The following is a 124,048-nucleotide window of genomic DNA, read 5'->3' as shown; positions in this document are numbered from 1 at the left end:
TCTACTACATGCATGATTATATGATGATTACAAATGAGAAAGTTACATCATTTGATCAAAACAAGCGACTTGAATCATATACTTATTCTATATAATTATAGGCTAAAGCTATATTATACTTGAATATATATTAAAATATTTAAAGTGTCTAAAGGAGCTAATATACATTTGTCACAAGAAACAAATATTTAAGCATGGCATGTATTTTAGTCTAAATTTTTGGCATTATACACGTGGACATGGTTAAGATAAGATGTCATGCTATAAGAAGATCAATAAGTAGTGACAATGTGCAAAAGAAAAATGTCCCAATAAAAAAGATATGCATATTGGATTATGAATTTATATCTGAAGATTGCTTCATACGACGGGTATATGAAATATAAGAACGTTATATGATAGTTGACTTGAATGCTTTGAGTTTCACATACATGTGTGGGTTATGTTTGTAGTGGTGTTACATGCATGTTTAGTAAATTTTGTCATTTTACCGTTACAAACATTTTTATTGTTTGATATAGCTAAAGGCTAATATCAATATTATATCGAATTGTGTGAAAACTCAAAAGAGTTTATATCAATTTGAACGAGAATTAAAGCTTCACGGTACCGATGTAATATATTCTCCAATATGATTTAAAATGTCAAGTGCCATTGAAGCACATATGGTCATAGACTAGAGGTTTATGAATAAAGATTACATGATTGATTGGCATGACCGGATGGACCATCTCGGGTCAATGATTGATGCGAAATGTATGAAAAAATCAAGAGATTCTTAAAGTGATTATTTGAATTGAGATCATTTGTTCTATAAGAAACTGAATGTCAAAAACGATAAGGATTGATTCCTTCTAATTTGTTGGAACATATGCAAAGGAGATGTAAGTATATAATACATCGTCCCAAAGATCATTTAGTGTTTTAAATCGATGCATCGTCTAAATGGGTCATTAAAGTCGCAACATGAAGTTTGCGTGATTATTTGCTCAACTTATAAGATTGAGAGCATGTTCCATATTGTATATTGGCAATAATTGTTGATTTTACAAAGATCATTTGAGAGCAAATTTAATGACTTGTAGTTTTGGGGCCATGTTATTTAGCATGCAATAATTTGAATTCGCATCATGCCAAGAAGTTATTGTGTTTCCTCTCCATTGAAATTGGTTTATGGTCAGAAACCACATATGTCTCATAAGAGTTTTAAATGTGTAATATAAGATTAAGTTGCTCCGCCACAATGCACAAAGATGAGACTTTAAAGAATGTTGGAAATAATGTTGGGAAAATAGGCGGACCTTGGAAGTGTGTAGGCTCATGCTTTGATTCAGTTCGAAACAGTCTGATTTGACTAGACATTAGTATGGTTGTTTTTGGTATGAGTTGGAACATGATTGAGGTGTACGTATTCAATAAAGCCATCATTGAAATATTTGTTTATGGCTTAAGTTTTTCATTGACATGATTTAGTTTTTCCAACATTAGGGGGAGATGTTCCCAACATTAGGGAAAGTGGAAAGCATTTAAAGAAAGTAAGAATGAATTATCAAAGATCCTCACAACAATGAATATAAGCTTAAAGTTTGTGGGATAATTCATTTAGAATAAGTAGTAATTGCCAGCAATGTTAACTGACCAAAAGCTGCTTATGCTCCAATTGTTAATGAGTCTACGCACATTTGAAAGTGGTAGAAAAGTCGATTCCATATAAAAGGTCTCGAATGAAAGGGAGCATAAAATTTAGATGGTCAAAGTCGAGGTACAAAGACCCCAAAAGAGATTGATGATGAGAAACTAGACATGGAGGTTTTTTTGAGAAACCCCGGGTACTTGGAAATAATGAGATCTCAATGAGTTGTGACATGTCTAAAGAATTGTGGAATCGAAAAAAAAATTAAAGCAACGTCGAGATTGATTGAATATGATAGCGCTTAGAGTATGAATAATGGAGGATCTTGAAAGCATGCATGCTACATAAATTGATATGTTATGAATGATTGGCCAAGATGAAAAGACGCTAGTAGTTTGGGACATGAAGTCCAAGCACTTGAAAGTGCATAAATTATATGGTGGAAGCAACTAAATTAAAAGTCTGGCAAAATGAGAATTAAAAGTCCAAGCACTTGAAAGTGCATAAATTCTATATAAAAATAGAGCTCATTTAAAATTGAGATTCCATGAGGGATATAAAATGCATGAAGCATGTCTCTTGTTTAAAAATGATTAAAAGACGTGTGGAAAATTCTCGAGTATATTGTTTGTCGTTGAAAATATTATGGTTGAAATTTATAAAGAAATCCGGATTTGGATATGATATAAGTTTCATGTAATTTTGATGATTTGAATATCGATGGAACTCTGAGGGAGTGTCCAATGGTGATTGAATTAATAAATGAGAGATGAAAGACAAGGTTTGCCTTGATTTATGAATTTAATATCTTAAGAATGAATCAATGAGCATCATGACAAATAAGAGAGAAAGATAATAAATATATTTGATATTGATAATAAATGACGCTCATGATTATGAGGTCACATGATGCTTAAAATGCCCCTCCTATTACTTTTTAGATAATGATCACATTATTGGTTTAGAAGTGTCATTGAAACACTAATTATTCTCGCAGTTCAAACATGGATTATACATCATTTACCTTGAGTAATTTATTGGCAATGTGTAACTTGTGAAGTACGAGGATTTATTTAAATGAGATGCATGATGTAATACTAATCTTCAAACATGGTATGTGAATATATGTGAAGAGAATAATATTTGAGGATTTCATTTATACGAAAAGCAATGAAATTTATATTGTTAAGACACTTCATATGTCAAGCATTGAAAACATTTGGTAATAATGAGAATTTTTAAGTGATGTGATCATGAGGGAGAGAAGATCACCGCGTTGCACTCTTTTTCCCTTGAGCAAGGCTTTGTCCTAGTGGGTTTTCCTGTCAAGGTTTTTAACGAGGCAACATCCCCAAGCGTATCGAAAGAATTATGTACTCTTTTCCCTTCACTAGATCTTTGTCCCATTAGGTTTTATCTAGTAAGGTTTTAACGAGGCATAATGTCTTTAATCAATAAACATCCAAGGGGGAGTGTTATAAATATTATGTATGGAATGGATGTCCATATATTGAATGGTAATCTTTTCTATAATTAGGAGATTATTTTCTTAGAGGATACTCCAGCTTGTAATTATATATACCTCTTTATGAGATAAATAAAATAACTCTCTACATTCTCTCTGTATTCTTTGCTATCCTTTTGTTCTTGTTTTATAGATTTACAACACACACACACATTTTACGTGTTTAAATTACTTAACGAAGTTTCCTTTTATGTTTAAAATATTATATTATAATCTAAATCGGTAATCAATTACTCCCTCCGTCCCAATTTAAATGTCACATTGACTAACTTTGACCATAAATAACTTTATTTGTGTCATGTAATACTTGATATAAAATATATGAATGGATTGAGTTTTTAATGTACTTTTCGTTCATATAAGTTTCATCAACTACTATATTGTACAAACAAAGTTATTTACGGTCAAAGTTAGTCAACGTGACATTTAAATTGGGACGGAGGGAGTATGTGTTTCTGTATCGATAAGGATGAAACTTGATCGTTTTCCGCCTATAAAGGATGGTATCCGAGGTTTTGAAAGCTAAAGGAGGAAACCTGACTATTTGGACAAACCACAAGAACGATTTGTGTCGATCACTCTTTTAGAACGAAAAAAACTCATAATAATTTTTATTTATTTTTTTAATTTTTTTTTTAGAACGAAAAAAAAATTGATTATGAGTCTATGACCAAATTTATTATTATTATTTTATTTTATTTTTATTATTATTATTTGTTTTTTTTAGCTCGATTTTATGAATTTTTGGTGATTCTATTGACCAAATTTTTTATTTTACTTTTTATCATACACCACAGTACGTTGCTAAGTTAAAGTCTACGATCACTTTTTAAAATAATAAAGCAGTAAAACTACAAACATTAATAAGATTAATTAGGAGAAAAAAATTTTCCATAAAAATAAAACAAAGGTGTAACTTATTAAAAAGATAATTCAAGATCTTATTACAACTGCCTAATTTCATGGTAAAGAATAAAATTATCGAAATGCATTTCATCAAAAATTTGAGACAATCACATAAATTGCCTCCCAATTAATATATGTAACTTATATTTGTATCTAAACAAACGCAACACAAACAATATGAACCAAAAAGAATGTGATTTAACATTAATCTCAAGTCATATCAACATCAATAACTTCTGTGATCCTTTGCTCCCCTTGAGGAGTTATGGGCAGATAAGGCTGAGGCACAAACGGGGCTCGAGTCATGAGACGTTGAGTCCATCCGTTGTTGAGTGGAAAGACACGGCCCTGGTTCGGAAAACTCACCACTGGAATAAAAGATATCACTGCTGAACATTTAGGATCATTAGAACTCTGCTGCTCAATATTGCTGTTCTGATAACCCTGCAAATTTCATAATCACTTTCATGAGTAATTAAGTTGCAAGTTTGGCTTAATTGGTTCAAGTTTATATATACCTCTAGTGTATATATATACTCAATCCGTCCCATTAAAAGTGTTCAGCTTTGAACTTTCAAAGTTTTTCTTGTAATTTTGAACTTAAATATTATTTTATTGTATTATAATACTTGACGAAAATTATACCTAACGATGAAAACACATCTAAACCTCAAACAATTCATATATATTCTTACCATGTTCATGCGGCCATAATCTTGAGAGTGGTAAGGCCGGCTCATGTGTGAAATTGGGGGTCGTGCAGCGTGTAGACCGGGATTTATAGGAGCTGGTGGTATAGGAGCCACAGGTGCAGTAGGTACTGAAGGCTGTATATTTATCAAGACATTAGTACAAATTAAAGTAATTAGAGGTTTAGAGGAGCCATATATATAGTCCATAAAGTATATAGACAGGTGAAGCATAATGCAGAGCATAATTAGAACATATTATTCGAGCTATTGCATAAAGTGCTTAATTAAGCACATCAAATAATCACGAACATAATCAGAAGAACTTTAGAAGGAAAAAAAAGTACGGTACATACAGATTCATTAAAAGGCATATCGAAAAGGCTTGATCTGCGCTTTGCTTTTTCCTGCGACACGTTCAATCTTATAAAATACTTTTGGGCATGGCTAGCTACTTGTGTTGGAGTTCTTGTTGGCACATAGTTCTTTGATATCCCTCTCCAATCACCTTTTCCGAGCTTTTCTAGACCGGTTAAAAAAGATCTATGTTCATCTTCTGTCCATGGCATCCCTGCAGATCAATCAAAACAGATCAATGTATCAAGAAAAACATATATATAGTAACTATATAAACTTCATCATTAAAAATAAGAAAAAAATCCTTACTATTTTACACCCAATAACTTATACACTTAATGTTGCTTTATACAAAAAAAAAAAAAAAAAGTTTACATAACATAGAAAACAAACCTTTTTTCTTATGATCATGATGTCCATCTGATAAATACCCGCGATCCATAGAACCATTATTGTCATTGTTGGATACATTCAAAATCTGCATACTTTTACACTTCCGAATCAGATTACCAACACCGTTATCGACATGATCAACTTCCTTCTCTTTCCCATGTCTTCTTTCAACGGTTTTCGGATCAATCTTCACACCGAAAAGATTAAAAGTTGCAACTCTACCATTGTTACATGCTGTCGAACCATGACCAGTTTGGCCACATTCGATACACTTTTCATTAGTGGATTGATTCGCCATTAATTAATTATTGATTTTCGTACGTACGTATAGATTAACTCGCTCTTTGGATCTCTATATACAAAAGTTGTTCGTACGTACGAAGTAAGTTTTTGTTGTCGAATGAAATAAAATGATACGTGGAGATTGATCTAATTATCTATATATATATGTTCAAAAAGTGAGATAAAATGGCAACTCAATCTCTTTAAAAGTACAATCCGTATCTGTAACCGAATTAGATGCCGATGTTTGACCGGATTTATAGACTTGTTTTTTCCATATTTAATAATCTAGTCCCGTGTTTTATTTAGTTTCCTTTTTAGCATAAAGAAATTACTATATGTGTTACTAGCCATATTTGGATTGGATGTATATTTTAAAAGAATAATAAAGTATAGAATATTTATCAAAAACACTATTACTTTTTTTTTATAGTAAATAATATTAAATACAATACAGTCTTAACATTCATAAAAAAAACTATTCATTATATGTTTCATAACAAAGTTGCCTTTAAATTTTATAACAAATGTATAATTATTATATAAATATAAATGTTGGTTGTATTTAAAAACTTATTTTTAATATGGGGTTTGCTAAATACAGTCCTTAGGCTGTGTATAAGGTGCATAAATTATTTGTACCTTTACCATAAAAATCAGGGGTGACTTTTAATATGGAAGATACAAGTCTTTTTATACACGTTAAATACAGCCCTTAGAGCTGTATTTAACATTTCCCTTTTAATATTATGCATGTTTAAAGATCAAGTATTAAACACAATTTGATATGGAATTAAATTAGAATTAATCTAAGTTTGAATATCATTTCTGATTTAAATTTGTATTACATTATTATATATGTATAGAACATTATTATTATTATATATGTATAGAATAATCATAGTATATATTATTTCATTGATTACGACAGCTATATTATGTAACTTGACCGTGACGTAATAAACTAGCTTGATGATATTTACAACATAGATGTAACTAAAACAGTACGTGATGGATATCTAAATTTAATTTAGATCTTCAATATATATGATGTAAATAAAATCACAACTAAGCTAACCGACCTAGCTAGCTAACTACGGAGTATAAACTTTTGTTATGTTATCATCATCATCATCATCATCATACTTATATAAAAACATTATCTAGGTAATAATAAAACCATGATTAGATAAATATCATTTGCAAAGATTTCCTTAACATAAAAGAATACAATGTTTTGAAACTTCTAAGACCAATTATTATTATTAATTAATAAAAGGTGGTAACTACCTTAAATATGAGTCGTATCATCATAAACGTATCTAATTCGATATTACGAAGATTTACATGAAGCAATTCCACATTACCAAATCTATAGTTTCTCATTATTATTTTTATTTTGTTTAATGGGTTCGATTAGATGGAATTTGAGATTTCCTTTATACATATCATATTTTATTTTATAAAGCACGTCTCAATTTATCTTTTCTCTTCTTATTCTAGACGATATGTTCAAGTTGGAAGGCAATAACATATATTGTTTTATCGGGACAGTGTGAAATGTCCCCTGACAGCCTAACCCTATCAAAAATAAAGAGATTGTTTTTAGGTTCTATCAAATGTAAATTAAGATCTTCAGTTTTGCTGAGCATAAGAATCGAACCTTTGATATCTTTATAAGTAAGAGTTTTAACCACTTGATCCAATCCAATTAATTAAACTATTGAACTATTTCATACACGATACATGTATATACACACAACCACGAGTTTGTTGGTACATATACACAACAAAAAGATACTGTCACATTTAACCATCACTTTCTAGAATTTGTGTCGCATAATTCGTTATCAATAGAACCATTAAATAGATTGTTTGCAACTTACCATCTAACTAAATCCATTTAAAAAATTTTCTAAAAAATTATTATTATTATTATTATTATTATTATTATTATTATTATTATTATTATTATCCATTAATAAGCTATATGTCATATGAGTATTAAAATTGGTTAAAATACATTAATATACAACTAATCTTAATGAAATCATTGACAAAATCTAACTCTAGAAATAACTATATTATCTTTCTTTCTTTTTATATATACTAGCTAATCAACCCGGTTTCAACCCGGGTTAACTGATAGATGTTTTGCAAATACACGTTAAAACACATTCGGTTCGCAAAAAAAAGTTATCAGGAAAAAAAAACATACCATAGTTTCGGCCTATTGTACGAAAAAATAAGGTGATTAAAATCTTAAATAATAAGATGAACATTTAATAAAAATCTATATTAATGATGCATATTTAAAAAAAAATCTATTAAAAAAATATATTTTGAATTTTAAAGAGAAAAAATATGATGATGTCATAATTAAGTTAAAGGGATGTGTGGTAATACAAATTTTAAAAAATCTTATGTCATCACAATCTTTTTTTATTAATATAATAGATTACTTTTACCTAAATAACATACACTACCTGCACTCGCCGCTACCTGTCGGCGTAGTTACAACCACTATTCGTTGCCGCCATCGCCAGTGTTCACCGCGACCACCAGCACTCGCCACCGTCACTACCATGCTTATCTGTTACTACCGTTGGTTTGCGCCGGTTTCCCTCTAGTTTCTTATGTTTAGTGATAAGAAACGATAATCATTCAAAAAATTGACCTAAAAAAAAACCTTTTTTAGGAAAATAACTAAAAAAATCTCTCCAATCTTAAGATAGTAAAGTAAAGTAACTCCCAATGCCGTCTTACACGGGTTTTGGGTCTCAAATACCGTCTTCGACGGTGTATGAGGGAGGTTAAGATGTAGACAGCCTTACCCCTACCAAAGGTAGATAGGCTGCTTCTAGGTTCTACAAAAGGAAGAAAAGGACTTCCAGCCTTGCTGGGCATGAGGATCGAACTCATGACCTCTGTCTCCAAAGGCAAGGGCTCCAACTACTAAAGAGGGAATTCTAGCCTCGATACCATAATTGAAAATCTATCGACTCACCCCATACAAATCATATAAATTTTAATCCACATAAAAAACTAGTATAATTATCATATATATGTATTATGTTCAATTTATATATATTTATACTACATGTTCATTGATTTTGTCCATTTTGGTAATTTTATACTTTATCTAAAACTTCAACTAGTCTGTAATGTAAAACATTTAAATTTATAAAGAGAGTTTTAACTACCAGCTTACAGCTACTTGTTACAGCTACGAGCTTATAGGTACCGGTTACTTTATCAAACATACTCATAAATTCAACTACGAGTTTATAGCTACATTTATAAGCTACGAGCATACAGCTATCCGTTAATTTTGACAAACATAGTCCTAAACAATTTTACCTTCCAAGAAGATATATTTCAAACCCAACCTTTAAAACCCATTACTATTTTTAATCAAAAGTTAAAGCCAGATTGGCAAATCCATTCCAAGTTTAAAACCAATCGCCTCATAATCTGGTTTAAAATGGTAGTCACGTCACGCTGTAACAAAAATCAAAGACGCTGTTGCACAAAACTCTCAAAAGTCTTCCCCTAAATCTTTTCCTTTTTTTATATTCTCATTCTCGCTCTTAGGTCTTGTTATTACATTGCATTACATTACATTACGTTACCTGTATATAATAAGGTATTTTCCAATTTATTCAATAATTGCTTCCTTTTAATTTCATATACATATACATATATGAAATAAATAATTACATCTTAATAGATTCAAATTATTATATATTCTATTCTATTCTATTTAGGTTATCGATCTTCATCTCGATTATATGCAGTAATTTTTACGTTAATTGTTATATATAAATAATATATCTGTCAATTGAATTGATTGAACATTAATTAAGTTATCTGTTAATTAATTAAGGATATAATTAAGTGTTTAAGGCTATAGCATTCCTTAATTACATATTTACATGAGCTTAATTAGTTGTCTAGCTTCTGTAAATGTAATATAATTCAATGTGTATATTGTGTGTTTGATGCTTTTGAATTTATAACATTTTTCTTTTTGCGAGCTCGGGTGATCCCACTCGTTTTGCGATTAGACTAATTCCAAAGCAACTCGCTTTGTGAGCCCGGAGTCTTAACGGGTGAAACTCCGTGGCTACTAGGGGTTTATGCCAGGGATCACCACCCTAGTGGTTGATTTTATGACATATTTGTTATTAATCAGGTAGTGTATTAGGTTATATCCGGGTATTGAGGCAGTTTACATCGGTTTTTAAATGTTTTTGGGCGGTGTTTCGTTGTTCCGGGAGGTGGAAAAGAGGGAAAGAGAAGGTATTGATGCTGGAAGGACGAGGTGGTACAATGTGATTGGTGGTGTTAACTTTGAAAATGCAGAGCATATAGATATAGATATAATTTAGAGAGATTTAACCATGTGGCTAGCAAAAAGGCGTCCTGGTCCTGACAAGAGGTCTTAGATTTGAGCTTCCTTAGGTAAAAATTTTGGGGGTGGCCAGAGAAAGGGTTCGGAAATAGTCATGGCGATACCCTAGTTACACCGAGTGTATATCAGTCAAAGACACCCCCTCCCTGGTAACTTGAATTAGGAGAACTAGCCGTTTACACATTTATAGATTAAGAGCGATTTGTTTGGGACACAATGACATGAAAAATTAAAAACTAGATAATACAAATATAGTATACTAATTTTCTTTAGCATCTGGCTCACAATATGTCTATATTAACAAGAATTTAGGTGCAGGCATTTATATTATAGGTCTTAAAGTGTTCCATATAGGAAGAGTGATCGTACAAATGTATTCTCATTAAATGGAGACATTGAGGACCATTGTTCCAACACATGGTGATTATGTTATGATCATTTCCCCTTTCATGTAAAGTATTCGGCATATAAGGACTAATATACTAGGACCATTGGGACAACACATGGTGATTATGTTATGACCATCTTCTTGGTAAACGGGGAGGGATCTCCGTTCAGGGCTGCTTAATGGTACCGGGAGAAAGTTGAGCCTTTGGCTATGATTTACACGACCTAACCTCTTAAACTGTATTCTTGTGGCCGTTTCCTAGACTGTTTTCCTGGCCATCCCAAGATGTTTTGTTAAGTGAGGTTTTTCACCAGGTCTATTAGGAGACCTTCAGGACTCCTTACAACTAGGCCACCATGGAGATAGATGCTATGATCATTTTCCCTTACATGTAAAGTATTTGGTTAAAAAGGACTAATTTACTAGGACCATTTTTATACCACATGGTGATTATGCTATAATTATTTTTACCTTTTGTGTAAAATATTTAGTTTGAACTGGATTAATTTACTAGGCTATCTATACCACATTTGCAGGGGTTTAAATTGACTTTCCGAGTCGAAGTGCAGAAAACTACAAAGATGCAATATTGTATGGTCTAACAAGAATGCCCGGCAAATCTTTAGCTGCTCGTGAAACCACGTACTGTACCTTGCATTTCAGGCTCCTTCATGTACTGTATCTGTATAATTATGAAATCTTTAGATTTTGTATGAGATTTTTTAGCTTTTCTATGTGATCTTTCATGGCTGTTCTATTTCCTTTTCTAGACATACGCTGCATACATTCTGTAAATTTTTTTGTCTGTCTTTTTGAGTTCCCCTTGCTTTGTGAAGGTTGCAATGTCTTGTCAAGTGCATGAACAGAGATAGCATCTTATGCAAACTCACAGAACGATTAGTTTGTTTGGAATTGCAGTTATTCTAGAGGTTTGGATCAGATGTGCCGCCATGAAGCTCGACTTCGTTTGTCTCCAGAAGAGCAGAATGCAGCTGAAGAAAGCCTTTCAGTATATTGCAAGCCTGTAGAACTATACAACATTCTTCAAAGGCGTGCCGTCAGAAATGTGAACTTTTTGTTTTTGTCTATCTTTTCCGTTCCACCTCATGTTTCATTACCTACTTTATTTAATCTTATACAATTTGATTGTTATATATCCCCTAAAGTTATATATGAGCATTATAATATGAACATACATGCATGTATCTGCATGTAACTGTAGGGGTTTGCTTCCAAATAAAATTATTGTGTTAGCTTTTATTCAGATCCTACATTTCTCAGCCACATGAACTATATCGATGAACATTTTATCTCAAAACTTATCATACCAAAACTTGGGAGATATGATGAAAGGGATGCCTGGCCTAAAATATAATCCTTTTCTTTTTTCATATACTGCTGCTATTATTTATTTCTTACTGGTGGATGGTTTCTTGCAGCCATATTTTCTTCAAAGGTGTTTGCACTACAAGTTACAAGCGAAGCAGAAAAGAAGGCAAGTAATCAAGAATAGAACTTACAACTGTCTTATCGATGACTAATTTTTTTGACTGCAATTGTAGTTTATGCATTAATCGTCAGGGTATCCCATCAACTCTATAATATGAAGCCATTCCCATAATAGGCTCGCATCAAGCCATAAGCTAGGTGCAAAACTCACTCCCAAAAGCTAACTCAAAGAATGAGGGGACATCTAGGCTTATAAACCACCAACCAGTCCCATACTTGGCCGATGTGGGATCGTAACCCCACCCTTTGAAGAGCCAACATCCTCGTTGGTCATGGTTGGCACCCTTCTGTTTTTGGGTCCAAGCCACCACTTCATAGGCCACCACTTCAAGCTTGTTTGTCACGGTTATGTTGGTCATGGTTGGCATCCTTCTTTTTTCTGGTCCAAGCCACCACTCCATAGGCCACCACTCCGAGTGTTGGAACTTCGAAAGTTAGGGCTGGCCCTAATACGAATTGATTTAAACCCATCCCATAATAGTCTCACATCAAGCTATAAGCTAGGTGTAGAACTCACTCCCAAAAGCTAGCTCAAAGGAGGAGGGACATCTAGGCTTATAAACTAACAAATAATCCCATACTTGGCCGATGTGGGATCGTAACACTCTACACCATTAGTCCATCTATGAATATGCTAAACTAGTACTTTTATTAATGCTCATTGTACTATCTATCATGAATTCAAGAAATGATCATCTAAAAAATGTTTATAATCGAAATTTCATGTCACGGAGACAAAAACTAGTTATATATGGTTGCATTATGGTTTGGAACCAAGATTCATAATAACACCTTTTGTCAGTATAATCTCTCCTAACACCCTCTCTTCGGTTTTTAAAAGTGTATTGAATAAAAGTAAGTAACACCCAATACCGTCTTCCACGGGTTATGGGTCCCAATACACGGTGTATGTGGGAGATTGAGATATATACAGTTACCCCTACCTATTTACCTAAGGTAGAGAGGCTGCCTCCAGGCTCTACCTAGGTAGAAAAGCACCTTGGGCCTTGCAAGGAGTAAGAATTGAACTCTTGATCTCTGTCTCATGAGGCAAGGGTGTTAACCACTTGATCCAAGCCTTGCTTGTTTAAAAGGTATATGGGTGTCTCTAGAGTCAAGGGTGTTAAACACTTGCCTAATTTTCAAGAAATATTTTTCTTAATATGTGAGTTCTGACCCTGGAAAAGGCATTTTCTTTATGGGACTCGTATATACTTATGGTTAGTTTATGACGTACAGTCTTAAAAGGTACCTGTCTTGCATCTGTCTATTGTAGGATACAATTATCATTATCCATATCAAATACTTCTAATGATGGACTGCAACCTCAGAGCTTACTTCCTCTGTACATGCTATTGGCAAGACCAGTCTCTACAACTGTGGAGGTGTTTATAAATTTACTTATGGGCGAACTCTCGTTTTATTAACTTTTCATGTTATAATTTGTTAGTTTGCTAGCTTTTTCTGATACCAAATGGTCTATTCTGTTCTTATATTTTTAGGCACAGTCTACAGCTGTTTATCGCTTCAGTCGTGCACATAAGTTAACTGTCATTGGTGGGGTTGAGACATCAAGTGCAGCTCGAGCAAACTTTATTCTCCCTGAGATGAAAAAACTATCAACAGAAGTAAAATCTGGTTCTGTTGATGTGTTGTTGGTGAGCTGTGGTATGACATTGTTTCCATAATTGGTTGCATTTGGAAAGTTAGTTATCTTAAGTTTGTTTTGACAGTACATTTTGATCCGATGTTGCAGCTGATACTGCAAATTCTCAAGAGATCGATCTTACCAAGGATCATCTGTTTTTTGCCTCGTGTAAGATTTATACATTATGCACAAACAGAGACATTGAATTTGAAGTTTTTGTATAGATAGTGGATATATTCTGATATTTCGTACTTTTTTGACAGTGAATCGTGTCAATTATTGCTTGTTTGGGAAGATTCCAATGGATATGCTATATTCTTCATGGGAGAAATCTCCATCATTAAGTTTAGGAGGGAGAGCCGAGATGGAGTCAACAGTTATTATGCAGTCCTGCTATATGAAGGTATGCTTTCTTTGGCTGTTTAAAAACTAGAGGTTAAGCAAGACTAGTGAAGAGAGGTTAAAGTGAAACTTTTTTTTATTAGTAAATTGCATATTTTCTCCAGTTCATAAATTTAACAACCTCCCAATCAAGTGATGTTGTGAGGCTAATTATGTGAAGGTTAACTTAAGGCATATTTTACCTAACTCTTTTAAAACATATGTAATTAGACTTTCCAGTATAAGGTCTAGTTGTCTAATTGATAACAAAGGTCCCCAACTTTGGCAGTTTGGCCTGATTTGTGCAACACACTTTATTGGCACCCTCAAAAAGGATCAGACTTCCGTACTTAATTGAAAAAACCTCAAATACAAAAATTGATGTGTCAGCGGGCTGGTAGATTATACCATGTTGAACTTTTTCTGACATGGCACCTGGAACTGGTTAACTTGGAATATCACCCTAATAAAAAAGTTTTTGCAAGTTTGAACCTTTTGGTTGGTGCGATATATTATAACATACAAAATAGGATTCAGCCGAAAGTTGATTACTGTTTTATGCGACATTTCTGTAACTATAAGTGTTTCACTTACTTACCTTTTCTTTGTTCGTCTTTTTGCTTCTCTATCTTCTACATTCCCATTTTTTTATTCTCAGCGTGGTCATTGATTTTGCAGTTGAGTTGTTTGGATGGGGGAAAATGTGTATCATTTCACTTTCCATATAATCCTGAAATTGTGGTATGTTTGCTCCTAATTCTTTGTATAATGGCCTCCTGACATAAATGGTTCTAGTTAATTTTGCGATCATGTTCGTTCTCCTCAATTCATTATTTGCTTGCCAAAGAGCATCTTGCAGCAAGTACCAGTCATCATTTCCGCTGAAGAAGTTGGTTCGAAAAATATGTCTTCTTATGATATGTACTCGTACAATGATAATCCCGGACCTGGTATTATGAGGTAGCTAACACTTTCATGATTAATCTATGCCTTCTAACTTCTAAGTGGAACCTTCTTTTCACTTTTGATTTTTGGTATCTCATGTCTTCACATGCTAATGTATATCATAGAGGTGGCAACTTTGACCTATTCATTTGCAACTGCATTGATGCGGGTTATATTTGTCTCAAATGTGTCAAATATGTATAATCGAAAAAGTTAAACAAAAAAGTAAGATATGAACATGTGGAAGAACACCCTGCAATGTATTGTAATTGCATAAAGTCTACTTAAATCTTTCTATACAATGTTCCGAAAACAAATCCTTTTTTGTAATCATATTAAGCGACTAGTTGTTTTTAAAAATATTATTCTTTTAGGAAGAAGTGTTTCGGGCAATCATACCCAGCCCATTTAGACTAAATATAGAGGAAAAAGAATATATTTATAGCATATTCCATTAAAAGAATTGCAATTCCAACCATTACTCTAAACTTTTGCTTTATATTTACTTTATGCCTTACTACTTCACCTTTTTGCAATTAACATACAGATTATAATCAAAAGGTAGTTTTAGATGATGCATAGCGATCCTCTAAAAAATTCTCTAAACATAAGGACCTGTTGGAGTGAGTTATTGGTCCTCTACTTCTATATTTAGAGATGGAGGATCCTTTTAGAGGATCCATTAGAGATGGCCTAAAAATATTAACCGTTTTGGCCATTACCAACCCGCCTGCATGACTCACCCATTTAATATCTCAATATATTCCTAATGGCAGTTATTCCTATCTTGATTAGTTTCGCTATACTTTATATTTGACCACATGGTTTCATCTTAACCGATTCATCTAAGTCATTTGACTAGAATAGTCGTCAAGTTATTTCCAGTCTCTTATGTTATCCGTTTTGATTTTGAGTCCCCCGAGACATCTCCCAGAAATTACAAAAGAGAAATGGATAGAATTGTTAAACAGAAACAGAGCATTTGCTGTTATGTAATTACATGCTGGCCTGCTTTTACTTTCAGGTTGAGGTCTGGAAATGTCATTTTTAACTACAAGTACTACAATAATAGGTTGCATAGAACTGAAGGTATTTGGATTTATTTGCCTCACTATTCCCCATAATTACAGTCGCATATTTGCATGCTAATGTGTCTCTGCTTTCACCAATTTTGTGAAACCTATCACAAATCTGCAGTTACTGAAGATTTTTCGTGTCCATTCTGTTTGGTGAAATGTGCAAGTTACAAGGTAGAAATGATTCTGATTCTGACTTAATTGTATGTCATGTAAAAAAAAAAAGGGTAAATTGATGGGAACCCCTTAGGCCCATGTACCTTTTTGGTACCCATATAACCCCCTACAAGGACAGTGTCAAGGTAATTCAGCCACAATTGAATCCGCCTTTGGCGAGATTCGAACCTGGGTTTCCCCAAGGGAGTGGCGGCTGGTGGCCATCCCACCAAAGTGAGATAGTTACTGTATGTCATGTATTTAACTTCAGTTATTTTGTTTGCATTATAAATTTTTTTTATGTACATCTGTTGTCTTTTAGGGCCTGAGATTTCACTTGACTTCATCTCATGATCTCTTCCGCTACGAATTTTGGGTTTGTAAATTTCATTAATATGTTCCAGTTTCTGAGTTTGACTTCATCATATGATCTCTTCCGTTATGTTTGACTGGAATGACAACCGTCATAATATTAATAAGATATTATTCAGGTTACTGAAGAGTATCAAGTTGTGATTGTATCTATGCGAAGTGATATATGCAGCTCTGAGGTTAGTTTCACCTTCCTGCCTGGGTGACCTAGTTTGTGATTCATACAGAAAGTGCATTCTAGGAGATAAACAAGCATATTCATATTTTAATTGGACCTCATATGCATCTTTATTCCCTTTATATGTATTGTGATTGTTTCACTAACACTTGTCTTCTGGCAAATGCTTGTTTTTCAGATAATTCCTGACAATGTTGATCCCAAACAACAAATGTTTTTCTATTGGTAAGTTTTAAGCTCATTTTGTTTGTTGTAATCTTCCTGCATTTGTAGAAGTATCTAATCCTACTGTAAGCTGACTGGCATGTTTTTACAGCTATAAGTCTGCAAGACGCAGGAAGCCAAAGGGTCCAACTCAAAATGCAAATCATGTGCATCCACTTGTGCTAGATTCAGCTGCGTCAGCGACTCTGAATGAGCTTATAGACAATACAGATTGTATGACTTTCTTTTGTCTGATTTCTACTCTTCCTTACTGCTTGATAGCTCTTAATTGTCTTGGTTTAGTTGTCAAGGCTTATATAGAGGTAGCAAGATTGGCATGTCAGAAGGGGTAATGGGTCAAACAAGTAGTTTTTCTTATGGGTTGAAATGCGTCAGGTTGGGTTGGGCAGTGTCCAAAGTTTTGTAATATGCAAATAGTTAATGTGTTAAAATTAATTACAAGATTTATATGCAGTCAATAATAACTTAATCCTATCATTCAAAAATTTGGATGTATATGCATCAAAAATACATTTTGAACAACTTTCTACATTTTGAGTTGTGTCGTTTAGCTATGATTTCATATTTTCCTGTTGGGGGTCAAAAATAACCTGAACCAATTGGATTAAAATTGCCATCTCTATAATATAATTCTTACATAACTGTCATAATGGTTAATGGAAATTACTGTCAATACCCGATGTGCTTATGCCCAATAGTAAAATATTCTACAACACACAATTATGGATTATTCAAACATTTGTTCCCAACAATGGGACTTGAACCTGCAACATTTTGGTTGCTGAGCCATTCTTGAATACCGCTAACCCCGAGGTCCTATGGTTTTATTCTAGACATTTACGCTCACTGATGTTTGTTTAGTTGATCGTTCTATGGGTTGCCAAAAGAATAATATCTTATAAAAAAGGGCCTTATAATTAGGTTGTGTGTTCTTGATTTTAGGTGTACCGGAGTCCATGGAACACGATGCATATAGTCCTGATGCAAGTGCTACGTGTCATTCGTTTGCTGAACCAGAGTCTGTCCAATCGGTGCCTGAAAGCAACGTTACATCTACTCCTTTGCTTCAATTTGCGAAGACAAGAAAGTTATCTGTTGAACGATCTGACTCTAGAAAGTATACACTTATGTTTGCTTTCCAAAAATAATAGCCTTAGTGAGAAATATTTTCATGGCTAATCATGTTCTCGCTTTTTTCTTTTTCCGATTGCAGTCGAGCCCTGCTGCAAAAGCGACAGTTCTATCACTCACATAGAGCTCAGGTTACCTGGATACTACGAAAAACCTTCATTTAGTTTTTTCTTTATGTTATAAATATCAAATTAAACTGATGTTTTTATGTTTGTTTTATGGTTAAAAAGCCAATGGCATTGGAGCAAGTGGTTGCAGAACGGGACAGTGAAGATGAAGTTGATGATGATGTTGCTGACCTTGAAGACAGAAGGGTATGTTCTGACCTTGATTTCTTATATTTGTTGAAGATCATATGCCTGGTTTGATGAAATTTGAACCTGAATTTCAAAGTGTTATTTTCGTCTTTTTAGATGCTTGATGACTTTGTTGATGTCTCCAAAGACGAAAAGCAAATGATGCATCTTTGGAATTCGTTTGTGAGAAAGCAACGGTAATTTGATCTCTATTATGTGCCCCCCTCTCTCCTAATTTTTTGCATCGAGGTTTATCAAACGCTATATTAATATTATTGCTGTACAAGGGGAAAAAAAAACTTATCTGCCCCCCTCCCTCTCACCCCCCAGACACTCATGATTCTGCTTTTAAATTTGTTTGTTTATGATGATGTCAGGGTGCTAGCCGATGGCCATATTTCATGGGCATGCGAGGCATTTTCGAAATTACATGGACCCGATCTTGTTCAGGCCCCATCACTGCTTTGGTACTTTTTTCTCTTCCATTAAGTATATTTGAATCACTCCAGTATTTATATTGTTACAAGCTTCGAATTCAACAGTTGAGACAAACTTAACAGTTAGTCCAGGTACAGATGCTTATACAATTTTGAAACCAACGTTTGGTGTAATGGCAGGTGTTGGAGATTATTTATGATTAAAGTATGGAATCATGGTCTTCTAGACTCGCGGACATTGAATAACTGTAATGTTATCTTGGAACAATACCAAAGCCAAAGGCAAAACATGGATCCTATTATAGTTGATGATAAGTAAAATATTCAGACATATTGTAGGTTGTAGTGATAAGTGATTCATTTCCCCATATAATGTTCGTTATATATGTATTACTTACCATCTCCCCTGGTATCATCCAACCATGAATAAGATCTGATATTTTACCAAATTGTTCATGCCCTTCATTGTATTAGTTTTGTTGGAGAATAAAATCAGTACTTCAAGTGATTTTGATTTTTAAAGCTGAAACGTAAATGTGATAAATGAATAAAGGTTGAACCGCCAACCTCTCCTGTTTCCTACCTGGCTATGTCGCCATGTGTGGCCAGCATGATAGCGATTATCGGGGATTCCGTTTACCATCTTCTGTCACCTGCTTACAGTATGGCACAATCAGCCAGATACTTGTCAGTAGAATCGAGTTACATTCTCAACGCTGCACTAACTGGGATTGAGAACCCAGTCGGTAACTGAAAACCCGTCTATGACTAAGTTTAAATAAATTGAAGTAAACTTACCAAACAAAATCTCTCAATTGGCTTGCTACGCATAAAGCATAATTTTACTGGAGTTCTAAAGCCTAATTACTCCGTATATTGTTGGAGAAAGAAAATGAAATCATCAACTTATCCCAAAACAAATAATAATTGACATGTACAATAATGTTGGAATGCTCTAATAGCATGTCTAAATATCCAGGAAAAAAAAAAACATGACTGTCTGTCTTAAACTTGCCGGATGACGTAACCATAAAATAATTGGGATTTAACTAGTATGTGTGATTAAAGATGTTAGTATGTATGTAGTCTGGAATGGTTAAATAGACCCAGATCCGGATGGCATGAAAATTAAAGCCCGGGTTTGAAACCTCGTCATTACACATGCTCAACAGGCATTGTTTTGTCAGGCGGTGACTGTATGCCGAAGGTAATTTTCAAGTCCGCGCACACTGGTATAAAAAGGGAAGTGGCGAACAATGGCCGGGCAGTGATTAATGAAATGGGTAATTAAGGGTTTGAAGTGTGAGTATCAACATCCAACTGACTTCCCAAAGCTTGTCCTTCAATTCATTGTGTAAAATTCGGTCTCATACTATTTTTACAAATTACTGCTTTTACAAAAGTTTACGAAAAAACTCACTAATTGAAAATAAGTTTTTGCAACACGAGAAATGATATACTTCTTAAATTAACCTAACCCCAAATGTTGCCGTGTGTAAATATAATTAATTACTCAAAATCTTAAATAATTGTCTTCCAACTTTACCCTTCATATTATCGTAAAGCTGTTCGTATTATTTTATTTTATTTTTGCATTTTATATCTTTTACTAACATGTTTTTTCTAATTACGGTAATACTATTTTAGAAAATTTGACAACCTCAAAATCATTACTTTAATAATATTTCATACATGATAACTAGGTATTAAAAATTAGTACTCGTATATACGTTATAGATATAATGTATATAAACCCCAAAGCTTAAATGTTTTAAAATAATCAAATAAACTCTTGAATCATTAATTTTTCGAAAAAATTACATTTTTGATATCTGAAGTTGTCAAAGGTTTTACTTATAGTATTTTTTTAAAAGTGAATTTCATTCGAAACTTCATGTCGCAAATTAGAAATGCCTACCCTATTCATAAATAAGAAATTTTTCATTTTTGATACTCTTATGTGTGAAAATTTTCATTTATAATACTCTTATGTGTTGGTCATGTCAGAGAATCAACGGTAAAACAAACGCGTATCAAAAAATGAAAAAATTAAACAACTTCTTTATAATTTTTATAACTTCTTTGCTCAAAAACTATAATTAAAATTTTAACAACTTAATATACCAAAAATATAATTTTCTTCTTTTTTTCATTATTCTTTATTTGATCATCTCTATATAATTAAGAGGTGATAGTTTTTTTTTATTATGTAGGAATTATAAAATAATGTCATATAGGATTTTTGCTTAGGTGTCATACTTACATTAATTTCTTAATTTTAAACATATTTTTAAAAATTATTCTTTAACCTAATCATTATTAAGTAATAATAAATAAATAAATAAAACAAAACGGCTAAACATGATACTATGTGATTTATATTATATATTGTATATTATATTATATTACTAGGTCTTTTACCCCGCGTGATACGCAGTTGTTTAAAAATATAGTTCAATTAAGTGTTGCCTAAAATTATACATATACGCTAACAATTATTAACAAATTGTTTTTCTGCTTTAATAGTATATATAAACTCAGTCTATTTATTATTTATGTTGTTAATTATTAATTGAAACCAAAAATTTTATTTACAAAAACGAAAGATTTTTTACTAACACCTTTGATTATCAACCATCATGAGATTTGCCATTAAAAATGGTCACCCAAAATCTAAGAAAAAAAGTATTGTAGTTGAATAACAATAACAATAAAGCAAAGAAAAGATATATCTTACTGTAATTAAGTTGTGTCATAACTAATAAATTAAAAAAAAATAAAAAGGACATGCAATAGAACACATGAAATATAACAAATCGGTTAACTTGCATATTGAAAATGGTGAAGAACAAAATTAAAGAGAAAACCTAAGAATTTTATATAATTGTGTCGATGGGCATTAGGAAACATATTTGTATAGAAATAACCAATATATTTACCACAAGTAATGTGTGTATTTATGGAAAAATATTTTTTTAGAAATAAACAATATATTTACCACAAGTAATGTGTGTATTTTTAGAAAAAAAATCAAAAAATATATTTAATATTTTTTATAAATATAAATAAATGAAAATATAAATAAGTATATTGTAAAAAAATATGGGAATGCCACCTAGAATAAATCCTATGTAGGAATATTTAAGACTAGCTTCTTAATATATACTATAAGACAGTTGAACTAATGACTAATTAACCAATCATATCGTTCAATTTTATCAAATTGACTTTTGATGATATCATCATTTAGATAAACGACAAATTAAAAATCATAATAATCATTATCCAAATATATAATTATATTAATATTAATATTTATATTAATTTGTAGAAAAAGTCTCATTAATTTACACTTTTTTGTTTTTCATCAATTTGAGAGAATTTTTTAAAATTTAGAATCATTTAATTAAATAAAAAAATTTTAACATATGAAATATTTTCTACAAAAAATTATTTGAAAACCTAATGACTTATTAATAAATATTAGAAGAGTCCTAATTGTTATTAAAGAATATAAAAACAATCCTAATTGTTATCATATTATCATAGAACAAGTGACTGAAAATAAACATATGCGTGTTATGAACGCGCATCATGATTAAATACATATACTTGAATGTCAAGTTCGGGATCACAAATATGTTTATATTTTAATTCTTAATTATTTTTCCTAATATATAATATCACATTATGAGTAAATCTGTTTCAAATTATATTATAATAGAGAAATTATTATATATAACATGTGCCTTGTGAAATGCCTACGACAAACAATTCCATCAATATGTCTAGCCTAATAATGACAATGAGAAACCTATGATTATTGTACTACAACTTACAAAATAAAACACTTAAAACCGTGTTTTTTTATAAATTATAAGCTTTTATGACTTAAGTGTATGAAGATCTAATATTGTTAATATCGTAAATCCCGTGTCCAGTGTTGGACACGGGTCTAAAATTTAGTTATAATAAGAAGGATGTCTTAGAATACTTGGATAATTATTGTTTTATTAATTAGATAGATATTATATTATATTATATAATAGTATATATATTTAGATTTAGATGAATGAAGATTCGGCTACATCTTATATTATTTTTCTGCCAACATAATTACATATTTATTAGTATGAATATTTGTAAAATTTATTCATAACTATAATTTTTATGTTTGCATCCGTTGAAATTTAACAGTTTTTTGTATTATCTTAAATTATTGAAATTTAAGAGTTTTTTGTATTATCTTAAATTATAAATAATAATGTACCTATATATTGTTATTATATTTTTATTTATATTCTCAGTCATCGACGCATATAATGAGGTTTAATCTAGTTTTTTATATTTATGTTTCTCACTTCTTTCATTCTTTATTTTTTTTATCATTCTTTATTTGATATTTTTTATTTTTTAATTAAACCACCTCACGTATATTTATAGAGATTCGTTTGTAATAAAATCTATCGTTCTAGCGTTGCTAAGTTTATTTCAAAACCTGATTAATAAAAATATGTTCGAAACTAATTAAAAGCAATATATTATTTATTTCATATATTCAAGAGAATACAGAGACATGATCAAAACACACCAAACATAAAAAAACCAAACTAAAAAAGTAAAAATGAACATTTAATTAACCAAAAACCACCAGCATTTCTTCCTAACATTATATATCACGGTGCCCAATACCCGCACCGGTCTGGTGGTGACCCATTCCGGTTGCATGCTCTGCCCGTCCTTTCATCTCCCTAGCCTTGTAACCCAACTTATCTCTAGCCTGGTCCAACGAGTCCGCGCCTGGCGGGTTTCCGCCAGTCGCGTACTTATAGATCCAGGACAAAACAGTCACGGCCGCGACACCAAACCCTCCTGACGTCATAAACCCTGTCGCCAGAAGGAATACAGTGATCGCAGCCGGGACTAGTACGGGACTAAATATCACAAGTAGTGGAGTAGCCACAGTTAGTGCGATAACTGTCCCGGCTAAAGTGAGCCCGGACAGTACTAACAAAGAGCCGCCAGCTATAGATGCTGTGGCGGCTTTTACGGCCTGATGGGCCTTATTTGAACCTTGGTGTTGGTTTTGGTAATGAGTTCCTGTGCCACCGAACTGAGAGCGCATTCCACCACCGGTTTGATGTTGTGGGTTGGAGCCTTGATGCGTGTCGGTCATTTTTATTTTTTATTTCTTGATGGTCGGTTAAATTTGTGAGATTATTTTGAGTGATAATCATAAGAGTGAGGTTTATAAAAGGAAGGTGGAAGTATTACGTGGTGAAAGAAGAGTGTCACGTGTTATTAGAGTTGCTTGATTTGCATGTAGTGAGATTGACACGTGGGTGTTTCGTGGCGAATGTTGGTTTGATTTTGGTGGATAATTCAAATTTGCTAAGGAGTATTACTTAAGGGTAAGTTTAGTGACGGTTTAAAATTTTTATAGAATTTAAACCAGATCAATTTTACAGGTTTAGTTTATTACTATATAAGTTAAAATAATAATAATAAAAAAAGTAGTTTTACTTTTCTTGTTGACCTACTAATATTTAATAAAAATACCAAAAATTAATAAAAGTGTTACTGCAATGCAAATTATATAATAATACTTAGTCCAAAATCCAAACATTAAGTCTAATACATAAAATATTAAGGCGTTAAAACTTTAAATGTCTAAAACAATCACCTAATTCCATAGTACTGTTAAGTCACCACTGAATAAGTCAACATATCATTCATAAATAATAATAAACACACAAATGCTCCTAGATACACTCATACACAAGATACAAATTTAATAATTTATTACTCCTATACTTTTAAGTTCGACTATGAGAAATTAATTAAAAAGAACTCGCAACAATTTCTTATATATAACATTTGGATTTCGTCAAAGTGCTTCCAAATAATGAAACTAATCGTCAATAATTTTGTTTGGTTGCATTGTGCTCGACATTACTTGGCTCTACATTTGTGTATATATTTTTTATTATACAAGTATTCTTGTTGATATAAAGTAACTATAATAATATACGAGTAGTTAAATGCGAGTTTGATAGTTAACTATAATATACTTGTATCATAGTCCGCATTTTAGTGAATCATAGTCAAATTTCCTAATGTGTAAATTGTATCAAGCTTAAATCTAAATATGAATATATTATGTAACAAGTTTTTCTTATTGGTAAAAATGTTTTCAAAAAAAATAATATGAACAATTGAACATGGAAAGCTTAATGGACTGGTTTAGGTTTTTATTTGGATAAAAATAAAAACAACCCCAACTTTGGAATTATATTGGGCTACTTGTTTTGGCCCGTTTATATATGCTACATGCTTTAACGTGTACTGGGTTCACCATAACTCAAAAATATAAATATATATATATATATATATATATTTTATGTTACAATTAATCTTCAATATATAATAAAAATAAAAGCTAATTGACTAGTTTCATTTTCTGTTCAAGTTGGATGAAGTAAAATACAACCCCAACTCAAGACTTAGAACTATATTGGGCTCTTCATTCTGGCCCATTTAATTATGCTACATGTTTCTGTAAGGATAAAGATTCTTTAAAGTTTAAATAACTTTATAGGTAAAGTTAAGAGGATCTTGACCCTTAGATTAAAATCAAAAGTTAAGATCTAAAGATAACCTTTTAATCATAACCATTGCCTTAATCCAATGGTTAAAATATCATAACTTTACCTATAAAGTTCATTTAAACTTTAGAGGATCTCAATCCTTTTGTAAGACGTTTATAATATGTATAATACATGTTATAAGACTGTCATGTACCTAAAGAAATAACCGTTCACATTTTAATAATTTAATCCATAAAACCTGAGGACTCATAATCACATACGATATACTTGTGATTGCTTTAGAAGTTTATATGCTCTAACTCTGGGCTCGAAATTAGCCCGTTCCTGATTATTTTGGGGTAATACAAATTGTTATATCCACATTATATATATACTACAAACTTATATAAATGTACAAGTACTTTATGCGTGAAATGTACTAGCATTTAAAGCACATGCTAATTTTAACCAAGTTTTGTTTTCACCCCTTAAATTTTAACCAAGTTTCGTTTTAACCCTTAAATTTTTTATTTTTTAACTTTTATCCCACATCAAAGTTTTCGCTTTTATTTTCGTGACACTAAACGTTTAGGTTCTCATGTTTTCATCAAACAATTTTCACACAGTTACGGGTTTACTTTTAAACATTTGTTCTTTGATTATTTTCATTTAATTACTTTATGCGTGGAATGTACAAGCTTTAACGTTATGCGTAGAATGTACAAGTTCTTATAGCACATAATAATTTTTACCATTTTTCATTTTAACCTCCTAAACTTTTTATCTTTTAACTTTTGCCCCATATTAAAGTTTTTGTTTTTATTTTCTTGACACTAAATTTTTGGGTTCTCAAGTTTTCATCAACTAGCTTTCACCATTTGGTTTTGAATATTTTTATTCGTCTTTTAATATACAAAACGTTTTTAAATGTATCCCACATCAAAGTTTTCGTTTATATTTTCTTGGCACTGATTTTTTGGGTTCTCATTTTTCATCAAATAACTTTCACATGGTTACGATTTTCCTTTTTAAACATTTGGTTTGTGTAACATCCTAAACTTTTTAGGCCAATGAAAATTAACTTTTATATAGTTTTACCATTAAAATAATTTTCTAGTATTTTGATTCCAGATTTGGGATTAATTTAGTTGGAACCTTAATGGATGACGGATACATGACCCATCTAAAATCAATAAGGGGCGTGGCACATGGAGGATGTGCCAGCCATCTTCATTCTTTGTGAAGCATTCTCCATTTCCACCTAACAAATTCTTATCCTTCCTTCATTTAATTTCTTCTTTTAATCTTCTCCTATATCATTGTGTAATACTTCACATTTAATAAAATAATCCCCAAGAAATAATCATCATCATCATCATCATCATCATCATCATCATCATCATCATCATTTTCTACTTGATTCTTGAGATTAAATCTGAAAATTTTAAAGGGAATTAAGAAGAAAGGTTAATTGGCTTGCTTGAATTAGAAATCACCATCCTTAAATGTTAATTGAGGTATTGTTCTTAACCCTTGCTATATTTTATTAGTGTTCATATTATATGAAATTTGGGGATTTTATTAAGAAGATATTATATTGATTAAACTAAAATTAGGGTTCTTGATATTAATGGAAATTATGGGTTTTTAATAAAATGAACTGTTTTGTGTTAAATTCCAAATTAGGGTTCTTGAAAGTTAATAAATTGGGGATTTTTAGGTGGCATGATGATATGACATTGTTTCCCTAATTTCTACTTAAAAACTTGGTATATAGTTATTGTATTGCATGAATGTTTTGATTAGAGTTGTTGGTGACCATCATGATTATAAAAAAAAAAAAGAAGGGATTTTGATCATGTTTAGTAGTAAAGTGGCATGGTCACACTATGATGGATAAAAATGAGATTTTTAGTAAAATGATAGATGGTTTGAGAATAAGGATTATGAAAAGATGAAAATAATGATTTCTGAGTAAAATGTGTTTGGTCATATTGATGAGATTTTGAAAGAAGCCAACTTTAGAATATGATGAGAATGTGAATTATGTAAAAGTTGGGTTGGACATTGAGATGCTAATAAAGATAGTAATGTATGGCTTGTTAGCCTTGTGTATGAGGTAATTGAGCTTGATGACCTTATATGTGTAAATTGTGAATTATTGCTAGGTGAAAAGCAATATGATTGTTAGATGGTCATCATGGATTTTGTTGTCCCGAAGGAGGTGAGTAAATTTGCATACTCTTATATGTGCGTTGGGTCGATTACCATATGATGGTGGATTCCATGTATGTTAATTGATTTGGTGTTAGGGCCTAATTTTAAGGTTGGGGCCTAAGAATCCCATAGTTGTATTGAGACAGGGCCTAAGAATCCCATGATTGTATTGAGATGAAGCCTAAGAACTCCTTGATTATTGTTTAGCGTATATGGATCCAAGTATGTTTTGTTAGCGCAAAGGTGAGTATGCAAGTGATGGTATGACGATATCATTGGCTACATGTGATAGTCCTTTGTGTTTTTGCCATTCTTCGTGTGTATAAGCGTATGCAATGGTATTCACTAAGCTTTGGCTTATTCTTTTAGTTGTTACCCATTTTATAGGTTACCCCGAAAGTGAAGTAAAGATAAGTGCTTGAAGATTGAAGTTGCTTTGGATATATTAGCTATTTGCGTAAAATGGTATTGTTGATAGAACCCATAGTGACCTTTGAACTTTTGGCTCTTGATATGGTTTGGGTTATTTTGGTATGAACATGATTATGTCAAGTGGTTGAGTCTTGAAGTCAATGTTTTAAAGTCAAATCGCGCCTTTGTGTCACTTTGGGTAAAGGTTGACAATTGACCCGTTTGGTCATGTGATTGTAAATTAAGATGATTAATTATATAGAAGTGGTTCTTATGTTATAATATATGTTTTTAGTCAATTTGATGTTTGGTTTAAAGTTTTGGGTAAGAAAATGGTCTAAAGCATTTTAGTGTCAAAATGTGTCTTTTAGCCCACTTTGACGGTTAATATTTTGAAATGGGTCAAGCTTTGATGTAAGCTAGTATTTTTGTTTGAAAGTAGACATCTTTAGCTTCAAATCGGTATAAGATATGTCTATCTTTAAAAAAGGGAAGGTCGTTAAAAAGGGTGGTCAAAAAGCTGAGTTTAAGCGCATGAAAAGCGGAATTTCTGCACTGGTAAAACATCATCCGCAGATTTTGCACATCATCCGCAGTTTTATAAACATCATCCGCAGATTACTGCCTTCGGAAGACTATCTTTAAATTGTTGTCGAGGCTTCGTTAGAACTTTCCGTGATCTCAAACTTCTACCGTAGCATCATATTAACATATTAAGGAGATTGTAATTGCTACTTTTCAAAAATTACAACTTTGGTTTTTGTGTGAAAGTTTGGCTAAATTTTTCTAAGTAAAAGAAAAAAAAATTAAAAAAAATAAATAAAAATTGGTCGAGTCGAGTTAGGACGTTACAGTTTGACTATTTCCATCCATTTTTTTTTATATATAACGTTTATAACTTTGTCCCACATCAAAGTTTTCATTTTTATTTTCTTGACACTAAATGTTTGGATTCTCATTTATAATATACTAAAAAGCTATATGAATATATAAGTACGTTATGCGTGAAATGTACAAGTTTTCTATCTTTTAACTTTTGTCCGACATTAAAGTTTTCGATTTTATTTTCTTGAGACTAAATTTTTGGATTTTCATGTTTCATCAAATAACTTTCATCTGGTTATGATTTTACCCTTAAACATTTTGTTTTGACTATTTTTATTCGTTTTTTTTATATACATAGCGTTTTTACATTTGTCCCACATCAAAGTTTTCGTTTTTATTTTCTTGCCACTGAATTTTTGGGTTCTCATGTTTTCATTAAATAACTTTCATATGGTTATGATTTTACTTTTTTCGTGTAGAAAGCGTATCTCGCGTCAACGCTCGGGTCCTGTAACTAGTTGAGTTTCTACTTGACTTTAATAGATATGAGACGGAGCCTTGTTTTGCCATCAAATCAAATAAAATGTACGTAAATATTGTTAAGAACTTGTGTTCCCTTATTAGGCTTTATTAATAAACGTATGTACTAGTAAAACATGAGCATATCATAAATGGTTAACTAGTGATGATATATTGATATGTCATTTGATGTCGATAGCTATCATAATCGGGATTTTCAAAAAAAAAAGAAAATTCTATATTATAAATGAATAAAAGAATCCAAAACACATGGTCCCATATAAATTGAAAGAGAAACAAGAAATAAATTACTTCAAGTTACAACTTGACAGCAAAAAAGACAAAAGAATATTAGTTATTATCAATCAACTTGGCATAAATTAATTATCAAAACAAGGACATAATATAAATCAACTTTCACAATTTGTATATATATTTTTGGTACATTCATAAGGATAATGTTAGTCATATCATTTGGAATATCGCCAACTATTGATAAAGTGTTGTTTATTGTTGAGATTAATCATTATTAAACGAAAAGAAATAATAAACCAAAACTCAGAACTCAATAATTACAATCAGATTGCAAAATGAATATTCTTTTCAATACTCTTGAATAATTTTACAACTTTTTCTCAATGTAATCCATCTATTTTATCTTAATCTTAATATATATTATAAGACAGGTGAACTAATAACTTATTAATCAATTAAATCGTTCGATTTCATCAAATTGACAATCACTTATGTCATCATATAGATAAACTATAAATTAAAAATCCTAATAATCATTATCCAAATATATTATTATATTAGTTATTATATTAATTTGTAGAAAAACATCATTAATTTATACTTTTAGCCCAGAATACTTGATTTATAATTATTTTTAACCATCAACTTGAGAAAACTATTTAAAATTTACAATCATTTAATTAATTAAAAATGATCAACACAATTTCTCAATCAAAAAGGGACATAATTATGTCCTTTTTTTTTAATATATTATAAGCTTTGTATATTAATGTTTAAAGTTATAATTGTCACTCAAATCAAGAGTTCTAATTGTTATCAAAGAATATAAAAACAATCATAATAGTCATCTAATTATCATAGAACAGGTGATTGGAAATAAACCTATTCGTGTTATGGGTACGCGTCATGATCAAATACATATGCTTGAATGTTAAATAAAAGATCACAAGTATGTTTATATTTTTATTTTTAATTATCTAATAATATCACATTATGAGTAAAACTAGCTTCAAAAAATTTTATGATAGAGAAATTATTATAGCATGTGCCTTGTGGAATGACTACAAAAAACAATTCCATCAATATGTCTCAGCTAATAATGACAGTGACGAACCTGCGTTATAGTACTACAACTTGCAAAGTATATAGGGAAGTCTTTGCCAATAAGGTGGAGCATGAAGGTTTTCTCTAGCATTTAGCTAGTTTCCTCCAGAACAGTAGTGAGACTTCCACCGCCAGTCATGCCCTCAGATTGACTGTGCTGGTGACGTGGTCGATCTCTACCTGACAATGAAGAGGCATGCTGCTGAGTCCAATCACCACTGCTGTTCAAAAAAAATCTTGCAAAGTATAACACTTTTTTCTTTGAACGGCTGCAAAGTATAACACTTGAAGCCGTATATTTTCAAAATTATAAGCTTTCGTATTGATTAAGTTGTGGTAAAGGTCATATTGATGATTGCTCGAATCATATCATTACTGTGTAAGTTTTTATATCGTCTATAATCAAAAGTTGTCATCAACAATCAATTTACTAAGAATATATATAGAGATTTATTAAGCAGAAACTTACCTATCAAGAATTAGTACTTGATCTTCGTACGCAATGCAACTTCTTTATTTTTTAATTATTAATATATGTTTATGTTTTGATAATGAGTATGATTCCGATATGTATGATAGGCCTTCCCCGAAATATTGGTTTATTACGCATTTTCTTCAACTTTTTGTCTTATTTGAATCGTTTTATGTTATTTTAATTTTATTCGGTATCTATTTAATATACTTGAATTCTGATTTTTTTTAGCTTTGATTAATATATTTTGAGACTACCCGTCCATTGGATGGGCCCGAGCACTAGTAATATAACTAGAAGAGAAGGTTGGGAGTACACTTGACACTCCTAAAATTTCTTTTTAGGTCTAATACTCTCTCCTAATTACTATAGATTTTATATTAATATTTGTAGAAAAAGTCTCATTAATTTTCACTTTTTTATTTTCCATCAACAATTTACACTTTTTAACCCTGAATACTTAGATCAAATTTATTTTTAGCCATCAACTTGGGACTATTTTAATCATTTAATTAATTAAGAAAATTTCAACATACGAAAGTTATTTCAAAATATGAAATACAATATATGTATTCAATGTAACTTTAACTTTTCTTGACTTTTTATCTTATAAATAAATATAGATTTACTCATATACATTGTCGACAACATGGCTAAAGATAAATATTAGCTTATAAGTAAACATTATAAAATATTATAAATTGATCATACATATACATGTCGTACATTGGTATAACAATTTTGATAATGTCGTCTAATTTAATAATATATTAGATTTTACTTCTATAAATTATAAATATTAATAAATCTAATATTTAATATAAACACAATTTGAACTTTAGATACCTATCTCAAACACAATCATAGATGACGGTATACAACATCCTTATCCTAAACACAATAGGTTTCAGAGAACATGGGATGATCACTAAACATAACACGATTTACAACAGAGAGTTACTTTTATACTAAATCCAAATCAGTATAAACTCCATTCAAGATTAATTTTATCTCTCAATCAAAAATGTATAAAATTTTCTTCCTTTTTATATATTAGTTTTTATACTTATATTTTAATTCTTAATTATCTTTCATAATAATATCACATTGTAAATATATACTATAACTAAAATAGGAGGTTGGGGGTACACTTGACACCTCTTAAAACTCCTTTTAAGCTTAAAGTTCTTTCCTAATTACTCTAGAGCTCTCTTTTTTCTATATTTTTTATTAATTAATTAGATAATTATACTTAAAACTCTATAATAAATCTTTTTCTATCAAAACAAATCTTTTTAGATTTTAAAGATATATAATATTCCTTAAGCTCTCCCAATAAATTATTATATATACAAGCTAAACTTTTATTAATTGTCCTCAATCATATTATTCTTTTCCTTCCTATCTTTAATAAACAAATCATATTAAGTAAATTTTCAACAAAAGAAACATACGGTTTTTTTATATCACTTTAATTTTATTTTTGGTATTTTGTTCGTGTTTATTTATCATTTAATATTTGTTATGTTATTGTTATTTTTTGTTTCTTTTAGTTTAGTTTGTTGTCAATTATAGTTTGATTATGAATTTCTTTTTCTACGACAAAAGGGTTTATTATTTTAAATTTGTTTTGTTATTTTTTTTACCTGTTTTGTTATTTATTATTTTTACACTTACCTTTGATATATATATTTTAAAACTATCCTTGACGGGCTTAAAGACTAGTAGATACAATATGAAGGTGCACTTGACATTATTGTATTTTCCAAACAGAGGAAATCTCTCAAAGTGTGTTTGGTTAGTTTTCTTATTTTCATTCAAACTCCTCACCGATAACTAGGATATACAAATAACTTGAATTATAATAGCGTATTATATATAAACTATATTATAAAGCAAATTTATTTTTATTTTCAACATTGAACTTCAAATTTCAATATTGATATAAATTTCAACAATGTACACATTCTAATGCATGATTTATCATATATCATAGCCACATTACATCAATAACTTCCAATACTCACTGGCGCTACCACCACCAATCTCCGTTGCCAACGCACCGCCGCTACCGTTGCTTGCCACCACTACCCATCACCGCCACCACCGCCGCCGTCACCTTCATCACTGCCGCGCATGTTGGTACATTTCTCTTGTAAAATCAAACACTATCATAGATGTATGAATATTGAAAATTGTTATATTGGATGATTACTTTATACTCCATACGGTAACATTTTATGAATTACCATGTGTTATATACTCTATAATTGTGAATGAATCGATGAACTATTCGTCTACGGTACACTCACATTTTTATTATTTGGATTTTGCTAACATCAAATTTTCAAGCATGGGTTAGTCATTGTTTTTTGCACATTATTTTTTCTTAAGGGTTTTCAACTAATATATTGTAATTTTTTCGTGTCAATGTCCGGTTATGTATCATTCATTACTCCGTATTTATTATTATCAGTTGGTTGGTTTAAATAATGTTTATATATATATATATATATATATATCTTCTATGCTATTTGTGATCGACGTAATTATATATTGATTTATTTCCTAAACACTATCCATTTGATTAATAGCTCAATGTCAACAAAAAAAAAATGTCATTTGAATGAAGGTTTGAATTCATAAAGAGCTTAGTTTCAGTTTTGATAAGGAAAGATTTATCTCTATTAATTGTTGTATCTTTGGACGAATTTATTGGGATTTATTCCTTCTACTAGGTATTGGTGGGAAGACTCTTTAATTATGGACCCAGTTAAAACAGCATAGTCCAAACCTCCATTATGATATTCGATCCGCACCTAATTTAAAATTTTCTAACACAAAAATGAATTTCTTAATTGAAACAATATTTTGGAAGTGCACAATGTGAATGCATGGTAGTTTAGTATGAATTAGAAAAACCTTAAATTTTATTTCCTCCATTATATATACATTTGCTGGATGTGTTAGTTGTATATTCATTGGTTGGTGTTTATATTTCTATATCTATATACGACCCCCTTTCTCCAACCTAGCTCCCCACAAGCACAAGTAGTCATTAACTCGATCTAACTCATCCCCTATAATTTCTCAGCAGCTAGCAATAATTAATGGCATCACCGGCAGATGATGAATCTTCAGCATTAGATCTCATCCGGCAACACCTTCTCATCGACGATTCGTCCTTCCTTCAAACATATCCCGTTCACGAACCACAACCAAATAAAACCGACAAAACGACATCATCGCTTCCCTTATTCCATGCACCACCAATAACTACAAAACACAACCACCACCTCGTATTATCTACGAACCAAGAGAAACGTACAACGGATGATCTTCAAAGCAGAAAACATTATAGAGGAGTAAGGCAACGACCATGGGGAAAATTCGCTTCAGAAATCCGTGATCCAAATAAGAAAGGAGCTAGGGTTTGGCTCGGGACATATGACACCGCTATCGAAGCAGCTAAAGCGTATGATAAAGCTGCGTTTAAGCTACGTGGAAATAAAGCTATACTTAATTTTCCTTTAGAAGTAGCAACTACTTTTTCCGACGAAACGGTTTTGGTTAAAAGTACTACTTCTAGCAGCAGCAGTCGGAAAAGACCAGCTGCTGCTGCTAGATTAGAATTGATCAATGATGAAATTGTTAAAAAAGAATTTCGAAAGCAAGTTAAAGTTGAACAACACACGGTTCATGGCAATAATAATGATAATGATAATAATAACGATAAGGGTTGTGTTAAGGTTGTAATTGAAGTTTCAACGTTACCAGGTTACGCTGCGCCTACCTTGGATTTTACTTCTGGTTGTATGGTTACTTAATCAAGAACACTACTACATATATAGCCTTTTCTTTTCAAAGGGCAAATGTTATTGTAATATTGTTACTAGTTAGTTTAATCCTAGTAATTAAATGTCCATGTCTAGAATTTTGAATTTGCGATTTTTAGAAAAGCAACGTTTTTTTTCCTCACTCTTAGCACTAGCTAGAACTAGCCAGCTAGAGCTTTAGCATCTTCTCTCTTATTTGTTTTCTAATCTAGATCATAAAATGGTATATTCATTTCTATAGTTCGATTTCTTATAAGTAATTTAGCTAGGATTAAGATACACAACTCTACTGGTAAAATTCAAAATTTTAACCTTAGATTAAAATCAAATGTCAAAATAAAAAAGTCATAATCTTTAAATCGTGATCTTTAATATTAATCTAAAAGTCAAAAACTTTTTAATTTAATTACTAGTAAAGTTGATTTCAATTTTAGATGATCACTATCTATTGTGATAGATCAAATTTTAATTAGTACAATTTTTTTTTAGAGATTTTTCAAGGAAGAGGCGATTCTTGGCGTTTAACATGGTACTATGATGATACTATGATACATCCCATAGTATATATATATATATATATATATATAGGTAAAAGGGAATATAAGGCTGTCTGACACCTAAGCTTAGATGTGGAACTCCTCACATACTAATATTTTACTATTTATTGTTTAATGAATAAATGCATGAGCCCCCATGATTTTTATGGATTAAAAAAACAATATGTGAGTGTTCCACACCTAAGCTTAGATACCCGACAACCTTATATTACCATCCCCATATATATATATATATATATATAAATGGATACCGTGGACCTACCTGTTTCCCCCCCCCCCCCCCCACTCGCCTCACACGGTAAATGCTCCACAAAGGCCCAGGAAACTTAAAGTCTGTTAATCTCACGCCCGAGAGTATCGAACTTGAGACCTCACGGATAAACGTCCAGGTGTCCAACTACTGTGATATGTGAAGGACAGTATCATCACATATTCACATGAGATTATGGCACTGGAGTGTAACCAACTATGACTCAATGGTTATGTAACGTAGTGACCTTTCAAACTAACTATCTGATATAAGTATCTTCCATTTTTGTTATTTTAATGTATCCTACCGGGTAATATCCTATTTGTAACCGGTAATGTCACATTGGACGTAAAAAAGATCAGGGATTAAGGCACCAAAGTGTAACCAACTATGAGTGAATGGTTATGTAATGTAGTGACCTACGAAAGTGTTAAATTGATGTAAGAATCTCTCTGTTTCGTTAACTCGATGTATGCTATATACATTTATTGATTTCAGAACACGCTTCAATAATAATAATATAACTTCCATTTCTAAACTTTGAAACTAGATATAGATAGATGTATATATACATTTATACATGCATTGTACGTATCTATGGTCCTCCTGATTCCTCTTCAATAACAAATCCCAAATCGTTTTTATAGTCAATTTCATTTCATTTCTTCTGAATTCAAGGATAAACAAATTTTCATATCACATCACAAAATTAAACACCATTTTCATTCCATATATTACCCATAGATATACGAAAACTATATCTATATCTATCTACCCACCATCCAATCAAAATCCCCTTCAAAGCCCTTGTTTGTTTCTTCTTTCCAAGATCTCCAAAACAAGATCATGTAATGATAATAACAATCATGTTTTCATTTTTCACTTTTTGATGGTGACAAACCTTAATCCCCAAATTTATGATCACCCCATCGTCGTTAACCACAAATGTCATCCTATCCCCACCACCTTTAAGATCCAGCAACGTTGGTTTACAATGAGGTAAAGGGGGGGGGGGGATTTTGACAGAGGACAACGACTGTGGTTGTCTAGATGGCGGCTGACATTTGTTTATTTTATTTGTGGCAATCATTGGTGACACGTGTCCAGATGTGGAGACAGTGGAGAGATGGTCGCACCTCTTGAATGGAAGAAAAAAATTGAGATCGAGACTACAACCTCATCGGAGTTCAAAACCCACAACTGTAACCATGACCGTACAACAGGTCAACCGGTACATGAAAAGAACAAAAATGAGAGATTCCTACATCAGATAGCTAGTTTTAAAGATTACTACATAACATAACCATTCAGTCATAGTTGGTTACACTCCAGTGCCATAATCCCAAAGTAAAATTGACATTGTACCGGCTACCGGTACAACAGGTCAACCACTACATTAAAAGAACAAAAATAGAAGGTACTTATATCAGATAGTCAATTTAAAATGTCACTACATTACATAACCATTGAGTCATCATTAGTTACACTCTAATGCCATAATCCTTATTCATATATATAATACAATGATTATTCCACAAGATATATATATATATATAATATATATATATATATATTTTCCAAGTCTATTTTCCGGGCAGTGGTTCACAACCATTATGTAGCATAGGGACGAAAAGTAATAGTATACCATCCTTTCTTTCAACAAAAAGATAACAGATTATTCTTATTTCAATAATTTGATGGTTAAAACGAATTATAGAAAGAAAATTAAAATGTTCTCTCATCAAACATTACCATAGTAAGAAGTGTTATTTACTAATCTATCTTGTATTTGACTTTGTTAGCATATTAAACATTTTAAACATTGATAATAACACGATCTTTAAAAAAAGTTGGATTACTACTGTATTGTTAAACAAAAGATTACAAAAATGTGTAACTGAGAGCAACAATAGACAGGTTAACAACTCCTACTAGAAGAAGACAAATGTCTTGACTATGAGATCCAAAAACATTTTTCTATATATCAATCACCGAGAGAATATGATGTTTGAAATTGCATCTTGTAGTGATTACCGGATAATTATGTTTGTAAAACACAAATAATCTAAAACATTATTTGACTAAAAAAAGTAATTATCTGTGTTTTATAAAGAAAAAACATAATTTAAAAAAACTGAAGGAGACGTGTTTTTAAAAAATATAACGTACATAACCACAAACACCCCCGATATCATTACCCCTTCCGACACTAATCTTAGGACAAGTGGGTAACCCTTTGATGCACCCCAAACAAAATATTTGATCTTGTGCAAACATAATAATAGAGTAGCATATAGGGAGCTTGGGCGTACATCGTTAAATTTAGTTTCACATAGATGCCTTAACTTTATATCGGCAATAGAGACCAGACAAGCACCATTCATGTTCGTTTCTTCATTTTGTTCATTTATAGGTGTATCTAGATATATCTATTACAAGAAGATGAGGTTTTTTACTATAGCATGGTAAAAAAAAAGCCATCCCGAAAACTAAATAATAACTTACTGTTAAAAGTATGGGTTTTTTTTTACTGTTATGAAAGGAAAAAAAGTAATGGGAGCAGGATCACATCAGCCCCCAACAACAATTAACCCTACTGCGGAAACACACATACACACCAATCCCCTTCTCTCACCGGAAAAACACATACACATCTAGATTCGCGACCACAACCATCAATGTCGACGATCCCACCACAACCACCTAAGCAAAAAGCACTCATTCTTTTGTGTTCTATGTCCATTTTTTTTTCATTGTCTTTGTAGCTAATTTACTATCATGATGTAGTGGTGATGATCTTGATTCTTGAAGAAAAAAGTTTATGGTATAAAGGTAAAAAAAATTTACCCATTTTATAGGCCATGACAAAGATGATGGTGTCCGTCGAAGTGGTGGATCTGGTATAATGGTAAATTTTTTCTAACTTTTTATAGTTTTTATATTTTTCGGTTTGGTTTTTGTCTAATATTTTTGGGTTTTTTTAGTTTTTATAATTTTCTGTTTGGTTTCTTCTAATATTTTTGGGTTTTTTAGTAATTCGTTTCTTCATTTTGTTCATTTATAGTTGTATCTAGATATATCTAGGAACAATAACATATAACAGGGGAGAATCTATACATAACATGACGATTATTATAAAGATAGAGCTGGATTTGAGCTATTAATTATGGGAAGTGATATATTTACAACAATTTTTTGCCATTTATAACAAATGTACACATTATACTACACAGAATACAACTATATAAAACAAGCATTGTTGTGGATAGCTAGAAATTGTTGTAAATTTATCACTTCCCATAAATTATAGACATACTTTCAAAATATTGAGATATAGAAAAAACTTGCCAAGTTACATTTCGTCCCCTCTTTCAAACATGCCAAATGATATACAAAAGCTATTTACTTTTTACTAACATGTCTTTTATGGTTAAAATGATATGAATGAAACACTAAGGGGGAGAGAATACTAGTTTCTTACCCAAACTTACTTAAATCATATTCCAATCAAAACCCTTTAACTTATAATTATCCAATTCTATCCAATTCTTACCTAAATCACTGGCAATACATACTCAATTTTTACCCAAATTCAATTTCTTTTCAAATTTTTTTTTCCTACATAAATATATTATTAACTTAAAACATTTTATTTAAAACTTAAACAAACATTACACAACACATAAAACACAATACATAATAAACGGAAAAAAAAACATGAATCTTCTCGTCGTACTCATCGTACTCGTCGGGCGGATTGCCCGTAGCGAGTTGACGTACCGCCGAGCACACTTTTTGGATCGTCCTGAAACTTCTTCTCCTACGCGCATCGAACCCCTCTTGAAAATATGGAAAATTTGCTTGGATGTCGTCGACGATTTTTAAAAAAATGGTTTTCTCCATACGATACTTTTTTCGAAAGTAAGCATCGTCGTATTCTGGTTCGTCAACAAACCAATCATTTAGTAGTATTTGATGACCGACTTCACGTTCTCGATTGACGTATCTACGGTGTTGAATGTCGTTAGAGTTTGTCGTGTCGTCCATCCATTGAACCGCGTTTTGCAAAAAGTGAACATCAGTCTCGGATGACGAACCCGATTCCATAACGAGAGCCCGCGATTCGGAAGATGTGGAAGATATTTTCAAGATAGGGTGGTGATTATTTAGGTGAATCGAGAGAAATATATGTGTTTTATGTATAGGAAAATGATTTATGATGTTAACATCATCTTTGTTGGATGATGTTGCTCTCACAAACTTACTTAAATCAATTTCTACACATGTCAAAAAGCCCCCCATGATTTTAATGGTTTGTGAGAGCAACATCATTCAACCAAAATAATGTTAACATCATTCAAGTTATCCCCTTTATGTATATATTGAAGATGGTTTTATATATGTATATATATATATATATACAAGTAAAAGGGTTTTTTTTTTTAAAAGTTTATGGTCAACTAGCCGTTTAGGGTGGGGGGGGGGGGGACCCACGCGTTTTAACGTTCAAATTTGTTACCCGCCTCTCGGTTACTTAGCCCGAAATGCTACCCGATTTTTGATACCCGATCGCTACCCGATAGGTGGGGGTGGCGTAGCCGATCGGGTTCCACGTACCCGATGATATACCCGACTGGTACTCCTCCCTACCTAAAGTGTTGTATGTCATACGATGCAACAATTTTGATGTCTGCTATGGATGGATGTAAATTGGTTTGTTTAATTATCAAATTGAGAATTAGGTTTTTCCACATTGAAAACATACAAAGACGTTAACACATAGTATTTGTTAAATGCATTATTTTTACTTTCAATTGATGAAAAGAATTTTAGTTGCCAGTCCTTTTTATAATGATTATATAATCAATTAAATAGTTATAATAGGTATTAAATTTGAAAATGATGTTGACAAGAAAATACTTTTTTAAAGGGGATGGGACGAAAGGTTACGGAACTTAGATTTTAAAACTTTCTATCTTTATCTAACAATCTCTAGTTCTCTACTACAATCTCTACAATAGTAGTGCATAAAAGTATAAAACTATTTAAGGTTAAGTAAATTTCGAACACCAAAAAGAATCTGCAACTTGATAGCGAATTCCAAGGTCGTCGATTTGTTTTGTTTAATTATTATTATTTCATTGATCAGATTTTAAATAAAAAAAAAATTCAAAAGTCAAACCGAATGGCTATGAAGGGCAACTTTTAGATTATTATTTTTCTTTTCAAGCCGTTACAACAACACTACAAAACCTATTTCATTTCACAACGATTTCATCCAACCATTTCGCACCTATTTCATCAATAGAAAAAATGGATAACTTAACACAAATCATTTCAGCTCGTCATCAACTTCATCTAATTTTATAAAACACTAAGCTCACTACAATGATACTATTCACAGGGAAATATGAAGATTAATGGCCAACTTTTTATAGGGTATAACAATGCCCTAACCTATTTGGGTTAATCCACTTTAAACAAGAGCAAAAACAAAACATCATGGCGTAGGTTTTAACCCATTTCTGTGACGTGTTACACTGGAAACTATTGTGGCAACTTCAACTCATTTAATTATATGAAAGAAGACAAATTGGGTTTTGTTTTGTCTATAACGGGTAAAATAAATACAATAAGAAAAATGGATTCAAATAACAAAACACATACCGGCCATCTCTAAACTCTTAAGTGGTATAGTTTCACTATGGTACAAAAATGAGAAACCAGTTGTATAACCTGATGATAAATAAATTAATGTAAAACAGAAACATGGCAACTGCATGTTTGCTACGTGGACTAGCATATATGAAAAGTTACTAATCTGGGATCTAAAAATAATTGAAAGTTAATAAAACCTGGGAAATTATATAATGAAAAAGCTAACTTCTTTATGTGATTCATCTAGGAAACACAAGTATTGTGAAAGGTCCAAATGACTTGCCACCTCATGTAAAGACCACCAAATGATTGCAAGTAAAGAATGAGGATCGGGATCAAAACTATTCGTCTTTGTTCAAGAAACTGGGTTGATTAGTAGAAGCAAGAAGCCGAGCCCACATTCTGTCCGTCAGTTTGACAACATTTGTAGCCTCGGTCACACGCTGCAATGTGATAAATATAGCCATCATATTACAAGTGCAGGAGATATCTGACAAAACTCTAAACTGAACCCGCAAAAATGTCTACATATTGTGCATTGCTATACTCCTATCCTTCTCAATTTATGTTTTTGTTCGATGAGAGTGTTAACTGTGTATACAGATCGATTGATTAAAATTTAGCTTCAAATGCTCAGTAACTAATATCGATGTTTTAATAAAGTGATTTAGGGGACTATGAGTGGTTTTTGTGATTTTATCAACCCTCCCAATATTAGCCAATCAAATTCATCCATCTCATTCCAACTTTTCAACCCTCCCAATCATCAACCCTCTAAACCTTATTCATTGGCATTCATTAAAATTTTCAACCCTCCCAACTTCATTTATTTTTCTTTTTTTTTTTTTAAATTAAAAGAAACCAATTAAACAACTAAAATTTAATGACTTTTTCCTAATAAAGTGATTTAGAAAGCTTTATACATATGTACACAACTCAGTGGCTTTTCATCTGTTTGAAACACGTTCAATCCATTTGACTTCTTGCCATATTAGTGAAAATACTTTAGCTTTATCCAATTGACACATTAGATATGAAGGTCTTTAAGGTGAAAATCAATCCCAATAGTAGATGAATAACTAAATGTCATTATAGAGTAATCGATATGCAAGGATATGAAGGGCTTGAAGGCGAAATTCTTAAGAAATCCATTTAAGTGTATGCATTGCTTAAAAGAGCTTTCTAGAACATATACTAGATGTGGAGAAATGGGTGGATTAGCCATGTTTAGCAACATAATCAACACAGGCTCAAGTAAAATCTGGTGTTTTTTGTGCCAGGTAAGGTCAGGTGGCAAAAACTTTTATTAGGAAAAAAAAAATTATATAGTAGTTGTGTAAAACATGATTACAAAACTATATTATCAGAACGATGATCAAAGTGTTTATGAAAGTGATTTAGGAGGTGGTATGCATGCAAATCGACTTGCATTGTAGACATAATGGTACCACTTACCCAAATTGGAATATATGCATGTCTGCTGTTAACAGGTCCAACTGTAAAACCAGAGTATCCTGCCATGGCCCCGTGGATTGCACTCTGAGCAAGAAGAGTGCAATAAATATTATCTGATGCATTACTTGGAACAGCTCGGATCATGTATGTTGGATCTGCCAGAATATGTTAGTTAGACAAGCACTCAAGTTGAAAAGGTATATTATTAACGTAAATGGAAAAATACGACAATTCATGGAGATAAGCAGGAAATAATATCATAAACTTGCAGAAAGTGAAGTAAAGAAACAGTAGCACATAATCTCAAAAATTACCAATATATTTCATGTTTATGGGCATTTTCTTCACTGTTGTAAAATGGTCCTGTGACACGCAAAGTATGCAACTTACTGAAATATAGATATTGATATACAAAAAATGGTGCTTGTGATAAGTAATTCTCAGAATCAAGTTCCGAGTAACGAAATGTACGGGCTAGATGGATAACTCTCTTAGCTAAGAAAGGGTATTTCACGATTCAAGGTGATCAGGTGGGAAAACGGGCAAATCCCTGGTACCATTTTGGTACCCGCCAATCCCACCTCGTAAGAGACCTCCGCCAGTAAAAAACCTCCACCTAAATCCGCACATGCTAGGAGTGGAACCCCCGCCAATAGGTTTTCACATGTGTGGCCCCAAGTTTTAAAGGAAATGGGTACCAATTGATCTATGATCAACTGGTTTTTATTAAGTAAGAAAACACACATTTGAGTTTAGACGACTTTTGACCTGTCGAACCAATTCGACATATCTGACCATTCCACTTTTAGCTACAGATTAAGGTGTACCCGTGTGACGCTTTATGAAACAAACACAGACTGAATCAACTTTTTTTTACATATAATTGTGTTGAAGTTGTCATCCGTCCCTACAAATGATAGACAGATGTCCATCGTTTACTATACCTTCAGTTTCTGAGTTAACCATAGACCAATATCATTAAGAAGCTTATTTCCAGATGCATCTTTCTCCTCAGTTGCATTCATACTTTTTGAAACATATTCCTGACCCGCACCTTCTGCCACCACAATTACCACGTGCCTATTTTCCTTGAGTCTCTGCTGAACAAATTCATAAAGACCACCCTTCCCTTCCAGATAGAATGGAGACTCTGGAATCAAGCAACAATCCTGTTACAATCCAGACCTATTAACATATCTTGTGTAGACATATATTTGCAAGGCAACTATTACAAATACTTTTTTGCCATTCCTTTTTAGAGGTAGTTATTTAAATCTATTGACTTGATACTGGTTGATTTGGGTTTTGTTTTAATCACATGGGTCAAAAAACAGTTTCAGCAATAAAAGGAACAGCTCAAATCAATTAAACAAGTTAATCATGTTGAAAATCACGTAAAGTCTACTTTTACTGTATACCAACTCCTAACTCATTTCATTCAAAAATCTAAATTATCTAAGAAATAATACTATTTAAATAATCAAGGTTACAAAATTACTATTTACATATAGAAATTAACAAATTATGTGGGTCTAGCCAACCCAACCCAGCGACTTTGATATCAAAGTATCAAACAATGGCCTGTTTCCACCAAAAACCCGTTTTGAGCTGTTACCAAAGCTTTCTGACCCACCCATTTTGCTACCTCATAACCACACTTCACAGCAATGTATAGAAATAACACAGATAAAACAACGTATTCTCAAACTAAATCCATTAATTCCTTCTTAAGGTCTTACCACATCTCGACTTGCCAGTGTAGCAAACATCGCAATGAATCCTGAAAAGGTCAAAGTTTGTAAGAATCTAGAGCAGCATGCTCGACACCTAATACATTAGATGAAATATTTGACAACTCTGTTCAAGATACTTGCCGCTGTATCGACCCATAAGTTTCACTATACCAACTCCATTTTCAACACTCTCCACCTCCACATGGGCAGCATTTATTGCCCTCTGAGCTTCCTCAACAGCGGTATCAAATCCAAACGATTTGTCTATCACCTGAAAACATTATATAGTATAAAACTCTACTATGATGAAACAATAGAAATGATTCAAAGAACTTACGGCAATATCATTATCAATAGTCTTTGGGATCCCAGCTACTGCCACTGGAAGGTGGCGCTTTTCAACTTCCTTCCGAAAAAAAAGAGCAAAATTTAAATCTCTGCCATATATGGCTAATATAACAAGCTAGCTGAAAATAAACATAATTGGTAAACATGCAATTACCTTGTAGATGGCAGCTGCACCCTTTTGGGTGCCATCACCTCCAATTATGTACACCTGGAACAAGTTTTTTGACAAGTTCTTTTTAACTGTTCATATTGGCCACCAACAATAATGTAGAGGGAGGGAGAGAGCATCAACCTGATTTATTCCACGGTCCTGGATGTTATCAACTATTTTGTTGGTATCATGACCTCCTCTTGAAGTTTGAAGAATGGTGCCACCCCGTTTATGGATATCGTTAACACTTTTTGGAGTTAGTTCCATGGTATTTTTTGAGTAGAAGCCCCTATACCCTCCCTGAAACAAATAATGCAACATTGTTGGGTGAATTATTGCCTGTCGAGTGAATAAGTAATTCTTTTTTCTGTTTAATTCTTCATGGTTCAATCTTTATGGTTTGAGAAGAAACAAAGATATAATCGTGAAATCCATTTACCCCATAGTATAAGAATATGGAAACAGGAGCCACAAAACTGAACTCATAGTTCCAATTATTTCATAAATAATGTTGTTTTAGGCATTCAGATAACTTGTATGGTTATAATCAAAAAGCTAAAGCAACAAGATGGCCAACCTCAATTCCAAGTACATTATTAACACCATACATATAATTCAAGCCACATACAATCTCCCTGATCACCGTGTTGATCCCTGGACACAAACCACCACATGTAACAATACAAGCTCGCACTTCCTCTGGCTTGAAATAAACCTAACATTATAAAAGAAGCGCTTAGACCAGAATGAACAAAATAGCCCAATTAGCTTATACACATAATCGCACCTTTTCCCTAGGTCCAGCACGCCGAAAGTGCACTCCTCTCGGACTGCCTTTCTGAACAACTATCTGCGATAAGAGACCATGGTTAACAAATTGCACAGGTGGTAAAAGGACTGTTTAGATAAGTTCAAGAGAAAGAGTTCACATACTTGTTGAGCTAAAACATCTTCTGGATTAACAAAAGTATCCCTGTGAAAAATAGATTAATGTACCATTTTGAAAGTCACAAAGATAGTCATATACATATACAAGGTTCAGTGCCATGATTGAGTCTACACGGTATGTTTATAAGATAGGATGACTGAAAACTTACTTAACTATAGCATAGGCTTGACTGTGCTTTAACGGGTTTGGATAGGTCTGCACGGAGATAAACAAAAACGATGATTACCAACTACGAATATTTCTTCCTTGCATTACTCTCTCATTGCACAAAAAAAGAACAAAGTAATCATTGTACAGAGGAAATTATGAAAATAGAATAAACACTATGACATGACATGAAGTTACATTAGCCAATCTATGTATTCCTCCGCTTGCCTACCTTCTAGTCTACTTGAAGCATATAACTGTGGCAGATGTTAGCCATATTTGTCCAATATAATATTATCCTTGTTTTCAGGTTTTTGTTTATCTAAAATGGGAAGAGAAAAGATAAAACACTAGTTCCTCTAATCAAAGTTCGAGTCCAGTTCATTAAAAACTGTCTCATCCATCCATAAAAGGTTAAATGTAGTTTTAAGATGACATAACGTGTTTAAGATCGCCAATCACATACAGAGTTGCAATTTAATATATCTTTTATCTTGATAAATTTTGGATAACAATATGTTGTTGAACAAAGGGGGGTATGAAACTGAAGCATATGATGGATTTTGAATTATAATATGTTGCGGAACGAAGGGGGCATATGAAACTGAAGTACATGATAAATTTTGGATAATACCTTAATAAGTGTGAAGAAAAATAAATCAAGAATTTGAATGATTTGCACAACCACTTGTATCACAATGAAGTTATTCATAACGGTTACAACGATGCAGCATCACGAACGTAGAAATGTTTATCAACCAAACATCATAGCCCTATTTGTTTTCCCGAATTGACACTCTAGGCCATTTGATAGTATACACTAATCATAATATTAACTTTTATAACAATATAATACTAGACAAATGCTTACGCGATGCGGCGTTGTGGAGGTTGTGGCGAGTGGCAGTGACGACGGTGTTGATGACGGTGATGAGTGGTGGCGATGGCGGCGGCATAGTCACATGGAACGCGGTATGATATGGTACGCGGAACGAAAACGGGTACGCTGTTCGTAAGCCTCCAAAATCCGGTACGAGGGGGGGTAGGTTCATTCGGAACGCCAATTGCGTACGCGAAACGACGTACCCTTTTCGGTACGTAAACTTGGTACAAAACATATAAATAACTACTTGTTATTCATACCAAAATCCAAAAGTTGTTCATAATCAAAATCATAAAAAAAAATAAACCATAATTAATCGACCCTGGGTCATATGAAAATTGTATGAAATAAACCATATAAGCCCACTTCCTTATCAATCAGCCCATATGAAAATTGTATTTTATGGCCCAATATAAGCCCACATCCTTATCAAACCTAAAATATCTTTTCCCACTTTAAATAAAAAGGACACTACAGCCGCTACTTTTCTACTCACTTTTCTCCCCCACCGGGTAAAAAAAAAACGATTTCTCTTTGCCGGAACGTTGATTTCTATTAAAAGGTACGGCGAACCGAAGCTAAAAGGAACGCGAATTTCAGCCTTGATACGTCAAATCAGGTACGCTTATTTTACCATTTCGGATCGCGTTTCGCCTTCGTCCGGGACAATTTTGTACCGCGTTTCGGTACGAGGTGTACCATACGAGAAACCCTGCTTCGTACCCGTTTTCTGTGACTATGGGCGGCCGTAACAGTGTGATTATTAATGTAAAAGTAATTGATATAAAAGAGGTAGTGTAAGCATTTTAATAGTTGGGGAAAAGAGATGTATGCTGTAAATAATTTCATTAAGAGTATTATAGGTATATTAGGTAGAGATATTTAATTTATGAATGAATAACAAGAGTATTTTGGGGTTATCAACTACTTAAAGTTGAAAAAAATGAAAGGAGTAAATGCTTTATAATGTATAGTCACGCGCCCGCGCGATGCGACGGTGTGGTGATAGTGATGGTGGCGGCGTTGGTGGCGACAACCGGTGATGTGGCTACAATGGCGGTGGCGGTGGCGTGTGATTATTAATGTAAAAGTAATTTACTTAAAAGAAGGTACTATAGTTATTTTAGGAGTTATGAGATGTATATTGTAAATAATTTCATTAAGAATATTTTTGGTATATTAGGTAGGGATATTCAAATTAATAAATAACGAGGGGTAGTTTCGGTAGATCAAGTACTTTTTTGAAAAAATGAAAGTGGTCAAATGCTTGATAAGGTAGTATAATATATATATATATATATAAGTATAGATATAGATATGGATATATATATATATAGATATATAGATAATGTATCTAAATCTATACTACCGTATAAAGCATTTCACTCCATCTTATTTTTTCAAAAAAGAACTTGATCTACCCAAACTACCTTTATCCTTTATTCACCAATTTAAATATCTCAACCTAATAGACTTATAATACCCTTAATGAAACTATTTACAACATACATCCTTCAACCCTTAAAATAACTACACTCCCTCCTTTCACATCAAATACTTTACATTTATAACAACACCACCACCGCCGTCACCACCATCTGTCACCGCCACTCTCATCATCACCACACCACACCACACCATCGCATCGTGCGGGCACGTGACTATAGTATATAGTATAGATATAGATATAAATTCTTTCAGCCAGCTTTTAATTTTTTCCTATGTATGTATCTATTTTGATTGATTGCGAGCAACAAACATCCAATGTTGGTCCTATTCTCTTATCTTTTCATTTATAACAGCATTGTTGTTTCCTTTACCAAAACCGTTAACATCGCGGCATCAATCGGAGAAATATGGTGGTGTATACAACTAAAATGATTTCTATCTATCTAATCAACAATAGCCTATTGTCTTCTTTTCTAATTTGATTTATAACTAACTAAATACTGACTTTAAAAAGTCAAACTGCATATCAAAACGTAAAAAAAATATTAAAAAAAAAAAGAAAGAAAGAAAGAAAGAGAAAGAGATATTACAGGTAAATCATGAAGGAAATTAGTTAAATGAGGAACGTCTTCAATAACAAAACCGTCGTCATCGTCATCATTAACTATTATATTCTTGTGATCCGATATCTGAGCTCTGATCGAGTAATTACCGCGGGTGGTTAACGAATTACTGTGGTGAATTTTTGTTGGATTATTATTATTGTTAAAAGTGAAAAATGGATGGGGGAGTCTGAGAGAAACGGGTGAAGTTGTATGAAAAGTGAGGCGGTGAAAGTGGAGGTTTTGGGAAGATGAGAGTGAAAAAAGATCCATTTTGAAGAAATTGATTTGATTCAGAAAATGGATTTTCCCAGGTATTTGGGAGATGATGAGAGTATATTCTGGAGGGATATAATTTAGAAAGTTTTTACACTATTTTCTATGGGGAAAATGAGTAAATAATAGAACGGAACATGGTGTTGCCGTGTTGGTACACATGATCTCTGCTAGTTTTTTACTTCTTCCCTATTTGAAATTTTAAAAAGTTTATAAAATAAGATTCTAAAAATCTAAAATCTAAAATATGACATATTTAGTGGTTTAAAGGAGTAATATTTTAAAAAATATATTTATGATTATCAATTGTAAAAAAGTAAAACCTCAAAATTATCGGCAAATAAAACTAGTGTTTGGTAATTTAGAGAGTATGATTGGTTAAAAATATAAGAGAGTTGGCAACCCACCTTTCACCATTTTTCTCACAACTCACTTCTAACCAATCACAGCATGCCACCTCAACTCCACCACTCACTCACCACTCATTCAAATTTCATTGGCATCTGACCACTCACTCACCACTCATTCTACAATTTTCATTTTATTTAAACATTAAATTTCATTAAACTAAAAATATTCAAATACATAAACAATACATAATAATTCTTGGAATTAAAACAAATAAAAAAAACATACTAGAAATACTTAAAAGATATAACATAAATAATAGAAATACGACTACTCGTCATCATCGTTCGGCTGGAGGTGTGGTAAGTTTAGACCCGCTAGATGGTCTGTCAGATCATACCGGAGACGGAAATGTGTCTCCTCGTCCTGTATCTCCGGTAAGGCGTCCCAATGACTACTTGGGCGGAAAACTGGATCTCCTATATGAACTGGGCAAATCGCACAACCACTATCCTGAATGATCATGTTGTACAAAATCACACACGCATACACCAAGTTCCTTATTGTACCTAGTGACCGTTGTCGAAACAGTCGATCAATGATATGCCATTTTCCTTTGAGAACACCAAATGCCCGTTCAATATCTTTGCGAGCCGCCTCTTGTGCCGTTTTGAACATTTTTTCTTTCTCGTCTGTCGGGTATTTGTACGCTTTAACAAACGTAGACCATGTAAGATATATGCCATCGACTAGATAGTAGCCACGTCTATAAGTACGCCCATTTACACTTAATGGAACGTAAGGAGCAGTGCCCATACGCTCGGGGAGGAACAAGGGAGATTGTTGCAGCACATTGATGTCGTTTAAAGCACCCGGAGGACCAAAAAAGGCGTGCCAAATCCATCAATCTTGAGACGCCGTTGCTTCCAACATAATAGTGGGGTATTCATGATCACCCCTTTTGTATTGCCCCATCCACTCCATTGGACACATCTTCCAAACAAGATGTGTACAATACAGACTACCGATCATTCCAGGCAAGTGATGCCTTTCTTCGTGTGCTTCAAACAAACGATGGAGATCATGTGTTGTTGGTTTACGCAGATATTCGGTCTTGTAAGTGTCAACGATAGCGTCACAAAAAATTTGAAGACATTCACGTGATGTTCTCCCGGTCATCTCTAAATACTCGTCGTACTCATCAGGAGGATTACCGCTTGCAAGTTGCCGGATGGCAGATGTGCACTTCTGTATCGGTGTAAAACTCTTGGCCAACCGGGCATCATACGAGTCCTGAAAATATGCGTATCTCGACTCAAGATCTTGCACGATCTTTAGAAAGAGTCTTTTAGGCATACGATACCTATCTTCAAAGAAATCATCGTCGTATTTCGGTTCTTCACAAAAGTAGTCGCGGTGCAACCTTTCAGAAGCAGTCCAACGGTTACGGTTCACGACTTTACGTTTCGCACATGAACGGGCCGTGGAACTTTCAACTTCTTCAGACTCAATGGCGTTCGCAAACACCTCTAAACTACTATCGTCGAACCATTCGAACGGTTCGTCGATGATTGTGGTGGAACCAATATGTTTTTGCATTTTTTTAGTGTGTGTATGTTTGAGTTGTAGTGTGTTTTTTGAAAGAGAAAGTGAATGTGGTATGTGTGTTTTGTAGTTGTAGTGTGTGTGTGTGTTTTGTGTTGTGAGTTGGGAGTATATATAAAGTAAAAAAAAAAAAATCTGCAAGTTAACGTTGGAAGTCAAAGTAACCGTTGGAACCCACCTCGTTTTTGGAGCCCGCGCAAGTTCACCCGCGTGGTGTGACCACGCCTTTTGACACCACGACGCGTCGTGGGTTGATGGCGGCGGTGTTCCGTGGTGGCGCCGCGATGACCACGCGCCCAACTTCCTACCGATGCCAACCCTCTAAGTATATCTAACTTGTATATTTTCCATGTTTTATGAAAAAAAAAATTTCTCCGGTTTATTATATGTAATTAAGATGTAAAATTAAAGGAGTAAGAAATCAGTCACCATCTAACATCTGAGACGTGACACAATAAGTAACTATAACATCCCAATATTTTAAGGTAATAGAAAATTAACCCTTTTTGTAGTTTTGACATTAAATTAATTTCCTAGTATTTTGTTTTGAGTTAAGGGATTAATTTAGTTGGAACTTTAGTGGCTAGTGGATATTTTACCCACCTAAATATGTTATGGGACGTGGCTATCAGGGAGATAAGCCATCCACAATTCCACTTCTTGCTTATTAACAACTCCTTTCCACTTCAATATCACTACTCCTTCTTGAACCTTCAATTCTTCTGCAATCCATGCAATAGAAACTCAAATTAAAGAATTTTGATCTTAGAACAATAACAATAACCAGCTCCATTGTAAAAGAAATTGAAATTTAGGGCTTTCTTGGAGGTGGCGGTGACCGATATATTATAGAAGAAAAAGGGGAAGAATTTCAATTTGAAAACCCTAATTCCTTGTCTCTCATTCTTGAGGTATTGATTTCTTAACCCTACTTTTATTTGATATTAAAATTTAGGGTTCTTAACCTTAGAATTTGGGGGTTTTGTTGATTGGGATTTTCAAGAAGAACCCTAATATTTTGAATTGGAAGAGTGTTTAGAAGCCAAACACCATAATCTTAGAAGTGTTGGATGCAACTAGATGTTGTAAGTAGTTGAGTCATGGAACTCATAGATAATATGCGATTATTCTTGTATAGGTGTTGAAGAATAAATTGTTGATCTTGTAGCCTTGTTTTGTCAAGTAGTCAAGTTTGAGGTGAGTGTATATGCATATAATCATGTTCTTGTTACTAGAGGTCATAGGTGAGTAAATTCCTATGACCCATTTGATAGTTGTTTGTTAGAACTAGTAGGTGGGTAAATTCCTACTAGTCAATATGTTTGTAAGAGCTAGTGGGTGGGTAAATTCCTACTAGCCAAATTATCCATGGCCATGTTGAAAATGAATGTATGTTGTTTGAAATGTATGAAAAGGCTAGCTTGCTAGGCTTATATGGTGCTTGATGCACAAAGTTGAAATGACATGATTATGATTATATGTGTATGCATTCACTAAGCGTTGCTTATGTTTTAGTTGTTTAACTCTCTTATAGGAGTTGGTAGTAGCAAGGGTAAAGAAGCGATCGAGTGAAGTTAGAATTGGAAGCTCTTGCCACTTGGAAGGTTGGCATTTTGGATAAATTGGGTAGATGATCCCTTTGGCACCCATTGGCTTTTGATACTTGCTCTTTGGTCAAATCATTTTTGGACGAACTTCTAAAAAGTTGTGGATGTGTTTGAAACGTTAGTAATGGTAGGAATTGTAACTAACTTGACAATTACCCAAGTAGGGTTATCGACCCGCTTGTAGAATTTTGTAGTCAAAGGTCTTGTAAAAAGGAATGATTTCAATGTATGGGTGATTTATATGCCTTAAAGGTCATGTTTTGGTATTTGGAATGTTGAAGTTGAAATGGTGTTTTGGTTTTAACAAAGAGTCAAGTGCAGGGAAACCTGATTTTTGATCAAAAGTTTGCCGCAGGTAGCTCCACTTCGCCGCAGTGGATGCCTGTCCTAGCTCACTGCGCCGCAGTGGGCTTATGGTCAACTGCTGCCGAGGAAAACCACTGAGCCGCAGTGGATGTGTAGTGCCTCACTGCGCCGCAGTGAGCCTTCTTTCATTTTCTGCCGAAGTTTTCCACTGCGCCGCAGTGGAGGTGTTCTGCCTCACTGCGCCACAGCGGACAAAAAAAAAATTATTCGATTTCTTTTAAAAAGGTTTGGGTTCTTACGGTAACCTCATCGTCAGCATTTAGTTCATTCTTACATGATTCATTCAATTTTACAATTTCATTACATACAGTAACGGATAAAAGTTATTTTAACACAAAAAAAAATTATACAAATTTCATACATCACTGAATACTATACACTTACAAATATTAGTCAACCATATAAAAGGATTTAATAATTTATTATATGTTGTTCGGCCCATTTATATGGTTTGGCCCATTAGTCCAATAAATCAGACCGTTTGTTTCTATCAAATAAATTGTTTTAGCCCATAATTAGTGAATCCCCCCTATTCCCTACTTCCCTCGTCCTTGCACAGAGTGTAGAGATAAACTCATTTTCTTTTCACTGCTCAAACTTATTTTCTTAAAAAAAGTTATTATGAGTGTACTTCTTCTTGGCATCTTTTTCAGTGATATTGATTCAGGTAAGTGACTTAATCAGTTTATATATATTGTTAATTTTATTGTTTTGTTTTGTAGTTAATTGGTAGTAAATTAAGCACTATTAAAACCTTCTCCTCCCTTATGAACCACTTACTGTAGTTGTTCAGCCATATTAATTAGAATAGTAATTTGTGCCCATATATAATTGGAACTACTACTAAGTAACAACAGTACCCAATCCCGACAAAGACGGGGTATGGGGAGGTGAGATGTAGTCATGTAGTGTGTGACAATTCAAACATGTGAAAGGAACAAAATTGCCATATGTATAAATATTTTAATTACAAATTTCTAATATGTATATGGGAAAAACAAATATGCTGCAGCCTGCTTCTAGTATTCCCCTCACAATCTCCACCCTTGCTAATCACGTGTATAAAGATAAAATCTCCCCCCCCCCCCTCTCAAAATCTGGGTAGCAGTATGCAACTAGATGCATACTTGTTAACCCCTATATATATATATATCAAATAAATGACAAAAAGGGTTAACAATCATTAAAACATATGAAAAGAATTATTCTTCCATTGATGATGATGTTTATAACTTCATATGGTCTTGAATAACAACCTACTTTTTCGAATGTCCTTTGAAAACAATTTTACGACGGTCTAGCTCATTAAATCTTACAAATTGTGTCACCATTTTGCAACATGTGATAATTTGATGATACTTGGTCACAACCTCCTCTACTAGAAAATGGATGTAAGATGAAGTTATGCAATGTCCTTACTGGCGTAGGATTTGGTCTTGATGAGATGGTTTCCAAAGTCCTACATCTTTTTTGGCGTTTTATGCATTTTTTGGTGACCTGCACGTTCTCCAGGGACCTGCAATAAGAAGTGGAGGATCCATCCAGATTATGACCTGCTGTGACTTGCAGAACCCATCATCCGGTTGTAGGATGGTGAAAATGTGACACATTTGTAGGTTTAGTGGCCTGGAATGATGTATAGTTGTACAATGGCCTAGAAGAAACATTTGAAAAACTAACTTGTGACTTTTGACCATAAACGCTTATGTAAATGTGTTGATTGTTAAATTGCACTTTTCTCATATGAGTAGTTCTTGAACTGTCTCAAAGGTTGAAATTATAGATCAATGATTTGATTCTATAAAGAGGGAGATTGGTACCTTGAACCTCTTCAGATATCCTAACTTTGTTAGATGACACAAGATATCTTTTTGGATATGTCAGCAAAACTCTCAGATGTAATAAGCATTGATCACTGAATAGTAAGCCTAGTTGTTCACATATATATATGAGTATGGTGAGGTAGTCTCCTTATTGCATTATGAATGTACTAAAGAAAACTGAGTCTATTTTAATGTTTAATACTAGACTAGTTGAGAATGATGTGCCAGTACCAACATGTTTTTTAATGTGATTTTTTAGATTTTTAACATGAAATTCAATTAAAATTTCAAAGTTTACATCCAACTCCTTTTTCATCGATTTCATATAGTCTACTTTTCCAGTAATGTTTACGTTATGATGCATAAATCCAACGTACTATTACATAAAAAGGATAATCATAGTTAGTTTTGAAGCCCAATTTTACCTTTTTCAGTGGATTAATAAGGCCTGACATATATAACAACTATAATGGGGACAAGTTGCAACTTGGGTTTGAGTAATGTATTCGTAAATACGAAGAATAATTTCAGATATTTGTTTGTTGTGGTGAAGGTAGCATTGTATTTGTGTAAGAAAGTTTTGACCTTTTAAAAAATACTCCTTACGATACAACATGGCATTGGTTACTAAGGCATTGTAATTTCTGTCTGTAGGTGAGAAAGTTTTGACCGAGCTTTATAATACGTCATCATATGTTTACAATTCTTTTTCTTTTGAATTAAACAAGAGGAATTCATTCGTATATACTTGAATGTTTTCTGATAGGGATCAAAAGAGAAGTTGTCCAAGTTGAATGCTACTCCAAAAGTTGATTGTTTTTGTCGGTTACTGTCACAACAAAGGCGTTCTCCATTGTGGCGGTGTGAAATAATGAGTTATACCACTCTTGGGCTTCCCTTGGCTGCTGCTCGTATTAACTATCCATATAGTCAACAAGAACAGCCACCACAAAATGCTTGTGCGTACAAATGGCGCTTGGTATTATCTTACGATGGCACTCGATTTGCAGGTCTGTTTCTTCATATATTACTACTATAGCTAATACTCTTGTTCAGTTACCCAATTACTATGCCTTATGCGGATCATTTAGTTGGTTTTGGTTATTTGTTTGAATCTAATTTCACACACAGACCTTCAGTAGCTTATTGATTCTCTCCCTCTTTAAAATCAAAAGCGACTGGATTTGTAGTGTTTCTTCTTCGTGAGTTCCGAGAACCTTCCTTCTCCGGTGACCTATCCTTTATCCTTTATATAAAAAAAAAAAAAAAAAAACCCTAATTTTCGCAATTTCTTCATAAATTCTCCAAATTCAACAATAATCCACTTCACAAATTCGTCTCAATTACTTCAAACTCACAACAAAAATTTGACCTAATTTTGAAATTAATCACAATTCAGTACAAATCAATGGCTGCTACACGAATTTCAGAGATGGAATCGATCAGACAAACAGGTACAATTAAAGTTTTTCAAGATTGGTTCGAACAGGTTCAGATTTTTTATGGATTTAGTGACTTTTATGGTGTTTATCTCTTTATCTGTGGATTAAAATCAGAAATTAGGGAAATATTTGATGATTGGCATCAATATAGTTGCAATATGGTTGAAGATGTCATTTCTCTTGCTTTAAAAATAGATGCTAATGGTTTGCAAGACTCATTTTCACCATTTGATCCTACATCTTCATTTTACAGAAAAGAATTAGAATTCGATTTTAGAATAAGTCTTGATGAAATAATGAAGGACAATGAGTTTTTTAAGAATGGTAAGATTCAAGAAATTAGTAAAGAAGATGTAAATGTTCAAGAATTGTTTGTTGATATTAATTCAAGGGGGTTTGTTAAGGATGATAAAATTGAGATGGAATCTGGAATGATAGATATTGTATATAAGATGTTTGATGAAAGTCTTGAAAGAAGTAGTGCTGCCATTAGGACTGAATTTGAGACTTATTTTAGTGATATATATGTTTGTGAGAGTATTTTAAGTGAGATACATGAACAACAAATTGATATTCAAGAGGTTCCTAAGTATGAAAAAGATACTACTATAATGGTGAATGATTTGAGTTTGGATAATAGTAGTGATCTGATTTTTTGGCAATGTAAGAATGCAATTGGTGTTGCTAGTCAAGATGTGTTGGTCAAGGTTAGTTGTGTTGAGGTTATGAAATTTCAATTTTTCGGTGATATTGTGTGTTTGGAGGATTTTTGGGGACAAAAATCCCATAAGGAAGGAGTATTAGGCATTACTAGCATGGTCATGGATATAGAATCATTTGGTTGGAAACCGGGGTGGCTACATTGTTCAGAAGATGTAGAGGAAGTCAGTGATGGTGTTCCTAGTATAGGTATGGAAATAGGCTCTTTTGGATGGAAACCTGGTTGGATCACTAGGATAGTTACTAGAGAGGTTTTGTTAGAGATGGTTGATGCATACAAATTTGGACTTATTATCAATGGAAGTGAGAATGGATTTATGGTTAATATAAATGCAGTAGTGGAAGGTAATGGCTTTGATTGGGATGCAAAAGGCTGTGTTATAAATTCTAAATATGATGACTTGAAAGTAAAGGAAAGTCCATCAGTTGCAACATACCAATCAGATCAGTGGCAATCTGCTTTTCAAACCGAAGGGGCAGCAATAGAAAGATTAGTTTGGAACAGGGATGTGACAATTATGGGAACGTCTTTCATATGTGGACTTTTGAGGAAAAAAGTCTTCAAAGGGAAACGGCTAACTAGAGGAGGTAGTGATGAAGAGACTGTTTCGAGTTTGAATGAGTTGGCTGCATTTTTTCATGATCTTCAAATTTCAGAAATTGTTGAAGCTATTATGACACTCAAAGTTGAGATTCATTCACCAAAGCTGGTATTTACAATTATGGCACTAAAGGCAGCTGTAGTGAATGATGGAAAAGGCAGATTCGTGGCTGAAAATAGGGAAAACAACTCTAACAAGAGTGTGGTGGTTGAAGTGCATGAAGTGAATAGACTCATCACACTTTGTGGGAGACTTGTTGAGGTTCCTTTTGTCGTTCAAGAGGTGATGTCGATCATCTTAGTCCAAAGGAGAGGTTTAACCATTGTTAAAAGAGATTATACAACTGTTGTGAAAGGTGAAGGTATGGTAATTAGGGGTGGACCTATGCCACACACATGGGTAAAATTCTATAACTTTGAAGAATGGATGACTTGGATGACTGCTTGTGAAAAGTTGTGTCGGCTTGAGGAATATAACAATGATGACAGTTTCTATAAAGCTACATGGGATGCTTATTTGAACGGAATTGTGGAAGCTTTTATTGTTAAAACAACATTCTTGGAATTTGAAGATAAGGAAGTTGGTATAAATATATTGAGGCAGCAACTACATGAGAAGAGCACCACCGCAATAGAAATGACCAAGATATTTGGTGACGATCTGGATGGTCAAGTCAGAAATGATGGGCTGCAAGTTTTTGGAAGCTCAATGTCTTCATTGTTGAATATTTCTGGAGTTTTTAGCGTTTTGGGTAAGGTCAAATCAGAGGAAGCTGATCAAGTTATACTATCTTCATTACACGATGAATTGGGTGTCACAGTTGGAATAATATTTTTGCCATCTGAAGACTTATGGACAGATAACGAGAAGGCCAGCAATGTGCTTACCGAGACCAAAACAGAGTTATCAGCAGCATCACTATCTGGGATAGTGATGCTGCTTTCAATAAGAATAATAGAGGTTAATGGATTCACGAGACTTGGCGTATATGATGGAGGGTTTTTTCACTTGTTTGTGGGAACTTCGTTTAAGAGACAAATTGTTGGTGTGATTAACCGATACCTGTTGAAGCTCAGGTTTCGTCGAAGGCGTGATGGGGCATATCTTCAAATGAATTCTGCATTTTGCATCACAGAGGCTGGATCAACAAGTGAGTTAGATGGCTCTAACTTACTGTCACCGGGATTGCCATACAAGAAAGGAATTCGAACTCAGAAACGTGTGAAAGATTGGTTTTGGCTATTCATTGAGTTGCATAAAGGAAAGTGTGCAGTTGCAAGTTTGATGGGTTGAGAAAGAAGCTTCATGACTTTGATTTTTGAGGGCAAAAATCTCATAAGGGGGAAGTATTGTTACGTAATAAATGAATAAGGGGCTAAAGTGATATGTTTGTAATAGTTCAGGGTGTCAGAGTGTTAAAGATTGAAAGATGGTTGTAGGTTGGTTAGTTGTTGTATAAGAATCACAATATTAGTAGTAATATGGGATATATGATTTGATGATAATTGTTCTTCTTCCTCCTAAATTCTCTCAACTCCATTTCTGTTCCTAACAGTATGTTGCTGTGATTTTTATTTTGTTTTATACTACTACTTTTAGGTTGGCAGTATCAACCGGCACCCCCAACCTTACAGTGCATCTTGGAACAAGCATTAACTCGAGTAACCAAAGTTGAACGTGAGGAGCTCTGTTTAGTTGGTGCAAGTAGGACCGACAAAGGAGTTCATGCGCTGGGTCAGGTCTGGCTACATCACACATATACAGTTCTATTTTTTTTTTCATTGACCTCAGTTTCTAGATTTTGCAATAGCCAATAATTGTGCTAAAGCTCAAAAAGTGATTTAGCTTTTCAGGTGGCACACTTCTTTACACCTTTTAATTATGACGGATTGCATGATATGCACGCAGCACTCAATGGTATTCTTCCTCCTGATGTTCGGGTTAGAGAAATCAGCTCCGCAGTTCCTGAATTTCATGCTCGTTTCTCAGTCACTGGAAAGATTTATCGCTATAATATCTATAATGATACTGTCTTGGACCCATTCCATCGTCTATATGCTTTTCATAATCTTTCCAAGCTCAATACTTGTGTCATGAAGGAAGCAGCCAAGTATTTTGTAGGGAAACATGATTTTTCATCTTTCGCCAACACACAACGCAATGATCGTCAAATCAGCCCCGTGAAGAATATATCCCGGGTGGATATAATTGAAAAGGTAATTTGTGAATATGTGAAGTTTTCTTAGGCATTTGAATGCACTTATATTAAGTTCCTCTAAACCGACTTTTTTATGCTCTCATAGCACTATATGCTTGCACGAATAAACTTGCGGATTTGATTGTCTTCTATATTTTTTGACAGGGATCTCTTTTACATATCGAAGTTGAAGGTTCTGGGTTTTTGTATAGGCAAGTAAGGAACATGGTACGGCAACATCATTTCATTACAAAGCCTACTCAATCTGTCAAGTATTTCTTTAATATCATGTATCGTCACAAACAATTTTGAATTATAATTTTGTAGGTTGCTTTATTGCTACAAATTGGGAGGGAGGCACTCCCACCAGACATTGTTCCAAAGATTTTGGCAACACGTGATCGCAAGGAACTTGCAAAGGTCGCTCTTGTGGCTCCACCTCATGGGCTTTTTCTTGTGCAAGTCAACTATAATGAGGATCATCTCCGACCTCTTGAGGATGGGCCGGCGACTAGTTTCGGTAGGCATCATAGCATAAGCAAATGTAAGCTGCAATATTACTAAAGTCATCATTTTAAGCACTAATGGGTACCTGAAACTTCAAGTACAACTGTGAGAACTGAGAAAGGAAAAATTGTATCATATAGCAAAGAGACCTGAAAACAATCTGTCTGTAAGATTGACACTTCATTTTTGACTAATTTTCAGTTTGTAAAATTCAGTTAAACAACGAGAGCCAATCATGAGCCAATAACGGCACAAAACTAATTGGAGATAATTTACAGTGTTGTTGACTTCAATGTTACCAATTACCAAAATCAACAAAGATGGTATGATCTTATTTAAACGAGGTTTATAGATGCTAGCACATCTTGTTGGGAAAACTGATAAAAAGAGAAAAAAATAACAATAACGTTCACATAAAAAGGACGAAAATAGTAAGAATAACCAAAAACACACATAAAGTGCAACAGACAAATAAATACCAGGTTCATTTTGTAAAACCGAAGGAAAGGAAGTAGAATGAAAAGCAAAATGAGTTTATCAAAGTGGAAAGCCATAGAGACATGGACAAATTTGAAAATTAAAATAACGGAAAATGATTAATTAACCTAATCTATTGATATAGATAATATACCACATTCATATATCTATACTATTTATAATATATTATAAAGCACATTTTTCCTACATTTTCAACATTGGACTTGAAATTTTCAATATTGATTTTAAGTATTTCCCCAAAATGTCCCTCCTATCTATTCTATATTTATCTAAAATAACTATAATACCCTTTCTCTCTCCTCAAATCTCAATCAATCATCTTTTTTTTCTCTCCTCCATAAATCATTTATTCCTCCAATTCATTCAAAATCTTTTATCTCAAAAATCGTACATCGATAAATTATAAAAATTGCATGGGTGTTCTTAAAATTTCATTCTCTTTCATTAGAGATGTCATTCGATATACTTTCGACAAATTTTTAAATCCGAGGGCAGAGCCAGTACGGCTAAGGCATTTGACTATCATACTCTGTGACATATCAACTCCTATAACCTATCATACTCTATGACCTAGGTATCACCCCACCATCTCACCGCCGCAACGCGCGGGTACTTGCTCTCGTATTATAAAGCAGATTTTCCCTAGATTTTCAACATTGAACTTGAAATTTTTAATATTGATTTTAAGTACTTTCCCAAAATGTCCCTCCTATTTAGTCTATATTTATCTAAAATAACTATAATACCCTTTTTTTCTCCTCAAATCTCAACCAATCATCTTTTTTCTCTCTCCTCCATAAATCATTTATTCTTCAAATTCATTCAAAATCTTTTATCTCAAAAAGCGTACATCGATAAATTATAAAAACTGTATGGGTGTTCTTAAAATTTCATGCTCTTTCATTAGAGATGTCATTCGATATACTTTCGACAAAATTTTAAATCCGAGGGCGGAGCCCGTACGGCTAAGGCATTTAACTATCATACTCTATGACATATCAACTCCTATAACCTATCATACTTTATGACCTAGGCATCACCCCACCGTCTCACCGCCGCAACGCGCGGGTCTCATAAGAAATAATTTCATATTAACTCAATGTTAAATAATTTATAAGGTATGTAATCTAGTATTTAGTTAGTAAATTTAAGGAACAAATTTAAAAAAAGGTAAGTGATGTAAGCAAACAATCTAAGGGTTAAAATTTAATTTAATTTTCATCCAAGGGTTATGGCTTTTTTAGAAATGAATTTAAGGAGTTGTTTTATAGTTATTGGGAGATTAAAATTGAGATTAAGATTAAGATAATATCCCTAATGAAATAATTTAGAACATAAATCTCTCAATTTTAAAAATAAGTACACTAAATGTATAAACTACCTTTCACAAAAACTTCCATTTTTGAAAACATCATAATCTGTGAAATCTAGAAAACTAATCACAACCATTCATTTTCAAGATCAAGATCAACTTTCTCTCTTTTCCCTCCCTCCTCAAATCGCGTTTTCCAGAAACCGGCGACATCTCTGGCGGCGGCGAATTTTCCGGCAACGACGACAACTTTCCCGGCAACATTTCCGGCGATAATCAGTTTTGTTTTCGGGTGGATACGGTACGGGCCAGAGGCCCTTATCCGTTCTAAACTTAACCGTCAAGAGACGCATATGAGAATCGTATGGATTTGATGGGCGGCGATTCAAGAGATGGTGGCGGTTGTTTCGGTACGGGCTCCGCCCTTGTTGCCGGCGCCGGCGCGGTGGATAGAAAAGTAAAATAAGACAGATCTGGATCGTGGTGGTGATGGTGGTGGTCGTCGTCATCGCCGGAGGATGATGGCGGTGCTTGGAGATGATGGTGGTGGTGGTGATGGCGGTGGTGGTGGTCGGAGATGGTGATGGTGGTGGTCAGAAATGAAACTGGTGGACGGAGAGAAAAGGGAAGGAGAAGAGAGAGGGTTTAATCATAGCCATTAGATCAATAAAATGAATGGCTAGGATTGGCTTTCTAGTTTTTAAAAAAATTAAGTTTGTAAATGAATACTTTTCCTACTTCTATTAACATAAGATATTTTTACATTTAATAGCATTGCGGTCCCCACAACCGAACGGTACATCTTTGAACGAAACTCCTTTATAAATTTTATGACCCGAAACCCCATAACCAAAAGAACTGGATTTAGGATTTACAGACAACCGAACGGTAGGAGTTTTCCTCTTTTCAAGAATTTCCACATTTTCCTTCGCAAACCAAGCGATATTAATCTTCAATGAACAATTCCCCACTTTCACGTTTTGTAGCAATTTCTTAAGTTCACTCGCATCCTTCACTCCCTTATAACTGACAAAACCAAATCGTAACCCTTCCTTGTTTCTTTTACGAGCAATAAAAACCTTAGCCAGATCCCCAAAACCCTTCATAACGTCAGCCAAATCCCATGGTCTACAACCATCGGGTATGTTTGCAACGAAGAATTTGGTAATCGATGACATAGAGGACCCTTGACCACCTTTAAGTTTTCTTTTATCAGTCACCTTAACCCATTCTTGAGCATTCTCTCCATCGCTATTTTTTTCTGAAAAAGTTATTTTTTTATTCAAGCATTTCATCAAACACCTTGTGTTCAAAAAAAGAAAGTTTATTTGTTTAAAGGAATTAGAAATTCAGTAACCAAGATGCACCAAAGTTGATTACGGCAGGGGATTTGGAAGTTTATATTTGATGAAAGATGTCCTTAAGGTTTTCATCTTGAATTTGGAAGTTTAGATTTGATGAAAGATAAAATAGTTATATGCCTTTTCAAATCACAAAACATTAACTTTGTATTTCGGTTCTTTGTTTTGGGTTTGTTTAGTTTGGGGTTAAGTTTGATTGTGAACTACTTACATTGTTTAATGGTGAACTATGACTCTAAAGCACAAAAACGTTCACTTTGAGTCCCCCAAAATATATATGCTATACCTGCATACTGTACATTCAGTTTGTATAGACTTTGATGAACAAAGTTTTTGCATTTATAAATACATAAAAAAGTTGGGTAACCTGCAATCATATTTGCCATAGATCTTTAAAGGCATTGTATTGCATTAAATCGTTGTCTCCTTTAAATAATTGCTTTATTTTGCGTGTTTGGATCCGTTTTTGTGAAAATCTTCAGCCGTAAGTAGAGGGGCGTTTTGTTGAAATTTTGGACTGTTTTCAAGAAATCTTGGCATGTTTTTCGTTACCGGGTTTTTGTTGGGTTTTTGTGTAGTGAATGGGAGTTGAAGATGATGCAAGCTGGAGCTACTCCCGTTGATAGATCAGCTGTTGCGAAATTGATTATTCCTGGAGCCGAGTCAAATACTATTCATGATCTTAATATTCGTATGAAGGTACAAAAGAGTATGAAGAGCGAATTTGCTTTTTCTTCCTGGAGCTGAGTCGAATACTGTTCATGATATTAATGTTCCGTATGAATGTCTAGAAGAGTACAAAGCACCTACTACAGATTTGCTTTTTCTTTCTGTGAGTACTTATGGTGAATTTTGGTTTATGTGAAAATTTTGTATATATATGTACATGATCCGTATGAAGGTCAGGAAGAGTACAAAGCGCCTGTTGATTAGCTTTTACCTCCCGAGTACCTATGTTGAATTGTGGTTTACGTGAGAGTTTTTTATATATATGTATATGTTTTTGAATTCCGAGCCTCTAACCGAGCATATTTAAAAGTTAATACCGTTGAGATGTCATTTATTTTTTTGTACTTTTTTAGGTTCGCTCTTTGATTAGGAAGTTGCCTGCAGACTCAATACACAGTTGCTTGCTCAAACACCATGCTTGGAACAACTTTAACACCTTTACCAGCTCAGACAATATTCCTACCGGGGGAACTCAGCGACCGTGGTCGGCTCATACAATATAATTCTTCCTTTAATGAGAATGGAGCTGGGAGGCCTACTCGAGGCACTCCTAACACATGCATGGTAAGGGCATTTATTTTCTTTTTTATTTATCATTATCATTAGTTATGCAAGATATGTTTTTGGCAAGTCATTTGGTTTATCAGCATTAGGTTTCAGATTACTTACATGTCCAATTTGAAACAAACATATATCGGATGATGCACTAGTTTTTTATTCTAATTTGGTAATTGTAGGTTTAGTTTTTATAAATGTTATATTTCTTTGACAGCAACCACCAGGTTGAACCAAATGGCACCTTCTTTTGATGTGAATGAGGTTTTTTCTCATTGATATTGAACATGTATACATGCTACAATGTATATACACATTAGATAGTTTTGCTAGTTTACCTGATTATAACTACTGTATTTATTGCAATTTAATTGTGTTATCACTTGAATGAGAAAACTATTAAGTCTTGAAATTATTTCAAAGATGAATTGTCCAAATTTTTAACAAAGCAGCCCAAATTTCCCTAAATTTTAACAAAGCAGCCCAAATTTATCGTAAGTGACTGTTTTATACTTGTGCCATACTCGAAGCTATTGCAGTTCAAGTTTAGATGCCACATTCTTTCAATATTGATTTCCCATCTTTTAAAACGGCTTCTGAATATATTCGTTTTAGCATTATATTATATGCTCAAGCCTCATGACGGGTTTGGTTCTTTTGACCTAAATGAATGCTACTCCTAACTATTTACTTCAATCATTGTTTAGGGGTTTGTGTTTTTTTATGTGGCCTGCTTGAAGATGTGGGAAAAAAGAATTGCATGGACTAACTATCTAAGTTGTGCGTATCAATAAGGTACGTTTTTTGTTAGCCATAATTGTTGTACTAATTTTTTTTTAAAACCTTATATTAATATTTTGGGAGTTTGTTAAATAAATTCTAATGCCTCTTTATGATATATACTTTATAAAACATGTACTCCTTCCAAATTTCTCAAAAAGAATTTGATAAACCCAAACTACCTATCTCCTTTATTCATTCATCTAAATATCTCTATTTAATATACCTATAATACCCTTGATGAAATTATTTACAACATATATGTAACACTCCGGTGAGAACACTTAAAAAACATCATTTTGATGCATTAAAAGTCCATAAAACTAACATAGTGCTTAACTAATTATCATTATTTAAGTGTTTAACAACACATTGATCCATCAAAATCGAAAAAATCACGTTTTTTGTTTTGTGCATCCATCTTGGATGCATATTCATCAAAATGATGCATCCACTAAAAAACGTGATTTTTTCGATTTTGACGGATCAATGTGTTGTTAAACACTTAACTAATGATAATTAGTTAAGCACTATGTTAGTTTTATGGACTTTTAATGCATCAAAATGATGTTTTTTAAGTGTTCTCACCGGAGTGTTACATATATGTTGTAAATAATTTCATCAAGGGTATTATAGGTATATTAAATAGAGATATTTAGATGAATGAATAAAGGAGATGGGTAGTTTGGGTTTATCAAATTCTTTTTGAGAAATTTGGAAGGAGTACATGTTTTATGAAGTATATATCATAAAGAGGCATTAGAATTTATTTAACAAACTCCCAAAATATTAATGTAAGGTTTTAAAATGCAAATACATATGTGCCTTATATAAGGCAAAAACTAACTGAACACCACTACCTCCTAAAAACTAGCACATGACCCACTAAACTCGGTCAACTAAATGACCATTTTCTTGTTTACGTCTACAACTAGCAAAAGTAAACTAAACAATAAACTAGCCAACCTTAATTAACTATGACATTTATTTTAACAAAGACTAAGTAAGTAACGAGCTCTGTAGCATATAGCTATATAACCTGAAAAGGGGTTACATGATGTGATATCTTAATTACGGGAAAGTGTTCGTCCAAGTGTCAGTGATACAGTTCTTATAAATTATAAACGCATAAACAAAAGGTCATATCTTACAATTTTCCGCTGACGAGTTTTATTCTGTTGAACTGGTTTCAGGTATGACTCAAACAGTCCAACACATGTCCAGACCAAACACATATCAAAAACCCAACAGTATCAACAATATAAAAAAGGGGCTAGTTAAGTGGATATGTGATTCTGTTTTCTTAGTTTTACTTGACTGGGTTTTTTAAAGCATATTAAAAAACTTGGTGAGTCATTTCATCAAACACATAGTGTGCATAATTTATTTACATTAGAAACACACACACACACACAATTTACATATATGGCAGTTTCAAATATACCTTTCAAAAACACGTTCCAAGCCATTCCTGGGGATCTGAATGGGCCTATAGCTTAGGTATAGTCGGCGGCGTTTAGACTGTTAAATTGGAATTTAAATTAGAAAATTAGGCAGAAAATGTTTATCAAACAATAACAAGATTTTTTGAAATATACTATGTATAAAGAAGAAAAGAAAAGGAATGTAAATATTACTTGCAACAATTGATGATTCTCAGATGATAATCTTCTGAGCACGGGATCCATTGGGGGAGTGAACACACTGTTTTAGGGTTTTACTAAAGTTTGGCCACGGTTACAAGGGTTTGTGAAAGCCTCAGTAAAGGAAAAGAACCATCTATCATAGGCAAGTTACAAGGGTTTGGGCAAGTCTGGGCAACTATGAAAATAACTATATCAATTTAAAGACAGGAAAGTTAAAAGGGTTTGTGAAATTTGGGATATGTTAAAGATGTGGGTTTATTGTTAAGGTTCAACCATAAAATGACATCACTTATACAAATATACAAATGGGAAATAAAGAATGAACAAAATACAATGACAAAATACTAACAATTTAACATTGTGGGACTTAAAATATAAATAAATAAATAAGTAACAAGCTTTGTGGGTCGTCTATATCTATAATACCCTTGATGAAATTATTTACAACATATATGTAACACTCCGGTGAGAACACTTAAAAAACATCATTTTGATGCATTAAAAGTCCATAAAACTAACATAGTGCTTAACTAATTATCATTATTTAAGTGTTTAACAACACATTGATCCATCAAAATCGAAAAAATCACGTTTTTTGTTTTGTGCATCCATCTTGGATGCATATTCATCAAAATGATGCATCCACTAAAAAACGTGATTTTTTCGATTTTGACGGATCAATATGTTGTTAAACACTTAACTAATGATAATTAGTTAAGCACTATGTTAGTTTTATGGACTTTTAATGCATCAAAATGATGTTTTTTAAGTGTTCTCACCGTTCTTATTTTAAACCTGTTCTTATTTGATTGTCCCCATATAAATCTTTAACTATGAAAATAACTATACTACTCCTTTTACATCAATTATTTTTAGATTAATAACCACACCGACGCCGCCGCCACACCGCCGCATCTGTCTAGTGAGATCAAACATGATCGAAAATATATACCGATTACCATTATATTTGGTTTTAGGTGGAGAAAAAACTTTCTAAATGGCAATTTGAAGGCTATCAATGCCACCTTGGCTCCATGTAGTTCTAATAATAATATGTACACTTGATTATAGATATAGACGACCCACAAAGCTTGTTACTTATTTATTTATTTATATTTTAAGTCCCACAATGTTAAATTGTTAGTATTTTGTCATTGTATTTTGTTCATTCTTTATTTCCCATTTGTATATTTGTATAAGTGATGTCATTTTATGGTTGAACCTTAACAATAAACCCACATCTTTAACATAGCCCAAATTTCACAAACCCTTTTAACTTTCCTGTCTTTAAATTGATATAGTTATTTTCATAGTTGCCCAGACTTGCCCAAACCCTTGTAACTTGCCTATGATAGATGGTTCTTTTCCTTTACTGAGGCTTTCACAAACCCTTGTAACCGTGGCCAAACTTTAGTAAAACCCTAAAACAGTGTGTTCACTCCCCCAATGGATCCCGAGCTTAGAAGATTATCATCTGAGAATCATCAATTGTTGCAAGTAATATTTACGTTCCTTTTCTTTTCTTCTTTATACATAGTATATTTCAAAAAAATCTTGTTATTTTTTGATAAACATTTTCTGCCTAATTTTCTAATTTAACAGTCTAAACGCCGCCGACTATACCTAAGCTATAGGCCCATTCAGATCCCCAGGAATGGCTTGGAACGTGTTTTTGAAAGGTATATTTGAAACTGCCATATATGTAAATTGTGTGTGTGTGTGTGTGTTTCTAATGTAAATAAATTATGCACACTATGTGTTTGATGAAATGACTCACCAAGTTTTTTAATATGCTTTAAAAAACCCAGTCAAGTAAAACTAAGAAAACAGAATCACATATCCACTTAACTAGCCCCTTTTTTATATTGTTGATACTGTTGGGTTTTTGATATGTGTTTGGTCTGGACATGTTTGAGTCATACCTGAAACCCAGTTCAACAGAATAAAACTCGTCAGCGGAAAATTGTAAGATATGACCTTTTGTTTATGTGTTTATAATTTATAAGAACTGACACTTGGACGAACACTTTCCCGTAATTAAGATATCACATCATGTAACCTCTTTTCGGGTTATATAGCTATATGCTACAGAGCTCGTTACTTACTTAGTCTTTGTTAAAATAAATGTCATAGTTAATTAAGGTTGGCTGGTTTATTGTTTAGTTTACTTTTGCTTATTTACTAGTTGTAGACGTAAACAAGAAATGGTCATTTAGTTGACCGAGTTTAGTGGGTCATGTGCTAGTTTTTAGGAGGTAGTGGTAGTACATGTTATTGTTCAGTTAGCTTTTGCCTTATATAAGGCACATATGTATTTGCATTTTATTGTAATCAGAAATACACAAAGTTGAGTGTGTTGTGAGTTTCTCTGATTCAACAGTCTTCACTTGAAAACTTAAAATTCCTTTTTCGTAATATCATCTGTTGTATGAATTGCAGGTTAAATACATTTGACTTCTTCATGACTGGTGTTATCCAAGACAACCATGCGCAGTCTCGTACCCTTAGTAGGCTGATTTTTGGAGACCAAAGCCATTATGATGTTATCGACACTTGCATCTTGACCCAGGTATCGAAGTTCGGTTGACCACCTTTTGAGTTCTTTTAGTTTCTGGATGACACATGTGTATTGAAGTAAAACTGAAAGTATATTTCTGTTGAAAAGTAATAAATGGTGCAGGTTTCTAAATTTACTTTTCTTTGTATTGGAGCTTGATAATCTAAGCCTACATTAAAGACAGTAGATTTAAAATAGAAGGCAGTCCACGTAATGTAAGGTCGGTATTGGCAATGCCGGGCTTGTCTGATGTGGTCAAAGTCCGACCGGACTCTTACATTTGCAAAAGTTTTTGCAACATCTATTCCTTGTAACCAGTGTTGGTTAATCTTGATTTCGGGTCAATAAGTCAATGGGTCGTTTTTCATTAGAAATTATCTCAAGTATGTTATGTTAGCAAGTATCATGTTTTAATTAGCATGTGTCTACGTTAGTAAGTTTTGTTTGCTTTACTTGGTTTTAGTAGAAAATATGGAGTTAAATTTCATGTAGTGGGTCACGGTTATTTTGAGTTAGAAGAAGTCAAAGTAGTCTAGCATGTTGTGTCAGTAAGTTAAGTATTCATATTTGACCGGGTATGTAGCATGTGAAGGAACGTGTGGTATGGATGGAGAAAGTGGGGTAGTTTTTGTAAGGCTACATATAGCCATATTGAGTATGAATACATGTAACCCTTTGCCTTTCACAAAAAGCAAAATTCTCTGCATTTTCTTTTCATTTACATATAGAAAAACAGAACTACAATTCAAGAGTAGTTTAGATCCTACAACCGGTTTTACTGTTTAAATGAACAGATTCTGCTTCAGTTTTTATTGTTCGTCTTTGTTTGCCGTTCTAATGACTCCTGTTCTTGTTTCAGATCGAACATAACAGGCATCTTTATGGTCAATCTATTGCATTGGCTTGGCATACATTCGCGAGATATTGTAACATGCTGAGGGGTGGTTATCATGGGGACGATATCTGTCTTAAGGCGGCATGTGATCTCGTGAGTTATCTTATATACATACTTTGACATCACTTTTTTTTACCACAAATCTGATGTGTAGTTTTTTTGACATAGAATAACCTTAAGTTTTTTAATGTAAAAAAGGTTTTTGACTAAAGGTCAATTTTGTTGTGTAGTTCCAAGTTACTTTGAGGGCAGTGACAGATTCAGTTTCACCGCAGGCTATTTTAAAAGAGATATCGCCATTCAGCACGAATGGGCTTATCGAGTCAAGGAAAAGTAAGCAACCAAACACACCCCTTTATAAGTTTAATATTTTTATAAAAAAAACTTGTTTTCTGAACATAAGTTTCTCTTTTTTGTAGCATTAACGTGCATTTGTGCAAGGAATTTTATTAACCCGCTCGTTCCAAGGGCAGGTATATAGCACATAATTTTCTGTAAGCTTTACTTTTACATATACTTTCATATACTTATATTTGGCTCTATATAGGATGTGAGATTATTAATTTTGAGACGGAACTAAGATGGATCCGTCAAAATGTGAATCGCCCTCAGATCATATTACAGATCTGTTCTAGACTGTTTCCTGCTTCACCTCTCTTGCCACATGATCAATTTTCTAGGCAAGGTCGGAGGTAAATCTCTATCTTATCTGGCATACATAGTTAATTTCCACATTGTATAGCCATGCCATACTCACTCCTTAGTCCAAGTTATTAGTCAAACTCGAAAAAATAAAATATCTTACTACAACGTTTCATTGTAGGTTGACAGAATTTGGGCGTGTAGCAATTACCATGTTAGGAGATGGTAATTGCCTGTTCAGATGTATGAGCTATCTGGTCTACTACACTCAGATGTTGCATCTTGAAATTCGACAAATGATAGTAGCTCAGGTAATTAAATCTTGAATTCATTAGAACACGAATATTAGATTTATTAAATGGTAATGCTTACTTAAAATGACGAATTTAATGTTTCTAAACCTCATTTAAAAATGTTTATATTATTTTTTAGCTATTGTTTTTTATTTCATGTAATTCATTATATGCGTTATTTATATATGTTAATTCATTTTATTGTTTAGATGGGGACCTCTCCAACTCGTTATTATCCGCTGTGTTTACTCAGGACAGGAGAGAATTTCGCGGCATATCTAGACCGTATGTCCCATGAATTTCAATGGGGCGATAACGGTTGTATACAGGCGACCGCTGACTTGGTAGGTTTCCTTTCTTTTTTTTTTGAATAGGAGATGAAACTTTCGTTACTACTAAAAACATACAACACCCTTTGAACTTCAAAGCCCCTGTACTATTGACTTTTTCTCTTATACATGGAACGACACCCACTTTTTGTATTGGATAGAGCACAACTTTGACTGCATCATTACCCATAAATAGCTTTAGTTCTTTAGTTTTTTGATTACATTGTTGTAGCGTCCATCTTCTATATGTTCTACTCCTGGCAAGACGAATTTTAATTGTTACTGGAGTTTTTTAGATTTTGAATTTTCTGCTCTTACATGGTAAAGCATGATATGTCGTTTTAGCATTTTTATGAATGGAATTCTCTATCATATTTGTTTTCCTATGCTTTTGTTAAATTAGTGATAATTTAATCACTTTACTTGTATAAAAGATGCGGTCATTCTCAAAGTATAGGCCACATCTAGTTTTTGTCTGATTAAGTTAAACTGGAACCAGCAACCATAGTTGTTGTACCATGAGTCGACTCGTACGAGTCGAGTCAAAACAAATGGAAAACGAGACGAATCGGTGGTTAACTCGTAAAATATCCTGACTCGGCTTATGAGACTTAAAATTCGGAGTTGACTCGTAACGAGTCTGCATTTGGAATTAAATTGGGTACTCAATTATGTTTGGAAACATTGACCAATGGAAGAAGAAGAGGTTTGATGGTTTTGAGTCCTTTTAAATCTGTTGTGTTATTATCTTCTAGTTTCTTTTTTCTTTTTTCTCCATTGACGATCATTTTTTCTTCTTCTTGTATCTACCAAGCATCATTTGAAGTATTGATAATCTTCTTCATCTCTTTATTTAAATATAAATGCCGTAAGGTAAACAGATAACATTCTTATTTTCTGAAAAAAAATTATTAGTCCTTTATTAAAATATTAAATACGTGATAACTTCATATTATATTAACGCTCTATATCATATTGATGCTGTATATTTGATTTTCTCTAAAAAAATACTTGGTAAACAATTATCCTAACCGTTCGACTACAAACGCTTCTCTAAGAAAGACTTGGTTTTATGATGCTATCAAGTCTTTTGTCAGTTATATATTTAATCACAAGAACGTTAGTACCATCATTTAGTATGCTAAATCTGTAAATTGAAATGAATTGCGAGCCTACGAGTCTAAATTAGCGCACATGTAATCTTTTAATAAATGTATTAAGATAATCAAGTTATATTTTACTTTAAACTTGTGTATATAGATACATGTGGAGATAAAATGAGAGCCATCTAACTTCATAAAGTAGTTCAAAGATAGTTACTTAAGGAGTTGTCTTAAATATCTGACATATGATTAACCATGCCTTTTAAGAAACGTGGGATGAGCTTGATTTGAACCACCACATTTTTTGTGCATCTTAGCCTTTTTTAACTTCCCTTTGTTATTTTTCGCATCCTGGGCGTTACCACTAGAGCTTGGTTTTTCTAACACGAGTGGACGATCACCCGTCTCCTTCTCTTCGTCGGCTTCTTTAATCTTACTTGTGCAGCTGCAACCTGCTTCTTCATGAATCGTGACAGAATGGTTCGAGGAACCATCTCTCTTTGGACTACTACTACTTTTACTACTACTTGGTAGCCGCACCTTAAGCCATTGTATACATTTCAAGAAAACTAAATCCTCTGCTGTTTTTCCAGTGAAAAGGATCAAGACGCCAAAAAGTAATACAGTAATATAAATAATAGTTTAAACTAATGAAAAAAACAACTTCAAGATTTATGACTTTGCAAGTCCAGCCCCATATTAGATGCAACAGCAGGAGAAATCACATTCAGTTGATTTAATGCAGTAACTACATATGTTGTATCTTGTCCAGCAAAGGTACTAAGCGACGTGTCCATACGTTTGTCCACTTTTCTGCATACACAACGTTATGTCAGAATGCATCAAAGTTTGGACTAAACTGCAAAAACCGCAATGCACTTACCTTTACCATAACTGCAGCAGATGTGCTCAGTGACTTGCTATTCTTCCCACTTACCTTTACCATAACTGCAGCAGTTTGCTGTTCCCTTTCACATTCATTGTTCGCAGAAGTCTGGCCGATATTTGTATTTTTCTTTACCTTGTTACTTTTCACTTTGTTGTTATTCACATGATGAGTGCTACCACCGCCACTTTGATTATCATTGCTTTTCTCTAGCACTGCCTCAGGAGCTATCCCACGACCATCGTTGTTTAAAGTACTTTGACTACAAGGCGGATCTTAGTGAACAATGTGTTCATTATCTCCTCTTCAGATTTCCTTAGGTCCACAAATATAGCACAAGGAGCATCTATTTGTGGATTCTTAGATTCTGAACTGACAATCAGGAGAGGATCCTCTATGCTTGCAAAGCTTCAGCAACTATTTGTGGACTCAAGTACAAGTTACGACCCTTCATGTTCCGCAAAAGAATATACACAAATTCCTTCGAAAGCAAATACTCGATATTTTTCTTTCCCGTCAGCAAATCAAGTGATACTTGATAACAATCTGATACTCGCAGAAAAATTAAAGATAACATCATCACCAACTTCAATGCTAAAAGTGGATGGTAATAAGAGACGTTAATCTTTGATCTTCGAATCCAAGATTCAGTATCTTCCTTGTTGTAGGGAATTCGTCGGACTATGTTAACAAATAAGGTGAAGTCAGTCTTCACATAGATCTGTTTAAGTTCTGATAAAGCTGAATCACTAGGGTGAAGCTCTGTAAACCATCCAACAAAAGAAGTCTTCGTAGTGAAAGGTAGTCCTGAAGAGAAAGACTCCATGAAAAGAAGACGATCCAAAAGATGCACGAAGCTTCAAGGTGATATATAGCCAGGATTACTCCAGTTTTCATTAAAAGTATCACCTAAAGCAACCCGGAGTAATGGACCAACACAAATTGTTGATGCATGTTTCTCGGTGACAAGAGCATTCTAGATGTGTGACGTATATTTAAAACCTATATAGCCAACATTCCATAGTTCTACAAGTGACTTTCATCCGAGACTCCACTGGAGCCCCGCAACAATCTTTTTCATTAAGCGCAGCCGGTTTTCTTAAAGCAAACCACAGCATCATCCCCATTCCGATGGTCCAAAAGCTGATGTCACCATTGATGTCAACTTTTTGAAGAATAATCTCATCAAACAAGTAAAGTGATATATCAGTCATCCTTAAGGAAACCAAGTCCTTAGAGACTGATTTTCGCCAGTCTAACGGAAAGACAAGATCAAAGTAATGTGCAGAGATTCCAAGGAAACTTTGCAGTTTATTTGCGTGATGAGAAGAGAGGTTAAGCCACTGGCAGTCCAAAAGAAACTTGGAAACCTCGAAAACTCATACTTGATCCGCTTGCTTTTTTTGGTATTGAGAGAATACCTCAAATGAATTTACCGTTTATTTCCGAAGTAACTCGCATCAACTAGCACTAGTTTGATGTAAACCTTTATGTGTAGGAAAGACGTGCTTTGATGAAATGCTGAACCATTTAACTTTGACTTACGGAGACCTTCTAGTTTTTCAAGTACTTTTATACCCACGGAAAGTAGTTCTGACTGCCAATAAGACCTGATAGCAAGCACCAACTGACTTGTATTCATAATTAGAAGCTTCGCTTCCCTACGGAGACCTTTATTACCAGTGTTTCTTATCCAGTCACCATCCTTGTTGACTAATAGGTAAACAATGTTCCCGTTTACACACTGTTTCCTCACTCAAAAGTAACTTATACTAAAATCGGCAAGACCATCACTTTTAATTGGCGTTTCATTTTCAAGACATTTGATGCTTTGAAAGATATTGATGACATTCTCCTTCCACTGGTTCCAATAAAAAACCAGAGTTCTAATAGAAACATAACCCTGAAATATCTTGTCTTCACAATGCTTAGTAATATCGGACGGTAATTCATCCTCCCAAAAGTACTTAGAGAAATTTATACGAAAATGAGGATCTAAGATTTTCCTTATGGATGATATTTCCCCTCGTACACTCTTATATTTCTTGGAAGCAAGTAAATCTTTCTTGAGCACGGGCAAACTACTATGCTTATCAGAGAGTACCTTAAGCTCATTACAAACAAAATCATAGAAATTATTAGAGGTCATTTTTGCAACCGACCTTGCTTTCTCAAAAAAAGGTCTTCCTTCATAGCAAACTGCTTCAATGGCCAACCTCTATTTCCATTTCCCCAAAGTTAGCTAAAAAATACATACCAAAGCAAGAGATCTGCAGCCTCCATAAAATGGCCAGCCTTCTCCAAAAGATCAGCCTCTTTTAGAACATAACCTAATGACCTTGCCAGCTCAGGCATCTAGAAAGTGGCCCCATTCTTCTTCCAGCAATAAAAGTTCATCATCACAGCCTAAAGACCTCAGGAATACGCGCTTAGATTCCACAGAAAAAAAAAAAAAAAAAAAAAGCCTCATTACAATCCGAGAACCAGATTATTATCTCGATAACTTAACTTTTGTAATCACATTTGACAAGCCGGCTATCCATAAAAGAACTGATAAGTTTGGATTAAGAAAACAAGTACATATCAAGTCAACCAGGCTAATTTTGACCAATAACACAACCCTCCCATTTCTGCCACCTTTAGCAGAAATCATGAATACACACAAGGGAATTGAAACGAAGTTCATACATCACTTGGCTAGCAGAAACTGGATGTCTGGTTAAAGATGTCCTGGCCCTTTCTTGATGTTGGTACCCCGGGATGAACTTCAAACTGAGGAGCTATATTTATACCTCCAAAAAGATGCTAGATAACTCTCGTCTCTCAACATAACTTGCAGGATTTGAGTTATCGGGACCAGGAGCTACAAACTTCTCAACTAGTGAGTCTGGGTGATGAATTTATTTTGGAAGTGATTGAATTGATTCCACACGAATCAAAGCCTGCATCGTCAGAGAACAAATAGAACCAAAACAAATAGAACCCAGGTAAGACACGAGCAGTTTAAAAGAGAAAGAAACAAATTCAAATATAAGCTATCAGAGATATAGACCTCTAAGAGTGGTTTTGAGAGATGATTTCTCTCAAGGGCTTGATCTAGAACCTCCCTTGCCTTTTCAGCTCTTCCCAAAACCTGCCGACAAAATGACAAAGTAGAAATGACATTTAAAGCAAAACAGGGAACTCACAAATAGGGGACCTAATTAAGTAATTATAAGACAGTGGTTAGACACACACAGGCACACGAAAGAGCTAAGAAGGTGCGTGGTGAAAAAAAGACATACCATGTACAAAAAGCGAGAATACTGGGGAGACAAAAGCGGAAAGGTCTGTGATTGTTCTTTGCCTTTCTCAATTGGCAATTGCATTCGTCTGTTCATACAAAGAGCAAGCATCTTCCAAATTCCCCAAAACTATATAGAGATGTAAACCGATTAGGAAATGCAAACTGAGAGATCAAAATTTCATCCTAGAGGCAACGATTTCAACCTACTTATAGCATTGAAAGAGTACATGTTTTGATCAAAACCCAATTAGACCCGTATGGTAACAAGCCCATTCCGTCACCTCATTTACACAAGATACATATGCCTGGCAAAGTTGTAAACGGTATACCTATGTTAGGATGCTATGCTTGATGATTTGGTTCCAGAGGACCGGGTGAAGTTACAGCGTGCACGGGCAGCTGCAAGGAAATAGGTGAATCTCGGGTTGTCAACCAATTGGGCGAACAACAACAGATCGATTGGAAAAAGAAGAGTGAAAAAGGAAAACTCTGGGCGTTGTGGGAGGCTACACACAGCAAGGGGCAGCCAGATAAAACAACTAAGTGACTAGTGCTACCGCGGCTTGTAGTCATATATCCCTATTGGATTGGATGTCATACTAAGGGGGTGCTTGGTTCACAAAAGATAAAGGGTAAGGGTAAGGATAAAGGAAAGGGTATACAATACTTTCATTATAAGGTATTTATATATAAAAATAATAAACAAAAGAAAACAAATATGTCATTGACCAGATCCATTATTGCTTTACTAATACAGTACGGTGGTGGTTGATATGAACGCCGACGGTGATGGCGTGGGAACGCCGGCGGTGGAGGATGGGTGGACGGTGGTGTTGTATGTTGGAGGACATGTTGAATGGATGTGGTGTCTCCTGTTGCAGGAGAAGTGAAAAGGATAGATGGATGAGGATTGATTACCTTAACCCCCAAATTATTGGGTAATACTTCAATACCCACTTTTAGGTATTGAATATCTTTCTTTACTACTACCAAGCATATGGAATCATTATTTTTCTCATTCCCTACCCCCAAAACCCCCTACCAAGCACCCCCTAAACTCGTATATCAGGGTAGGGTAAGACATATGAACTATGGTAACCCTAAACACATCCAAAACTACGTCTGACAGCCCTGATTTCTGCTTAATAATCACCATCTGAATTAGACTACCAAGAAGCAAATGATTTTACAAAAACAAATGAAGGTCTGAGAGGGTTGTGCAGAATCTGGATGTGGACAATTGACCTGTTCAAACAATCTATATCTAGATGTAGATAAGCTTGGCAAGATATACATATACACAGAGAGAGAGAGAGAGAGAGAGAGTGAGAGACAGATACATTATATGATGATAACAACAAAAGTAGAAACCATTCAATTAAAACCAACATCAAAGTTCAAAGTTTGACAGAACCAAACACAACACTTGGTAAAAAGGAAGACAGTCAGACAGAGACAGACACATGGGATATGGCAAAAGAGTAGTAATTATTAATAATAACAATAACGATAAGCATCTGCAGGGTAGCCAGGGATTGGTCCAGTAGTGGCGTTGGTCTTTCCTAGCTTCATCTTTTCATCCCGCTTCTTCTTGCCCATCCTGGCAATCTTCCTCATCTGCTTCTTGGTCCAAAAAACACCATCCAAATCACCATACAACTCCATATCCCGCTTGACGCTGTCCAAGTGTATGTACTGACTGCGGAAATAACGATGCGCCTCATCATCAGCACGCAGCTTCTCATCGCGGCGCCTGATGCTGCTTTTTAAAGGATGATAAGGTTCAGAATCGTCATCATCAGTATCACTAGAAGGACAAAATATGATCTCCTCCTGCTGCTCCCCCGTGTCTACCTTCGGCTGGTTGTTGCAGCGTCTGCAGAATTCCTGAAACGCCTCTTCTCTCTTGCTGCTGCTGCTGTACCTGTTCAAAACAGAAGAAGAATCATGATAAACGCCTCATCGCCTCCGCCTCCTGCTTAGCTCTTGCCGGTAAGGCTTTTGCCTCCTTCTCAATATCCTCCTTCTTCCAGCCCTTCAATTCAAGAAATTCATAGATGGTTCCCTTTTTCAAATCTTGGAGTGACAACCCACTTTGACCCATAACAAACCGGGCCCAGGATTTAATCGGACAATCCCGATACTCTGTTGGTGATGCTTTCTCCTCCAATTCATAGAATGATATCCCTTCCAATAGCATACCACTCCTGATCTCCGCCAATCCGTCGCCCCCATTCATCGCTGCGGTTATTATTAGGGTTTTTTGAGATCTCTACTTTACCTTTTATTTTGCCTTTTATTATTATTACTACTTACCAACCACCGGCCCATCCATCCCCTATTTATCCCCGTATCTAATTTTTATTTTTTATTATTATTTTTTTTTTTAAAAATAAACCCGACAAGTTATGATACTAGTCGCGTTTAGTTCGCAAATTCTGATGAAATTAAAATTGAATTTCATTCTTTAGTGCGTTTGGTTGCATAATGATGAAGGAATATCATTCCGTTGTAATGTAAGCATACCTTCATTTGATGGAATGTCCATTCCATGGGTATGGGGGAATGAATCTCATTCCGTCCGTCACTTAAATCTTTAAAAAGTGAAAAACATTCCGTCAAATTTTCATTCCATCAGATTTCAATTCCTTTGAAAGATTTCATTCTTTTCAAAAACATTCTGTGAACCAAACGCTATAGTTTTAAGATAATTTTTCATTTTCTTTTAATATAATTAATAAATAGCCTCATAATTCTCATAATATAAACCTTAAATCATCACAAGTGTAATCTCATTATTTAATTCCACCATATTTCTACTTGATCTATAATTGGTTTTCAGAAGTCTTATCATTTTAAGCACAAACAGCTGCACTCCATTGCGATCAATTCGGACCACAACTTCTTAGTCGCCAACGACTCTTCCTCGTTCTGCTACTTCCTACTTTAACAAAATCATTAGATGCTACAAGGGTTAGATTTGCAAAATAAGCAAGTTCGGTAACATGTTCGAGTGAAAACAATTAGCTTGTTGATTGCAGCAACGGTTAAGTTAGAGTTGCATAATTTTCAATATGGATATATAAAAAGAGGGCTCTTACATAAATATACACACCTACATAAACGCCTAAAATTATTCCACCTCATTTCCGATAGCTAGATGCATGGAAACCGATTAGAGAAAACATGTCATCTCTAAAGTTGATGGGTGTAACGACGTTATTAAATAGATAACCAAGGGTAAAGAGTGCTTGAAAAAAAGACATTCGACCGAAAGGAAAAAAAATAACACGTGAATGTGTGGGCTATCACCTCTGATTACGAGTGACGTATGCATAGTCCCTTTATTCCCTCCCATTATGTCATACAATCATATTGGACGCGTTATAAAAGGGATAGAGTGTGAATATTTTCAAGCGAGAACGTCCGTGGGGCGGGCTGTAATAGCTAGTATATTGGAATTCTAAATGATTTGGTTAACTTATTTACTCTATACATGATCTTTATTTTGATTTGTGTTTATTTGTTTTTAATATTAATTATAAATGATTTGTATAATATTTAGTATATTGGAATTATCGATATAGATATAGTCAGGTGTTTTGTAAATTAGATGACTTAGTAGAAAAGATTCAATGAATAACTTATTGTGCGGGTACAGTATCACGAAAAGGTTAACTGATTGTAGTTGAGGTTTCCACAAAATCGTGGTTTGCGGAGATAATGAACCTAGACAATAACTAGAAAGTGGATGCTAAACCAACCTTTCAACGTGATGGTGTACCCACCGTCACCCAGGATAAAATAAGTTTAGGTAATATATTTTTGATATATCATGAACATGAATATTATGCATCATTATCTATATAAAAGATATATTTATTTTCTTAAAATATATATCAATAAGAATAATCATCTTTAAGCATGCATAAAAATAAAATAGATAAATACTGAAGTTTCCTTTAGTTATTATCTAACTAAACTTATATGTTTAAAAATCAACCTAAAACCTTAAGAATTTAACAAATGGATTCCACTAATTCTCTTTTTTAATCTTGTCCCCTGATTTTTTCACATGTCATCATCCCATGATTAGGTTGATTTTTAAGCATAGGTTGATTTATCATTATCCTAAAATTGTTATTACCTATTAACAATTCTCAATTCCCAACTCAGTATATTGATAACGGCAATACATTTGATTTGAAATCTAAACTTCTAGACGATTTCCTTGGTTTATTTGCTAAAAGAGTTGGGAAAAGTTTTAAGAGAATTGAAACAATAATAAACGACCATAAGTATACATATGGAAAATTGATTGGAACTTGTGTCTAAGAAGGCTTAGCCTTATGTAATGAGATAAGATTAAACCAGCAAATAAAAAAGACATAATTTTATAAAAGGAAAATAAATGGGAAGCTTTTGTGACTAATTTGGCATGAAATACAAGAATACAATAAAGGACAAATATGTCTATAAAAAAAATCATAGAAAAACAAAATTATAAATAATCCGCTAAAATAAGAAAGATTATATGAAAATCTATCAAAATTATACATGTAATGAAAAAATCCCAATTAAGGGACAGGAAGAGACACATGGATCTCTTGCATGGAGAAGACATGTTACCAAGAGAACATGTGCAGTGATAAAAGATATACTTTAGTACTCTACAAGCCTAGGTTACTTGCAAGCTTTCTTTTAGTCATTCAAGTTTTAGTTTTTCAAGTTTCAAGTCTTTGTTTCTTTATCTATTAATTAAGTGTGATCACTAATAATTCTACAAGAATCTTTAACTGCTTTAAATTTTACACTTGGACTGGCATAATTTTGATTGATTACTTAAAAACCTATTGGTTAATTATATTTCATGATTTTTACACTTTTGTTTGTTTGTGTCATATTATATACTATCGGGCTTTAGCTTAACTAGTATCGCAAATGCTCATGTGGAAATGACTTTGATAGATGATAGGTTTCATTTTCGAACCTCGCCCCGCCAACGTGCCCATTGACTCTGAGAAAAAGGAGTTGCCAAAGCTTTTCCTTACTAACAGTGGCTATGGTTTTGACACCAATTTACCCCTAAAACGGATAATTAGAAATCATTTTATATAGATAAGCTATGGTTTTTGCTATAGGGTAGGGTTAACGTGAGAACCATAAGTATGAAGAGAACCGTGAGAACCATTAGTTTCCCTCCCTCTTTCTTATTTTTTGTGTCGTTTTTTATTTTTTTAATTTTTATCTTTCATTTTTTTCAACTTTCTTTTTATTTTTTATTTACTTTTAACAAAAACCCATTCCAAAAAAAAAAATTAAAAAACAAATTTTTTTTTTTGTAAAAAATCATATGGTTACGTGTTAAGAAAACGTATGGATACGGTACGGGCCAAAGGCCCTTATCCGTTCTAAACTTAACCGTCCAGGGACGCATATGGGAATGGTATGGATTTGATGGACGACGATTCAAGAAATGGTGACGGTTGTTACGGTACGGGCGTAGCCCTTAATGCTAAGGGCAAAGCCCTTAGAAATGGTTTTTCAATAGTTCTCACGATTCTCACCATATATATGGTCCTCACTTGATCCCTTCACTATATATATATATATATATATATATATATATATATATAACTTTTCAAAATAACTTTTCAATATATATATATATATATAATCCTATCAACTAGTTCTACAAAACACAGTTGTAATAACACTCAACTTAAATTTTCTTTTAAAGAGCTATTGTTGGAACCATGTTAGTGTGACCGTCACTGATCATGTATCATTCTTGATATGATAATTGACGAAGACTGAAATCCCTATGTCTAAGTAAACATATGATGGGCGTATTTACTCTTAGAGACGTAATATAGGGTTTCCCATTAGGTGATTGTAACTAAGAGGACTAATGGTACACATATTAAACACCAGAAGGGTTGAATGTGTAATTACTCTCATTATAAATTGAGGGTAATTAACCCTAAGTTAAGGTTAATCTCTACACACATGATACCCTAATTTCCATGTGTGTATTCCTCTCTAATTCGTGCATCATGTTCCAGCCGAATTTATCATCCCATTATTACTCAATCACCTTATTATGGAAACCCGAAATCAATAGCAATTATGTTTTATGCTCTTACAGGTTCCACAGGACAATTAAGGATGTTTTATCATTCGAATCAAATCATGTTTATTCCAACCGCTATCTCGTGCTCTTAGTTTCATTAGTCATTGGGGTAGTTTTATAATAGTCTTGTCTTCATCTAAAGCAACATCTAACATCATGACAGGTACTATTTTCAGTATTTTCTGATGGATTATGTCATATCTTAACGTTTTTTAGACGCTTCCTCATGATCGACTATTTGGATATTGGTAGGTCCATCGAGATGAAACATTTTCGGTTAGAAGAAATTATTTATCGAGTAAAAAGTGGACTAAATGCACATTTAAATAATGGAAATTGCAAGTTTGCAACTAGAGTGCAGAATCACCAACCCTATGAAAATTTCAAAATGATTGGAAGAATTACCAACCGTGCTGTAAACTGAATACCTTTTTACTGCATTCAGTCATTCACAATGCCTACAGAAGTACAGAGGTTAATGTGGCTCTCATAAAGCATACTTACAAAGTTAAAATAAGCTGATTATATGAATCCAAGTCCATGAGGGCCATACTCTTTTAACTTGAAAACTTCTTACGCTAGTTTGATTGTTTATGCAAAACTCTTGTGTATGTATGTATTATGATTTCAGGTTCATTAAAACATAGCAAGACACCAGCAAAGGTTTCAGATGCTGATAAACTCAGTGTGCCTGTGATATTCCGGAATCAGAGTGATAAATGAGGAGGTAGTGTTTTGTAATAAAAGAACAGAGTATTACAAAAATATACAGTTCAGTTCACTACTCCCATTGATTCCCCTACTGATTCTGATATGCATTACAAACCACTTTGTATAACCCCTAAGTATGTAACCTTGTATGTTTGATGGGCCATCTTTTGAACACTTTTCCTGCAAATGCAACACAGAACTGTATGAACTCATTGGCAAATGACAACTATCCATCTAGACCATCTAATATGTTTTAACCGGATATAAAATCATCTTTGTGGATTTAATTGAAAGCAAAACTGAGACATCAATAATGTAGGTAGTTTACTAGAGGTTCTAGCATTTACTAATTGAGTAATTGTTCAATTGACCGTGCAACAATTAAAAAGTCACCCAAAGTGTTACATTATGCATTAAATCTCTTAATCAATTTATTCAGAAAATTTTGATCATTATACCGAAGTTAAGAATTTTGAGCAACATGAATTTGGGTCAACCAAACCTGATCCATTTCCCATGCCACAAAACTAACTGTTTTGACGAGTTACTGGCCCATTTTAGCACCTCTAGTAGTGAGGATAGAATGGAAGCTAGATCTTTTACGAAGCTCGAAATTTCATTCAACAAAAAATGGTAGAAGCTTTACCTTTAATAAGAGATTAAGAGATGCTCTGGGCCAGGACCATTAAATGTTAGATAACAGGCAGCACTACTAAAGACAAAAATGATCAATCATATGTTGAATAACATCTGCCCCATCTGTATGCAGGTTGTGATCCTTCACCTGCAGTTCATTTCAACAAAACGTATCTGAGCAAAGAAAGGAGAACTTCCGTTTGTGTATACCCCATGTTTTAATTAGTTAGGTGAATTAATAGGGGTCCAAAAAAATCCAGTAAAAACATGTGCTCTTTGCTTGTATTATTAAATTATTTAATGCAGGTGTGGAAATAATTGGAACAGATTTTCCTTATGAGAAAAAGGGTCATGAGTACATTAGTTTAACAAAGGAAAACAAGGCAAAGTACATCACCTTTTCCGCCAGGTAGTAGGGCCAGTAGAAGTGGTAGAAGTACTTAGGCAATAGCCAACCATGTACATAATATATGTGCTTCTAACAAATAAGAAAATACCATACAAAAGAAGTACCTGAATAACACTATGAGCAGAGAACCTCGAACTACTATCACGAAAACTGACATCTACTTTTTCCCATGATACACGAGAAAGACCGGTCACCAGTTCCTCTGGACAGGCGACATAGAAGAAAAATCCATATGACAATCATGATACGTTAACAGCCAAGAAAGTTCAAAAAAAAAAAAAAAAGAATCAAGTTTAAAGGAATCCACTACAAATATTTCTAAATAGACCCAAAAGAGGTATCCTTCTTTGACTTCTAAATAAGATAGCTAATTTCAGAATCAAGCTCCTCAAGATCAACCCCGTCCTATCAATCTGTGCCAAAATTTCAGCCATTATAACCAATTACCTAACCCGCCTATTTTGCCACCTAGAAATTCTATATTGAAATGCCAGCTAGAAATTCAATATTGAGAAAACACCTCTTAGAGATGGATGGAGACAAGATCAAAGGAAGGCACTCAAGGCATATATGCTGTAATCTTTCATCACGTGAAAATTTAGTTTTTAAGAGAACTTAATATGAGATATTCCTAATTATTTGCAAGTCGGCCATGCTAATTGCTGCATATAGTTTGTCCCACAAACCATGAATGATCTAACCATTATACGTCTTTTTATGTATGGTGCAAACAACACAAATATCACTAAAAGTACAAGCAGTCAAAGCCAAAAGCTCAGGTCCTAACTAGCATTAAAAAAAAAGAACAAAACAAACTTTAAACGAGAACAGCTGCACATCTAATGGCATATCAACAATTAAAGTAGCAAACCTTCCACATCAGATGCATTATCACCATATGTTGAATCCTGCTCAAAATCACAAGCCTTGCAGCGTTCTTCATACACAATATGAGGATACTTCTCATTTACCGCGTCCTCCCACTGCAACCACAAAAAATTATGAGATATGAAGCCACACAAAACATGACGTCACTAACCAAGCTTACAGATGTACCTTTGGGAGTTCTATATTGCGCCTAATTGACGAAGTTCTCCAGCCAACAATATCTAATTGTTTTGGTTAGGAAAATCTAAGGAAGCTTCATTATCCAAGGCATACTATATTTCTAGCTACACCTATAGACATCAAACTTTATCCATTTATGGGTAAATAGGTCAACGTCAATCTTTATATGTTGATTCTTACAGGTCAGATGGTTAAAAAGCTTTAATTATAACCTATAATAGACGAGATCAATCAAACAGACAATCCCTTTTATCCCAAGCTATGTTTTGACCCATATCCGTATTGGCCTGTTACCCAACCTCCCCATTTATTTACCCTAGCCACACCATAGAGTGCAAAGGATACGGTCATATCCAACATTTGCATATGTGACCCGGCGATGGAATGAGCGTAATGCTGACCTGCAGTTTGTAAATGGTAGTGTCATATGGTAAACATAGAAAACCATAGCTATTACATTCTAATAGTGTGGTTCGATTAGACAAAGGGTAATGCCAAACATACATAAAATAACAATCACCGTCATCTTCCAGCATGCGTTTAAGTAGTGGAGGCTTTACTTCATCATTATCTGTAAGGAAAAGGTGCCTGCCAGTTCTTCTGAATATCCAATGTATAACAAGAACAGCAGCTTTTTCTAAGGCAGATACGCCAAAAAGAAAAGGCACCTTAACAGCATACACATAATTTGAAGTCAAACTAAATGAACTGATAATTGACATTAAGAAATCAAAAAATTACAAGTGTTGGAGGAAGAAATAAAAAGAGAGAAAACTCTTGTTGAAAGCTCATGATCATACTTAAAGCATCCTAATGCTAATAGTATTACCAGTAGATACAATTACTAAATAAATAGTTTCACAAGATCATTCATGGGCAGCCCAGCTGCCCAGTAGTAGAAGTTAAGGTGGAAAATGTAACCCGATTACTAATAAATGGCTGATTCAAGCAATGTCTTTATACCTAACGGGTCAATTAATTGCTTACAACATGAATGGGTCGAAAGTCGCGTAGCTGCTTTAATGCATAAAGCCCCTTCGAAATCATTCTATACAGGTAGATTACTATTGGAACAAAATAACTTTTGTAATCAAATTTGGCACACTAGATAACTGATACAAAATTAAAAAAAACTTTTGGACAAAAAGTGCTTCAGGTCAACCCGCCCAGACCCATTTCAACCCATACTGAAACACTACGGTTACCTGTTAACTAACATTTTCCACCCCTGGAACTGCTAACTCTATGTCGAGCTAGATATGGACCAGAGTTCCTAATTCTGCTACATCTAGATCACATCCTACATGACAAAAGGAGAAAACCAATTCTACCTGCCTATTGCCCCTTGAACCAAGATGAGGTGTTGCAACAGTAATAAAGTTCATTGGAACCAAACCACCAATGGTGGACTTTGCTTCTCCACAACTTTCGGTTGACAAATCTTCTGCATCTTCTCTTGGAGGCCTATACAATCTCCCAATAGCATATCTTGCCACTAAACCTCCCACAGAATGTGCAACAAAAGAAATCTTTCGAAGATTTGGCTTTTGTTTAATCACTTCTAAAACCTGAAGTTAGTATAACATCAAGCTAAATTGCTGGTTAATTATTTAATAAACCATGCATTCTCTCCAGAAGAGAGAGAGGCATACACATATTAAAGAGAGAAACCAACCTCCTGAGATAATCGTTCACCCATCACATCAACACCATCTAGTGTTTGAGACGCTGCATTTCTTTCACTACCTACATTACCAGTGGTGGATCCAGTAAAATTGTTTAGAGAGGGCACAAAAGACTAGAGGTGGCAATATTTATATAATGGGTCAAAATGAGTTTGAGTCAAAGTTGGTCAGGCATAATAATATAAATATTTCAGTTTTGAACTTACGGTTAATGAAATTGGTAACTTAATATAAGTATACATCTGATTAAAAAGGACTTATTAAGTTATATAGATCAGCCATTTCATATTAAGACATTATTATGTATTACACTAAAGATGCCACATTTTTCGTTTCAATCAACTACTCAAAGACATTTAGCACGTCAAACTAAAAACAAACATACTCATTAAGTTATATCTACAGAAATGCATCTAAATATGAACATGTCAACATAACAAATCACATATTAAAAATGCATATATATAACCAGTAATTTCATATATACCTTATTTAGAACTCAATATAGCACACAAAAAACCTAGAACGATAATTTTAAATGCCGCTGAAAAAAAAAATTAGGACCACAAATTAATAAAGTTCTATATATATACTGTATACAAGCCATGTTGATCAATCAAGTAGTAGTTAAATACAATGTATATGATGAGAAGACAAAAAAAGAACCTATTTAATGAAGTTTCAGATTTTATCATCAAAAAATTTTTTAAAAACTGGGCCAAAATTTGGAAAGTTAATAATACATATAGGGCTAAAATGAGGGCGGGCTAGAGGGGGGGAGGGGGATTGTTCTTAGGGTACGCCCCACATTACAAAAGCAACATGAGGAACAAATGCAGATACCTGTTTGTAGTAGCTATTGCTATTTACATGTAAAACTGAAGTATGAAGTATAACCATGCACACATGATTGTAGATAATGAACTCATTTACTAAGTTACAAAGAGTGAACCAAGCATAATAACACAAAAAGGGCCAACAGCCCAACACTTCACTATGGCTATGACAACTACTAGAGCTATAGAATTTCGACCCTTTTATCAACATATGGATTACTTTTCTCTAATGGCTCAAATGCATTAAGCTAGATGATTTAACTGCATTGGGATCTGGTCAAACGGGTTGATTTACTTTTTATCTCTAGAAGGTCAAATTGATTAAGCTAAAAGATTCAACAACAACGAGAACTGGTCAAATGAGCCAAACGGGTTAAAAGTCATTACAAATGTATTCAAATGCATATGCATTATAAAAACAAGGTTAGGGGTGGCCCGAATGGGTGTGCCCGGAAGGTTTGTCAGCATGTCAAACGGAATGGTCAGTTGGGTTGACCAACAAAACACTAACTTCTATTAAACTTATAATTAGCTAATGTGTTAAAGTTGATTGCTAAAGTAGGTTATCACACAGTAGCTAAAGCGCAAATGACTGATAATGTAACCCAGAGTAAAACGGCTGATGGTAGCAGTAAAGTGTCATCAGCATTAACTTTATACAGCACGTGCGAAATGAAAACACAGAATCATAAAAGCTTGTTCGTCAGGAGATGGAAATAATACGCCAAATATTCCTTACGGTGAACAAACACTCTGTCAGGTAATGATTTAACAAACTGCTCTGCAGCAAATTTCCAGTCGGCAGAACTGTAACATAATAACACATCAGTTTAGAAATGTGAAAAAATCATACGATATCATTAATACGAAACATAAAAAACGCATAAGAAAATAAATAATCACAATACTTAACAAGTTAGCATGTTATTTGACATAATGTACCATATCCAGAAAAAATGCAATCTTGACTTGTAATTTTAACTGAATTTTCCAGTATGTGATTGGTTAATACTTAATTCATTGTAAAACATATAATTATATTTTGCATATATAAGGATCGCAAATTCGCAACGATATGGATACTGTCTCTCTCACATGGGGAGGATTTATTGGGTGCATCTTGTAAAATTCAAGGGGCTGGGATATAAATTTATGTTAAAAATCTGCGGTGCAGATGATTACCCTTTTTTTATATACAATTATCATTTCATATACTCAACTAATCTATCTAATCTATACTTCTATACTATATTATAAATCAAATTCACTTTTCAACTTTCAACATTCAATTCAACAATATACACATAATAATTATATGGGTGTTCTTAAAATTTCATGCTCTTTCATTAGAGATGTCATTCGATATACTTTCAACGAATTTTTAAATCCGATTGTGGAGCTCGTACGACTAAGGCATTTGACTATGACACTCTATGACATATAACCTCCTATGACCTATCACACTTTATGACCTATCCCCTCATCATTTTACGGGTACTTTGCTCTCGTATAATTAAAATTTAATTTCAAACATCTAAAGCAAAACATTATTATTATTTTTTTTTCCGAATAAATAAAAATAAAATATAATTGAATTGTTAGAATTGACCTTCCAAGGATTCCGTTGACCATGACGACGAGATGATCGGCGGTTGAAAGGTTGGATTCATCACGACTGAATACATTTTCGCCGCCGGCGACCGTCTCCGACGAACATATATCACCGACGTTATTCATCTTGTAAGCATACGACGTCGTTTTCAGTGAAATGAATGAATGTTATTATAATTTATTGATGTAACACTAAAATCAGGTTATAAACTGATAATTATTGAATTATTAGTAAGATGATTATGATTTACTATAAAAAAAAAAATGGTGATATTTATTTGGAATATATATGTATGTAAAATAATTTACTTATAATTTTTATAGAAATAATCACATGTGAGATAGATAGTGTAATTAATAAATTATGGAAGTGAATTAGGAGGAGGAGGATGATGAAGACGTGTAGACGACGGAAAGCTATGTCACTATGTCAGGCGGGGGGTCAGGGGTCGGCGGTTAGTTGGGATGCTATTATTAACACACTTTATCGACATATAACTTTTTTATAAAAAAATTATACTCGTATGTCGTAACGTTTTCTTTTTTTTTTTTACTTGTGTATTTATTTTCGTTTTTAACATATTGTTATCTTCAGTTCAATATATACATTTATCCATATAACGTGGCACCGATGACAACGGGTTGATAAATTTTCACTTTAAATATTTTCTATGTTTATCAATATGAAATTTAGTTTGATAAATTTAACATAAAATTACAATAAAATTTTATATATGGTTAAACGGTTTTAAAAAAATAAGCCAAATAACTTGTTAACCTCTAACTTGGTTTTTTAAAAGTCAAGTCCAAGTTGGGCCTTGGGTTGTCGGGTAGTTTTTTTAAAACTAATTTAATCACAAACTAGCATAATACCCGCGTAATGCGGTAACAATAGTGGAGAAGGCGGTTTAGTGGTGTCAGTGATAGTACTATTGGTGGTGGTGTAGGTTGATGTAATTGTGATAGTGGAAATTTTTTGAAGATAAAGGCTTAAAATGTTACTCGTAATTATTAAAATAAAGGTTTAAAGTGTAAATTATAATTAATTAAGGGCAAAACATAAAAAGTCAGGAGGTAATTCTGATAATTCAAATGTAGAATTACCTAAATGTAAAATTACCTAAAATAAAATAGAGCATTTCTTTTATAAGCGAGTAAAGATTTACTAACGACCCATTTGACCCACTTGACCCAAAATCAAATCCATTAGACTCGACAATCGACCAACCCACTAGCCTTTAAATCAAACGATTTGACCCAAAAGCAACTCATTTGACCTGCTAAACAGTCAAACCCGTTTGACCCAAAAATAACTGATTTAACTCATTTGACCCAAGACCAATCCATTTGACTTGGCGACTCACCTCACCCAAAATAACCCATTTGACCCAAAATCAACGCACTTAACCTAAAAGCAACATTATTTAACTTGTCAACCCATGTACACATTGTGTTGCTCGTGTAGAATCCGGCTTAAGTTTCTAACCTGATATTTTACAGTATCTTATTAGATTTAAAGATTTTTAACCGGACGTCACCTAATTGACAGACTTAGTAAAATGTTTTACATAAAATTTACTACCCATATAATTTTTTACTGTTATGTACAATCTCTAATGTGTCTTATCCACAGTCCAACTGTTATAAGTAACAAAGTCCTAGTCGGTTCTTTCATAGAAGGATTGTTATGAGAGTCTTACAATAAGTACTTTGTTTAGGGAAACCTACGTTCATGTCTTAACAAGCATTGGCTTTTATCATTATTTTGTTTTTGTACCTAAGGGTGGATGGATTGATGAGTTTTCCTCGGCTCATGGAGTTAAGTAGGCTAGAGGCTCCGTGCGTTTGTCAGGTTATGTGTACTTTTAGTCATTGGAATGTTGAGTACCGAGTACCTGACATTATTTTAGTTGGCTATAAAAAAAAAACACTCTTATTTTATATTATTAATTGATTATGTAATCTCAAATTAAACTTTTATTTTATTCATTGAAGTGTTGATAAATATTTTTTCTTTCTTAATTCTCATTATTGATTTTACCACATGTTATTCTTAATACTTCTAACCATTTACGCACATTAAATTTTTCCCTTTTTGGAATAAATGCCTATATATCTTTCTTTCATTAAACAAACAAACAAATCATGATTACCTTTTAAAAACGAACAAATCAAAAATAGACATTGATTTGATCTAGCAGATCAAAACCTTCTTATTATAACCCAAAGTTGCTCTTCATCATGCAAAAAAGAAAGCATTTTTGGTAACAGTAATTGTGTTACATTATCAGGACTAGCAAATTTGAAAGATTCAATCAATGGGCTCGAGCAACATACGCCACAGAAACAGCAGCCGCGAGTAGTGTAGTCGCAGACGACACCATTGTCCAGAAACTCTTCTCCTTACGCGCTTCGCTTTTAAGTAACTCAACGTGGCTCTTCATTTCTTCAATTCTACTCTCTTTATCTTTAAAAGCTCTCTTAATCGCTTCAACCTCTTTAAAATGCTCTTGTATATCTTCTCCAACACCATTTTCTTGATCAGTACTATCATCATTACAAACCAACAATGTTTTCTTCAAGATTTCCAAGACCCTTTTTGAATTAGCTTTAGCTACACATAATTCACCTTTTGTATCATCAAACTTTATTTGCATTTCAACAAGTTTCGCTTCTAAAGAGTCTAGTTTTTTCACCAACTTTGCGCATTTATCTTCCAACTCTTCTTTTGCTCCTAACTGTTTCACATTCTCTGTATTCATCATTGATATCTCTCCTTGCAAATCTTGTATTTGTCTTTCCATTTCAGCAACCTTTTCTTTAAAACCCGATGTAATGGCTTTTTCCTTGTTAAGATTCTCGAGAACTTCACCCATCTCGATCATAGCTTGGTCATATTTAATCTTGGCATTCTCCAATTCTGTTTTCAGGTGGACAATTGTATGCTTTTGCTGGTCCAACTCCTTGATTGCAACCTCCAAATCTTTTGTTACGGAACTCTTTTCCTTTTCAAGAGTTTCGTTACGCTCCTCTAATCCTTTATTTATATCAATTAATCCATCACATTTAGCTTTCAACTCATCAACTTGCTTCAACATTTGTTGTTTAAATTCGTCGGCTTGTTTTATCATTAATTCTAACTGATTCACCTCTAGAATGCGAGCATCCAGTTGAGCCTTAAATTCATCTCTTTTGACACAAACACCAGCCAAAATCAATTTATCTTGATCAATCTTGGAAACAAGCTCATGTAACCTTGAGTTTAAATCCTCAACCTTGTTATTCAAGTAACCAATTGTGTGTTGAGCAAGTTGATTAATAAAAACAGAAAGCATCTGGTTTTCGATATCTAGTAAGGCAGCTGTTTCGGTATTAGAAGCAGTAGTCTTCAGTTGAGATTCCAAAAGAGAGTTGGAATGGAGTAAGGAATCGACCTGGTGACGCCGCTCGACGGTTTCTTTAAGCAACATAGCATTTAGAGATTTCAAGCTATCAAGCTGCTGCTGCTGCTGCTTCTTTTCATCATTATCATCATCATTATCCATGGTTTTAGTTTTGGTTTCCTCGGGGGTTTCCATGGATTGGGTTTGGGTTCTTGAGATTGGGTTTGGGTTTTTGAGATTGAGTCTGTTTCCTTTTTACCCCATAGATGTATGGATAGATATATAGATAAGTGGGTTTTTGAGATTAGGACTTTTGAGATTCAAAATGAAAGGTTAATTTATTCGTATCAATTGATAGTCTAAATTTTATTTTATTTTTTCAGAAATTTATATATTAATTGTTTGTTGCAACAATTTTTTTAAAAACAAACAATTTATATTAATAAGTAGGGATAAAGTCTATGCGATGCACAATATGGGTAATAGCATATTAGTTTCATGTTGTACATACATCAGATACATAATAGCGGTATACATAATAGCGTCTACGTAAAAGAAATACATAAGCAAATAAGCTATTTAAGATGTGATCCGAAATACCGTTGAGAACCACATCATCTTCTGTCCAATCATGGTTAAGATATGTTGTTAAGAAGACGTACCTGCAACTCAATAAGAGGATAAATAGCCCTTGTATAATCAGAATGGAAATAACACTAACAGCAAGCAAACTGCAAACGCACATCAAGACACTATCTCATGCATCCTCATCTTCCATGTCACATATCTCTTTTCAAATAAGTAAAATGACAATACACACGAGATTTTAGGACAAGTGTCTTTGGACATCTTAAGAATATATATCAGCATCTAGGTACTATTTGATAATATTACATACACAAAACTAACTCTAAACTCTACGAACATTGCCTCAATCATCTGAACTATAATCACTGTTAGAGTCATCGGGTAACATGGGAACAGTAGCACAACAAAACACGTCTTTATCCTTGAGTAGAAGGCAACAGCCATCAAAATCCCACTTTAGATCCATCACTGAGAACTGTGGTAGTGGAACATTTACACAGTAAGCGCCAGATGGGGTCCACATGTATAAGTGCGGGGTCCCGGTGCATAAAACGAGTCTAGTGCATGTTGGGTCCCAGGCTGCTGTTCGAATAGGGTCTTTCTGAACCAAAATGGCAGCAAGTTCTAGATGGTTCATGTCCCATATCCATAAAACAGTCGGCATGCTGTCGTTGCGAGTACAGATATATTGGCTGTCTTTGCTCCATGACATGATGCCTGCAATTTGGTGGAATTGAAGTTATAATGTGGGTTGAAAGCCCAGAGGAACGATAATGTGAATTAATTCAATTAGTTATAAAACAAACGAAACTCTGCAACTATCAGTAGCACCATGAAGCCGCATTCATGACAACTAGAGGTGGCAATTATAACCCATGAAACTTTTATTTCTAGCAGGTCAAATGGGGGGAAAATAGCCTAAAATTAAAACGGTTCAAATGGACCAAGCATGTCAAATAATATACTAAGAAAATGAGAACGGGTTAAAAGTCGCCAATATGATAATTTTAATGCACAAAGCCAAAACATTTCTTTATGTTGAGAGTAGGATATTAATGAAAAAATATAGTTGAGCCGGAACCCCGCACTCATTTTACAGGTCTAACGACAATGGACAGACATGGTAATTCAAGCTTAGAAATTGCCATAAATACAAATGCTGGAAGATATCCTAAAACCTTTTCTTTGACTGCATACACTGCTTCCTTTTTCATAAATTTTCAGATGCTTTTGAAAATAACTTAAAAGGAGGAGAAAACAAGAACATGAGGGATTGGGGGGTCATGCTTACCAATTCCTTGCTTAGGGTTTGGCTTGTCAGCAGGAGGCTTTTGAAAAGGCAAGGTGATTGGTAAATCCATGATATCATATCTAACATCAACGAGTCCTTGTGGACCAAATTCTGCAAAGGAAACACAAAGAACAAAATCTTGGAATCATTAAAGAAGAAGAAATTTTGCAAGGGGAATAACTGTCATAAAAAGTGACATGCTATTTTGCTAAAACTAAAGCAAACCTATATGATATCATAAGCATAATTAACAAAGCAAAATACAGGTGCGGCTATGTCATAAGTATCTTAACACAACAAAAGAAAGGTTGGGTAACTACCAAGGATAATGTAACTTCTTTTCGTTAATAATCAGATGTTAAAAACGTGCACCAAGGCACACTAAGAGATAATATAACTAGAGGTGCAAATCCTAGCATTGCTTTGGGTAGTCGGTAGTGCATTATGTTAAAAGGGTCAGATAAACAGTAATTACTAAAAGAAGAATGGGTCAGCATGTCAGATTGATCAGGATATATAACAAAGAGTTCAACTGAAATAGATTTTATAAACTATGCTCTCTCCAAAATCATTTTGATCAAAGACTAATATAATTGTAGCAAACTAACAATATTAATCTTGTATCTAAAGAAAAGGACATAAAAGGTGTCTGCGAGTCAATTCAACGACCAGTACTTGTATGAATCTGAGCATGTTTTGACCCGTTGCTCACCAACGTTGTGCCACCTCAAGAATTTACCATAAAATCATAAATCCAAGAGTACACCTCCAGAACTGACTTCTTGAAATCACTTACATATTAGTCAACTCAAATTGGCGATCAGGATGTCCTTACAAGAGGTCTCAGGTTCTAACCTCCTAAGTAGTAAGTATACATCGTGGGGGTGGCCGGGGGAAGGGTTTGAAAAAGATGATAGAATACCCCAGCCGAGCACATCTGAGTTAATATTCGTCCTTTTGGAGGAGCCCAAAAACGAAAAACCTCCTACTTGTATATACTGTCAGTGTTTGAATACAAAAAATGCACATAACAGAATTGCTTCCAAGTACAAAGAGATACAACCATTTCTCATGACGTTGGCTGTCTATCCAGGCTACGTATCCTCATTCTTGAAATAAACAACTCTAGTGGATCTCTTCCAACTAACTCGTCTGGTTGTTTTAACCTTCAAGAGCTTTTACTTGCCATGAAGATGCTAGGTGGAAAAGGAGATCAGTTTCCTCTCGAAGCTTAAGGTTATATACTTATATATGTAGATATCCACAATGACTGAGGATAAATCAGTATTCAGTTCGTTTTTGCTTTGTTCTTATACATAAACACTTAGAAAGCTAATGTAGCAAACTTACATTTTCACAATTTAATGGAATGTATTGATGGACCATCAAGAGTGGCGGTTCTAGGATTGAAAACCACATAGGTCCAACTAAGTTGAGGCAACAAAATGAACGTATAAACTTGATTTTCATGTTCGGAAATGGGTCGGGTCGGGTCTTCATGATACATCAAATATATGTGAGGTTACCAGAATACTCTCTATTTAATGACCATTATTACATAAAGATCGTCCTAGCTGTTTTAAGAAAAACCTTAAGCATTATAATAAACAAAATCAACAAATTAAACATAATTACTTAATAGTTTTTTATGTAAATAATGCGCTTACCAGCAATATAGTAGTTGACCAACATATTCACAATTGATACCTAACTAAATTACATATTAGAGTAAATGCTACTCGTAGCAATTTTTTTCCATCGATAAATGTTGTATCCAATAAAAACTTATTAGTAACAAAAAAGAATCTAAAATAAGTCCTAAATAAACTATATTATTTCGACTTTAAAGAGGTATCTACAGATAATTGTTAATTTGGATTTAGAAATATTAAGCCAAACAAATCAACAACCAGATATTAAATTTATGGAAAATACTTGGTACAATAGCTCAAAACTTTAATACGAAAGTATTTAGTGTGTTAGTTACCATATGTTTAACATCAGAGCAAAAGTTTAGGATTTGGGTTAATGTTATGGAATTTGGGCCATAATATACGATGGTTCAAAGTCACATTAGTTTAGGTAAAGAAATACTCTGTAACATGGTTCCATATATAAAAATCATGTGGGTCCATATCCTTTCTACCATATAGTCACTAACAATTTTTGTCAGGTAACATGGTGCCATGGACCCGTGTTAGTTCATGATAGATCCGCCCTTGTGACCACCAAGCCCTTGGCCTAGAGGTATTTAAGAGACTCCCAACAACCAAATGGTTGTGGCTCCAAGTCTTAACTCTTAAATGAGACAAAAGTGCATTAATGGTATGTTACGTGTAAGTATGTGTCTTTGCCGTTAAACAAAAAAGTTGTCGATGGGAGAATAACAGAACAGTACATCACTGCTAAAAGCATGGATGATAACAAACACAATGCACAAGCATGAAGTGTGGTCATATTTCTATTTAAGAGTCATGGATGCAATGCAATAACCATAAGACATTAGAAATGCACGGCTGAAAAAAAAGAGGTGGGGAATGGATAAGTGCTAGTGTTTACCAGAATTCTGTTGCGTAAAATCATCCGTTAAAGACAAGTCTGACATATCAAGCTGTAAGGGCTCATCCACCTCCTGAAAAAAGAAGAATAAAGATAGTGATTACAAGATTCCCAATACACAAGTAGAGGTGTGGCGGTACCTGTATCCTTGTGAATCGGTCAAATAAGGTTACACTTATTCTAACAAGTCAAATGGGAAAATAAATATAGTAGCTTAACAAGAAACAAGTCAAAGGGGTTGAAAGTAACCCAATGTATCATTTTAATTCATAGACCCACCAACCCTTGTTATTCAAATATTAGATCAATGAATTAATAGGATTCTTGTAATCATATTTGAAAGACAATATATCTACAAAAAAACAAAAATTATCTAGGTAAAATAATAGAGTCATTGGTCAAACACAACTGACCCGTACAAGAACTACCCACCAACCCAAACCCATTAACCTACATGCCTGGCAGCTGGCTAACCCACTATCCTGCCCCTATGATAGAGGCATAATGTATCCACTATCCACTTCAAAAAAAATTGCAAATGTTTCCATTTGTACAAAAAAAAAAAAAAAAAATTGATCTCATTCCCTGGAAAGATTCATATCCAAATTCACCTACTTGAATCTTTCATCTTGTTATATTTGGTAAGAATAAGTTACGTCCATTACATTTTTCGATCTTGTCTTATACAGGGGTACTTTCAGGTATCTGATTATTAATCAAAAACTCTGGCTAAAATACAAGTTGGGTTAAAGTTGAGTACTGGAAAGTTTGATACTGTTCATCTTGAAGTAATCAATTACCTTGAACACGGCAGCAGAACATGGAGCTCTAAGAGTAGATAGATGCATAAACTCTGCAAAAACTTTCCAGGTTAAGTGATTTAGAACTCTTAACATCTGATCATAACTACCAACTGCTAAAGACTGGCCATTTGGGGACCAAGAAACACTTTTTACACCCAGTCCACTTTCATAGGCTTGATATTTCGATAAACACCTTCCATCTATAGAGTATATCAGAACCTAAAAAAACAATAAGGCATATTAGTGTGAGCTAAAAACATCGCATACAGGGTGTAGAGGCATATAACAGTTACATGAAGAATAGATATAGATGCAAGTAAGATCAAATGGTCATATACAAATATGAGTTGAAACGAGAAGTTAGTTTAGAATTAGAAGTTTAGTACTTTCTAGAACTTTATGCTTGGATGGGGGAAAATGGGAGGGTCAAACAGCTTGGGTAATATGTATGGGCCGGATAAAATGGGAACACTTTTTGCCAAGCAGAAACAACTTCTTTGTATGCAATCTGGGCGTCTCAGATATGATGATTGAAAAATACCTTATCAACGATACCCCATTTTCTAGTATAATGATCTAGGAGGTTTTAGCTATTGAGAGTAGAGACGCCTATTCTGAAAGATTAGATAGTAAAGTAAAATCATATTTCGAACTTATACGTTCACGAACAAGGTGGACCGAGTCGTAAGATGACTCGATCTGATATGACTAAGGAGACTGTATCATCTGTTCTAGCAATATGAAGAAATGTAAACACTATTATAGCAAACCTTATATTCAAGAGGTGAATCCCATATCACAATTGCTGTATCATCTGGCGACCATTCAACATCAGCAAGATCTAATGTATCAACAGCAAAAACACCCATTATTTCCCACGATTGACAAGATATTAGGTTCACATAATCTTTGCAATCACGCCTAGTACATATGGCAGCAAAACTCCCATCTTTGGTGAAAGATACCCCTTTAGAAGAATGTTTTGGCCATTGCACGTGGATACATGCTGTATTTAATAGTGACCAAACGGTTAGCCGGAGTTGGAACTCTGATGTAGTGAGTATATGGCGACTGTCTGGGCTCCACCTGGCATAAGCAATCCCTGCTGGACCTTCATCAATTTTGCATGTCCATTCAGGTTGTGCCAATGACCATGCTTGTATCATCGGCTTCTTGTAAAGTCCACATAGTATGTATTCAGAATCGAGAGCCCATTCGATATAGCTAATCTTGTCCATACAAGAAAATAATTGTATAACCTAGATGAATGTCGAAAATCAAGAGTTAAAATATGAGCTTAGAAGATTATCAAAATACACAAGTTATTGAAAACTGTGAGCCCAACAAAAACATTCACTTTTTTACATCAAGGAATTCACTACTCACGTACAAATGAATCCAAATTAACAAGTAGCAACTGTATCCTCTGTGTTTCTATTTTCTAAATCTTGTGATTCATTTCTACCACCAACCGTCCATATATATTTTTTAAAGCGGCTAAAAATGGAGGAAGCTATTGTATCGAGTCACAATGGTTTCGGATTAAAACAGGCATCATATACTATGGTTCAAAACAGTCTCAGACTCTCGGCTGAGTTGGCTTGAGCTACATACACTTTTTGTCCGTGGCATAAATACCTAATGCTTTAATCATACGGGTAATTGCATGAACACTATTAGTATTGCATTAATATTCCAAAATTTCAAATCTAATCGACTTAATATGTTATATTGAGTTCAAATAACTTTTAAGTGACTTCCATAGTTAGAAGATAGTGAGGGCAACGAGGGTCCGGTTCCTCTTTAGCCAACTTCTTTTCTAGACTAGTTTAAGATATTAAAAAAAAAAAAAAAAAAAAAAAAAAACACAACCACCACCTAAATAGAGCCATTTATAAGTAACTACACTGAAATTGCAGCATCATATCCGATATCTCGACATTATTATTTCATTAATGTTCTAGTATCATAAGCACACACAGATCACTCGACTATAGCAGATACTAACAAGTTTAACTAAAAAGGTATCAAATTTTGGTACCAGAAACTACATATAATGTTTCTACTTGAAATAACCATAAATTCTATAAATAAATTAAAAAATAAAAATGCAGCCATATATTCAAAGAGAAAAAAACCTTAAAGGACAAAACATCTCGAATGACAAGACGATAATCAACAGCAACAGCGAGGTAACGAGAATTCGGAGAGAAACAACATGTACCACTTTGCTTAAATGCTTCTGTAAATTCCATCTTATATCATATAATCATGTATATAAAATGTTGAGAGTATAAATGGGAAATTGGTAGATCTGGGAGATGATGGGGTTGTGAAAGTTATTATTGATGGGTTTGTTGTGTTGGGTGGTTTCAAATTTGAAACTCGCTGTGTTAAAAAGATGAAAAAAGAGAATGTTTTTGTTTGACCCAAAGGAAACAAAACAGTCAAAGGCGCAACTGGATAAAAGTAACAAATAAACAACAACCCGGTTTTAGTTTTTAAAATAAATTATTATGCTAAAATGTTTATGTTATATAAAGATCTCATAAAATATCTTTATAAAGTAATAAATTTTTAAATTCTGGTTATTGAATATATCCTGGTATATGTGGCAACCAAATAAGCGTGCAAAGCCCCGACACATTCTTATAAATCTGATAGTTGGTACTTAGTATAACACATCAACGTCAAATTTCATGGTTCTTGCATAAGTAGAAAGCTTGCTAGGAAAATAGTCGACGCAACAATGAGTGAAGGAGCATAACATAGCATAACATACTCGGGAAGAGTCAAATCACAGATTTAAGATGTCAAAAATTGTAAATTTGGTTGATGATGGGTCATATTATCCAATTTGGCAAAAGAAAGCATTAGGGTTAAGAAACATGTTACAGTAGGAGTAGTCATCTCAAACTTTAAATAGTTTAAAACAGAGGATTCCATTTGCAATACCTCATCGTTGGAGTACGTGTTATCAGTTATATAGCGGAATCGTCTACATGCGGGGCAGATATCTCCTCAAACTTTAAGGCAAGCATCAAGCAAGTAACACTAAGCAACTACAGTCGTCGATGATGAACGGGAATAAGCGAAAGGTATCGGTCTATGTAGTTGACAGCCAGAAACAAATTTTCTGGCTCCGGCCTATAATAATCAACAACCTCAACGAGCCAGACTATTAGGTTTGCACGCATGCTCCGAGTAATGTCTTCCTAGACCATCTCCATGAAATCAACCGCTTGTTGTCTCCCTCGGACTCTCTAAGATTGTGATATATGTCACAAGCCAAAAATATGGTTTCAAAAGTCTGCTGGTGAATTTCACTAGCCATATCCTTAAAATCAACAAATTATCATAAATAGTAGTATTCACCATCTTTATAAGTATCATCTACACCCCTCTTGCAATATATATATATACCAGTATTTACAAATATATACTGACTATATAAATTCAAATCACCCAACAAGTATATTCGAATAAAATAAGAAACCTAAACCACATGATTTAATTACAAGAAAAACCCAAATAAAAAATATTTGACTTAGAAAGAGATTCTCGATCAGCAGTCGATTAACTTATAACAAGAACGAACAGAATTTATCGAATTAAAAAAGAAACCTAAACACCTACAACTAAAAGAAATCAAAGGTACTCGATGGAGGTGACTTTGAAGATATTTATAAAATCGAAACAAACATATTCGATCGAGAAAGAGAGGAAGATATTTAATTACAATTGACTTGTTTGGTTTTCATTTTTTATTGAAATTGATAATGTATCAGATATATTTAAAACAGGTCATGATCGTACTGCTTAGCTTTGCATCCTTTGGACCACAAGGTTGTTGGTTCATAAAATGGGAAGCCTTCATCGGAAGGCTAACAGCTTTGTTTAAAAGCTACAACTTACAGTTACATTAAAAGCTATAATTACAAGCTTTACAATTACTTTTGCCAAATATACTCTATAAGGCAAGTGCTTATAGGCGTATCGGCCTTCCATCTTGGACGTTGGGAACGATAACACTATAGACATTGCGACATCTTAAAGGTTCGTCAAGTGGTAGCGTTTTTGGAAAAAAGACGGAAGACAAATGTTTTAGGCTTTTTCCATTAGAACAAAATTTTAGAATGATTTTTTTTTTAAATACTAACGACTATATATAAAGTATAAATGTTTATATTAGAAAAAATTACCACAATGATCAGATGCGAAGATGTATGTGCAATATAAACGTCTATCAAAAAAATTACCACAATAGTCAAAAATGTTTTACTATCTAACTATTTTAGTAAGAATTATAACTAGTTAATCAAATGATCAGGTATTTTTTTTATTGGGCTCCTTATATGTATTAATTAATTTTTTCTTTTTCCTTAAAATATTGTGTCCCTTTTTCCTTTTACTCTTTTTCTTCTTCTTTTTTTTTTCAAAGTTTTTTGAGCTAATTACTTAAAAAGGTATCATACTATCACTTTTTTACTATAACATGATCTAACGTTTTTTTCCATCTAATGTAAGGATCAACGTGACAAAATGCATCTAAATCGAGTACTAAAACCACCATCCGGTTTTAAAAAGTCTAAGTGGAAATGGTTTTATATGTGTTTTACAATTTGAGCTTGACACGTTGGATTGTTAGACTTATTGACTGGATCGGTCATGTTTATCAAAAGTCAAAACAAACTTGTTGATAGATCTATTTTGTTTTAACTAAATTAATATCATCACCATCATCGACATATTATTTCAGGGGATAAACACAATCGATAACCACCACCACCACCACAAATGATAGCAATCATATTGATCATTCATATTCATATTTGATAATTGCTAAAATGGACCGATGATCCCTTCTGTTCATTCCTTTCCAATATTAGTATTACAATGGCATACACTGAGGAGATAAGCTAATTGATATATACCTCAAACTTTAAATTAAAAAAAATTGAGATATACATCAACTGATTAGGGGATAAACCGCTGGGAACACAAATCCAAAAATCACCTGCTCGAAAATACCATCCACCCACCCACTCGTTTTTCCGGTGACGAAGGTGTAGATGGAGAAGAAGGTCTCGCCGGAGGTACGCGAAAATTGGCTGGTGGTTGTTTGCAATGGAGAAAAGGGGTAGGATCTATGTATATATATACAAACCCGCCGCTCCCATCACCTCCAGATTCCGATAGCTATCCGGCGACGCTCCATAACCTCGATCTAGATTCCAATGATACATAGTGATTGTTCTATATATTTGATTCATTATATGTATGTATTTGTTAGTAGTATGTATACGTAATGTGTGTGAAAATTAGTGGTAGAAGAAGTTGTATTGTTGGGGTGTATATATACTTAGGTTTGATTGTGTTTAATTTGGGTTTTAGGGCTTCATTTGGTCACAGGGAGAAGATAATAAACATGAATGCTTTTGTGGAAATCCAAATAGGCAAAAAACCACTCCACGTAGGCAAAAACCATCTAGTGGTATTTTTAGTACCCGTATTAGACGGTGTTTACACCGTTGATCCTTTCATTAGATGGAAAAAAACGTTAGGTCATGTTATAGTAAAAAAGTGAGAGTAAGATAACTTTTTAAGTAATTAGCCCAAGTTTTTTTTCTTCTTTATTATGAGTCTCCAATTGTCACACATATTATGCGTTGAGTAGAAAAATCTAATAGGATAATTTTTAAATACATTACGATAAGAATGATATATTTTTAATCATAAAAGTCTATGTCGAGTTTACTAGAATTGTTTTATCCCAAAATATAGTTAATAGAAAAATTACATAACCTTCGCCATATAGTCTTAAGTTTTAGAGATTCAACAATACGGAGACGGATTACTCAAGAATTTTTTCCTGCCACTTTTGGGGGAATTTGGAAGGAAAAATCGGAAATTTACTAATATACCCTTTAAAGTTATATATGAGCTTTAATATCAATAAGGTTATATATGTAAACTTATATCTTTTTATCTTTTCTTTTTCATTCCTTTTAACTCAAGAATCCCTTTAACTCTATATTTTCTTTTGGGCTATTTGATTGGAAAATACTTGAACATGTCCCAAATACCTTTTTTAGGACCAAACTTTTAAAATGTCTATTATGAGGATTAAAACCGGTAAAAAACTCTATTTGGGGTCAATCATCAAGTAGCAAGTAAAATTTGATATTTAGTTTTATTTTGATTTTTTTTTACTAGTAATACTAATGATGTGGATAATCCACCTCATTTTCTTATTTTATACGCGTATATATATGTATATATTTCTTATCTTTTTATACTTATACTACAAAACTAACCACCAATGAACTAAATACCCATTTCATCTAAACAGATTCATGTTGCCATAGTCACAAAGCAAAACAATCCTCTGACTCCCAATATGTGAGAAGAATGGAATTGTTAAAGAAAAACAAAAACAAAATCTCTAGTTTTACATTATAAGAACAAAATCACTTTAGAACAAAAGTACTATATGTACATCTTTTTCCAATTATCGCATCCTTTTCAAACCACCATCACCACCATGAACAAAAAAATGTTGGACACACTTGCAACTCCAAAAATCCCGAGACTCCTTAATACTAGAAGCACAACCCAACATGAAACGACGGTTCAACCACCATCTCCACCACCGTGACCACAACCCAACAACCAACCACCTGCCACCATCTCCACCACCGTGACCAGAACCCAACAATCACAATCGCCACCATCTCCACCATCGTGACCACAATCAAACTCAGAGATGGTGACTTCTAATCAAACCCAAATTATGGTTTTCAAACCCCCAAATCTGAAGACCATCACCGGATACCATTTCCGGTCACAATCACCGGAAAAATAGACCACCGGATCTGAACATGTTAGAATTTTAGACCAACAGATTTGGACATCTGAAAAGTTATACCATCGGATCTGAAGAGGTGGTGTTGGGGTTGCACGGCTGCCCTTTGTTGCTTTAATGATGATGGAGGTTGTTTTTGTAGCATCTTGCGGTTTATCCCGATTTCTCGGCGAGGTGGTCCGGCGGCACAGGTGGCCTGAAGTAGAAAAAGGATAAAGAGAAGGAGATGTGTATCTTCTGCAACTGATTTCTTATACATATATACTCGTGTATATATATATAGTATTATACATTATATAATTAAATAATTAAATTAAATATATAGAGGTAAAGTGAGTGGGTCCAGATGGACATATGGATGACACGTAAACAATGACCGGCTCCGCATTATACCTCAGCCGGTAAAGACCCCATATAGAATTTTTTTTACCGGTTTTGATACTCATAATAGACATTTTAAAAGTTTGGTCCTAAAAAAGGTATTCGGGACAAGTTGAAGTACTTTCTAAACATATAGCCCTTTTCTTTTCTTTTCTTTTATTTTACTTTAAACTCAAGACTGTCTTTATTCATGTATATTTTTTTTCTTTTTTTATCCAATCCATTCTTATCCTATATTTTCTTACATTTTAAACTCAAGAATGGAGTGTTAGGGGGTGTCTGGTTGGGGGGTTTTGGGAGTAGGGAACGAGAAAGACAATGAATAAAGATGCTTGATTGTACAAAGCAATGGTATTGAATGTCTAGAAGTGGGTAATGAAGCATTACCCAACAAATTGGGGGGTAAGGTAATCATTATGCACCAAGCTTATCCTTTTCACTTCTTCTTTCTCCGACCAAGTTCTATTGGAATCCGCCACATCCATCCGACGTATCCTCCAACATCCCCACCAGCCATCCTCCCTGGAAAGCAAGAACCGTCGGCGGTCCCCACGCTACCAGCTCCGATAATATCATCAACCACCACCGTACTTAACCCAAACCCACTTTTGGCCATTACCGATTAGTTGTGCGTCATCGCCACCCATAGCACCATCAAACACTTGCTGTAAATATGCCACCACCAACTGGCCTGTTCTCATTTGGCGGTGATGGTGGTAGTGATGGGTGGAGGTGACGGTGAATAGTCTAGGTTATTAGTGTAAAGTTTATTGATGTAAAATATGATAGTGTAGTTATTTTAAGAGTATGTAAAATTTTATAATTTTATGGTATTATTATAGGAAATTCAATGTGTAGTTGTTACGCGTAACCAAAGATAGAATAATAAATTTGGTAGATCAAGTTTCTTTGAGAAAATAAGATGGTGCATTTGCTTTATATAGTAGTACAAATTAAGTATGGTCGTTACAACATTGCATAAAACATTTTGTTGTTTCATGGAAAAATACTTTATTTTTGATTGTGTTTTTTTTAAACGACCAATAAAATTTCTATTGGGAAGTAACAGCAGGGTGCTAGAACCAAAAGTACCAACTCCCGAAAGATATATGGAATTTTCATCTTAGTTATTATTTATGACGTTTGTCAATCCGTTATAAGCTTATTTCCTTCTTAACTAATTGGATTTATACGAAATATAAAAAAAAATTTTAAATAAATATTTGATAAGAATTTTTATTTCACCTGTGTAATGCATAGGTTTAATCTAGTATATATATATATAAATGTATGTATATATAGATAAATATGTTGTTAATCTTTGTGGCAGTAATTTTTGATGGTGCTAGTGATATATGGTTGAAGATATGTATTATTAATTAGAGGGAAAAAAATTTTAATGAGAAGGGATCTTTTTCTGCATAATAAAAAAGAGTGAGAGAGATGTACAAGTGATATGATTTACCAGAAAAACTTGTGATCTTTTTCTATTATTAATATTATTTTATTATTAAAATATGGGGAATACTAGCACAAGTTTAATCTAGTATATATATATGTATGTATGTATATATAGATATGTATATATAGATAAATATGTTGTTAATCTTTGTGGCTAGAAGTAATTTTTGATGGTGCTGGTGATATATGGTTAAAGATATGTATTATTAATTAGAGATAAAAAAATTTAATGAGAAGGGATCTTTTTCTGTATAGTAAAAGAGAGAGAGAGAGATAGATGTACAAGTGATATGATTTACCAGGAAGACTTGTGATCTTTTTCTATTATTAATATTATTTTATTATTAGAATATGGGGATATCCTTAGTATTCCTTTCCCATTTCTTTCTTCATTTCCTTTGTCATTCCTTTATCCGAACCAAACACCCCCTTAGTAACATTTGATTGGTTAATGATATTTCTTATTAAGATAATTAGGTAGTAAAAAAACATTGACCATTGTGGTGAACTTTTAAGTAGGTGACATTTATGAACATAGACCTTCATATTTGACTATTTTAATAGTTTTTCTTTTTTATTAATCATTGTGATTATTTTCTTATTTAGTTTACAATGTAATGTTTTCCTATTAATAAAAGTGTGTTTACATGTGTGTGTAAATAAAAGAATATAACAATATAATAAATGATGATATGACGAAGAATTCTCAGTAAACTTTTTCTATTGGCTGACAAGGAGCCCTGGGAGTCATATCTAATGTGAGTTGAAGTATCTCGCATAAAGTTTCAAGAAGTTAGTTCGCATAGGCCTAAAGTGGGTTGAAAAATGTTAACTATCTCATGCATTGAAATTGGGAAACTTAAAAATCCGTATAATTCATTAGTTATTAGATAAAATCAATAACAGAGACAATTATATAAATATACATCTTAAACTTCATGTTATAGTATACGTTTTTATAAAGCTCAATATATGTTTTTACGGGCTAAGGTATATTACTTTTTTTAGTAACATTTTATAATTTCTAGTTTTTCATCATAAATTTTTGTAGGTTAGTTTCTTTTTTTTTTTTTCCGTTTCTTATATTAATGTCATTATATATGATCAATTCTTTTTTACTCTCGTCGCAAAACACGGGTAATTAAACGGTTATTTATCAAATTTCAAATCAATAAACAAAAAGATAACTTATTCAAACAATAGACAAGGAGAACCATACCTTTCGCCCGTTGAGGCTAAGCACCTCGTAGTCAGAATATCCCAGAACGAAAATCTACAAAACCGAAAGATAACATTATTTTACATAATACAAACACATTTTTAAAAACCCATAAAGTATTAGGTAATGATAATGGTGATTACATAACTCTAAGCGAGTTACTTCCACGGTTCCACCTCTCTTGCTCAGATCAAATATATACAGAGGAATCGAAACTGCCCGGTAAGGATTGCAGTCACAACCTAGCACAGTTACAAAATAATCTGTTTATAACTTGTTAATTGCAAAAAAAAAACCCCTCTAAATACACATACAAAATGAAACATAATTACATATATTTTTTACAACAAAATAAAAACACATAATTTTAGCAAAACTAAGAAAGTTACATATAACAATACCTTATATGGCTACCCATCAAAGCCACGAAGTCAGTTAGTTTGATAAGACTTTCTTCTTTAAGCTGTATTGTTAAGTTTCTTTTAAGAAGAGGAGGAAAAGATGGGAAGGAAAAAATAATAAAGACATTGTTGAGTTTTAAAATGGTATGGAAAAGAAATGAGAGGAAAGGATAAGTGAGGGAAGTTATAGTTAGTTTTTTTTTAAAAGTTTTCCCCTCATTTTTAAGGTGATTAGGAAGGAACACTTTATTTCTCTCTCATTTTCTTTCCATTCCTAATTTAACTTAACAATACAATCTTAGTTTCCATTGAATCACCTGTTATCTAAGTATAATGGGTACCCAAATAATTATGTCAACTAAATGAAGAAAAATGCCCAGCGTTTGATATCCTCTTATGCAAAGTTCTAATACTCAAATAATTTATTACCCTTTTATTCTAAATATATGTATATGTATCTTGAACCGGATGAGGTAACAATTGTGAGTAATAAATTAATTACTTCAGTATGCAAAATTTTTGAAATCATGCGACTGAAACGTGATGCTTATTAGAGCAAGTTTGATTGTTATAACGATATAGAAATATTGAATGTATGAATGGGAGAGTTACTAACTATGAAAGTTACTACCAACTACATTTGAACTAAATGAGAGGGTCACAATGAAATTAAGTTTAACTCTTACCAACGATAACAAAATTTACTGTCAATTACGTTTGAACCGAATGAAAGAGTTGTTACTAACAACTGCGACTCTATCCCATTATCACACCCCAAAATATTGTAAGGGCGGATCTAGTATAGATATTACTCGTAATAGTCATTGTCGCAAGATTACTACCCCAAATCTCAAATGATGTGTGAAGCAAAATATATATAACTAGTAATACAATCTCTATGAACAAAACGTAGAGATATTGACTAACTAAATATGTTATCTTGAAATTTTCCTTTCAAAAAAAAAAAAAAAAACTAAATATCTTATCTTATTTCAAATAAAATATTTTATGAACGAAACCTAGCATAGTACACTATAAATTAAAACCTAGCATAGTACACTACTTTCATAGCCTTATAGAGCTTTTATCATGGTTGATGTTGTAAGTTGTCATTTAGTTGTATCCAAATACATTTCTAATTTTATATATTTTTACTAGCTACTATTCTACTTTAGTATTTGTAGTTGTGTATAGCAGTGTTGTAAAAAAGCAATGAAGGGATCATATTGTGAGTTTATATAACATGTAATTGAAAGGTGATTCTTAAGTCACATAAACAATTTCAAACAATACTTTTAGATTTGTATACAAGGCCATACGTACCTTGTGATTTAATGACTAGCAAAATTGTAATGCACTTATGTTGATAATATCGAGATATTCAAAAGAAATTACATATAATACTATCAAATCAATTTCAGACAATACTTTTACATGGTCAGACTTTTGGTAAATATATAAGTACAAATACAAAGTTGAAAAAAATATCTAAAAAAACATATCTTATAAGCCAGATCATACAAAAAATGTAAAAATAATCACACATAGATTGAAAACAGTTTTTATACCCGGGCGTCGCTCCGGAAAATATAAAGATACGTAAAATTTACAGCTCATGGTCATTAAGGAACCAAAAAATGAACTATTCTTAGAAACTAAAGAAGAGAAAATATGTTTGTGTCAAAAATAGTAAAAGTAAAAGTTATTCGCCAAAAATTAGAGAATTCAAAAATCTAGAATAACATAAGTATGTGCCAAAAATAGAAAACACAAATGTTTTGTGCCGAAAGTACAGAATCAATAAAGTTTCCTTAAATTAAAGATGAGAAAATAAGTTTGTGTCAAAAATAGAAAACATACAAGTTGTGTGGCTGAAAAATCCAAAATATCTAGATAAAATAAGTTTGTGTTAAAAATTAAACATGTAAAAGTTTGATGAAGTGAAGAAGAGAAAATAATTTTTTGTCAAAAATAGAAAGTAAAAATTATGTGACAAAAATTAGAAAATCTAAAAAGTTAGATAAATAAAGTTTGTGTCAAAAATAAAAGTTATAAAAGTCTGGTGGCAAATTTATAAAAGAAATGAAGTCTTCTATAGGACTTCGGAATGCATTCTCGAGTTTTTTTTTTTAAAAGATAGGAAAAGAAAGGATTGGAAAACTTCTCTATTTTGCATTCTTGAGTTTTTTTTTTAAAAGAAAGGAAAGGGGAAGAAAAGAAAACATGGATGTTTTTGAAGTAAAAACTTTTCTCCCATTTTTGGAAGGATTTGGATGGAAAACTTTTAAGTTATGTGTATAATTACTAATTTACCCCTATTAATTAATAACAACTTTATAGGAAAAAGAACATAATTGTAAAATTATAACTTTTTTCCCTTTTTTTTCTTTTCTTTCTATCTCAAGAACACTATTAATTTTGTGTTTTATTTTCTTTAGTTTTTCATGTAACTCGAGAATGCCTTTTTGATATATAAATTTTTTTCTTTTCTTTCCTTATCCAATCTTTTCATTTTCTTTTATTTTAAAAAAAACCTCGAGAATGCAGTGCAAATGTAATATAATTCCTTGAATGCATATTAATTGATACACAAGGGACGAATGTTGTCACATCAAGAAAAAACCCAGCCGATATTACAAACAGGTATATAGATACACCAAAACACAGAGCATAAACCCTAAAAAAAAAGCTTAAACCACAAACACCTACATTTGAAGTAGGTTTTCTTTACTGGGGTTTTAGGGTTTATCATAAAGTTTCAATCTTTTTTACTCAAAAAACTCGTAATTATTATTACAATGAAGTCAATTCTAGAATCACAGTTACAAGTGATAAGGTCAAGTGTGAATCCAGATATTGACCCACAAAAAAGGCCATTCACTCGGCCTTCTATTTTGTTTGATGCTAAAGAAGCTGCTGATATTGATATTGACACTTTGTTTAATATTGCTCTTTCGGGTATTTTTTATCTCTCACTTTTATTTATTTATTTATTTAAAGATATTTGTGTAAATTTTATATTTTTATGTCAAATTTTAAGTGATTGATATGTGAACTAGCATAATGTGGTGACCGATAATTTAAGAAAGTTGGAATCTTTTCGGAAAAAGAATTTTATTTTTACAATTGAAAAGTCTTGGAAAGTTTAGTTGTTTGTAATTTTTTATGAGGAAAACATTAGTCAGGTTAACTGTGAGAACAGTTTGTTTATTTATAGTCCGCGGGGTATATGAGGACGAGGTGCCCCGTTAAGTAGAAGGTTGCGAGTTCAATTCCACTAGAGGACAAATGTTGAGTCGTTGTGTGGTGTGTGGTCTCCGCCTTTCCAAAAAACGAGTATATGTTAGTGCAATGCTTTGATCATATGTTTGATTGTTATGTTCGTGTAGTTTAATTTAGGATTATAGAATCATTGGTTGGAGAATGATTAAGATTCTTAACGAACTATAAGTATAACAGATTTTTAGAACTATGAACGGGCTCACTAGTCAACCATGCTGATTAAACTGGTCCAGTCATTGATTTAAAGGATAATATTGAATAACTTATGTATCTCAGTATTATTAAAGTTTTAAATGATATGAGATTTGGTTTTGTCAGGGTTGGAGGTTCTTATCAGCCACGATGAAAGATTCGCAAACTACAAGAAGGATTTGTTCACGCATAACAGTCGGGAACTTGACCGAGAATTGTTGGGTATTGACCAAAATAACCAAATCAATGCTTCAATCAGCTCTTATCTGCGGTTGCTATCTGGATATTTTCAGTTACCATCAGCTTTGCGGACACTTGAATATCTAATACGTAGATACAAGTATGTATTTTAGTTTGTACTCGACTTTTTCCAGTTTTAATATTCCAGGTCATTGTATTGTATTGTTTATTAGCCCATAATTTTATAGTAAAGTAAATATATATTTATGTGTTCACGTTTTTGTCTGTAGGATCCATAAGTACAACATGGAGGAACTGATTTTATGCGCTTTACCTTATCATGATACCCATGTTTTTGTACGGATTGTCCAACTTCTCGAGACAGGGTAAGAAACATGCCTCTTCTGGCTCTATTGTTCTTATTGGAGTTGGTGATTTCAGCCTTTTTACTTGTAAAATGGGTCAATTCAGGTTATGTCTGATGTTTAACTGGTCGACTCGGTCAATGAGTCAAAAAGCTGAAAGCTAGTCCAAATTGTAGTTTTATTGTATGAAATTGTCCAAGACATCTAGAAAAAAGAATTGCGTTATTGTTGAAGTTATGCACCTATTTGCTGCCTTTACTAGTTTACTCCCTGTCTCCCTGTACATGTGGATATATATACAGATATTCTATGAAAAGTTTCGTATATCTGAGTGTCGCCTTCTTTTCATGTGTATGTATAGAAATGGTAAATGGAAGTTTCTTGATGATGTAAAAACATCTGGTGCACCACCCCCCAGGAAGCAAATTGTGCAGAAGTGTTCAAGCGATGTTTTAGTGGCTTTGCGTGATTATGTAAGTTTTTGTACCATATGTTTACATACTGAGGAGGAACTATATTATATCCGTGTCACATAATTTTTATATAATAATATTTCTTACAGGCCTCACCTTCCAAGAAGATTCAACCAACAAGACCGGTGATAAGTTTTTGTACAGCTGTCATTATAGAGCTTTATGGCTCCAAAGAGGAAATTAAATCTGAAGATGTAGAAAAAATTCTTCCGTATGTGCGTTCTTGTCTTCAGAGTCATTCAAAAGGAAACATAGATCACAAGGTGAAACATTTATCTTGACTAGACCAGTAGACAAGCCCAAGCATTTTTATTGAACTACGTTTGACGTTATACACGGCATAAGCATAGATCACAAGGCACTTGATCAGATTTTGCTTTTTTTTAGAATTTAATATAAGTGTTTCATGTTAATAATATCCCCTAGCTATTTAACATAAGCATTTCAATATCATAAGATGCCATTGTTTTTCTGTCAGGCTGGGGCTTTGATGATTATTGGGTTGCTAGCTAATAGATCAGAATTGCATCCTGATGTTTGCAAAAGCTTAATGCGCCCTGTTGCTGAAGTGGCACGTGAGGATGCAAAACATTCCACTGATTTGCAGTTGATTCGAGTGTCATTCATGGCATTGGTCAACATTGTCCAGGTATTCTTCCTTGCAGTTACACTACAAGTGAATAAAACATTAGTTAATTTTTTGGTATTGCATCATATAGTGAGGACAACTTCATTCAAATTAAATTAGGTAGTTATAATATTTTATCTTCATCTTTTTGTTCACATGGCAGATATGGCAGAGGAAATCAGGGGAGATGCTTCCTAAAAAAGTTTTGGATGTCCTGAAGGAAATTAGGTAAAGCTCAATGGCCAAATGTTTTTCTGTCTTCTAACTTGTTCTGTTTAATTCTTTTTGTATGTATCTTGTACCTTATATAAGCATGGTTTGATTTTGTGATGAAGGGACCTTTCGGGGATTCTTTGTGGCTTGACTAAGGAGTTCAATATTGATAAGTTTTTGGCGCTTCTTTTGGAATCTCTCATGGAATATAGTCCAGATGATGATAATTGTCATCAAATGTTGCTTTCCATGATTAAAACCGTTCCAATTAATTCTCTAGTTGAACGTCTGGTCTCAAAACTTCTTTCTACCTCAAAGAAGCTATATAGGAAAGGAAATGAAGCATCAACATCTGGACCAGGTTGATTCATAAGTACCCACTACAATATTTCATTGTCAAAGCTTTGACAGATATGCATAATGAGATTACCATTTTACTTTAGAGGTGGCAAAATGGGCTTGTGGGTAACCTGTCAACCAGGTGGTTTTTGAATTAGGGAGAACGGAAACACTTCTGTCCAATTTTATGGTAGTATATAAGTAGCGATTGGAATTTGTGTTATTTCAATAATTTTTTGGTAGTATTTAAGTGATTTCCAACCTGATTGACTTGTTTTTTAGGCTCTTTTTTTTTTTGATTTATTCTTTGCTCTGTTAGAGAGAATCATTATTTGATTGACCATAAATAAGTAACTGGGTATAAATTGCCACTTCTGTTTAGGTTACACTATCAGCAAACTGGTTTATGTAAACTAGCTCTTTCTTGTTGTTTCATAAGTAGCAGGAGGCAAGGCGAAAGAAATTTTGGTCTCTATTAATGATCATTATTCACGGGAATTACGTGATGCAGTTCAATGTTCTCTACAGGTTTGTAGTTTCTCTGTATACCCTTCTATGTGTCAATCTAATAATCTAGTTTTAATTTCTTGTCTAATGTCTTCTACACGTCTTACTTTTAGGACATTGAAATGAAGTCCAAGAGAGATGGTTCAGCATATGACATCCTCCGTAAGGTGCTAGATGGTGGATTAGACTCGTCATCTGCATTATCTGATTCAAGAATTTGGTTTGGACTGGAACACCCAAAGGTATATTTAGTAAAACTATTTCTGAATCACACCGACTTCTTCCATACATTGGAGAGGTGGTGATTTTGGCTCATTTATCAATAAGTGGGTCAAATTGGGTTGTCTTTGTTATCTCAATCGGTCTGTTGAATAATTTTGTGAAGAATGTAACTGGTTAGATGGATCAAGCGGATCAAAGATTGTCCAAAGTGTTTTTTACTGAATACAACTTTTCCCAACTTATCTACCTGATTTATCTAGAATTTCAGATTGTCATGCGACACTTCTTAACGTAGTTTTCATACTCATATCTATTTGACCAATTACTTTACAAAGTATTGGAACCATCCAGTCTTTGCGGGTTATCGCAATCAGGTCCTGATCATACTAAATTAATACCTATTTTAACCTGCAGCCAAACCTGCTATCTTGCTATCTCTAATGGACAGTGTTGCACATGTCCAGTTTTTGTTGCGTTGTATGACGTATCATCATGTAGTGTATTTCAATGTTCAGGGATTTTCATATCTTTAAATTACGTTCTATTCATATGATGTCACAGGCTAGGGTTCGACGAGCTACGGTTGCGAGTTTGGATGCTGATTTGAAACTCGGAGACAAGTCTGTTAATATACAGGTGATATATAATATGTTTATTTATATGTATGCGCACACATACGTGTGTAATATGCCTCAGGTTCTAGATTACCGGTTTAAAGTTATAGACATTTTAGCTGAACAATCTATTTTTTCAGAAGCTTCAAACTGTATATGATGCCCTTCTGAGACGGCTTTATGATGATGATCTTAGCGTGGTTCAAGCAGTGTTAAGTATGGACAGATTGTCTGAGTTCATAAAACATTTAGATTTTCTTGATGGTCTTCAAAAGGTGTTAAAAAGATGCATCAGCATTCTAAACTCAAGTAAGTTCTTTTTTGATCTGTTGCCCTTTTCCCTTTATCTATATGTGTAATTACTAAATCTGCAAAAACTTATTAAAGGACATGATCTAAGCCTAGTATTCATATATTTTGTTGGTCAATATATGTGTTTCAGTATTTTGCCTTTAGTTACTGGCTTACTATAGAGGATCACCCAGTTACGGTTATTCATGATCTAAGTCTAATATTCATATTTCTTGTTGGTCAATATATGTGTTTAAGTACATATTCTGCCATTAGTTACTGTAGAGGATTATCCAGTTACGGTTATTTTACAGGAGTGGAGTTGTTACAAAACGAGTGTAACAAGTAAAATGTTAAGCCTTCACTTCAACAATTTCAATTACAAAATATGATATATTGATATTACCATTTTTTTGCTATATAACTGACAGAGTAATTGGGGTTTACATTACTTGTAAGCTTCTGCTGATTCTAAATGTATTACTTTCTTGGTTTTAAAAAGCGCGCCTCAGGCGCGCTTAAGCGCTAGGCGCAAGCCTTGGAGCTTTTTGGTACTCAAGGCGCAGGGTGTACAGAAAGTGCGCGCTTTTGGGCCTTTTTTGTGAGCCTAGGCGCCAAAAAGCGCTAAAAAGCGTGAGCTTTTTGTACACAAGAGGATTTTTTTATAGAAATAAGTAATTTTTTTTTCTTACCTCTTCTTTCTCAACAAGATTGATCTCTTTTTTCTTTTTCCTCAACGAGAACAACAATCTTTTGAGAATTTCTTTACAAATACCAAATTTGATCAAAGCCGGACTTAAACGAGTATCTTACTGATGTTGTTTTGGTATTTTATGTGTTATAAATACTATATAAATAATTAATAAAATTTCTTCATAAATGTGCGCCTTGCGTACAAAAAGCTCGCCGCCTTTTCGCTTTCGAAATGGACCCTATCGCTTTTGTGCGCTTATCGCTTTTTAAAACCAAGATTACTTTATACATCGACTACCCATTGTTGGTCGCTTGGGCTGAACTTTAACTTCCACAAAATGATTTAATATTATCGTTTGGCAATCACGGATTATGGTCATTATAACTGGATTTAATCTCCAGTCAAAAAAGACCAAAAGCAATGATCTTTTTTAGAAATAGTGGAAGCTAGTCAGCTAGTGTTGAGCTAGCAATGATTGGCAGCTTAGATGGCTACTGTACTTATGTTGCCTTCTATTTTCTTAAACCTTTTGATGCTGGTAGTTCAAGCTCGATTATAATAAAATATCTGTTTGTTTATATGACATTCGGTATAAACTTACTGGAGATTTTAGTTTGGATTTGGTTGTGATACGGTTAATTGCTGCACAAATTATTTTACGCGAAGTTTTCCGTACTTTTAACAACCATGTTAAAACTTGTAGATTATCGTAAACTTCTCTTCCCGAAAAAAAGGACATAAAAGATGGTCAGTGTCTTACCGATATTAGTATGATTATATTCGTATACTGTTGTTGTGGTTAGTTGACTACTGTGTTCGACAATCTCCTCCTAACTTGTTTGGAAGATGGGTTATTACTTATTACTAAATTTCTTTTCTTTGCAAAACAAACTTTTGTTGTTAGACAGCAATAGTAAGTGAAACAGGTCGAGTATGCCTAGCCAACCCATGTATATTATTGCTTTCATGTTTTGGCTGATTGTCGTTGGGCCTTGATCTGTTAAAGATTTTAACTTGTGGTGTCTTACTACGAGAAACTGTGCTTTCTTAATAGGTTCAGTAAATTAACAGGTGTTCGGTTGTGCATTTAGGAAGGGATTTGTGACATATAATAATCAGACTCAGAGAATCAGATATTAAATGTGCTGTAGAAAATAGTGTTTGGATGTACGTCTGCTGCTTGCATTTTTGATAATCATTATCATCACTCATTTATAAAGCATTTGATGATTGTCTTAAATTTCAGAATTTTAAAAGGATATTACTGTTATACTCTTCACCCAATCACTATTTATTTTTAGATAACCAAATCAATATAGAAGAAGGTCAACACTAATCAAATTGTTAAGATACAAAAATAAAATATTTATCTGGAGAGCCAACACTAACAAGTCCTTATACCACCACCTTTGACTATAGTCCTAATTCCGAGGTCAACGAAATCGGCTTTAATAATGATAACCGTGACTTGATATTCATATAATAGTAATATGTATAACCAGTTACCAAGTAGGTTTCTAGTCACTATTAGATAGCCAGTTGTTTCAGACTTTCAGTCAGTGTTTGACAAATACTGATGTTATAATAAAAGTTGGACAAATGCTGAAGTTGACATTTTTTTCAAAGATAATATATGGCATGTGAAATGGAAATGAAGGTTTTTTAAGTCACGTGAGGTTTCTTTAGGGTGTCTTTTGGTAGCGAGTAGCGACCTGATTTTACATATGCTGGAGTGAAATCATAAACTTCTGTTAGAATAATGTTAGTGTTTTAATTGTGATTTTTCTGATCTTGGTTCATGCCAGTATATCCAAATTACATGTCTGATAATGTTTCACAATTAATGGTAGATACACCTTTTTGAGCACACAAATTCTTTAAGTCTGATTCCAGTTAACGAGTTTCTATTTACTTTGGAAATCTGGTCATACGTTCCAGCTTATGTGCTGCTGCTTATCTATTATCTGTGTTGGCTTTTTCTTTAGAGGGATCGGATGATACAACCATAGCTGCTGATGTGATCATGTCATGTCTGGAGCATGTAATTTCAAGCTTTCAACACCAAGAAGAATATGCAAAGGAGCTGGCTGCACTGATATTTCCTTTAATTTTAGTCATGCCAAAGGTCTTGATGGGGTTTGCTATATTATGTGACAATTTTTGTCGGTTGTTTTCACCTCATTGTTAACAGTCATTATTTTCTCTTCAATATTGTCAGAGCCAGAGCATAAATTTGAAGGCTTTAAATGCAGCCAAGAACCTGCAGTGGCCTCTTTACCAGAAAGTTACTACCATCGCCAGTCCTGAACAGGCAAGTATTTGTTTAGTGCTACCTATCTTTGGTGATTTTTGGTTATTGACTTACTTAACTATTTTGGTGTGCTACGAAAAAACAAGTATTGGTACTCTTATTTGTTGTGTGCTAAAAATGAAGCATGATAAATGTCCTTTTGTTATGTCTAAATTTTACAGAAAATGGCACATAGAAGTACAGCTGCTCTTAATATGGATAACATCAGTGTCATGGCAGAAAGCTTCCTGGCCAACTCTGATGAATATGTGCACTGGTTTATTGGATACTGTCATGATTTGGATCAGTCAAAGACACTATTTCTCTTGATTTTGTTGCAATCACTAATGAAGCCACTAAAAGGTAAGCTACTTTGTGGCTGGTCATATATATCTTTGTTCATTACTTCCATCCAGCCCATGAAATTTTTAGTTTTAGTGGTGGCAGTTCTGAGCCATTCACTTATGAATTGGTTGAATCAGGTATTGTTTTTTCTATGGCAGGTCAAATGGGTAACGTTTAAAAAATTAGATTTGTTTGAAATCGGTCAGATTTTGTCCAAAGTGTATTCTTGGTGCCTAAAACCTTTAAGTTGGATTCTTCTTGAAATGTCATATGCTTTGGCAATCATATCTGATCTAATTTTTGAAATTTGTGAAAAACAATGTTTTGGGCCAACATGATTTGTCCTACCACATACCAATATATACCCGTTCTGACTCATTACTCAACTCCTTATTTTGTAACTGCTACTTAATTTGTTTTTTACAAGTCATTATGATCTATTTGTAAGGGCACTCACAGGTGCATGGGCTATTTTTTTTTTCCTCCCATTTTGGTACAGATTTTCGTCAGTTCTCTGCATTGTATGAATCTTGTTTTCCCATTCTTATAAAAGAGTGGGAAAAGTTAGAGAGAGCTGGATTTGGAGCTTCTACAGAAGAGGTACATCTGTTAACAATATAGTTAATTGAATGTTTAATGATATGCACCTTTTATACCGACTGATTTTAATGAACTTTATAGTCAAATAGAGGTATGGTGGATAGAGATTGCACAGCCTTTCTTGATCAAATGTATGGTATGAAAGTTGAGGAGTTGAATGCTGAGATAATAATCTGTATATTCTGGAGATTACTGGATTCATTCATTGCAACAGCTCATGAAGATGTCTCCAAGGTTAGACAAGGCACTTTATCTTGAGATTCTTGTCTGGTTAAGTAGGTACCAGTGATTGCCCTATGTGCAGGTCGATTTTGGTTATGTTATATACCAATCCAATTTGTCTCATGTATAGGTTGATGTGGTCTATGTTGTATGCCCATCCAATGGGTCAACACGGTAAAATAAAATGCTAGGCTAGAGTGGAAAGGGCCAATTTGGTCAAAAACGGGTACTAAAGTCCTTCTAAGTTTACTTATGAGATAGACAGGAATACTGGATAGGGCATGTACACCAGAGCTAAAGGCTCAACTTTCATAGGAATCCTTAACAAGGATCCCTTTTCGTTTGTCCATTCTATATGTAAATAAGATGCTCAAAAACTTGGAGAAGAAGTGCTTTGGTTCAATTCTACGAGACCCGACCTGTTTTAATTCGTGCCAAAAAGTTACTCATTCTAGCCTGAACTCTTTTTGGACCTTTTAACCCTCTTATATTGCCACTTCTACCTGGTTATCATATGTTGTGCTAGTTTCATTAACTAGACTTGGCACTATGGTATTGACTTGGCTTTAAGGTTCAGATTTCTTATTTTACAACATAAACGCTTGCAGGATGATTCAGAAGTTATACTTCAGAATCTTTTTTCTTTCTTTGCTTCTCACTCCAAGGTTGTTTACAAGATGCATCTTCATTATATCGTTGCAAAACAGAAAAGTTCACCGGCTCGATTTTTGTCCTCACTTTTCACAGACGAAGGTGAGGCTGATGCTTTCTATTTACTTTGTTAACTAGTAACTCCACTTGACAAACTATTATGTTTCATTATAATTATTTTTTGGGATACTGTATATTTATGCTATCTTACCTCAATAAGAAGGGGCTGATTTCTACACATTACCTTGGACTGTCAAAATGGTTTCTGACATCAAGTATATGAATGCAGGTGTTGCTTTTTCTGTACAGAAAGAGAGTCTACATTCGTTTGCATTCCTCTGTTCTCAGTTAGAGGAAGGATGCCGTTTAAAAAGTGAAATAGATGAGGGATTACTTCTTCAGCTACCTGCTGAGTTTCCTTCACTTCTTGTGTCATTGTCTAGTGATGACCAGGTAGAATTGTCTGCTAGCTCAATATCTTTCTTCATACTGAAGTGCTAGACTATATATTGCTAAGTTTGTGCTAGTTCTCTATAGAGGTGACAAAAGGCGACGAGTTGGCTGGGAAATGCGTCAAAACGGGTAGTTTAATGTCACGAGTCGGAACTGGTTGAAACATTTTTGGCCAAAGTTTTTGTTATGGTTTATTGATGTGTCAAATATGATTGCAAAATTCATAGTTTCTGAAGAACTAGCACAATTAATTTCATTAAACTAAAAGGGGCAATGTAGTTATTTTAGAAATTAGGAGTTAGATGTTATAAATTAGTTTCATTAAGGGTATATTGGGTATTAAATAGGGTTATGGATAGTGTTAGTTATATTAGTAAGAGCATTTTGGGTTTTTCAAAGGTAGAAAGTTGAAAGGGTGGATAGGGAATTTGCTTTAATAAGAAGTAATAATTATGATATTTTATTGTATAAAAAAACTGATTATGGAAGTTTTATGCCATAGATACTTTATAACACATTCGAATTTCTTTTCTTTTCAGCTGTTTTTTTCACATCTTTTTATGTTACCTCTTGGTTAAACAAAATTGACCCTCATCTAGCTGTTCACCTGTTGCTAAGCATGCCATTGACCTATTTGTGAGTAAATGGGATGAAGTGGTTGCCTCTAGTTTATGTGATATTGATAAGTATATTTAATGATCATGCAATGTGATACAGTTAAAGTATCTGGTATATAAGGATCAATGGTGGAGTATATAACTATAAATTTTAAATTCTTAGTGGTTGCCTAGTTAGATAATAATTAATTTTGCTATGATAGTTAGGGATTCACTTTAGTATTTATAAAAGATTAGTCTAACTGTTTTTATCTAGTTTAAGTATATTTGAGCAAACAGATTGACAAATAAGATTTAACATCATTGGGGAGCCGATTTACATGTGGAAAGTCAATGTTCATTTTTTGTTTGTTAACCACCTAGGGGTGTCAAAGTAGTTATTTAGCTGTGGACTTGAACCGTATCGATAGATCAGCCAATGGCCCCATGATGATCTAAAAGCCCTCTTTTGTTTGTAATTTCATTGTTCTTGCTCTATAACCCTTGTTGGATCATATCACAATGGCGTTAACATTTGTATCCTTCTTTAATAATGATAGTGATTATTTCTTCTTTGGCAGGAAATTCGGTCTGCTGCAATGAGCTGCATTGAAGGGTTATATGCTTTATGGCCACATATTAGTTCATCTGGAGGCAAAAATGGTATTTCATATAACTCAAATCTAATCTAATACTTTTTAGTGGCCTGGTGGCTTTTTATAATATTCTTGACTTCCTCATCAGGTAGAAGTGCTGTATGGGTTCATTTTCTTGGAGAACTTATGGCAATGATGGTTCAGCAAAAGAAGCTAATTTTATCAGACATGGACTTTCTTTTTGAATTTTTTACGACATTGCTAAGCTCTACACATCATAGTCTGTTGGTGCCAAAGAGTGTTGGAGACAGGTATATCCTCCGTTTGTTACTTTGCTATATTTTACGGGTTGCAATTTCTACACAATTACAAATGTTAGGCTCGATATGTTTTATTATTATTATTATTTTTTTAATGGTGAATAGATCAATTGTTCTAAATTAACATGGAATTGGTCAAATGGGTCAGAGAATATTTTAACCTTTTGTAAACTTCCGAATCCTTTTTATTTACAGAAAGTATTAATCCAATTTTGTCATGT

At 33.5% G+C, this 124,048-nt stretch overlaps 13 protein-coding genes and 1 long non-coding RNA gene across 19 annotated transcripts in view; 5 read left to right on the top strand and 9 right to left on the bottom strand.

The window, feature by feature from the left end:
* Window positions 1–4,274: 4,274 nt before the first annotated feature.
* LOC122588756 (probable transcription factor At5g61620) lies at window positions 4,275–5,801 on the bottom strand. Its single transcript, XM_043760949.1, has 4 exons — window positions 5,504–5,801; window positions 5,110–5,324; window positions 4,760–4,891; window positions 4,275–4,508 (listed from the first exon to the last, which is right to left on the bottom strand). The coding sequence occupies exons 1-4, from the start codon at window positions 5,799–5,801 to the stop codon at window positions 4,275–4,277; spliced, it is 879 nt and encodes a 292-aa protein (XP_043616884.1).
* A 3,497-nt stretch (window positions 5,802–9,298) lies between these two features.
* Window positions 9,299–19,433, top strand: LOC122583911 (polycomb group protein EMBRYONIC FLOWER 2). Of its 3 annotated transcripts, none has more exons than XM_043756293.1 (22): window positions 9,299–9,431; window positions 11,124–11,229; window positions 11,506–11,653; window positions 12,027–12,082; window positions 13,373–13,481; window positions 13,599–13,764; window positions 13,853–13,912; window positions 14,008–14,147; window positions 14,804–14,866; window positions 14,985–15,085; window positions 16,095–16,159; window positions 16,268–16,320; window positions 16,625–16,678; window positions 16,794–16,853; window positions 17,031–17,077; window positions 17,169–17,290; window positions 18,020–18,194; window positions 18,291–18,339; window positions 18,439–18,522; window positions 18,622–18,701; window positions 18,882–18,971; window positions 19,122–19,433. In XM_043756293.1, the coding sequence occupies exons 2-22, from the start codon at window positions 11,195–11,197 to the stop codon at window positions 19,258–19,260; spliced, it is 1,896 nt and encodes a 631-aa protein (XP_043612228.1). In that variant the 5' UTR covers window positions 9,299–9,431; window positions 11,124–11,194; the 3' UTR covers window positions 19,261–19,433. The 3 variants fall into 3 exon arrangements, with proteins under 3 accessions (XP_043612228.1, XP_043612220.1, XP_043612237.1); XM_043756285.1 differs by having other exon boundaries at window positions 14,973–15,085; XM_043756302.1 differs by lacking the exon at window positions 9,299–9,431 and having other exon boundaries at window positions 11,151–11,260; window positions 14,973–15,085.
* A 4,047-nt stretch (window positions 19,434–23,480) lies between these two features.
* LOC122585781 (oleosin L-like) lies at window positions 23,481–24,117 on the bottom strand. Its single transcript, XM_043757904.1, has one exon. The coding sequence runs from the start codon at window positions 24,115–24,117 to the stop codon at window positions 23,611–23,613; it is 507 nt and encodes a 168-aa protein (XP_043613839.1). The 3' UTR covers window positions 23,481–23,610.
* A 10,191-nt stretch (window positions 24,118–34,308) lies between these two features.
* On the top strand, window positions 34,309–35,407 carry LOC122585143 (ethylene-responsive transcription factor ERF095-like). Its single transcript, XM_043757248.1, has one exon. It carries the CDS (start codon window positions 34,442–34,444, stop codon window positions 35,156–35,158), a length of 717 nt encoding a protein of 238 aa, XP_043613183.1. The 5' UTR covers window positions 34,309–34,441; the 3' UTR covers window positions 35,159–35,407.
* Window positions 35,408–41,701: 6,294 nt separating this feature from the next.
* Window positions 41,702–49,721, bottom strand: LOC122609990 (ATP-dependent 6-phosphofructokinase 4, chloroplastic-like). The gene is made up of 14 exons (XM_043782960.1): window positions 49,338–49,721; window positions 46,417–46,463; window positions 46,253–46,292; window positions 46,107–46,169; window positions 45,897–46,034; window positions 45,461–45,619; window positions 45,323–45,376; window positions 45,158–45,226; window positions 44,962–45,091; window positions 44,827–44,867; window positions 44,032–44,256; window positions 43,402–43,450; window positions 43,088–43,242; window positions 41,702–42,075 (listed from the first exon to the last, which is right to left on the bottom strand). Exons 1-14 carry the CDS (start codon window positions 49,620–49,622, stop codon window positions 41,974–41,976), a joined length of 1,557 nt encoding a protein of 518 aa, XP_043638895.1. The 5' UTR covers window positions 49,623–49,721; the 3' UTR covers window positions 41,702–41,973.
* A 582-nt stretch (window positions 49,722–50,303) lies between these two features.
* Window positions 50,304–50,789, bottom strand: LOC122588749. Its single transcript, XM_043760935.1, has one exon. The coding sequence runs from the start codon at window positions 50,787–50,789 to the stop codon at window positions 50,304–50,306; it is 486 nt and encodes a 161-aa protein (XP_043616870.1).
* An 87-nt stretch (window positions 50,790–50,876) lies between these two features.
* LOC122588742 lies at window positions 50,877–51,572 on the bottom strand. The gene has a single exon (XM_043760921.1). The coding sequence runs from the start codon at window positions 51,570–51,572 to the stop codon at window positions 50,877–50,879; it is 696 nt and encodes a 231-aa protein (XP_043616856.1).
* Window positions 51,573–56,117: 4,545 nt separating this feature from the next.
* Window positions 56,118–61,062, top strand: LOC122585105 (tRNA pseudouridine synthase A 1). 2 transcript variants are annotated; one of them, XM_043757202.1, is made up of 6 exons: window positions 56,352–56,384; window positions 56,774–56,828; window positions 59,738–59,877; window positions 59,992–60,354; window positions 60,501–60,563; window positions 60,663–61,062. In XM_043757202.1, exons 1-6 carry the CDS (start codon window positions 56,367–56,369, stop codon window positions 60,897–60,899), a joined length of 876 nt encoding a protein of 291 aa, XP_043613137.1. In that variant the 5' UTR covers window positions 56,352–56,366; the 3' UTR covers window positions 60,900–61,062. The 2 variants fall into 2 exon arrangements, with proteins under 2 accessions (XP_043613136.1, XP_043613137.1); XM_043757201.1 differs by lacking the exon at window positions 56,774–56,828 and having other exon boundaries at window positions 56,118–56,384.
* An 8,107-nt stretch (window positions 61,063–69,169) lies between these two features.
* LOC122588733 lies at window positions 69,170–72,660 on the top strand. The gene is made up of 9 exons (XM_043760909.1): window positions 69,170–69,220; window positions 69,326–69,402; window positions 70,163–70,292; window positions 71,140–71,268; window positions 71,406–71,508; window positions 71,595–71,648; window positions 71,723–71,867; window positions 71,999–72,128; window positions 72,320–72,660. The coding sequence occupies exons 1-9, from the start codon at window positions 69,170–69,172 to the stop codon at window positions 72,482–72,484; spliced, it is 984 nt and encodes a 327-aa protein (XP_043616844.1). The 3' UTR covers window positions 72,485–72,660.
* Window positions 72,661–74,083: 1,423 nt separating this feature from the next.
* On the bottom strand, window positions 74,084–78,353 carry LOC122596702. 2 transcript variants are annotated; one of them, XR_006323366.1, is made up of 5 exons: window positions 78,044–78,353; window positions 77,713–77,841; window positions 77,481–77,561; window positions 74,426–77,370; window positions 74,084–74,355 (listed from the first exon to the last, which is right to left on the bottom strand). It is a non-coding gene; the product is annotated as an uncharacterized LOC122596702 (long non-coding RNA). The 2 variants fall into 2 exon arrangements; XR_006323365.1 differs by having other exon boundaries at window positions 77,713–78,353.
* A 6,207-nt stretch (window positions 78,354–84,560) lies between these two features.
* LOC122585114 (lipid droplet phospholipase 1-like) lies at window positions 84,561–91,253 on the bottom strand. The gene is made up of 11 exons (XM_043757212.1): window positions 90,802–91,253; window positions 89,932–89,999; window positions 88,347–88,417; window positions 88,003–88,239; window positions 87,176–87,339; window positions 87,017–87,072; window positions 86,660–86,712; window positions 86,475–86,586; window positions 85,708–85,805; window positions 85,205–85,342; window positions 84,561–84,738 (listed from the first exon to the last, which is right to left on the bottom strand). Exons 1-10 carry the CDS (start codon window positions 90,927–90,929, stop codon window positions 85,271–85,273), a joined length of 1,059 nt encoding a protein of 352 aa, XP_043613147.1. The 5' UTR covers window positions 90,930–91,253; the 3' UTR covers window positions 84,561–84,738; window positions 85,205–85,270.
* A 1,728-nt stretch (window positions 91,254–92,981) lies between these two features.
* On the bottom strand, window positions 92,982–94,540 carry LOC122610599 (sporulation-specific protein 15-like). Its single transcript, XM_043783578.1, has one exon. The coding sequence runs from the start codon at window positions 94,379–94,381 to the stop codon at window positions 93,119–93,121; it is 1,263 nt and encodes a 420-aa protein (XP_043639513.1). The 5' UTR covers window positions 94,382–94,540; the 3' UTR covers window positions 92,982–93,118.
* A 418-nt stretch (window positions 94,541–94,958) lies between these two features.
* Window positions 94,959–101,815, bottom strand: LOC122610371 (WD repeat-containing protein WRAP73). Its single transcript, XM_043783365.1, has 6 exons — window positions 101,566–101,815; window positions 100,198–100,686; window positions 99,425–99,646; window positions 98,625–98,697; window positions 96,066–96,176; window positions 94,959–95,491 (listed from the first exon to the last, which is right to left on the bottom strand). Exons 1-6 carry the CDS (start codon window positions 101,680–101,682, stop codon window positions 95,118–95,120), a joined length of 1,386 nt encoding a protein of 461 aa, XP_043639300.1. The 5' UTR covers window positions 101,683–101,815; the 3' UTR covers window positions 94,959–95,117.
* A 10,633-nt stretch (window positions 101,816–112,448) lies between these two features.
* The window catches only part of LOC122602816 (uncharacterized protein At3g06530), a 21,075-nt gene continuing 9,475 nt past the window's right edge, over window positions 112,449–124,048 (top strand). Inside the window, exons 1-21 of one of the 2 annotated variants that reach the window (XM_043775426.1) lie at window positions 112,449–112,712; window positions 113,355–113,568; window positions 113,699–113,794; window positions 114,135–114,246; window positions 114,336–114,509; window positions 114,725–114,895; window positions 115,038–115,102; window positions 115,210–115,448; window positions 115,872–115,954; window positions 116,047–116,175; window positions 116,717–116,791; window positions 116,910–117,078; window positions 119,740–119,879; window positions 119,973–120,065; window positions 120,227–120,407; window positions 120,889–120,989; window positions 121,071–121,223; window positions 121,820–121,964; window positions 122,152–122,315; window positions 123,493–123,574; window positions 123,656–123,818. In XM_043775426.1, the coding sequence (XP_043631361.1) occupies window positions 112,553–112,712; window positions 113,355–113,568; window positions 113,699–113,794; window positions 114,135–114,246; window positions 114,336–114,509; window positions 114,725–114,895; window positions 115,038–115,102; window positions 115,210–115,448; window positions 115,872–115,954; window positions 116,047–116,175; window positions 116,717–116,791; window positions 116,910–117,078; window positions 119,740–119,879; window positions 119,973–120,065; window positions 120,227–120,407; window positions 120,889–120,989; window positions 121,071–121,223; window positions 121,820–121,964; window positions 122,152–122,315; window positions 123,493–123,574; window positions 123,656–123,818 (2,909 nt within the window). In that variant the 5' untranslated portion in view covers window positions 112,449–112,552. Of the gene's footprint in view, window positions 112,713–113,354; window positions 113,569–113,698; window positions 113,795–114,134; window positions 114,247–114,335; window positions 114,510–114,724; window positions 114,896–115,037; window positions 115,103–115,209; window positions 115,449–115,868; window positions 115,955–116,046; window positions 116,176–116,716; window positions 116,792–116,909; window positions 117,079–119,739; window positions 119,880–119,972; window positions 120,066–120,226; window positions 120,408–120,888; window positions 120,990–121,070; window positions 121,224–121,819; window positions 121,965–122,151; window positions 122,316–123,492; window positions 123,575–123,655; window positions 123,819–124,048 lie in introns of both variants that reach the window. The other variant, XM_043775417.1, reaches the window with a different exon arrangement.

Source organism: Erigeron canadensis, chromosome 1 (assembly GCF_010389155.1).
Source record: "Erigeron canadensis isolate Cc75 chromosome 1, C_canadensis_v1, whole genome shotgun sequence".
NCBI classification, from domain to species: Eukaryota; Viridiplantae; Streptophyta; class Magnoliopsida; order Asterales; family Asteraceae; genus Erigeron; species Erigeron canadensis.
Note: the sequence above shows the minus strand (reverse complement) of the source record. Positions and strands in the feature narration are given on the sequence as shown.

Excerpts from the sequence above, each read along its gene's own strand:
- LOC122610371 (XM_043783365.1), bottom strand. The coding sequence starts at position 101,682 with ATGGAATTTACAGAAGCATTTAAGCAAAGTGGTACATGTTGTTTCTCT. Across the intron at positions 100,687-101,565 it reads GAGATGTTTTGTCCTTTAAG|GTTATACAATTATTTTCTTG; the intron begins GTTTTTTTCTCT and ends ACATTCATCTAG. Across the intron at positions 96,177-98,624 it reads TTTTACGCAACAGAATTCTG|AATTTGGTCCACAAGGACTC; the intron begins GTAAACACTAGC and ends TTTCCTTTGCAG.
- LOC122585781 (XM_043757904.1), bottom strand. The coding sequence starts at position 24,117 with ATGACCGACACGCATCAAGGCTCCAACCCACAACATCAAACCGGTGGT.
- LOC122610599 (XM_043783578.1), bottom strand. The coding sequence starts at position 94,381 with ATGGAAACCCCCGAGGAAACCAAAACTAAAACCATGGATAATGATGAT.
- LOC122585143 (XM_043757248.1), top strand. The coding sequence starts at position 34,442 with ATGGCATCACCGGCAGATGATGAATCTTCAGCATTAGATCTCATCCGG.
- LOC122588742 (XM_043760921.1), bottom strand. The coding sequence starts at position 51,572 with ATGCAAAAACATATTGGTTCCACCACAATCATCGACGAACCGTTCGAA.
- LOC122588749 (XM_043760935.1), bottom strand. The coding sequence starts at position 50,789 with ATGGGCACTGCTCCTTACGTTCCATTAAGTGTAAATGGGCGTACTTAT.
- LOC122588756 (XM_043760949.1), bottom strand. The coding sequence starts at position 5,801 with ATGGCGAATCAATCCACTAATGAAAAGTGTATCGAATGTGGCCAAACT. Across the intron at positions 4,892-5,109 it reads ATATGCCTTTTAATGAATCT|CCTTCAGTACCTACTGCACC; the intron begins GTATGTACCGTA and ends ATAAATATACAG. Across the intron at positions 4,509-4,759 it reads ATTATGGCCGCATGAACATG|GGTTATCAGAACAGCAATAT; the intron begins GTAAGAATATAT and ends TGAAATTTGCAG.
- LOC122585114 (XM_043757212.1), bottom strand. The coding sequence starts at position 90,929 with ATGAATAACGTCGGTGATATATGTTCGTCGGAGACGGTCGCCGGCGGC. Across the intron at positions 90,000-90,801 it reads GTCAACGGAATCCTTGGAAG|TTCTGCCGACTGGAAATTTG; the intron begins GTCAATTCTAAC and ends ATTATGTTACAG. Across the intron at positions 86,587-86,659 it reads GCAATATAGAACTCCCAAAG|TGGGAGGACGCGGTAAATGA; the intron begins GTACATCTGTAA and ends TTGTGGTTGCAG.
- LOC122609990 (XM_043782960.1), bottom strand. The coding sequence starts at position 49,622 with ATGGATCTTTTTTCACTCTCATCTTCCCAAAACCTCCACTTTCACCGC. Across the intron at positions 44,868-44,961 it reads ACTTATGGGTCGATACAGCG|GATTCATTGCGATGTTTGCT; the intron begins GCAAGTATCTTG and ends TGACCTTTTCAG. Across the intron at positions 43,243-43,401 it reads CATAAACATGAAATATATTG|ATCCAACATACATGATCCGA; the intron begins GTAATTTTTGAG and ends ATATTCTGGCAG.
- LOC122583911 (XM_043756285.1), top strand. The coding sequence starts at position 11,195 with ATGCCCGGCAAATCTTTAGCTGCTCGTGAAACCAC. Across the intron at positions 14,148-14,803 it reads TGCAGTCCTGCTATATGAAG|TTGAGTTGTTTGGATGGGGG; the intron begins GTATGCTTTCTT and ends TTGATTTTGCAG. Across the intron at positions 18,340-18,438 it reads ATCACTCACATAGAGCTCAG|CCAATGGCATTGGAGCAAGT; the intron begins GTTACCTGGATA and ends ATGGTTAAAAAG.
- LOC122585105 (XM_043757201.1), top strand. The coding sequence starts at position 56,246 with ATGAGTTATACCACTCTTGGGCTTCCCTTGGCTGCTGCTCGTATTAAC. Across the intron at positions 59,878-59,991 it reads GAGTTCATGCGCTGGGTCAG|GTGGCACACTTCTTTACACC; the intron begins GTCTGGCTACAT and ends TTAGCTTTTCAG. Across the intron at positions 60,355-60,500 it reads GGGTGGATATAATTGAAAAG|GGATCTCTTTTACATATCGA; the intron begins GTAATTTGTGAA and ends ATTTTTTGACAG.
- LOC122588733 (XM_043760909.1), top strand. The coding sequence starts at position 69,170 with ATGGATCCCGAGCTTAGAAGATTATCATCTGAGAATCATCAATTGTTG. Across the intron at positions 71,509-71,594 it reads GCTTATCGAGTCAAGGAAAA|CATTAACGTGCATTTGTGCA; the intron begins GTAAGCAACCAA and ends TCTTTTTTGTAG. Across the intron at positions 71,868-71,998 it reads TTTTCTAGGCAAGGTCGGAG|GTTGACAGAATTTGGGCGTG; the intron begins GTAAATCTCTAT and ends GTTTCATTGTAG.